We start from the raw sequence: 144,179 nt of genomic DNA, 5'->3' as shown, positions 1-144,179 counted from the left end.
CCTTTCACAACTGCGGATAAATAAGAATGTTACAAGCATGTGATGCTCCTGTAAACTCACCTGGGGCAAGTAACAGGTGTGGGCAATATAGAAATCACACCTGAAAGCAGATAAAAAGGAGAGACGTTCACTTAACCTTTGCATTGTGTGTCTGTCTGTGCCACACTAAGCATGGACAACAGAAAGAGGAGACGAGAACTGTCTGAGGACCTGAGAACCAAAATTGTGGCAAAATATCAACAATCTCAAGGTTACAAGTCCATCTCCAGAGAACTAGATTTGCCTTTGTCCACAGTGCGCAACATTATCAAGAAGTTTGCAACCCATGGCACTGTAGCTAATCTCCCTGGTCGTGGACGGATGAGGAAAATTGATGAAAGATTGCAACGCAGAATAGTCCGGATGGTGGATAAGCAGCCCCAAACATGTTCCAAAGACATTCAAGCTGTCCTGCAGGCTCAGGGAGCATCAGTGTCAGCGCGAACTATCCGTCGACATTTAAATGAAATGAAACGCTATGGCAGGAGACCCAGGAGGACCCCACTGCTGACACAGAGACATAAAAAAGCAAGACTACAGTTTGCCAAAATGTACTTGAGTAAGCCAAAAGCCTTCTGGGAAAACGTCTTGTGGACAGATGAGACCAAGATAGAGCTTTTCGGTAAAGCACATCATTCTACTGTTTACCGAAAACGGAATGAGGCCTACAAAGAACAAAACACAGTACCTACGGTAAAATATGGTGGAGGTTCAATGATGTTTTGGGGTTGTTTTGCTGCCTCTGGCACTGGGTGCCTTGACTGTGTGCAAGGCATCATGAAATCTGAGGATTACCAAAGGATTTTGGGTCGCACTGTAGGGCCCAGTGTCAGAAAGCTGGGTTTGCGTCCAAGATCCTGGGTCTTCCAGCAGGACAATGACCCCAAACATACGTCAAAAAGCACTCAGAAATGGATGGCAAAGAAGCGCTGGAGAGTTCTGAAGTGGCCAGCAATGAGCCCAGATCTAAATCCCATTGAACACCTGTGGAGAGATCTTAAAATTGCTGTTGGGAAAAGGTGTCCTTCCAATAAGAGAGACCTGGAGCTGTTTGCAAAGGAAGAGTGGTCCAAAATTCCGGGTGAGAGGTGTCAGAAGCTTATTGATGGTTATAGGAAGCGACTGATTTCAGTTATGTTTTCCAAAGGGTGTGCAACCAAATATTAAGTTAAGGGTGCCAATACTTTTGTCCAGCCCATTTTTGGGGTTTTGTGTGACATTATGTCATATTTGCTTTTCTGCCTCTGTTTTATATTTGTTCCAATACATACAAAGGGAATAAACATGTGTATAGCAAAACATGTGTTAATGCAATACCTTTTTTGTGTGAAATACTTGATTTTCAGGAAAAATATCAAGGGTGCCAACAATTTCGGCCATGACTGTATTTACAACCCCTGTGAACCCAGCTATTTTGATGGAGCTGTTCTTATTTTACAGGGCAGTTAGTCCATCTTTGGATGGAACTCTCAGTACAGTGTTTGCCTGCTGTGTGAACAATCTCCGGGGATGAGCAACTACAACTATAAGGCAACAAAAACAGTAGTTGTGAAAGGGGAAGCTGTACAGTGGGATCTAGTGAAGAGAACGTGGTGAAAAGCAGCAGATGGAACTGACCGGCCGCAGTAGTGAAGAATCGGGTAGGAGGTGAGTACGCATACAATGATGAAAGCACGGGCCACAGCCACTGGCACATCATTGGATGGGAAGGAGAGGAGGACGTCCTGGTCCACACCGGAGCCAAACAGCAAGTACCCGCACACCCCTAAAGACATGACAGCGAAGGGACACGACATAGTTACATCACGCAGATGACATCATACTAAAAAGGAACTCATAATACACAAAGAGGCCTCGGAAAATCTTCACAATGGCTGGACACAGCTATTATTTCACATAGATATTTCATTCAAACTTTATTTGCTTAACAGACAGGAAGGATGAAGAAAGTTATTTGCCACAGAGTTCCTGTTAAGTGAAGTCTATAAGACCCTACAACCCCACAAGGACTCTGCCCAGCTCACAAAGGGCTCCTCCCTCACATTAGAAGAACTTATAATGTGATTGGCTGCAGAGCTCCTGTTATGTGAAGTCTATAAAACCCTAGGAGGACTCCTAGTTCACCTCATATATGAAGAATGTCAAAGCTTACCTGTCCCAGTGTAGACACACAAGGCAATAAACATGGCGGCCGTCACTATGATCGCCCAGCGTCGTATATCCTGCTGCTGCATGCTGCCATACACGGGGACACTACTGACATGGCACTGCGGACATAGCGGGTAGAAGGTGAGGATGGGTACACACTGGTAATTACTGGACAGACACCACAATAATATCTGCATACCTGATATCCAAAGCAGATGGTGGGGACAGCATTGAAGACTGCAATCCAAGAGGAGGCTCTGGGGAGACAAGTGGAATGTCAGCCTCTAAAGACACGGAAGCAGCGGGAGGACAAGACACAAGAGAAGTGGAGGCAGGGGGAAGCCAAGACACAGGGAATAAAAATCATGGGGAGGACAAGGCATAAGGCAAGAGACGCGGGAGGACAAGACACAGGGGAAGAGATGCGGAAGAAGAGGGAGGACAAGACACAGGGGAAGAGACGCGGAAGAAGAGGGAGGACAAGACACAGGGGAAGAGACGCGGAAGCAGGGGGAGGACAAGACACGGGAAGAGACGCGGAAGCAGGGGGAGGACAAGACACAGGGGAAGAGACGCGGAAGCAGCGGGAGGACAAGACACAGGGGAAGAGACGCGGAAGCAGCGGAGGACAAGACACAGCGGAAGAGACGCGGAAGCAGCGGGAGGACAAGACACAGGGGAAGAGACGCGGAAGCAGCGGGAGGACAAGACACAGGGGAAGAGATGCGGAAGCAGCGGGAGGACAAGACACAGGGGAAGAGACGCGGAAGCAGCGGGAGGACAAGACACAGGGGAAGAGACGCGGAAGCAGCGGGAGGACAAGACACAGGGGAAGAGATGCGGAAGCAGCGGGAGGACAAGACACAGGGGAAGAGACGCCAAAGCAGTGGGAGGACAAGACACAGGAGAAGAGACGCGGAAGCAGTGGGATGACAAGACACAGGGGAAGAGATGCGGAAGCAGGGGGAGGACAAGACACAGGGGAAAACACAGAGACAGCGGGAGGATAAGACACAGGGGGAAGAGACGCAAAAGAAGCGGGAGGACAAGACACAGGGGAAGAGACGCGGAAGCAGCGGGAGGACAAGACACAGGGGAAAACACGCCGAAGCAGCGGGAGGATAAGACACGGGGAAGAAGAGGAGCGATGGCGGGGGGAAGAGGAGATGTGGAAGCCGTACCTGGATGGAATATACGCTGGGATCTGCTCATGTGGCTGGGCGCAGCGGAAGATGACAATAAACGTTACATAACATGTCCCGAGAACACTGAGCGAGCTGCAAGAGACATATTATCAGCCATAACAAGAACTCAGTACAAGAGATGGGATGACGCAGAATACGCATATGGGGCAGTCAATCACTGTATGTCAATTCCATCAACTGTTTTACCATGCCCTCAAACTTGCTGTGCCTATGAGGGGTTCCCACCATACCTGTGCTGAGTTCCAGGGTCTGTACACCTGCTGTGCCCATTATGAGGGGTTCCCACCATACCTGTGCTGACTTTCCAGGTTTGTACACCTGCTGTGCTCATTATTAAGTGCTCCCACCATAACATGATAATGAAACGCACTGGATACAGACATGGTTGGCTCACCTTGCATATTTTTGTACACTGATCTCGCGAGGTAGAGACAGCGGCAGAATGAATAAAATTCCTGTGATGGTGATTGTGAACTTCCTGTCAGCATACCAGGGAACACTGCTCCCCGCCAGAGAAGGCATCATGGCTCCAAGAACTGCACACAAACAGCAGAGACACGGCAGAGTCAGTTGAGCACAGGTCAACTCATTCTGGACTGAGGTTTCTGTACAGGATGGCAGTCAGTCCCCGTAGGAAGGGAGCCCTGATGGGGCCACAGGCGAGTCACTGGCTGGCACCTGCTCCATTAGGAGGAACCAACATTGTCACCCTGGGGAAGACTACACCCACCCAAGTTCAAAACACAAACACTGCCACAACCAGTGGCGGCTCTCCAGCATCGCGCTGTCAGGAGGGACTCACGTTTGTCAAGTTGGTCGCCGATAATGATGAAGAAGGCGATGCATGTCCCAAAGGTGTAAACGGCGATGAGGATCTCACACAGCACGCCAGTAAGCCGTCCACAGATCCCCCGTACAACCTCCTGATACGTCCGCTCACTGCAGGCATCCGCACAGTGCGCCAGGATCACCAGACCGCTGATGATAAAGAGCAGCAACACCTGCAGGAGGGTAGACACAATACATAATCATAGGGTACAAATAAATAATGATGCGGCACGGGGGGCTGCAGTGAAGCGCACTTACCAGCTGCAACACAATCCCAGCTGTGACTCCTCCCGCTGCGCTGAAGGCGGCTGGGAAATTCAGCAGACCAGCCCCCAGGGCAGCATTCACCACGATGAAGACGGCTCCAATGGCGGATGTCCCTCCAGGCAGACGTCGGGTCTCTGGGACAATGGGGCTCTGCAGGAGGCGGGCCCGTTCCCCAGCATCCCACGAGTAGTCATCGTTGATGGCCACGTTCCTCAGGGACATTGTATTCGGGAAGAGGGAGACACCATCCGTGTGTGTGCTGTATGAGAAGAGAGACAGTCACATGACAAGGGCAGGGTCACATGGCCAGAGCACACAATAACCTCTTCCTGACTGAAAGCTGCTGAGCCGGCACTACAGGAGTCATCTCTTCCTCTTCTAGAGGACCTCTCACCCACATTCCTCGGACATCAGGAAAACTGGACCAGGGGCCACACACCTACCACTGGGGGAGGTGAGACACTCGACAAAGACAGTCCAACATTATAAGGGAAGGAGGGGTACTATGAGGGGGGAGTATGGGGGTGATACAAGAGGGATGGGGGTACTGTGAGGGGGAATGTGGGGGTGACATAAGGGGAGGAGGATACTATGAGGGGGAATGTGGGGGTGATATAAGGGGGAGGAGGATATGTGGGGGCAATATAAGGGGGAGGAGGATACTACAAGTGGGAATGTGGGGGTGATATAAGGGAGAGGAGGATACTACGAGGGGGAATGTGGGGGTGATATAAGGAAGAGGAGGATACTACGAGGGGAAATGTGGGGGTGATATAAGGAAGAGGAGGATACTACGAGGGGAAATGTGGGGGTGATATAAGGAAGAGGAGGATACTACGAGGGGAAATGTGGGGGTGATATAAGGAAGAGGAGGATACTACGAGGGGAAATGTGGGGGTGATATAAGGAAGAGGAGGATACTACGAGGGGGAATGTGGGGGTGATATAAGGAAGAGGAGGATACTACGAGGGGGAATGTGGGGGTGATATAAGGAAGAGGAGGATACTAGGAGGGGAAATGTGGGGGTGATATAAGGAAGAGGAGGATACTACGAGGGGGAATGTGGGGGAGATATAAGGAAGAGGAGGATACTACGAGAGGGAATTTGGGGGTGATATAAGGAAGAGGAGGATACTACGAGGGGGAATGTGGGGGTGATATAAGGGAGACGAGGATACTACGAGGGGGAATGTGGGGGTGATATAAGGGGGAGGAGGATACTACGAGGGGGAATGTGAGGGTGATATAAGGGGGAGGAGGATACTACGAGGGGGAATGTGGGAGTGATATAAGGGAGAGGAGGATACTACGAGGGGGAATGTGGGGGTGATATAAGGGAGAGGAGGATACTACGAGGGGGAATGTGGGGGTGATATAAGGAAGAGGAGGATACGAGGGGGAATGTGGGGGTGATATAAGGGGGAGGAGGATACTACGAGGGGGAATGTGGGGGAGATATAAGGGAGAGGAGGATACTACGAGGGGGAATGTGGGGGTGATATAAAAGGGAGGAGGATACTACGAGGGGGAACGTGGGGGTGATATAAGGGAGAGGAGGATACTACGAGGGGGAACGTGGGGGTGATATAAGGGGGAGGAGGATACTACGAGGGGGAATGTGGGGGTGATATAAGGGGGAGGAGGATACTACGAGGGGGAATGTGGGGGTGATATAAGGGGGAGGAGGATACTACGAGGGGGAACGTGGGGGTGATATAAGGGGGAGGAGGATACTGCGAGGGGGAACGTGGGGGTGATATAAGGGGCAGGAGGATACTACGAGGGGGAACGTGGGGGTGATATAAGGGGGAGGAGGATACTACGAGGGGGAACGTGGGGGTGATATAAGGGGGAGGAGGATACTACGAGGGGGAATGTGGGGGTGATATAAGGGGGAGGAGGACACTACGAGGGGGAATGTGGGGGTGATATAAGGGGGAGGAGGATACTACGAGGGGGAATGTGGGGGTGATATAAGGAAGAGGATACTACGAGGGGGAATGTGGGGGTGGTATAAGGGGGAGGAGGATACTATGAGGGGGAGTGAGGGGTGATATAAGGGGGATAAGGAATACTAGGAGGGAGAACGTGGGGGTGATATAAGGGGGAGGAGGATACTACGAGGGGGAATGTGGGGGTGATATAAGGGGGAGGAGGATACTACGAGGGGGAATGTGGGGGTGATATAAGGGGGAGGAGGATACTACGAGGGGGAATGTGGGGGTGATATAAGGGGGAGGAGGATACTACGAGGGGGAATGTGGGGGTGATATAAGGGGGAGGAGGATACTACGAGGGGGAATGTGGGGGTGATATAAGGGGGAGGAGGACACTACGAGGGGGAATGTGGGGGTGATATAAGGGGGAGGAGGATACTACGAGGGGGAATGTGGGGGTGATATAAGGAAGAGGATACTACGAGGGGGAATGTGGGGGTGGTATAAGGGGGAGGAGGATACTATGAGGGGGAGTGAGGGGTGATATAAGGGGGATAAGGAATACTAGGAGGGAGAACGTGGGGGTGATATAAGGGGGAGGAGGATACTACGAGGGGGAATGTGGGGGTGATATAAGGGGGAGGAGGATACTACGAGGGGGAATGTGGGGGTGATATAAGGGGGAGGAGGATACTACGAGGGGGAATGTGGGGGTGATATAAGGGGGAGGAGGATACTACGAGGGGGAATGTGGGGGTGATATAAGGGGGAGGAGGATACTACGAGGGGGAATGTGGGGGTGATATAAGGAACAGGATACTACGAGGGGGAATGTGGGGGTGGTATAAGGTGGAGGAGGATACTACGAGGGGGAGTGAGGGGTGATATAAGGGGGATAAGGAATACTAGGAGGGAGAACGTGGGGGTGATATAAAGGGGAGGGGGGTACTATGAGGAAGAATGTTGAGGTGATATAAGAAAGAGGGGTACTACAGGGGGAATATTATAAGGGAAAAAGGAGAAAAATAGGGGGAGGGGAGGAGGAGTAATATGTGAAGTACAAAGATTAATGTGGGGTAATAAAAATGAAGAGGATGGGTAACTGGAAATGCCAGGGGGAAGGGGTAGGGGGTATTCGAGAGCGGAGGAGTATTTTGAGGGGGAGGACTAGTAATAAGGAGGAGGAGGGGTATGATGAAGAGAAGGGGGGTGTTGTGAATGGAGGAGGGATACTAAAGGGGGCAGAAGAGGTATTTGAACAGTAAAATGAGTATTGTGAGGGGAGGAGCGAGTGTAATATAGGAAGAGGAGTACAATGGGGGGGGGAGGGTATTAGGAGTATCATGAAGGGAGGGGTACAAGGGTGGGGGAGCAGGGAGTATTATGAGGTAGGGAGGGGTACAATGGGGAGGAATATTATCAGGGGAGGGTGTATTATGAGGGGAGGGGGGTACAACTAGGGGGAGGAAAGGTAATTAAAATGAATTATATTGGGGGGGCATTTTTGCAGAAGGAATGCTATGGAGGGAGAAGGTGTAACTAAGGGATTATTATGGGGAGGGGTAATAATTTGGGTCGAGGGTTACACATCGCTCCCCTCACCTGCCCAGCCGCTCCTCACCCGGCACGTGACCACCCCCTCTTATCACATGACCACCAAACGGTCAGCTGGGAGATGTAGTGAGTGGGACTACTTCCGGTCCGCCTGTGCGGTGGGAGGGACCTCCGCGGACATAATAATCGAAACCTTCAGGTAGTCCTCAGCAGGTCGTGTCCCCTTGCTGCGTGCGCGCCCCCGACAGCTATAACGCGCTCTACCATTTTTGCGAGGTCACGTGAGACAGAGCTGTACCAGCCACGCCCACAAGTCACGACAGTCTCCGCCTTCCCAGGATTGTGCAGCTTCGGCTTCCTACTCGGTGATGAGTCCTTATCACCATAGAGACCGCAGTCCAACCCATATTGATTCTATCCAACCGGAGCTCCCCCCCAAGCTGCCATTTCCCCGCCCCAGCCTCGGATCGGCCAGTGTAGAAGCAGCAAAGTGATGAGACTGCTCCTATCCGCACATGTGCAGACAGCATCTCTCATTGGTTCTCAGTGCTTGCCCCTCCCTCTCCCAACTTGAACTCTGCTGTCCAGGGATGGCAGGAAACTCATACAATGTCCAAGTCAGGTATTTATACTATCTGCACCTGAAAGGACAAATCAGCCTTAACCTGGAGTACACTATATTGCCAAAAGTATTGGCCCCGCCCTCCATATCATGTGATTCAGGTGTTCCAATCCCCTCCATGGCCACAGGTGTAAAAAATCAAGCCAACAGATCATAAGCGAAATCTCCTGCGCTCAAGGACCCAGGCGGGTGGTGAATAGATGGAACCAGACCTGGAAAGATCGACCACCAATGCATGTAGAGTTGTGCAGCTCCAAATAAGGCTGGGGAAGCCCGACCAATACTGCAAATCGAAACAAAAACGAGAAGCGCACCAACCTTGCGCATTACCTCAGTAACCAAAGTTTATTAATTATAAAATAATACAAATAGCGAATAAAATCAGGCATGTAAGTCCTAAAAGGGACCTGAAAGATAAAGAGCCAGCGCGGATCCCATCATGGGGGTAGATACTCAGTACAATTGACGCGTTTCGAAGAGCTCTGAAGAAGGGATACCCTTCAAACGCGTCAGCTGTACTGAGTATCTACCCCCATGATGGGATCCGCGCTGGCTCTTTATCTTTCAGGTCCCTTTTAGGACTTACATGTCTGATTTTATTCGCTATTTGTATTATTTTATAATGAATAAACTTTGGTTACTGAGGTAATGCGCAAGGTTGGTGTGCTTCTGGTTTTTGCATAAAATCATCACCTAGGCATGCAGACTGCTGCTACAAACATTTGTGAAAGAATGGGTCGCTCTCAGGAGCTCAGTGACTCCAAGCGAGGTCCCGGGATAGGTGGCCACCTGTGCAATAAGTCCATCCGTGACATTTCCTGGCTACTAAATATTCCACGGTCAACTGTTAGTGGGATTATAACAAAGTGGAAGCAACTGGGAACAACAGCAACTCAGCCACCAAGTGGTAGGCCACGTCACATGACAGAGCGGGGTCAGGGCATGATGAAGCGCACAGTGCACAGGACTCACCAACTGTCTGCAGAGTCAATAGCTAAAGACCTCCAAACTTCGTGTGGCCTTCAGATTAGCCCAACAACCGTGCATAGAAAGCTTCATGGAATGGGTTTCCATGGCCGAGCAGCTGCATCCAAGCCTTACATCACCAAATGAAATGTAAAGTGTCAGATGCCGTGGTGTAAAGCACGCCGCCACTGGAGTCTAGAACAGTTGAGATGTGTTCTCTGGAGTGACCAATCACACTTCTCTGTCTGGCAATCCAATGGACATGTCTGGGTTTGGCGGTGGCCAGGAGAACGGCACTTGCCTGACTGCATTGTGCCAAGTGTAAAGTTTGGTGGAGGGGGATTATGGTGTGGGGTTGTTTCTCAAGGGTTGGGCTTGCCCCCTAGTTCCAGGGAAGGGAACTCTTAAGGCATCAGCATACCAAGACATTTTGGACAATTTCATGCTCCCAACTTTGTGGGAAGAGTTTGGGGATGGCCTCTTCCTGTTCCAACATGACTGCCCCCCAGGGCACAAAGCAAGGTCCATAAAGACATGGATGAGTGAGTTTGGGGTGGAAGAACTTGACTGGCCTGCATAGAGTCCTGACCTCAACCCCATAGAACACCTTTGGGATGAATTAGAGCAGAGACTGTGATCCAGGCCTCCTCCCCCGACATCAGTGCCTGACCTCACAAATGTGCTTCTGGAAGAATGGTCCAACCTTCCCATAGACACCCTCCTAAACCTTGTGGACGGCCTTCCCAGAAGAGTTGAAGCTGTTATAGCTGCAAAGGGCGGGGCCAACTCAATATTGAACCCTACGGACTAAGACTGGGGGGGCCATTAAAGTTCATGTGTGTAAAGGCCGGCCGACCAATACTTGAGGCAATATAGTGTATATTATACTCCCTCACTGAATGCCTGGTGTTACTGCCACTCCTCCAAAATACCCAGTGTCATAGTCCCTCCCCACCTGAATATCCAATAACATTGGCCTATCCCCCCCCCCCCTCAAATATCCAGTGCCACCACTTCTCCCCCACTGAATACCCAGTGTCCTTGCTTCTGTTCCAGTGTCAACACTTCTCCCCCAGTAAATACTCGGTGTCATTGTTCCTACTCCCGAATACCCAGTATTGCTGTCCTACCGCTCCAAGTGTGCAGTGTCACTGCTTCTCCACTGAATGCCTACTGTCACTGCTCCTCCTCCACTGAACGCTCAGTGTTTCCACTCCCCCCCAATACCCAGTGTCAATGCGCTGTTTTCCCCCCCCCCCACTGAACATCCAGTGTCACCACACCTCCCCCTGAATACCCAATGTCACTGTACTGTTTTGTATATTTCTGTGGTCAGAGAGAGGTGACAGGGCCTCTTTAACCCTTTTATGACAGAATGCAATCCAAACCCAGTATCACAGCTCTCATGTGTTATCATTTTGACCACATCAGTGAAGTGCACCACATTCTGTTCAGGACACATCCAACCTTCATAGGGTGGCCAATAATGGAGATCACATGACCCAAAAATGGTCACTTTCACACCCAAAATTATTTTATTATATTTGTGTACAAAATTTGGAAACTGGCTGAGGCATTTAAAGATTTAACACAATGTCATTGGGATTTATTGAAGGAAAATTCCCAGAACAGTCTACTGGGGTTACTGGAGGGTGGGACCCTCTGATCTCCTTGTGAATCATTCAAGTCATACAGCTAGTGGTGTATTTTGCCCTAGGCAAGAGTAAGTTCCCCCCACCCTATGTGGGAGAAGAGGGGAGGGGGGGGGGGGGAGAAGAGGGGAGGGGGGGGGGGGGAGAAGAGGGGAGGGGGGGGAGCTTTCAGCACTCACCCGCTGTCCAGCATGGGAGCCATGATCAGGAAAGCCCAACATTTTCCTTCTGTGCTGATCTCTGAAAATGATCCAGGAACGAGAGTTGGACAACCTTCAGCAGCCCACAGCCTCCACTGCTGTGCCTCACCTGCTCCCCCATCCTCAGCCATGTGTGTCACTTCTGCTGGGGGAAGGTGTTGCCCCCCTTAAAAATGCCACCCTAGGCAAATGCCTTGTGGTAACTACACCCCCTGCACAGGGGTGGACTGACCATTTGGAAACTCGGGCACTTCCCAAGGGCCCAGAGTCAGTAGGAGGCCCCATGAGATGCCCCTGGTACCTTTTTCATAGGCTTTTTTGAGTTTGGGCAAGGACACAGGGGCCCCATGATCCCCTATTGCCCGGGGGCCCCATGAGCTGTCAGTCCGCCCCTGCATACAGCCTGCCTACTCCACTTGAGGTCTACCTCCACTGTCCAAGGAGATGAAGGTTCATTGACCTATAGTATAGCAAATGAGGTGTGCTCTAAGGTGCTGGTTCTGGAAAGACACAAACTAGAACTCTTCCCAACATTATACTGGAGATGTGGTACTGGCTCCTAAGCAAGTGATAGACCCTTCAGGGAGGGGGGCCCAAGCTGACCCATTGCTTGTTGACATGAGGCAGAAGAAGAAAAAAAAAAAAAATTATGGCAAGTACCTGATACAAATGTTCCATTATTGTATCTTTTTATACAGAATTCGTATTTAGTGAAGAGAAATGAATACAATGTATCCTTCCAAAAGGAACAGTACAAGGTGGTTTCCATTCACAGGTCACAGCCCAGTGTGTATCCCTAAAAACATAATATAGGTAAGCACACAGAAAAAAAAAAAAAGACAAAAGCTGCTAGCATAAAGGATGAACCCCTGTATCCTCCAACAATTTGTAAACAAGTATGCAGCACTATCAATAGAAAGTGATTAGCGCTTAGGAACGTAGAATCTAACTTTGTGAACAAGGGTACAAAGAAGTGCAAGATGCAAAAGTGCAAAGTGATGAATCTCATCTTCTGAATGAAGAGTTCAAATGTGAATGGATGTGTCAAAAAAAAAAAAAAAAAAAAAAATGGATACAATTATTGATATTTATGATTTATTTTTACTAACATGTAAAACTATCCGACACTATGATATTATAGTCCACTCCAAACAAAATGTGAATAGATGAATAAGCAAATAAATGGTGAATAATAGTAATCGATATAAAATGATGCTCAGATATATGGTGACGATCATCCATAAATACAGTGCAATGGAGATGGTGAATGAAACTTCTGTGCTCGTGACTTCTCATGGTAAAAAGGAGAGATGCTTGCACTCACCAGAAGCACAAGTTAATTGCGCATGTAATAATAGCCAAGAAGAACACAGGTGGCCATCAGGGATCTGGTCAGCAGCAGGGGGCTCCACTGGTATACACACAGGATTGGCACTCCAAACCTCTCCACCGGACCCTCACCGCATTTACGGACAGCTCCTTCCATGCGTTTCCATCATAAAAACCTGACCGCCAAATTGGTATTACTCCACCTTGAAATGGTGGAGATACAAGCCACCAGACAAAAAAGGTATTGATAGTGTAGTATTTTTAATATATCTTTGGCTCAGATTCCAAGTAAAGAGAATAATCAAATGGTAAGCTTACAGAGCAGTACATACAGCAGGTTCCGAAAGGAGAGGGGGAGCCACTGTTTCTACACACATTTATTTCAGGTACTTATATAGCGCCGTCAATTTACGCAGCGCTTTACATACATATACATTCACATCAGTCCCTAACCTTCAAGGAGCGTACAATCTAAGGTCCCTAACTCACATTCATACATACACATACTAGGGACAATTTAGACAGGATCCAATTCACCTACCAGCATGTCCTTGGAGTGTGGGAGGAAACCGGAGTACCCGCAGGAAAGCCACGCAGGCACAGGGAGAACATGCAAACTCCAAGCAGGAGGTGCCGTGGCTGGGATTCGAACCAATAACCCTAGTGCTGCCAGGCGGAAGTGCTAACCATTTAGCCACTGTGCTGCCCACCCATTGCACAATGAGGAAACACCAGCATGTTTCTTTGCTGCGGCTACAAATTGTCATTCGCAGCTGCAGCAAAGACCCATCCAGTGTGTATGTAGAGACAAGATGAGCTCAGGCTTGTTTGGACCAGAGTTCAAACCTGCCCAAATGACCCCCACCAAGGTCAAACTGGACAGCCAATCATATGCAACAAGGCGTTCCTCACCCAGCAGTACACCCCTGGCGTATGTGTTGATGTTGGGCAGCGAATGCCTCTGCCGCCTATGATCAGCGGTCTTCGCCAGTATTCCAGGTCACGCTCATGAGTCTGAGAGCAGGATCTGTCTATGACCGCTCAGTCTTGTTGCTAGCTCCTAGCACAGGCGCATGCCCCATATATGCAGAGTCCATAAGGAAAGCCAATTCTTTTACTCCACCATATAGGTGGTGTGCGGTTGTAAAGTGGTTAAAATGACCCATGGAGTGGAAAATACAAGTTCACCAACCCCTTCTTTTCTCACCCCCCCCCCCCATATCATGACCTTCTAGAGTGAAGTAAATGATCCAACACCTCTAACGTCCCTTCTGATGTAGCAATGTTGGTACCTCATGATTGGGCCAGCCCTGTCACATGGGGAAGGAGAAAAAAAAATTATAATAAAGTCCATATCTTTGTAAGTGGAGTTCTTCCCCATTTTGGACTGCCAAACAAAGCTGAACTGTTCCCCCTACATTGCCCTGTATGGGCAGAAAAGGGTCACTTAAAATCAGAGGGTCAGGTGTGATAATGAATCAGAGGCGACACAGAAAGCTCCGAGATCCCCAAAAGGACTTTATTGAAGCAATACATTCAGAGCTCCCTCCTCCCATACCAGTACACTGAGACTGGCAGAGAAGGGGACCGCAGACTGAGGTCACATGATCTTTAAGGTAGAGAAAATGGTGTTCTATAAGAGCGGACGCTTTCTGACTCTTCCAATCCAGCTTCATCTTCCAGAGCTCTAATGTCAGGCTCACACACAGGGAACACGGGGGTCAGTAACAGTTCTAGGGGGATGAAAAGTGCTAATTATGGGGATGTAAAGTTCTCTGCACCCCAGACAGGACAACAGGGAAAGTGCTTTGGAAGATGGCTCCTCCCTCTATTTGGTGACCTGGTGGATGGCATGTGCCAAATAGCCGACATTTCCTGAAGTGACACCGGCTACAGAGATGCGGCCATCCTTTGTCATGTAGATGGAGAATTCTTTGATCAGACGCTCCACCTGGAGAAAGAAGACAGAGAATGAGGATATCACAACGGGAAGACAAAAGGATGACAAATATCATCAAAGGAAATTTAAATTCTGCACTGGCTTCTATGGATATGACGACACCATTTATAAATCTATTGTTTATGGAAATGTGAAGAGGTGTGTGTGACACCAACAGAGGCAGTCAGTGAGTACAGTGTACTTCTACTGTACACAAAGTATGAGCTCAGGTCATGCATCCTAACTCAAATACAGTATTGTACTGCCAGGGTCAGAGGTGTATTGCCCTAGTAGACTGGGATGCCTCAACACACTAAAACATTCATGGCGCCAAGTTACTGTAACACACCTCAAGGCAAAAGTCTGAATGGGACCTAAAGCAAGCCAAGTTCATTTTAACTTAGGTCAACCCATATGCCCTACAAGTTGCTGAAGTTGTACTCTACACATTTCTATAGGTTGATTGACCCAGCGTGGTCACTTGGGCCGTACAGAAGTAGTCTGTCTTTAAGCAAGCGTCAATACATCAGCCGGTCTGATTGGCTGCTGCCGCCAACTGCAGGACCCCCTTTTGCGATGGCCATATCCCACCCTACAGGTCCACTCTAGTGACGGCCATATCCCACCCTACAGGTCCACTCTAGTGACGGCCATATCCCACCCTACAGGTCCACTCTAGTGACGGCCATATCCCACCCTACAGGTCCACTCTAGTGACGGCCATATCCCACCCTACAGGTCCACTCTAGCGACGGCCATATCCCACCCTACAGGTCCACTCTAGCGACGGCCATATCCCACCCTACAGGTCCACTCTAGCGACGGCCATATCCCACCCTACAGGTCCACTCTAGCGACGGCCATATCCCACCCTACAGGTCCACTCTAGCGACGGCCATATCCCACCCTACAGGTCCACTCTAGCGACGGCCATATCCCACCCTACAGGTCCACTCTAGCGACGGCCATATCCCACCCTACAGGTCCACTCTAGCGACGGCCATATCCCACCCTACAGGTCCACTCTAGCGACGGCCATATCCCACCCACAGGTCCACTCTAGCGACGGCCATATCCCACCCACAGGTCCACTCTAGCGACGGCCATATCCCACCTACAGGTCCACTCTAGTGACGGCCATATCCCACCTACAGGTCCACTCTAGTGACGGCCATATCCCACCTACAGGTCCACTCTAGTGACGGCCATATCCCACCTACAGGTCCACTCTAGTGACAGCCATATCCCACCTACAGGTCCACTCTAGTGACGGCCATATCCCACCTACAGGTCCACTCTAGTGACGGCCATATCCCACCTACAGGTCCACTCTAGTGACGGCCATATCCCACTTACAGGTCCCACTCTAGTGACGGCCATATCCCACTTACAGGTCCCACTCCAGTGACGGCCATATCCCACCTACAGGTCCCACTCTATCCAACATGTGCCACCTATCCAAAAATTAGCAGTGGGATAAATTTCACAAGAGTTTGGTGATGTCAGCAGCTCACCTGCTCTGGTTTCAGACCGGTGAAGCAGAACATGCCGATCTGATCACTGATGTGCTGCCAGCTGTGGATGGAGCCTTCCTTCTTCAGGTTAGATACTAGTTGTTCCCGCATACTGATGATACGATTGGCCATCCCCTTTACCTCCTGCAGCCTATAGAAAGAGACTTAATATATTTACGCAAACACAGGACAGACAGAGGGAAGGGGGGGAGGGGGGGGGGGGGAATGGGCCGGGGTGACAGATCCAGCGTACCACTCGCTGCGCAGCTCAGGCTGATTCAAGATCGCTGCCGCTATTCTTGCCCCATTCAGAGGAGGATTAGAGTACATGGGACGAATCAGGATCTTCAGCTGTGACTCCACCCTTTTCGCTTCATCAGCATCACTGCATACCACAGTGAAAGCACCAACACGTTCACCTAGAGGGAGGGAGAGGAGAGTCAGTGGAGTTTCTCCTTACCCAGAGCATATATCTAGTATGGAGTCAAGGAATTAAGGAGCCAGAACCAGATTCTCAGGAAATTCCGTTTCAGATTGATCTACAAACACTTGCTATGTAGCAAATTCTTATTACTCACCGTAAAGCCCCATGTTTTTGGCATATGACTGGGACAGGGCCACATTGAGACCCTCCTGGATGAAATGACGCACAGCCCAAGCGTCCCTGTCTATGTCTCCACTGGCAAAGCCCTGGTAAGCCATATCGAAGAATGGGAAGAGGCGGCGGCTCTGGAGGGTGAACAAAATTTTTAATCAATTTAAACCAATGATATCACAAAGCTCCAAATTAACTCCCTGGTTATCTCTCGCCTCGACTATTGCAACTCCCTGCTCATTGGCTTACCTTTACATAGGCTATCTCCCCTCCAGTCCATCATGAATACTGCTGCCAGGCTCACCAACTGTTCAGTGTCTGCTACCCCTCTCTGCCAATCCCTCCACTGGCTTCCACTCGCCAAACAAAAAAAAAAAAAAATACTCAAAATACTAACAACTTACAAAACCATCCACAACTCTGCCCTCAGCTACATCACCAACCTGGTCTCAAAATATCAACCAAACTGCTCTCTTCAATCTTCCCAAGACCTTCTGCTCTCTAGTTCCGTGTCACCTCCTCCCATGCGCTCCTCCATGACCTCTCCCGAGCTTCTCCAATCCTATGGAACTCCCTACCCCAATCTGTCCGGTTATCTCCTAATCTATCCACCTTTAGACGATCCCTGAACACCTCTCTTTAAAGAAGCCTCTCCTGCTTCTACTTAGTAAACTGCCTTTTATTTCCTCCATAAGCTCATCCCCCCCACAGCTACTACGTTTTGTATCACTCAACCCTTCCTCCTAGATTGTAAGCTCTAATGAGCCGGGCCCACTGTTTCCTCTTGTACCAAATTATATTGCAACTGTAATGTCTACCTTCATTTTTTAAAACGCTGAACAAACTGTTGGCGCTATATAAATCCTGAAGAACAACAACCTCTACATCCTCAGAATAAAGAAAAAAAGGAAGGAAGGAAGGAAGGAAGGAAGGAAGGAAGGAAGGAAGGAAGGAAGGAAGGAAGGAAGGAAGGAAGGAAGGAAGGAAGGAAGGAAGGGTGTTTTTCAAACCAACCCCAACTATCCCATAGAGTCGTAAAAGATGGATTGCGCCGCGCTCCTATATATTAATATATTCAACTTATACTTCTAAGGTAAATATTGATTTCAATTTCAATGTCAATACTTGTGACTATAACACTAAACATATATAAAAGTATACATATAAGTGATATACATAATAAATCCTAAAGTGATAGTGCCTTAATGGGTACCATGGTATAAAACCATATTGCACCTCTATATTGCTGTGATCACTCTATTCACATTGTGCAAAAACATATACAAATTGTGCACGTGCTTATAAAAAGTAAATAAAATTATATATAAAGTCTTCCAAAGTAAATGTGCAAGTGAATTTTCTGTTCCTTCTTGCCGAGTGCTAAATGGTCTCCCTCCGTGCTCACCTCTATATTTGCCTGAATGAATCCGCTTTTTATCCTTCCGGGATAGATGAAATGGAATGATGCTCTTGCTCTAGCCGTCCCAGAAGGTGGACATGTATTAAGATGGATCCTCCTATTATCTCCTTTTTCTCCCTGTGTATCAATGAATACACTGACCAGCTCACTTGGGATCTCCCAATTCCCCTCCTGGGGTTGTTTCCTCGTTCACTCCTCCTTATGCCAGCTCATGGGGTGTTTGTCAGAAAGGAAAAAAGCAGACCATAGTGTCTTATCCTTGTACATAAAGGGAATTTATTTCTGCCAATTAGGATAAGTTTCTCCAGTGCAATGTCGTGACGTCAGAGCCCCTCCCCTACGCGTTGCGTCACAGGGTCACGTGACTTCATCAGGGGGAATTTGATTGGATCCAATCAAATTCCCCCTGATGAAGTCACGTGACCCTGTGACGCAACGCGTAGGGGCTCTGACGTCACGACATTGCACTGGAGAAGCGAGGTGATCCGAGCACAAGCGCAGGCAGACAGCACTGCAGGGGCAGCTGCAGAGTTTTTTTTACCTGTTGATTGCCATCTATGCTTATTTGGATCACATATGAGCTGTATGCCACTGAGCAATATCCTAATTGGCAGAAATAAATTCCCTTTATGTACAAGGATAAGACACTATGGTCTGCTTTTTTCCTTTCTGACCAACACCCCATGAGCTGGCATAAGGAGGAGTGAACGAGGAAACAACCCCAGGAGGGGAATTGGGAGATCCCAAGTGAGCTGGTCAGTGTATTCATTGATACACAGGGAGAAAAAGGAGATAATAGGAGGATCCATCTTAATACATGTCCACCTTCTGGGACGGCTAGAGCAAGAGCATCATTCCATTTCATCTATCCTGGAAGGATAAAAAGCGTATTTGCCTGGATTCATTCAGGCAAATATAGAGGTGAGCACAGAGGGAGACCATTTAGCACTCGGCAAGAAGGAACAGAAAATTCACTTGCACATTTACTTTGGAAGACTTTATATATAATTTTATTTACTTTTTATAAGCACGTGCACAATTTGTATATGTTTTTGCACAATGTGAATAGAGTGATCACAGCAATATAGAGGTGCAATATGGTTTTATACCATGGTACCCATTAAGGCACTATCACTTTAGGATTTATTATGTATATCACTTATATGTATACTTTTATATATGTTTAGTGTTATAGTCACAAGTCACAAGTATTGACATTGAAATTGAAATCAATATTTACCTTAGAAGTATAAGTTGAATATATTAATATATAGGAGCGCGGCGCAATCCATCTTTTACCATTCATACACACTAGTAAGTGAGTCAGTGTAAGTGCCAGCGCACCTTATACACTTAATAAGAAGATTTTACTGTATGTTACTTATTGAACACCTCGATTCATAATAGCTCACAAGAATTCACTATTTATATCCCATAGAGTCCTCCCCCACAATCTATTCCACAACCCCCTACTCCAATCTAATCTCCAACCTCCTCATGACCGCCCCCCCCCCCCCTCTGTCCTGCAGTCTTCCCCCTCTACTATCCCCCAATATATCCAACAGCTTCCTCATGCCACCCCCCACACTACCCTAATATTGCACAATCCCCTGCTCCAAATTTAGCCCATAGCCTCCCCCTCCTATTACCGCAATCACCCCAGTGAAGGCTCAAAGCTACCTGCAAATTCTTCCAATGTACACGAAGTATGCTGTGCATAGAAAATGGGCTTCTCACTCTACCAACTTTAGGGTAAATTTTCAGTGGTTATTCCGAATTTATAAATTTGTGTTTCCTTTCTATAAACTTGAATATTGACACAATGCCAAAAGTGATCAGGGAAAAGGAAAAATACCTTTACAGCAGCAGCAAGCTCCTTCCATTGCTCCTTGCGGGGGTCCACTCCGGTGGGGTTGTGAGCACAGGCGTGGAACAGTATAATGCTCTGTTCTGGGATTTTCTGACAGCGAGAAAACAAGATTTTTAGTGAATGAGACAAGCGAGTTTCCTCACTTCACGTGAAATATACTACAGAGTGCAGAATGGGGTGGTGGGGTAAATGGTGATGGGTGAGGTTTAGGTATGCGGGGATGGAGAGGACACACCAACACCAGTGTGCAGGATAGGATTCTACTTACCGAGATATCGGCCAGAGCACCAGCAAAGTCAAACCCACAGGTCTTAGGATCATAATAGCAATAACCTTTGACCTCCAGCCCAGCATCCCGGAAGATGGGAGTGTGGTTACCCCAGGACGGTTTGGGCAGATACACATCACGGCTGAACTTGTAGAATCTATGCTGTGAAAAGATATCTAGATATTAATTTGACTGGACTGAATACTGCAGTCATGACACAGGAGGAGAGCTCAATGTATCAGTCTATCAGAGAAAAAAAGGGACATCTTTTCAAAGACAAAATACTCCTAATATAATTTTATTCATTTTAGGCCAGTCCCACTATCCATCGGAGGTCCACCCCCTCGCGTGGACAGTCCCATCATCCACGGGGGGTCTCCTCGCGTGGACAGTCCCATCATCCACGGGGGGTCTCCTCGCGTGGACAGTCCCATCATCCACGGGGGGTCTCCTCGCGTGGACAGTCCCATCAGGGTTTCCCCTTGTTTGCTTTATGCTGATGCACAAGACATGTTCCACCAGAAAGTCTTCACTCCCATCTCCTAACACATCTGAACTATGCACTGTCTAAGCTCGTTTGCCCTGACTAGTGAAGCATACAATACAACACTTCCAGAGCTGCAGATAGGATTCCTATCACTTCTACTCAGTATGCACTCATTTCCAGGGCAGACGATTCATTCCCCACTCAAGAGTCATTCAGTGATGGGTACTAAAATGTCCCGTCTGGCCCCTATAGTCACTGTAGCCACAGTCATCTTTCACTCACCAGGAAGTTGGCTCCAACCCGCAAAGATCCAGTCCCAGAGATGGTCTGTACTGTGATATACTGGAGGGAGACAGAAGAGGAGAACAGCATGTCACATCCAGAGACACACACTAATCAGGCTGTCCCAGCCAATACCTGTGTGCTTAGGCTACCATGAAAGCCGTCAGCTCTGGAGTCCCAGTCTTGCGACTAACATGAAGTTGAAGGAGCAACAATTGGCTGCTTCCATCAGAGCCTTCTCTTACAGGTGCTTTTATTCAAAGAAAAATTTTAGTTTTCTTTACAAACATCGGAGAGATGACAACATGCATATTAGCAGGGTCAAGGGGGCAATAACCTCTGTGGCATCAAACTGCAGGAAAGCCACCCAGAATCCATAGGAATTTTCAACTGTACTCAAAGACTGTTCAGATGAGCTGAGCAGTGGCTGCCCCCATATTTATTTTTGTAGTTCCCTTTAAACAGCAATGTCTGTAATGGTCTCTGCCAGAGGAGAGAGATAAGGGACATACACCACTGATAATACGGACTCACAGTCCATGCCCTGAAATAGGCTACAATCTACACTACACACAACACTGTACCGGCATATGGGAACAGACATTCATCAATCTCAGACTTACCCGGCCACACTGAACCACCTCCGACTTGTCCCCAAGTGCCAGCTCAGCCGATGCCCGAGCAAAGTCAGCTAGTCCTCCAATAGCCAGGTACTCTTTGTCCATATGTTTGGCTGCCAGCTGAGCCTCCGCCTGAGAGATGAGAAATCAGAGCAACATTAGTGATGGACAACCTCAGAGACGGAAGAGGATTGGGCCTACCAGAGACTGCCGTATCCAAAAGATAGCGTTGGGCCTACCAGAAACCAGCAGTGCCCAATCATATTATAAGGCCTACAGGTGGCTACCAGTCCCCAAATGACACCACTGGGGCTACCAGTCCCCAAATGACACCACTGGGGCTACCAGTCCCCAAATGACACCACTGGGGCTCCAAGAGACTACCAGTCCACAAATTACACCAGTGGGGCTACCGGAGACTACCAGTCCCCAAATTACACCAGTGGGGCTACCGGAGACTACCAGTCCCCAAATTACACCAGTGGGGCTACCGGAGACTACCAGTCCCCAAATTACACCAGTGGGGCTACCGGAGACTACCAGTCCCTAAATTACACCAGTGGGGCTACCGGAGACTACCAGCCCCCAAATTATACCATTGGGGCTCCCAGAGACTACCAGTCCTTAAATTATACCATTGAGCCTATCAGAGACTATCAGTACCCACATTTTACTGCCGGGCACCATCCATAACATGACTACTACAAGGACAACCACAGAACCGGCAGAGGCCTACCAGAAAGTACCATTACCCATACTATAACAACATTGGGCCTACTGAAGTAGGGGTTGAGTTTATGTCTATACTCCAATGGAGAAATATGTTTTTTTTTTTCCTGTGTCCCTGTTAGGTAGCTCTCCCCTCCCTCCTGTATGGTAAAATGGTTGTCGCCAGCACTGGAAGCAAGAGGAAATCTCTCTAATGAAACCTCAGATAGTAAAAACCTGACAGGGGGTTCTACTCTTTCCCTCCTATTCAAAGCTTTGGCTGAACAAATACTTTAATGGACTCTCTACACAATGTCAGCAGGCGGTGACTTCCCCCATACCTTATGTGTTAAAAAAAAAAAATGTACAACTCTTTTACCCATTAACCAAGCCACTGGTCTACAACAAACAGCCAATTATCGGTCAGTATACAAACTGAGTGCCAACATAACTGAAAACATCTTATCACGGGCTGAATGACTCATTACGAGCAACAGGAATTTGGAACATTGTCAGTTGCACCATACACCATTCCTCTCAGTACTATGCAATACCCAATCTAACTCCGCACTATGCTGTGCCATACACCATACCATACCATACATCGTCGTCCCCCAATACTACGCTGAAGGCATACGCCGCCCCCTCTCAGCACTACGCTGAAGGCATACGCCGCCCCCTCTCAGCACTACGCTGAAGGCATACGCCGCCCCCTCTCAGCACTACGCTGAAGGCATACGCCGCCCCCTCTCAGCACTACGCTGAAGGCATACGCCGCCCCCTCTCAGCACTACGCTGAAGGCATACGCCGCCCCCTCTCAGCACTACGCTGAAGGCATACGCCGCCCCCTCTCAGCACTACGCTGAAGGCATACGCCGCCCCCTCTCAGCACTACGCTGAAGGCATACGCCGCCCCCTCTCAGCACTATGCAGTGCCATACGCAGCCCCCTCTCAGCACTATGCAGTGCCATACGCCGCCCCCTCTCAGCACTATGCAGTGCCATACGCCGCCCCCTCTCAGCACTATGCAGTGCCATACGCCGCCCCCTCTCAGCACTATGCAGTGCCATACGCCGCCCCCTCTCAGCACTATGCAGTGCCATACGCCGCCCCCTCTCAGCACTATGCAGTGCCATACGCCGCCCCCTCTCAGCACTATGCAGTGCCATACACTGCCCCCTCTCAGCACTACGCTGAACCATACACCGCCCCCTCTCAGCACTATGCTGAACCATACGCCGTCCCCTCTATAGCTGGGCTATACTGGCAGTGTCACCTACAGCACAGCAGAGACTGAAGTTGGGTACATTCTGGCCCTTTATATGAAATATGGATCCTTGCCATGCTCTGTATTTGTTCTGCATCTTTGATTCAGAGATCAGACAAACAGATTTCCTGGCACACGCACAGAAGGTACAGAGTGCAGCACAGTGATCAATGCCTGCCCCATAGGATTGGAGCTCTTACACACTCCTCCAGAGTCATGCAGGGGCAGTGGGCCCCTGGGCCACACAGGTGATTGTGTCATGTATTCATCACATGCCAGAGGAGTGATTGGTAGCAGCGGACATGGACAGAAGGGAGGAGAGAACATGAAAGCTGGAAGAATTCCATGCGATTTCCAGCAACATCTGCGGATGGCGGAGAGTCTCACACAGAGGCCACCAATGGATGAATGCTGTAACCCTCATGACCAGAGTTCACCAATCAAGGGTATGTGTGCAGCATGGATGGGAGGTGAAGGCTGGTCACTATGGGTTACCACCACCATCCACATCACCAATCCCTTGTAGGAGGACGTCTGCAAAATGAACAGCTGTTTGAACACCCCCCTCCATACTGCCAACCTTCACCTGTTCAACTCAATTCACAAACTTCAGTGAACAAAATGTGAAATTGTAGGCAGGCGGGCAGTGCCAAGTTCCCTGTCAGGAGTTCAGATGAATAAAGAATGGAGGATGGTGTATGAAATCACTACAAGACAGCATGACTCCAATTTTCCCGACATACAAGTCCTGGCATGACCACAGATTTTTGTGAATCTCCGACAAACCAGATTTAATGTGTCATGTGATCGTGATCGTCTCTGCTCAGGAATAGAAGAGGGTGGAGGAGAGTGACAATCAGATGTGCAACAGAAAAGTTAGGGAACACCAGCCAAATGTGGTTCTAGTTCTGGATGGAGCAAGAAGGCAAAGATCCTCCCATGAGTTTTACTGCTGTCTGTGCCTCTCATTAGGTAGATTCCCTTTATATTTACCCCCCCCCCCCTTTTCCGCCCCTTATCCCTCTGCCTGCCCCAACCTTAGCCAGGAAAACATGAGGAGCAATTCTTGGTGAGCTGACACGACGCGGAGTCCATGAACGGGCCACATACACACAGGAGACAGGTCCGGTCCGACAGTGTGTGAGCAGCACACTTAGCTGTATTGTAAATTATGGGGTTCCAGACGTTCTGGTAATACCAGACGCCCTACAGATCAGTCCCCACCACTGATGTCATATACCCAGTTTACCACAGATCAGACCCCCACTGCTGGTAATACCCAGCTCCCCGCACATTGGACCCCCCCCCCCACTGCACCCGGCAGTAGGTACCTGGTTCCCTGCAGATTAGACCCCCACTGCTGGTAATACCCAGCTCCCCACACATTGGACCCCCCACTGCACCCAGCAGTAGGTACCTGGTTCCCTGCAGATTAGACCCCCACTGCTGGTAATACCCAGCTCCCCACACATTGGACCCCCCACTGCACCCAGCAGTAGGTACCTGGTTCCCTGCAGATTAGACCCCCACTGCTGGTAATACCCAGCTCCCCGCACATTGGACCCCCACTGCACCCAGCAGTAGGTACCCGTTTCCCTGCAGATTAGACCCCCACTGCTGGTAATACCCAGCTCCCCACACATTGGCCTTCCACACTGCACCCGGCAGTAGGTACCTGGTTCCCTGCAGATTAGACCCCCACTGCTGGTAATACCCAGCTCCCCACACATTGGACCCCCCACTGCACCTGGCAGTAGGTACCTGGTTCCCTGCAGATTAGACCCCCCACTACTGGTAATACCCAGCTCTCCACACATTGGACCCCCCACTGCACCTGGCAGTATGTACCTGGTTCCCTGCAGATTAGACCCCCCACTGCTGGTAATACCCAAATTCATGCAAATTAGATCTCCACTGCTGGTATTACCCGGCTCCAAGGAATAGACTTTGCCTCTTACAACAAAGCCCCTCTTTGCCAATAATACCCAATCCAGCAACAGATGAGCCCCCAGTATAGCCCAAAGGACCCCTCCCTGGTTTTGGCCGCTGGTTCAGTCTGATAACTAACCCCCCACCCCAGTAATACCTGGATTAGTCTGATAACTAACCCCCCTCCCCAGTAATACCTGGTTCAGTCTGATAACTAACCCCCCTCCCCAGTAATACCTGGTTCAGTCTGATAACTAACCCCCCTCCCCAGTAATACCTGGTTCAGTCTGATAACTAACCCCCCTCCCCAGTAATACCTGGTTCAGTCTGATAACTAACCCCCCTCCCCAGTAATACCTGGTTCAGTCTGATAACTAACCCCCCTCCCCAGTAATACCTGGTTCAGTCTGATAACTAACCCCCCTCCCCAGTAATACCTGGTTCAGTCTGATAACTAACCCCCCTCCCCAGTAAAACCTGGTTCAGTCTGATAACTAACGCCCCTCCCCTGCAACACCTGGTTCAGTCTGATAACTAACCCCCCTCCCCAGTAACACCCGGGTACCTCCCAACAATTCGCTCCCCATTCCTCACCTTCCGCACACTACTCAGGACGAAGGGCTTGCCGGCGTCATCTCGGTACGCTCCGACTCCCAAATTCATCTTCTTGGAGTTGGTGTCCCTCTTGAAAGCTTCGGTCACCCCCAGGATGGGATCGGGGGGGCCCATCTCCACATGTGACCACCATGAGCTGCCAGGGGAACATTACAAATAATTGTTCTCATCAGAGGCCTTCTAGCGCCATTCTATCATTTCTGCAGCATCAATGCCCTAACTGTAATGGAACTGGACCACAACCCCCCCCCCCCCCCCCCCTCCAAATACCCGGGGCAGCAGAGCAACAGATTTAATAACAGGTGACACTGAGGGGAAATTGCATGTTGTATTTGCACACACATAACATTCCCCATGGTGACATAGAAGAGGTCGGTGCAGATGGTGGCTGACAGCTGCAATTATACAGACCGATTTACTGGTCATGCAGTAACCCACGGCAACCAGATTACACTGCCGGCACAGATTACAGAGTAATGAGAGTACAATACAGGATTACCCTGAGAAGAATCAGGCAGGAACACTCAGCGTGGATGTGTCGGGGGGGGGGGGGGGGGGGGAAAGGTCAGGGACGGACAAGGTGATTTATAAACAGCAACTGGTAGTTACCAAAGCCCAAAATATCCCATGGGGGGGGGGGGGGGGGGTTCACAGACACCGCAGGAAACACTTTAGGAAATATGGGGGGGGGACCGCTTGGTGACACCAGAACCCCCCCCCCCCCACAAGGGCTCAGCTGGAGTTGTACGACACCAACATTAAGCAGAACCCCACTGAGAGTTTGCAAACAGAATGCAATCCATTACAAGGGAAGAATATTTCATACAGACTTATTAGTGAAAGTTGAATGGGGGGGGGGGGGCACAGTGGAGCCGGGGAAGGGGGTGGGTGGGTAGAAGGTTGGGTATTAGACAGGGAATGCAGTGGAGTTGGGGGAAAGGGGTTGGCGGGACCAGGGAGGGGGGTGTGCAGTGAAGTCCGGGGAGGGGATTAGAGGGGGAATGCAATTTTTCGCAACTGGAAATAAAAAATGCAGCACAGGAGGTGATCACCTCAATGGATTTATGGCAGGATCAACTGAAATATTCAACAGATAACAAAACAACTCTGATGGGATACTGAACAAAACACAAGGAGGAAATAAGAAGAGGATTGATGGTGGAGGGGAAGGGGGGTCACCGGGCAGCCATGCTTGTGAAGTCCATGTAGTGTGATGGCTCACTACAAGGGGGATATGATCTCAATATATAATACATCGGGGGAAGGGGGGGTATGATCACCACGTAGAATACATGAGGGGGGGTATGATCACCACGTAGAATACATGAGGGGGGGTATGATCACCACGTAGAATACATGAGGGGGGGTATGATCACCACGTAGAATACATGAGGGGGGGTATGATCACCACGTAGAATACATGAGGGGGGGGGTATGATCACCACGTAGAATACATGAGGGGGGGGTATGATCACCACGTAGAATACATGAGGGGGGGGGGTATGATCACCACGTAGAATACATGAGGGGGGGGGGTATGATCACCACGTAGAATACATGAGGGGGGGGGGTATGATCACCACGTAGAATACATGAGGGGGGGGGTATGATCACCACGTAGAATACATGAGGGGGGGTATGATCACCACGTAGAATACATGAGGGGGGGTATGATCACCACGTAGAATACATGAGGGGGGGTATGATCACCACGTAGAATACATGAGGGGGGGTATGATCACCACGTAGAATACATGAGGGGGGGTATGATCACCACGTAGAATACATGAGGGGGGGTATGATCACCACGTAGAATACATGAGGGGGGGTATGATCACCACGTAGAATACATGAGGGGGGGTATGATCACCACGTAGAATACATGAGGGGGGGTATGATCACCACGTAGAATACATGAGGGGGGGTATGATCACCACGTAGAATACATGAGGGGGGGTATGATCACCACGTAGAATACATGAGGGGGGGTATGATCACCACGTAGAATACATGAGGGGGGGTATGATCACCACGTAGAATACATGAGGGGGGGTATGATCACCGCGTAGAATACATGAGGGGGGGTATGATCACCGCGTAGAATACATGAGGGGGGGTATGATCACCGCGTAGAATACATGAGGGGGGGTATGATCACCGCGTAGAATACATGAGGGGGGGTATGATCACCGCGTAGAATACATGAGGGGGGGTATGATCACCACGTAGAATACATGAGGGGGGGTATGATCACCACGTAGAATACATGAGGGGGGGTATGATCACCACGTAGAATACATGAGGGGGGGTATGATCACCACGTAGAATACATGAGGGGGGGTATGATCACCACGTAGAATACATGAGGGGGGGTATGATCACCACGTAGAATACATGAGGGGGGGTATGATCACCACGTAGAATACATGAGGGGGGGTATGATCACCACGTAGAATACATGAGGGGGGGTATGATCACCACGTAGAATACATGAGGGGGGGGGATATGATCACCACGTAGAATACATGAGGGGGGGGGATATGATCACCACGTAGAAAACATGAGGGGGGGGATATGATCACCACGTAGAAAACATGAGGGGGGGGATATGATCACCACGTAGAAAACATGAGGGGGGGGATATGATCACCACGTAGAATACATAAGGGGGGATATGATCTCCACGTATAATACATAAGGGGGGATATGATCTCCATGTATAATACATAAGGGGGGATATGATCTCCATGTATAATACATAAGGGGGGATATGATCTCCAAGTATAATACATAAGGGGGGATATGATCTCCAAGTATAATACATAAGGGGGGATATGATCTCCATGTATAATACATAAGGGGGGATATGATCTCCATGTATAATACATAAGGGGGGATATGATCTCCATGTATAATACATAAGGGGGGATATGATCTCCAAGTATAATACATAAGGGGGGATATGATCTCCAAGTATAATACATAAGGGGGGATATGATCTCCATGTATAATACATAAGGGGGGATATGATCTCCATGTATAATACATAAGGGGGGATATGATCTCCATGTATAATACATAAGGGGGGATATGATCTCCATGTAGAATACATAAGGGGGGATATGATCTCCATGTATAATACATAAGGGGGGATATGATCTCCATGTATAATACATAAGGGGGGATATGATCTCCATGTATAATACATAAGGGGGGATATGATCTCCATGTATAATACATAAGGGGGGATATGATCCCCATGTATAATACATAAGGGGGATGTGATCTCCATGTATATTACATAAGGGGGATATGATCTCCATGTACAATACATAAGGGGGGGGGGGATATGATCTCCATGTATAATACATAAGGGGGGATATGATCACCATGTATAATACATAAGGGGGGATATGATCTCCATGTATAACACATAAGGGGGGATATGATCTCCATGTATAATACATAAGGGGGGATATGATCTCCATGTATAATACATAAGGGGGGATATGATCTCCATGTATAATACATAAGGGGGGGGATATGATCTCCATGTATAATACATAAGGGGGGGAGGGTATGATCACCATCTATAATACATAAGGGGGGATATGATCTCCATGTATAATACATAAGGGGGGATATGATCACCATGTATAATACATAAGGGGGGATATGATCTCCATGTATAATACATAAGGGGGGATATGATCTCCATGTATAATACATAAGGGGGGATATGATCTCCATGTATAATACATAAGGGGGGATATGATCTCCATGTATAAATACATCAGTGGTTCATATAGTGAACGCGGTGTAGAGTTATTCACCCTGAGGTCATCACAGAGGACAAGGGGGCACTCTTTACTTCTGGAGGAAAAGAAATTTAATCTCCAAACACGGAAAGGTTTCTTCACAGTAAGAGCTGTGAAAATGTGGAATAGACTCCCTCAAGAGTTGGTTCTGGCCAGTTCAGTGGATTGCTTTAAAAAAGTCCTGGATTCTTTCTTGGATACACAGAATATAACTGGATACTAACATTTATAGGTAAAGATGATCCAGGGAATATCCGATTGCTTCTCGGGGATCAGGAAGGAATTTATTTCCCTGCAGGAGCAAATTGGATCATACTTTGCTGGGTTGTTTTTGCCTCTCAGGATCAACTGTGGGTATAGGATTAACTTTTTTGGTTGAACTGGATGGACTTTTGTCTTTTTTTCAGCCAGACTAACTATGTAACACGGTGTCAGTTTAGTGATCCCAGGACAGGCACAGTGTACATTGTAACTTCTCTTACTACTGAGAACACATTAGATACATTTTATATGTCAGTCACATGACAGGTGGTGTGAGGTGTGAGGTGGGGGAGGGGGGACTAGTCTCAGATTAGAGATGTAAAGAGCGTGCTCAGAGTATATGAAGTACCCAATACACACACGGGAAGCACACACTGTACAGACACGGCAAGCACAGACATATGGGAGCGGAATGCAGCACACATGAGGAGGAGGAGCGCTGATAATTACACACAGATCTCATATTGGGACCCAGGCCAGGAATCTCGATCACCCAGAAAGTCCAGTCCATCCCCCTTCCTGATCCCCATCAGACTCCAGGCCGGGATTTTGCTGTCACAAGACCTTCCACACAGCAAGAATGTAACCCTTCAAGGCTGTAGCAGTGATCCCATGAACCTCCCCCCCCCCACACCCACCCTGAGGTCCCCTACACAGGGCTGGTGGTGCTCTGCACAAGGTGACAAGTGTATATGGGGGCCACTTTTCCCTCCCCTGCAAGAGACCAACATGTCACCCACCAACAGTAACTCCTCTGATCACCCCACACTGAACACAGACCCCTCCCCGACCTTCAATCGTCCTTGTGCCCCAGATAAGTGATCACTGGGGGAGGCAGAGGTGACCCCCCCAACCTCATCACTGCCAGCACACCGGGGGTTAATGCATCTCCAGCCCAGACAACGTGTCAGACTACAGGAGACCACAACTCCCAGCATTCCCTGCACAGACCACCAAAGGCCATCTACAGGGGACCCCAACCCCCAGCATTCCCTGCACAGACCACCAAAGGCCATCTACAGGTGACCCCAACCCCCAGCATTCCCTGCACAGACCACCAAAGGCCATCTACAGGGGACCCCAACCCCCAGCATTCCCTGCACCGACCACCAAAGGCCATCTACAGGGGACCCCAACCCCCAGCATTCCCTGCACCGACCACCAAAGGCCATCTACAGGGGACCCCAACCCCCAGCATTCCCTGCACAGACCACCAAAGGCCATCTACAGGGGACCCCAACCCCCAGCATTCCCTGCACAGACCACCAAAGGCCATCTACAGGGGACCCCAACCCCCAGCATTCCCTGCACAAACCACCAAAGGCCATCTACAGGTGACCCCAACCCCCAGCATTCCCTGCACAGACCACCAAAGGCCATCTACAGGGGACCCCAACCCCCAGCATTCCCTGCACAGATCCCCAAAGGCCATCTACAGGGGACCCCAACCCCCAGCATTCCCTGCACAGACCACCAAAGGCCATCTACAGGGGAAACACAACCCCCAGCATTCCCTGCACAGACCACCAAAGGCCATCTACAGGGGACCCCAACCCCCAGCATTCCCTGCACAGATCCCCAAAGGCCATCTACAGGGGAAACACAACCCCCAGCATTCCCTGCACCGACCACCAAAGGCCATCTACAGGGGACCACAACATCCAGCATTCCCTGCACGGAACACCAAAGGACATCTACAGGGGGCCCCAGCACTCCCTATACCGATCCCCAAAGAGTATCTACAGGGGACCCCCAGCATTCCCTACACTGTTCAGAAGAGAGCTACTGCTTTTGCTCCTTCACACATGGGCAGGGGCCCCATATATCTCCACCCCCCTTTTCACACATGAACCCCATATTCCCCCCCTTCACACATGGACAGAGGCCCTATATACACCCCCCCTCCCCTACACACAGACAGGGGCCCCATCGTACCTAGCTCTGGCCCCGAGGGCCCCCAGGCCAGGCCGGATTCGGAGAGATGTCAGCAGAGCCATCATTAGAGGAGAGAGAGAGCCGAGAGCGCCGAGACCGCCGGGAGATACAGGGTCACCTGACCCCGCCCACCGACACACACACCCCCTGAATGACCCCGCCCCTTTTCCGATCAGCGCCCCCCGCCGACCCGGAGGAGACACTGCTCCGCCAAGAGGACCTGTGTATCCAATATCATCATCCTCATCATTATGAATATTATCATATTATCGTCTATTAATTATCATCATCCTAATGATCACCTTTATTATTAATATATATTTATTATCAGTGCAACCCCAGGAGGACCTGTAATATTATCACCTTAATACTCATCACTATCCTCCTACTCATCATCATCACTATCCTCCTACTCATCATCATCATCACCATCCTCCTACTCATCATCATCATCATCACTATCCTCCTACTCATCATCATCATTATCCTCCTACTCATCATCATCATCACTATCCTCCTACTCATCATCATCACTATCCTCCTACTCATCATCATCATCACTATCCTCCTACTCATCATCATCATCACTATCCTCCTACTCATCATCATCACTATCCTTCTACTCATCATCATCATCATCATCACTATCCTCCTACTCATCATCATCATCATCACTATCCTCCTACTCATCATCATCATCACTATCCTCCTACTCATCATCATCATCACTATCCTCCTACTCATCATCATCACTATCCTCCTACTCATCATCATCATCACTATCCTCCTACTCATCATCATCACTATCCTCCTACTCATCATCATCACTATCCTCCTACTCATCATCATCACCATCCTCCTACTTATCATCATCATCACTATCCTCCTACTCATCATCATCATCATCATCACTATCCTCCTACTCATCCTCACTATCCTCCTACTCATCATCATCATCATCACTATCCTCCTACGCATCATCATCATCACTATCCTCCTACTCAGCATCATCACTATCCTCCTACTCATCATCATCATCATCACTATCCTCCTACTCATCATCATCACTATCCTCCTACTCATCATCATCACTATCCTCCTACTCATCATCATCACCATCCTCCTACTCATCATCATCATCACTATCCTCCTACTCATCATCATCATCACTATCCTACTCATCATCATCACCATCACTATCCTCCTACTCATCATCATCATCATCATCATCATCACTATCCTCCTACTCATCATCATCACAATCCTCCTACTTATCATCATCATCATCACTATCCTCCTACGCATCATCATCCCCATTATTATTATTATTATTATTATTAATGCATCACCAAACACCAAAAGGACATGTATAATACTTATCAGCATTATTACTGCACTGCCAAGATAGCCTGTATAATAATTATTATTATCCTCCTTATCATCATCATCATCCTCCACATCATTATCACCATCATCATCCTCCACATCATCATCATCATTCTTCACATCATCCTCACCATTATCAGCCTCATCATCATCACCATCCTCCACATCATCATCCTCCACATCATCACCATCATCATCATCCTCCACATCATCTTCACCATTATCAGCCTCATCATCATCACCATCCTCCACATCATCATCCCCCACATCATCATCACCATCATCATCATCCTCCACATCATCCTCACCATTATCAGACTCATCATCATCACCATCCTCCACATCATCATCATCATTCTTCACATCATTTTCACCATTATCATCATCATCCTCACCATCATCATCCTCCACAGAATCCTCACCATTATCATCAACATCATCCTCCACATCATTATCATCATCCTCCACATTATCCTTATCCTCCTCCATATCATCCTCATCATCCTCCACATCATCACCATCATTATCATCATCCTCCACATCATCATCCACATCATTATTATCATCATCATCATCCACCACATTATCCTCAAAATTATCATCCTCATCCTCCACATCATCATCACCATCATCATCCTCCACATTATCCCAAAATTATCATCCTCATCATCCTCACCATCCTCCACATCATCCTCACCATCCTCCACATCATCCACACCATTATCATGATCATCCTCCACATCATCATCACCATCATCATCCTCCACATTATCCCAAAATTATCATCCTCACCATCCTCCACATCATACTCACCATCCTCTACATCATACTCACCATTATCATCATCATCATCCTCCTCATCATCCTCCACCCTAGCCTCATCATCATCACCATCCTCCACATCATCCTCATCCTCCACATCATCATTATCCTCATCCTCCACATCATCCTGACTAACATTATCGTAATCATCATTATCCTCCACATCATCCTCACCATTATCATCATCATCACCATCCTCCACATCATGATCACACTTCTCATCACATCCTCCTCCTCATTATGATATTATTACTGCAGCACCAAGAGGACCTGTAATGTCATCATCATACTCATGAATATTATTATGATAGGATCTGTAGTGTATGATGAGTGGTATGATGGGTGGAGGGCAGTATGTCCTCAATGTGACTTCTAGTTCTGGCTCTCTGTACATACAACACTGGCACTTAGGGTTGATTTGCTAAAACTGGAGAGTGCAAAATCCGGTGCCTCTGTGCATAGACACCATTCAACTTCCAGGTTTTATTGTCAAAGCTTAAATGGATAATAACGGCATCATTTAAAAAAAAAAAAAACCGTCATGCTTACCTGCTCTATGTAATGGTTTTCCACTTAGCAGCCTCGATCCCCCTCTTCTTGGGTCCCCCGTTGGCGCTCCTGGCTCCTCCTTCCTGTTGGGTGCCCCCATAGCAAGCAGCTTGCTATGGGGACACCTGAGCAGGAGCGCTCCCTAGCTGCTGCTCTGTGTGTCCGTTCACACACGGAGCTGTGGCTCGGCCCTGCCCTCTCTCTCTTCTTGTTGGCTCACTGGCTGTGATTGACAGCAGCGGGAGCCAATGGTTTCCGCTGCTGTCTCAGCCAATGAGGAGAGAGAGTCGCGGGATAGTCAAGACTCCAGTGCAGATCGCTGAATCGGAGGAGGCTCAGGTAAGGATTGGGGGGGGGGCTTGGTGGGATGCTGCACAGAGAAGGTTTTTTACCTTCATGCATAGAATGCATGAAGGTAAAAAACCTTCAGCCTAACATCCACAGTAATTAAACAAGCTGAAGTTAGAAGCTGATTGGCTGCCATGCACAGCTGCACCAGATGTTGCACTCTCCAGTTTTAGTAAATCAGCACCATGGAGTCCTCACATTTTCTGATATAATTTCAGAGAAGACTTCTATTTCAGTTCTATATGGAGCAGGAAGATGCATGTCCTGTCAGGAACTTGTCACTACCGGTGACCACACTGGGTGAATTTCCCCTAAGTTCCTGTCTGGTGTTACTGAAAATGATGACATCCTATGTCTCCATCTCTTTTCAGACCTGGAATTCTACCACAGCTACAGAATTTTCCATGTCTCCATCCCACCCAAGAGGATGTCCTCTGTATTTAATCCAACACAGAAGGATTGTCTCTGCTTATATTCCACCCAGGAGAAGTTCCTCGGTCTCTATCCCACCCAGGAGAATATTCTCTGTCTCTGTGCCACCCAACAGAATGTCCTCCATACCATCCAAGAGGGTGTGTACTGTCTCCATCCCACAAAGGAGGATGTCCTCTGTCTCTGTCCCCCAAGGATGATGTCCTCTTTCTCTGCCCCCCCCCCCCCCCCCCGTCCTCCTCCAGAGGATGCTGCCCTCTACAACCAGGAGGATGTCCTCCATCTCAAGTCCACCCATTATGATGTTCTCTGTCTTCATCCCACCCATTATGATGCCCTCTGCCTCTATCCCACCCACGAAGATGTCCTCTGTCTCCATCCCACCCAGGAATATGTCCCCTGTATCCACCCCGCCCAGGAGGAATTCCTCTGTCTACATCCCACCCAAGAGGAAGTCCTCTGTCTACAGCCTGGTAGCTAAGTCTCCATCATGCCATAAGCATAGCCGACATCACCTTCACCTTGAGTAGTCATAGTAGAATAACGTCTCAGCTTTCTTATTGCCTTTGAACATAGTAGGCTGTACCCTTAGTGTGTAGATTTACGCTCATTTTCTGTCCGGGTGACACCCTGTTTGAGGGGAAATCTCACATTATGACAGAAGATAACATATAATGGTGTGACGGGGTAATAGGCTGTTCTGAGATCTGGAATCTTTCTGATGGATGTGTCCTCCAGTATGGTGGAACCAATAGAAGAACGCGTATTAATAGAATACAATATAGAACAGTTTTTTTTATTAAAGTGAACTAGTCAAGAGACGCTGATCAATCACACTAATGGAATCTCTATGGTACCATTTCTCTTGTCCTGTATGTTGGGTATAATTTTTGGAATCTCTTCTTATTCTGTATGTATGGACTCTGCACAGAACCATTTCTCTTGTCTTGTATGCTATGTGTGATTCTAAGTATCTGTTCTTGTTCTGTATGTATGGACTCTGCACAGTACCACTTCTCTTGTCCTGGATGCTGGATGTAGTTCTTTGTATCTGTTCTTGTTCTGTATGTATGGACTCTGCACAGTACCACTTCTCTTGTCCTGGATGCTGGATGTAGTTCTTTGTATCTGTTCTTGTTCTGTATGTATGGACTCTGCACAGTACCACTTCTCTTGTCCTGGATGCTGGATGTAGTTCTTTGTATCTGTTCTTGTTCTGTATGTATGGACTCTGCACAGTACCACTTCTCTTGTCCTGGATGCTGGATGTAGTTCTTTGTATCTGTTCTTGTTCTGTATGTATGGACTCTGCACAGTACCACTTCTCTTGTCCTGGATGCTGGATGCAGTTCTTCGTATCTGTTCTCATTCGGTGTGTATGGACTCTGCACAGCACCACTTCTCTTACCCTGTATCCCGAGTAGGGGCGGACTGACCATTTGGAAACTCGGGCACTGCCCAAGGGCCCGGAGTCAGTAGGGGGCTCCATGAGATGCCCCTGGTACCTTTCATAGGCATTTTTGGGTGTGGTTTGAGTGTGGGCGATCCCCTATTGCCCGGGGGCCCCCTGAGTTGCCAGTCCGCCCATAATTCTGAGTGTAATTTTCGATATCTGTTCTCATTCTTTAAGTATGGCCTCTGCATAGTACCACTTCTTGTGGCTCCATGAAATCCTATTTGTTTGTACTCTGTTGTAAAATTGATATCTCTGTATCTCCTGGATCTAGTTGGGAATGGAAATTGACTGATCTCAGTCTGAAGTTCAGGGTGATAATTTGTGGTTTTATGGTTGTAGAATTATGGCAAACAATAACCTGTTTTTCCTCTGTGTGCTGTTTGTGCATGTTATTATCCTGTGACATGCGTCCTCTATCCGGTGAGGTGGGGGTTCACCCTTGTCTCCTCAAATCAGCAGCAACCATTATATCCTCTAACCAGCTGGGGGGCTTCACCCTTACCTCCTCTAACTGGCAGGGGGTCCACCTTTACCTCGCGTAATCAGCAGGGGGCTTCATCCTTACATCATCTAACCATAAAGGAGCTTTTTATCCTTAGAGCTGTTTCAAACAGGGGCGGACTGACCATTTGGAAACTCGGGAACTGCCCGAGGTCAGTAGGGGGCAGGGGCGGACTGACAACTCATGGGGCCCCCGGGCAATAGGGGATCATGGGGCCCCTGTGTCCTTGCCCAAACTCCAAAAAAACTATGATAAAGGTACCAGGGGCATCTCATGGGGCCCCCTACTGACCCCGGGCCCTCGGGCAGTGCCCGAGTTTCCAAATTTTTTGATGTGTTCCAATGCTTTTTTTTAATGCGTTTTCAATGCGTTTCAGTGCATTTTTCCCCTCTCTTGTGTTTTTTCAAAGTTCCCTGTTTTATTTTTCTGTAATACATTCTGGTGCATTTTTGATGCATTTAGATGTGTTCCAGTCCATTCTTTATGTGTTTTGCAAATGCAGCAAGTTCTACTTTTGTTGACTGTACTGGAACGCACTGCAAAGGTGTTAAATTTTAAAAAATATGAAATAAATGTCGCACTCCTAATTTGTGTTATTAGTGCATATCAACTTACACTCTATTACTGCCAAATAAAATGTGAAAAAAAACAACAATATGTGCCACTTGAATAAATTACTTAAAATCAAATTAATAAATAATAAAATCTAAATCAGTGGTTCTCAACCTTTCTAACGCCGCGACCCCTTAATACAGTTCCTCATGTTGTGGTGACCCCCAACCATAAAATTATTTTCGTTGCTACTTCATAACTGTAATTTTGCAGTGGGAGGAGTAGTGCCACATCATTGGTGTCAGTGGGAGGAATAGTGCCACATCATTGGTGTCAGTGGGAGGAATAGTGCCCCATCATTGGTGTCAGTGGGAGGAATAGTGCCCCATCATTGGTATCAGTGGGAGGAATAGTGCCCCATCATTGGTATCAGTGGGAGGAATAGTGCTCCATCATTGGTATCAGTGGGAGGAATAGTGCCCCATCATTGGTGTCAGTGGTAGGAATAGTGCCCATCATTGGTATCAGTGGGAGGAATAGTGCCCCATCATTGGTGTCAGTGGTAGGAATAGTGCCCCATCATTGGTGTCAGTGGGGGGAATAGTGCCCCATCATTGGTGTCAGTGGGGGGAATAGTGCCCCATCATTGGTGTCAGTGGGAGGAATAGTGCCCCATCATTGGTGTCAGTGGGAGGTATAGTGCCCCATCATTGGTGTCAGTGGGAGGAATAGTGCCCCATCATTGGTGTCAGTGGGAGGAATAGTGCCCCATCATAGGTGTCAGTGGGAGGAATAGTGCCCCATCATTGGTGTCAGTGGGAGGAATAGTGCCCCATCATAGGTGTCAGTGGGGGGAATAGTGCCCCATCATTGGTGTCAGTGGGGGGAATAGTGCCCCATCATTGGTGTCAGTGGGGGGAATAGTGCGCCATCATTGGTGTCAGTGGGGGGAATAGTGCCCCATCATTGGTGTCAGTGGGAGGAATAGTGCCCCATCACTGGTGTCAGTGGGAGGAAGTGTCCCATCACTGGTATCAGTGGGAGGAATAGTGCCCCAACACTGGTGTTAGTGGGAGGAATAGTGCCCCATCATTGGTATCAGTGGGAGGAATAGTGCCCCCATCATTGGTGTCAGTGGGAGGAATAGTGCCCCATCGTTGGTGTCAGTGGGAGGAATAGTGCCCCATCGTTGGTGTCAGTGGGAGGAAGTGTCCCATCACTGGTATCAGTGGGAGGAATAGTGCCCCAACACTGGTGTTAGTGGGAGGAATAGTGCCCCATCATTGGTATCAGTGGGAGGAATAGTGCCCCCATCATTGGTGTCAGTGGGAGGAATAGTGCCCCATCGTTGGTGTCAGTGGGAGGAATAGTGCCCCATCGTTGGTGTCAGTGGGAGGAATAGTGCCCCATCGTTGGTGTCAGTGGGAGGAATAGTGCCCCATCGTTGGTGTCAGGGGGAGGAATAGTGTCCCATCGTTGGTGTCAGTGGGAGGAATAGTGCCCCATCGTTGGTATCAGTGGGAGGAATAGTGCCCCATCGTTGGTGTCAGTGGGAGGAATAGTGCCCCATCGTTGGTGTCAGTGGGGGGAGGAATAGTGCCCCATCGTTGGTGTCAGTGGGAGGAATAGTGCCCCAACGTTGGTGTCAGTGGGAGGAATAGTGCCCCATCGTTGGTGTCAGGGGGAGGAATAGTGTCCCATCATTGGTGTCAGTGGGAGGAATAGTGCCCCATCATTGGTGTCAGTGGGAGGAATAGTGCCCCATCATAGGTGTCAGTGGGAGGAATAGTGCCCCATCATTGGTGTCAGTGGGAGGAATAGTGCCCCATCATAGGTGTCAGTGGGGGGAATAGTGCCCCATCATTGGTGTCAGTGGGGGGAATAGTGCCCCATCATTGGTGTCAGTGGGGGGAATAGTGCGCCATCATTGGTGTCAGTGGGGGGAATAGTGCCCCATCATTGGTGTCAGTGGGAGGAATAGTGCCCCATCACTGGTGTCAGTGGGAGGAAGTGTCCCATCACTGGTATCAGTGGGAGGAATAGTGCCCCAACACTGGTGTTAGTGGGAGGAATAGTGCCCCATCATTGGTATCAGTGGGAGGAATAGTGCCCCCATCATTGGTGTCAGTGGGAGGAATAGTGCCCCATCGTTGGTGTCAGTGGGGGGAATAGTGCCCCATCGTTGGTGTCAGTGGGAGGAAGTGTCCCATCACTGGTATCAGTGGGAGGAATAGTGCCCCAACACTGGTGTTAGTGGGAGGAATAGTGCCCCATCATTGGTATTAGTGGGAGGAATAGTGCCCCCATCATTGGTGTCAGTGGGAGGAATAGTGCCCCATCGTTGGTGTCAGTGGGAGGAATAGTGCCCCATCGTTGGTGTCAGTGGGAGGAATAGTGCCCCATCGTTGGTGTCAGTGGGAGGAATAGTGCCCCATCGTTGGTGTCAGGGGGAGGAATAGTGTTCCATCGTTGGTGTCAGTGGGAGGAATAGTGCCCCATCGTTGGTATCAGTGGGAGGAATAGTGCCCCATCGTTGGTGTCAGTGGGAGGAATAGTGCCCCATCGTTGGTGTCAGTGGGGGGAGGAATAGTGCCCCATCATTGGTGTCAGTGGGAGGAATAGTGCCCCAACGTTGGTGTCAGTGGGAGGAATAGTGCCCCATCGTTGGTGTCAGGGGGAGGAATAGTGTCCCATCGTTGGTGTCAGTGGGAGGAATAGTGCCCCATCGTTGGTATCAGTGGGAGGAATAGTGCCCCATCGTTGGTGTCAGTGGGAGGAATAGTGCCCCATCGTTGGTGTCAGTGGGGGGAGGAATAGTGCCCCATCGTTGGTGTCAGTGGGAAGTATAGTGCCCTATTGTTGGTGTCAGTGGGAGGAATAGTGCCCCATTGTTGGTGTCAGTGGGAGGAATAGTGCCCCATCGTTGGTGTCAGTGGGAGGAATAGTGCCCCATCGTTGGTGTCAGTGGGAGGAATAGTGCCCCATCGTTGGTGTCAGGGGGAGGAATAGTGCCCCATCGTTGGTGTCAGGGGGAGGAATAGTGCCCCATCGTTGGTGTCAGTGGGAAGTATAGTGCCCCATCGTTGGTGTCAGTGGGAGGAATAGTGCCCCATCGTTGGTGTCAGTGGGAGGAATAGTGCCCCATCGTTGGTGTCAGTGGGAGGAATAGTGCCCCATCGTTGGTGTCAGTGGGAGGAATAGTGCCCCATCGTTGGTGTCAGGGGGAGGAATAGTGTCCCATCGTTGGTGTCAGTGGGAGGAATAGTGCCCCATCGTTGGTATCAGTGGGAGGAATAGTGCCCCATCGTTGGTATCAGGGGGAGCAATAGTGCCCCAACATTGGTGTCAGTGGGAGGAATAGTGCCCCATCGTTGGTATCAGTCGGAGGAATAGTGCCCCATCATTGGTGTCAGTGGGAGGAATAGTGCCCCATCGTTGGTGTCAGTGGGGGGAGGAATAGTGCCCCATCGTTGGTGTCAGTGGGGGGAGGAATAGTGCCCAATCATTGGTATTAGTGACACTAATGATGGGGCACTATTCCTCCCACTGACACCAATGATACTTACCTTGCTGACCCCTGCTCCAGCCTGGGCTCGCTCCCTCCCTCCCTCTCCCATGGTACAGACACTTACCGGTCAGATGTCTTCCTTCTCCGGCCGCTCTCCTCCTCTTCACTCGCTCGATCTTCGCGGTGCTGCTCGGCTCCTCCTTTCCAAGCTCCACCTCCTCGCCGGTGATTGGCCACCTGTGTGCCTCTCCTGAGCTACAGTTCCGGCGGCCAATCACCATCGAGGATTGATCCCGGGGGTGTGTCGAGATGACAGGGACGGCATGTCATCCCGCCCACACCTGGAGACGGATAGAGGAGCGGTGTCTCGGTTCCTAAGGCCATCGGAAATATGTGTTTTCCCATGGTCTTAGGCGACCCCTGGGAAAGTGTCGTTCGACCCCCAAAGGGGTCGCGACCCCCAGGTTGAGAACCGCTGATCTAAATAAAGTCTCTGGTGACAACTAAATAATGACAGTCCCAAAAAAAACTTATGTGATCCAAAAATATATAAAGTAAATTAATAAACAAAAAAAGTCTCTGGTGATGAGAAAAAATGTGACAATCCCAATATTACAAAAAAGTGATCCAAAATTGATAATTGCGATTTTCAGTGACTCCTTAATGTGATTAGGTTATGCGCTCACCTCCTTTTAAGCCTATTAACCACCTCCCGTCCAGCCGTTGTATATAAACGGCCAGACGGTGGCAGTGCAGGGTCAGGTGGCAGTTTATAAACGGCCTCCCCGCACCCTGCTTGTGCGCGCTTCCTGGGAGCGCGCAGCACCGCGATCAGGTGCCCGCTGTGTTGTCCGAACACAGTGGAACACGGATCGTCGGACGGGACCTCTGTACGAGGTCCCGATCATGTGATCACTGATTGGCCAATCAGTGATCACATGCAGAGTAGTAAGCAAGATGTCACTTGTGACATCATTGCTTACTACATGTGAAATCTGTGAATGATCACAGAGGTCACATGGTACAAGGCTATTCAAAACAGCCTTGTACCATGTGACAAGCTGTGACCAATCACAGCTCACTCAGTAATTCTCAATGGCTGCAAGAATGCAACTAGAGAGAAGGAGAAATGATTGTTTTTACATCCTTTATGGGTGTAAAAGCAATCAGTGTAAAAAAAAAAAAAATCTTCATCACCCCCCACAAGTAGTACAGTGTCACCATGGTGACACTACCCCCCACAAGTAGTACAGTGTCACCATGGTGACACTGTACTGCTAGGGTGACAGTATGTAAATAAATAAATAAAAAATAATATAAAAAAAATTTAAAACAAAAAGGTTTAAAAATTATAATTTTTGGTTATAAACTAATATTTGGGTTATTTTTTTTTTTACTAAAAATATAACGGAATAAATTTTAGCCAAGATTTATGATGAAATATTATTTATTTGCAAAATTTTATAAGAAAAATGTTTGGACTTTTTAATTTACATAGCAAAACAAATAAAAATCCCAGTGGTGAATAAATACCACCAAAATAAATCTTTATCTGTCTCAAAAAAATGCTAAAAAATTCATATGGGTACAGTGTTGCATGACCGCGCAATTGTCATTCAAAGTGTGATAGGCCTGAAAGCTGAAAATTGGCCTGGGCAGGAATGGGGTAAAAGTGTCCGGACTTGAAGTGGTTAAAGGCTTACTCCACTTTTTGTTCACAAATGGAACTCTGTATAATATGTTGCACCATATAATGGATGGTGGGTATCCCTTAATTGCTTTCCAATACTCCTCTCCTCATATGCCAATATCCCTGCAGGGATCTCTCATTCCATCTGCTGCTGTTTATCTCCTCCTTAGATATTCCTCAGTAAGAAAGAAATAGGGACATAGTGCCTTATCCTTTAGGACTAAAATACTTTATTATGTGCCCAAATAATGCACTCACATTTAATAAACTATAAAACCGCTTTGTTAAAATGACAATCTGTTAGCTGTGTATACTTGCTGTCCACGGGTGCAGAGTGATGTCGAAGCCCCTCCCCTATGCGTTACACCACAGGTCACGTGGCTTCATCAGGGGGTTGTAAGATGTTAATTTTCCCGTTGGAATCCATTTAACCTACTGTCTATGCATTTTGATGCAGAAAAAAAACGCACTGGACTGCATGTGGTATGAACCAGCCCTTACTGATTCTAACTGGCAGGGTACTCATCCCTTACCTTCTCTAACTGACATGGGGCTACTCCTTACCTCCTCTCACCAGCAGCGGGATTTAATCTTACCTCCTCTAACTGATAAGGGTCTCCTCTTTTGCCTCCTCTAATCATCACGACAGGGGTTTCCAAACTTTCTAAACAAAGGGCCAATTTACTGTCCTTCAGACTTTGGGGGGGGGGCACTGTGGCTTTTAGGAATAGAAAGGGTCCTGACATCAGTAGAAATGAACAATATCCCATCTTTGGTGTCAATGAGAGAAATTGTGTCCCATCATTGGTGTCAGTGGAAGAAATTGTGCCTCATCATTGGTGTCAGTGGAAGAAATTGTGCCCCATCATTGGTGTCATTGGGCCCCATTGTTAGTGTAATTGGGAGGAATTGTCCCCGTTCATTGGTGTCAGTGGGGGGAATTATACCCCATTGCTGGTATCAGTGGATAAAATAGTGCCCCAAGGACCAGATAAAAGCAAGCATAGAACTGCATCCACCCCCTGGGCCACAGTTTGAAGACCACTGGTCAGGGGGCTCCACCATTACCTTCTTTAACCAGCAGGGGTCTCCTCCCTTACCTCCTCTAATGAGCAGGGGGCTCCTCCCTTACCTCCTTACAAGCAGGGGGCTCTTCCTTTACCTCTTTGTCATTACACAGCCAACACAGAAAGTAGGTTTGGATAATATTTTTTGCTTATTGTCATAAGCTTTTGTGGTTCAGACAGAAAAACGTCATTTCAATATACAGGAATGCTGACCAAGGTTCATTCACAATCTGTGTATTCATTTTCGTGTAACAGTGTGAATGGGAGGCCAAACACTTCATGTGTATGATGTGCCAAGCAGGGATGAGTCAGATCCTGTGTGTTCTCAGGGGACACTGCAGACATACCAATGAACAACGATCGGAGGGGAGAAGTCTCACCTGGCCTGGTACAAATGTGACGTTCAACCTTCAATCAAGTCTGGAAAATATACGATAACTCCTGTTCTGTAGAACGCACAATCATAAAGCCATCTGTGGAAGTGTGATGGCCCAAAGGTGAACCATGTGACACCAGACATGCCAGTCTTTTGATAAATTATGGCAGAACTATTAATGTTGGGGTCTTCCTATGATACTTCTAGTTCTTGGCCTGAGGTATTGGAGTTTAGTCTCTACACATAACAGAACAGCATTCCAGACCACCCATACATTTATAAAATAGTCTGAGTGGGCTGCAATCCCCTTTAATAGAACTCAAAAACTATCTTTAAAATTCTGCGCTATTTTATATATAATTATTTAAAGTGAAAAGATAAATAATTGAATCCACATGAGCAGCCACCACAATATTGCTGGTAACAAACACAGAAAATACTATACAGAAGTGCGGCGCTTCAAGTAATCAAAAAACATTTGAACTTAGGAGTCCACTCCACAGAAATGAAAATATATGGAATAGGCCCCTCTTCACCGGAACCTCAGTGCTGCTAAAGATGTCTCAAAATGGCCAGCGAAAGATAGAAAAAGTCCACCATCACCAAACACTCTGCCTCTTACCGAATCATGTTGACACCCAGTAATGGATGGGTCAAAAAGCGCTGTATATGTTCCAAAAGGCAAGCCGTAGACCTGGACACTCTTTGGTTCCAAACTTTCACATCAAAAGATGGACTAGAAGGTGAAACTACAAAAGAATTATCCTTGTAGAGGGACAACCCCATTCAAAATTCAAAAATAATCCTCATAGTGTAGCAAGATTAATTACATTTATTGCTTCAAAGCATAGTAAAAAAATACATCAAACAAGAATGTAAAACAGCATGTAACCTTATAAATGAATGGTAAGTTTCCAACCAACAAGATGGCCGCCACATTCCGGTGCGTGCTGACGTCACACACTCTGGTTCCCCGTTTTACATTCTTGTTTGATGTACGTTTTCTACTATGCTTTGAGGCAATAAATGTAATTCATCTTACTACACTATGAGGATTCTTTTTGTATTTTGAATGGGGTTGTCCTCTAGGAGGATAATTCTTTTGTAGTTTCACCTTCTAGTCTATGTTTTGATGTGAAAGTTTGGAACCAAAGAGTGTCCAGGTCTACGACTTGCCTTTTGGAACTTATACAGCGCTTTTTGACCCATCCATTACTGGGGGTCAACATGATTTGGTAAGAGTCAGAGTGTTTGGTAATGGTGGACTTTTTCCTTCTTTCCCTGGCCATTTTGAGACATCTTTAGCAGCATGGAGGTTCCAGTGAAGAGGGGCCTATTCCATATATTTTCATTTCTGTGTATTGGACTCCTAAGTTCAAATTTTTTTGGATTACTTGAAGCACCGCACTTCTGTATAGTATTTTATGTGTATTGTTACCTGCAATATTGTGGTGGCTGCTCATGTGGATTGAATTATTTATCTTTTCACTTTAAATAATTATATATACCATAGCGCAGAATTGTAAAGATATTTTTTGAGTTCTATTAAAGAGGATTGCCACCCATTCAAAATTCAAAAAGAATTCTCATAGTGTAGTAAGATGAATTAAATTTATTGCCTCAAAGCGTAGTAGAAAACGTACATCAAACAAGAATGTAAAACAGGGGGAACCAGAGCTCGTGACGTCAGCACGCACCGGAACGTGACGGCCATCTTGGTTGGAAATTTACCATTCATTTATATGGTGACATGCTGTTTTACATTCTTGTTTGGTGTACATTTTTTACTACACTTTGAAGCAATAAATTTAATAAATCTTACTACACTATTATGAGGATTCTTTTTGAATTCGAATGGGTTGTCCCTCTACGAGGATAATTCTTTTGTAGGTTCACCTTCTAGTCCATCTTTTGATGTGAAAGTTTGGAACCAAAGAGTGTCCAGGTCTACGGCTTGCCTTTTGGAACTTATACAGCGCTTTTTGACCCATCCATTACTGGGGATCAACATGATTCGTTAAGAGGCAGAGTGGTGATGGTGGACTTTTTCTATCTTTCGCTGGCCGTTTTGAGACATCTTTAGGAGCACTGAGGTTCCAGTGAAGAGGGGTTTTTTCCATATATTTTCATTTCTGTGGATTGGACTCCTAAGTTCAATTTTTATTTGATTACTTGAAGTGTCGCACTTCTGTATAGTAATCCTTTTTAATGTGTCCGGAGATGTTTGTCATATCTGAGGGATCCCATTGATGGGTGGAATGGGCTAGGTTTCAAATGTAACCCCAGGAGCCGGAAAAATATTTTTTCTGTAGGTTTTATCTCTTATCTTTATTTCTGGTTGTTGTGTGTACTGTATGTCTCAATTTTTCACATCAGTCTTTGTAACTTTTTGTAACTTTCTATCATCTTTTGCTATTCTCCGCCTACCTAGGGATATTAAATATAATAATGGATAAGAGATTTTTTTCATTTCTTTAAAGAACACAGGAATCTGTAGAGACCATAGTGTGGGTGGTGGCAGCTCAAATATTAATGTGTGCGTGTTCTGTTGATTTTTTGGCAGCTACCTAGTCCTCGGATTAGGGGGACTTTTAGGGTTCCCATAATAAATGGCCAGCTTGCTGACTGATTTATCAAGACCAGAGACAGATGGCAATACCTCTTACAATGTCCAGTCTTTCTCCTCATGGTACTCCTTGGGACCCCCATGCACTATCCGTGACACTCCTCTGTCAGGGGGTGCAGTGAGCTCAGTCCATGGGGTCTATATTGTATTATGTTTCTTTCATTGTCTGTATGCGAGTCAGAACACAGAGGTGGAGACACATTCAGGATCTGCCGTTTTATTCATTCTTTGGTAAGCAGGAAACAAGCAAAACCCAGAAAGAAAACAAGAAATGGGGATCACTCTGCAGAAACCCCAAATATAACAGAGACCTCTCCTAAACTCAGGGCGGCGGCAGCAGGTGTCAGGGAGAGAGACATGGGGCAAGGACCAGGGACCAGAGGGACCTGGAGAGAGCACTGTCTGCAGGATCAAGGGGTGCACAGATCAGGGTTCTAGGTAGAGGGGGCTGGGGTACCAGCAGAAATAGGGTGCTGTCAATTTGGGAGAGGAGGGTGGTGGATTCCAGAAAACAAATGGGATGCTGGAGACCAGGGGAGAGTGGGGAGCAAGAGAGAAAAGGGTGCTTGGGTGATGCAGTCCAGTAGAGAGTGGGATGGTGGGTATCAGAATAAAGCAGGGTATTTAGGACCAGTGAAGACCGGGCCTAAGGAGAGAAAAGGGTATGTGGGTGATGCGGTCCAGTAGAGAGTGGGGTGGTGGGTTCCAATAGAAAGCAGAGTGCTTAGGACCAGGGAAGAGTGGTGTGATAGGGTCCTGGAGAGAAAAGAGATGGTAGGTTCCAGAGAGGTGATGAGTACTTATAAACGGTGATCTATAAATATATAGGAATACAACTTCGGAACTCTGAGACCAAGTATAGGTGGAAGTGTACGAATTTGGAGGGGGCAGAATAAATAATTATATGGCTTCATATATACTATGAGACACTGGCCTCCCTAAACTTAAAGCAATCCATAGTTCAATTTCAGGACGGGAAGAGACCATCCAATGAGCGAGAGCACAGAAGTAAGAGCCCAAGAGTCCCACATTTTAGAAAGAGTGGAGAAATATCTGTAGATGTCTCTATAGCTCTGCACTATCACTCTCCACTGACTCACACTGCGCTATCCTCCCTCCCTGGAATTTAAATGGTGGTACCATCGCCCAAATTTGTTAACCTGTGCTTAGTCACTCTCACACAGTAGAGTTCTCTGATTCCTGTCTCTTTTAGGGGTTGTACTCCTCCTTGGTCTACCTCAAGGATGGTACACTCTCCTTCAGTAGTGGTACTCCTCTTTGGGCCCAATCAGCTGGGGCACTCTTTCCTGGTCCTTCTCAGTGGTTTTACTCCTCTCAGGTCTCCTTAAGTGGTGGTAGTCTCTCTCCCTGAAGGGGTTGGTACTCTTGCTGGTGTTGGTACTCTTGCTGTCCTTTAGGGATGGTAGTACTTCCTGCTCTCCCTCAGTGGTGGTACTCTCTCCCATATGAGTAGCACTCTTTCTTGGTTTCCTTCAGGATCAGGGGTGCTACTCCTTCCTGGTGCTTCTCTCTTAGTTTTGGTATTCCTCTTTGGTTTCTTAGGGGATTCTCCTTTCTGATCTCCCTCAGTGGTGGTATTCCTTCCAGGTCTCCATAAGTAATGGTTCTCTCTACTTCAAGACTGGTACTCATCCATGGTCTCCATCAGTAGTGGTACTCTTCTCAGCTTTCCCTAAGTGGTAATACTCTCTGTCCCCCAGTGCTAGTGCATCTCCCTGGTCTCCTGCAGTGGTGGTACTACTCTCAGGTCTCCATCAGTGGTGATACTCTCTCGCACAGGGGTGGCACTCCTGCCTAGTCTCCATCAAGAGTAGGAGTCATCTTGGAACTTTTTCCAGTGCCCTCTCAGGGGATACCCTGTCTCCAGTACTGTGTGCTTTCTCTTTCTCACACCCATCTTTATGGTTGCCATCAGTGCTGGTACAATCTCTTCCTCTCATGCAGTGAAATTCACTCTACCCACAGTTCTGATACTCTCTTAGCGATAGTAAGCTTTTCTTGATCTCTAACAAATAGTGGTGCTCTCCCCTAGATTCTCCCCTCAGTGACACTACTCTCTACCCAATCTTTCTCATATGGTGGTACGCTTTCCCCAGTATTTTTCATAGGTAGGTACTCTCTCCTTGGTATCTCTCATGCAGTAGTACACTCTCCCCAGGATGCCTCATAGGTTGGTATTCTTTCCCCAGTACCTCTCATAGGGTGGTTCTCTCTCCTTGATGTCTCTCATTTGGTTGAACATTGTCTTCCTGGTCCCCCTCATATGGTGGTGCTCTCACGCTGGTATCTCTCATAGGTTGGTACTCGCTGCCTGCCCAGCATTTCTCATAGGGTGGTACTCTGTCCCCATTAACTCTCATAGGATGGTACGCTCTCTCCCTGCTCTCTCGGTGGTGGAATCCTCACTCCCTCTGAATCTCTTTTAATGTTAGTTTCTCCCTGGTCTCTCTCACTAAGGTCATACTCTCTCCCAGTCTCTCTTAATGGCTGTACTCTCTCGCTGCCTGGTTTCTTATAAACAAAGGAACTCTCTCTCAATGGTGGTACTCTCCCTGGTCTCTGGGCAGGGTTGTAGTCTCTCTCCCCGGTCTCTGGACAGTGGTGGGGTGGGGACAGGGAAAAGGGTCTCAGTGCAGTGTGTTAAGAAGAGTTGGGGCCTCTCAGTTACTTGAAGGGGGACGAGTCATTGCAGAGTACAATCTCCAGCTCCTTGCGGTAGAGGCGCCCCCCGTCACACAGCGACATGATGCTCTGGCGGTATCCGGTCAGGCTCTGAATATCCACCTCCTAAAACCAAACAACATGGATGAAACAATACTGTCAAGCCCCTGGTTCACCTGCTCCATGTATTCTGTAAGGACTCTCACCTTTTTACTTTTCTCGAAGAAGTCTTTCAGTAAAGCGTCCAGTTCATTCTCATCAATGAAGCCATTCCGGTCCTGCAAGAGTCAAAGGTGAAGATAGGAATCAGTCTATGTGTACCTTGTATACAAACCTCCTATATATGATGGGATCAAAGAATATACAGGTTCCCCATATAATGGGGAGCCCAGGAGTATACAGACTATATATATATATATTTATTATAATATAGGGAGCCCAAGAGTATTTAATTTATCTAAAGTAAAAACCCTATGTGTTTCAGGGACAGACTCTATCCCCATCACCAGTGGTTGTAATGATGTATATTATGGAAAGAAAGGAGACTATGTGAAAACACTAGTGTCATGGGTACAGTAGGACTCACTAGATGACACTGGATGGTCTGGGGTGTGCTGGAGTCAAGGGGCACACAGGGGTGCACTGGAGTCACAGAATTACCTGGAAGCTATGGGGTCCATGGAGTCTCAGTTTGCACTGGGGTAACCAGATGACACAGGATGCTCAGGGGTCATTAGATGACATAAGATGCTCTGGGGTTCACTGAAACTATGGGGTCACCAGATAACACAAGCTGTTTAGGGGGTCACCAGATGACATGGGATGCTCAAGGGTCACCAGATGACATGGGATGCTCATGGATGACTGGATAACACAGGATGCTCAGGGGTGACTTGATGACATGTCTAGAGGCCACTGGATAAAAAGCTAAAAAGGTTGGAAGTTTCTTCTGAGGTTGGAAAGGGCCTAGGGACACTTTAGTCTTTGCTATATCCTGATGGGCCAAACTGGGTGATTAATGCTTAGGGTAGCTTTAGGAACTGCCATGACTTGTCTTAATTGGTACCATCAGGGTATGTAAGAGAACAAATAATACATTTGACTTTTCTTGATACACCTCACTATATTTTATGACATCTCTAATTTGAGATGGCCTTTACCACCTTACCTTGTCATAGAAGTTGAATATTGCATTAAACTCATCACAGCTCAACTTCAGTCCCTGTAAAATAATGTTTATGCTGTGATTTACATTATATACTGTTCACCACTCCACTACACACACTGTGCTGTACACTTTATACTCCACCTTGTACACACTCTGCTTTACATCATATACACTGCTCCACTCCACTGTATACATTGTTCTGTACGTTATATACGCTACACCATAGATTAGATACTCCACACTACTGTATACACTGTACAATACAGTGCCTTGAAAAATATTCATACCAATTTTCCACATGTTGTCATGTTACAACCAAAAACGTAAATGGATTTTATGGGATAGACCAACACAAAGTGGCACATAATTGTAAGTGGAAGGAAAATGATAAATGGTTTTCACATTTTTTTTACAAATAAATACAGTATGTGAAAAGTGTGGCATGAATTTGTATTCAGCTCTCCGGAGTCAATACTTTGTAGGACCCCCTTTCGCTGCAAGTCTTTTTGGGGATGTCTCTACCAGCTTTGCACATCTAGAGAGGGACATTTCTGCCCATTCTTCTTTGCAGAATCGCTCAAGCTCTGTCAGGTTGGATGGAGAGCATCTGTGAACAACAATTTTCAAGTCTTGCCACAGATTCTCAAATGGATTTAGGTCTGGACTTTGAATGGGCCATTATAACACATGAATATTCTTTAATCTAAACCATTCCATTGTACCGCTGGCTGTGTGTTTAGGGTTGTTGTCCTGCTGGAAGGTGAACCTCCGCCCCAGGCTCAAGTCTTTTGCAGATTCTAACAGGTTTTCCTCCAAAATTGCCCTGTATTTGGTTCTATCCATCTTCCCATCAACTCTGACCAGCTTCCCTGTCCCTGCTGAAGAAAAGCATCCCCACAACATGATGCTGCCACCACCATGTTTCACGGTGGGGATGGTGTGTTCAGGGTGATGTGCGAAGTTTGTTTTCTGCCACACATAGTGTTTTGCTTTTAGGCCAAAAAGTTAAATTTTGCTCTCATCTGACCAGAGCACCTTCTTCCACATGTTTGCTGTGTCCCCCACATGGCTTCCTGCAAACTGGACTTCTAATGGCTTTCTTTCAACAATGGCTTCTTGCCACTCTTCCATAAAGGTCAGATTTGTGGGGTGCGTGACTAATAGATTCTCCCAACTGAGCTGTGGATCTCTGCAACTCCTCCAGAGTTACCATGGGCTTCTAGGCTGCTTCCCTGATTAATGCTCTCCTTGCCCGGCCTGTCAGTTTAGGTGACGGCCATGTCTTGGTAGGTTTGCAGTTGTGCCATACTCTTTCCATTTTTGGATGATGGATTGAATAGAGCTCTGTGAGATGTTCAAAGCTTAGGATATTTTTTTTTTTCATAACCTAACCCTGCCTTAAACTTCTCCACAATTTTATCCCTGACCTGTCTGGTGTGTTCCTTGGACATCATGATGCTGTTGTTCACTAATGTTCTCTAACAAACCTCTGAGGGCTTCACAGAACAGCTGTATTTATACAGGCAGGGAAACAGAAGTCCACAGGCGCCTGATCAGGGTAGTATGGTGGATTATTGAGAACATGTACGCCACGCTGAGCCAAGAATTGGTGCACACGGAGCACACAGTGCGCAGGCGCATTATCATGCAGTGACATCCACTGTCCAGTCCTGCGCAACTCTGGCTGAATATGGCAGATGCGTCATAGCAACTGTTCCAAAACTTCCTCATAGAATGCAGCGTTCATGGTATGACCCCTAGGACTGTATTCCTTATGGATGATGCCATCATTGGTGAAGAAGGCGATCAACATTGTCTTGACCTTGGAGTTTTGCAGGCGACTCTTTTTGGGTCGCGGGCAAACGCCATTCCATGTCTTGCTGCTTGGATTCCGGATCGAATTGGTAGCACCAGGTATCATCCCCTGTGTTGGTGGATGGATCCTGGTCACACATGGTAATAAAATCTCCAGAGGTTTCCATCTGTTTTGCTTTCTGTTCGTCTGTCAGCTTGTGTGGCACAAACCGGAAACAGATCTTCCACTTACTCAAATCCTCGTGAACACTTTGCCCACCATCGTCCTTGTTGCCGATCTTGTGCCACCATTTATCGTGCTTGATCACGTCTGGGGTTCTGCTTTTCAACAGCTGACCAGAACGTGGCTCATCCTCAGTCGTTTCCTTCCCACTGCGAGAAGGAAGCAATGTGCTTGAAGCAGCCGTAAATAACATTTTCTGCTTACGGCTTCTGTCCCGTACACTTGCACCTACATTTCCATTGCTGGTTTCCTCAATGTGTAGCAGAACTTGATGTTCACTCACTGCTCTATTGCACTGCAACCCTACCTCTCACACTGATTACGGTCGATTGCCCGCAGCGGCTTTACCCTGACAGTTATGTGTACTCCATGCTAGGTGGTGCTTCTCGACGTGTCTCTGGATAGCCATGTGCATGCGCACAAACCTGGTCCATGTTGCCTTTGAGATATCAGACTATTCACTGAAATATTTAGGCACACCTTGTATACTCCTCTGAATACACTCAGCTATACATTATATACTCCACTCTATACACGCTTCTGTACATGATATATCCACCCTGCTCAACTGTATACACTTGGCTATACATTATATACTCCACTCTTTACACACTGCTGTACATTATATACTCCACTCTATACACGCTTCTGTACATTATATACTCCACCCTGCTCAGCTGTATACACTCAGCTATACATTATATACTCGACAGCGCTATATAAGTACCTGAAATAAATATACTCCACTCTATACACTCTGCTGTACATTACATACTCCACACTGTTCCACTTTAAACACTACACAGTACATTATATACTCCACACTGCTCAGTTGATTACATTGTGATGTACATTATATAATGACATGTCGATATGCCGAGTGTATACAGTTGAGCAGTGTGGAGTATATACTCGGCTATACATTATATACTCCACTCTATACATGCTGCTGTACATTATATACTTCACGCTGCTCAACTGTATACACTCAGCTATACATTATATACTCCACTCTACACACGCTTCTGTACATGATATACTCCACCCTGCTCAACTGTATACACTCAGCTATACATTATATACTCCACTGTATACACACTGCTGTACATTATATACTCCACCCTGCTCAACTGTATACACTCAGCTACACATTATATACTCCACACTGCTCAACTGTATACACTCAGCTACACATTATATACTCCACTCTATACACGCTTCTGTACATTATATACTCCACACTGCTCAACTGTATACACTCATCTATACATTATATACTCCACACTGCTCAACTGTACTGTATACACTCAGCTATACATTATATACTCCACTGTATACACGCTTCTGTACAGGATATACTCCACCCTGCTCAACTGTATACACTCAGCTATACATTATATACTCCACTGTATACACACTGCTGTACATTATATACTCCAGACTGCTCAACTGTACTGTATACACTCAGCTATACATTATATATTCCACTGTATACACACTGCTGTACATTATATACTCCACACTGCTCAACTGTATACACTCATATAGCGCTGTTGAGTATATAATGTATAGCTAAGTACCTGAAATAAATAAATATACTCCACTCTATACACTCTGCTGTACATTACATACTCCACACTGTTTCACTTTAAACATTGCACAGTACATTATATACTCCACACTGCTCAGTTGATTACATTGTGATGTACATTGTATAATGACATGTCGATATGCCGAGTGTACACAGTTGAGCAGTGTGGAGTATATACTCGGCTATACATTATATACTCCACTCTATACACGCTGCTGTACACTATATACTCCACACTGCTCAGTTGATTACATTGTGATGTACATTGTATAATGACATGTCGATATGCCTGTGTCCTCTGACAATTCTCACATACCTGAAACTTCAGTAGAAAGTTCTCCTGCACGGGAAGCAGCCTGCAATACAGAACACATAATATTAGAAGGTCTTGCTGGAAGTGGTAGGAGACCCATTACTGGACAGAAGATTGTTAGTGTCCTGATACACACAGCTGATACACTGAAGGAACACCACTTAAATTAAAGTGTATCTTTACCCAAAAATATTTTTTCCCAGTTTTAGATGTAGTGGGGAAGGATTAGAATATTGGAGAGATTCCTTCACTTCCTGTCTGGTAAAAATGTTGTCTTTGGGGCTCCGATAGTGAAATTTCCCCTCACTTTCTGTCCCAGAGGGCAATACAACCTGATAGAGATTCTAACTCTTCTCCACTCCACGCAAAACTAAAATTATTTTTTTTTTGGGGGGGGCTAGATACACTTAAGATTTTTTGCTTGCATGTGATTGGATAACAGACATCAGCACAGCTCCCTCTCACTCATGAAGTCAAATGAATGTGCTTTACTCAGCAACATACTCTGTCGATTAGCACAAAAAGAAAAGAAGCCCCAACATTACCTGGACATCTCGGACAGGCAGAGCTTCCCATCACCATTCATGTCAAACATGCGCAGCTGCAAGATAAGGAAATGGAGTGTCAGCTTAGCAGACAAGGGGAAACACTGTATACCTTAACCCTTTGGTGAGCAGACCAGATGTGCCATCACTATGGGATGGATAACTTGCAGGGGCGGACTGACAATTTGGAAACTCAGACACTGACCGAGGGCTCTGGGTCAGTAGGGGGCCCCATGAGATGCCCCTGGTACCTTTTTCATAGGCTTTTTTGAGTTAGAGCAAGGACACAGGGGCCCCATGATCCCCTATTGCCCGGGGGCCCCATGAGTTGTCACTCCGCCCCTGATAACTTAATAATTCTACTCTGTATAACTTTTACATTGCTTCTAATTACATACACAGCTTTTGTTTCTTCTCTTTTAGTAAGCATGTCACTATGATTTTATAAATGTACAAATAAAAGAAATACACTACTAAATCGCTGCACACGGCTATCAACAGTAACAAATGTTGACTGCAGTTGTCACCCTGCCTTACCCTGACAGCTGGGACAAGCAGGGTCAGGAAGAAAGAGGTGACGCCCTCTAAGTGCAGTATGAAAGCTTTTTAACCCTTTGAGGACCAAGGGACGTATTTGTCCCATGTTTGTAATTGCGTGTATCATCTGATTAAGAACTTAAAACTCTTTTTTTTTTTTTGGTTTGAGTCAAAATATTAGTTCTTATCAACAAACAAATGGATCTAGCTTTTTGCCAATTATTTCATGAAATGGCTTAGTTACAGCAACTGAAGTGTACGAACTTTAAAAACAAAAAAATTTATTCTTTTGGCGTTCCAAAACCTGACGATCCTCAAAGGGTTAATGGATAAAAAGTGTAAAAACATGGGATAAAATGTAATAAAACTAAGAGAAGAGATGATTTATTACATTTTATCACATTTTTAATCCCCCAATTGTCCACTCCTGCGTTTAATGATAGCCCTCTTGCTGTGGGTTGTTTAATCCTCAAGCTGTGTCTGCCTGTAGGAGGGGTTCCGCTACTCCTCCCCTCGCTGAGAGTACAAATGCCCCACATCAAGATGGCGTCCTTATGGCCTGATGAAGGAGCACACATGCTCCAAACGTCGCCAACCCCCTGCCATCATGTGACCGGAAGTGACGCCTCAACTGAGGGAATCCCAGAACTAGGGAGGACATGCTGGAAGCCACCAGCACCACCGCCAGGTGCCGTTGACCGCCATCCATCCAGAGGCTTTACACTCCTTCACTACAGCGGATGCTTATTAATTTACAAGCGCAAACCTACTTATGATTTGTGAGTGGCCTGTATTACTACAGTGTATTATCTACAATACACTGTATTGCTACACTTTTTATCCATTAAAAAGTTTTCATACTGCACTTAGAGGGCGCCATCCTTTTCTACCTGATCTTCCACAGGGCCTCTCTAGCTCGTTATTTGCCAGCTGCCTCCACTCTGTGTTGCATCAGAAATACCTATAGGACTCTAAGGACATTTTATTTGTATATTTATTACAGTATATTGGTCATGATTTATTTCCCCTAATTCCATCACCATTAATTAGATGTTTATACATACTATTGTATGGCACATCTACCTCCTTACTCCATCTCGGAGTGCGCCGAATATCCTACTTGCCTTTTTTTCTGATTTGGGGCAAGCAGGGAGCTCACAGTACACCCTGCATGGGGCTCAGTGACGGCGGAGGCCAGCAAGGAGCTCACAGTACACCCTGCATGGGGCACAGTGACGGCGGAGGCCAGCAAGGAGCTCACATTACACCCTGCATGGGGCTCAGTGACGGCGGAGGCAAGCAAGGAGCTCACATTACACCCTGCATGGGGCTCAGTGACGGCGGAGGCCAGCAAGGAGCTCACATTACACCCTGCATGGGGCTCAGTGACGGCGGAGGCAAGCAAGGAGCTCACATTACACCCTGCATGGGGCTCAGTGACGGCGGAGGCCAGCAAGGAGCTCACGTTACACCCTGCATGGGGCACAGTGACAGCGGAGGCCAGCAAGGAGCTCACGTTACACCCCGCATGGGGCACAGTGACAGCGGAGCCGAGTAAGGAGCTCACATTACACCCTGCATGGGGCACAGTGACAGCTGAGCTGAGGTTAGCAGGGAACTCACATTATATCTTGTGCAAGGCACAGTGACAGCTGAGACCAGGAGGGAGCTCACATCACATCCTCAGGAGGGAGCTCACATCACATCCTCAGGAGGGAGCTCACATCACATCCTCAGGAGGGAGCTCACATCACATCCTCAGGAGGGAGCTCACATCACATCCTCAGGAGGGAGCTCACATCACATCCTCAGGAGGGAGCTCACATCACATCCTATGTGAGACACAGTGACAGCTGAGGCCAGCAGGGAACTCACATTACATCCTGTGGAGGGGACAGCTGAGGCCAGCAGGGAATTTACATTACATCCTATGGAGTGTATGGTGACAGCTGAGGCTTGCAGGGAACTTACATTACATCCCATGGGAGGCACGGCGACAGCTAAGGCCAGCAGGGGACTCACATTATATCTTGTGCAGGGCACAGTGACAGCTGCGGCAAGAAGCGATCTCACATACCGTCCTGTGAAGGCACAGTGACAGCTGAGGCCAGCAGGGAGTACGCATTCCATCCTCTATAGCAGTGTTTCTCAACTTTTTTTCAGTCCAGGCACCCTTTAAAATTATGGACAGTCTTGAGGCACCCCATTCTAAAATGGGGTGCCTCAAGACTGTCCATAATTTTAAAAGAGCACCCCATTCTAATATGTGAAAAACTATTCTAATCGTTTTATATATCGCAGCAACATCCACACATGTAGGACACCCAACATTAGAGGTGATTTATTCTTCCAAAGCAAATACACTTTTTCACACTGGTACTGACTAGTATTCTAATGTTTCCCTTCTCCTTCAGGTTTTCTCCATCACTGAGCTAATGTGACCCGAGGACTGATAGAAAGGGGCGGGGGAGGGGCAAACTAGGATGCTGTGCAGACAGCTGACATCTTCCTTATCAACTGATTATGTCATTGGTTGTCAGGACGCATGCGGCTGGAAGGTTGTAATGGTGCGCAATGAAAACCTGTGACTTTGTGTAACTAAAAGGCAGGCTTGATCCACCCACTGGCTTGTATACAAATTTTGGGCAATTTTTAGAAATTTTGCCAAGACACCCCTGAAGAAACCTCAAGGCACCCTGGTTGAGAGAGGCTGCTCTATAACACACAGTGACAGTGGAGCCCAGCAGAAAACTTACATTGCACCCTGTATGAGGCCCAGCGACAAGCAGGGAACTCACATTACATCCTATGCAGTACAATTGAGAATCTCTCTCCCACATCCCAGATTTCTGTCTTTTATCTGTTGTGTGAGCCTATTTTAGGATTATAATAATTATTCCACTTTCACATAGGCGCTTTTGCCGCGCTGAGTATTTTTTTTTTAAAGGACACGTGTCTTTAAAACTCACCAAAAATGCTTCTCAGAGGCATTTTCCATTAATTTCAATGGGAAGAAGTGTTTTTGGGGCGTTTTTTTTAACTCACCAAACATGCCCCAAAGATGCTGCAAGCAGGAGTTTTTACACCGCAACGCCCCAGTGTGAAAACATACATAGATATACATTCACATACATAGTGAAGCATTTTTCTTGAGCTTTTTTGAACACAAAAATGCTTCAAAAACTCCTCAGTGTGAAAGTAGCCTTGGGCAGCACTGTGGCTAAATGGTTAGCACTTCCGCCTGGCAGTACTTGGGTCGTTGGTTCAAATCCCAACCATGGCACCTCCTGCCTGGAGTTTGCATGTTCTGCCTGTGTAGGTTTCCTCTGGGAACTCCGGTTTCCTCCCACACTCCAAAGACATGCTGGTAGGTTAATTGGATCCTGTCTAAATTGTCCCTAGTATGTGTATGTATGAATGTGAGTTAGGGACCTTAGATGGTACGCCCTTGAGGGTTAGGGACTGATGTGAATCTGCTAGATAGATAGATAGATAGATAGATAGAGCGCTGCGTAAAATTGACGGCACTGTCAGTACCTGAAATAGATTAAAAAAAAAAAAAGAAGCATGTGGGGATTTTTCCCTATAAAGATAACATGGAGCCCCAAGCTCTAGGACCCGTGGCTTGGACACTTACAATGGTCTGTGTATACTCCTGCAGCTTCTTCTCATCAAATGGCCGATTGGCTTTCTTCAGGAGGTCGCAGAGGAACCCCTACAACAAAGAACAGAGGAGATGAGCAGGATCCACAGCACAGGATTGTTCTGTATGTAGCGTGGGAGAGATGACATTGTCAATACTGTAAGATGAGGAAGAAGTTTTCCATGTAATGGGGCTGATTTACTAACTCTGCAGAGTGCAAAATCTGGTGCAGCTCTGCATAGAAACCAACCAATCAGCTTCCAGGTTTTTTTGTTGTCAGAACTGATTGGTTACCATGCAAAGCTGCACCAGATTTTGCACTCTCCAGTTTTAGAAAATCACCCCCAATGGCTTTCATGTGTAATACATGGAATCTACACTAGTTGAGGTTAGGTTCACATCTGTGCAGATTGCGGTTGATGCATTTTGCGTTTTTTTTTTTTCCCACACATGTTTTTGATGCCTTTTTTTGGCATTTTGGTTTTGTGCTTTGTGTGACTTTAGCTGGTTGTCAAGGAGCAGGCAGCTGCCAGCATCCTTAACAACCAGTAAACAACATGCTTGTTAAGGAGCAGGCGGCCACTGCATCCTTAACAACCGATGAGTCATCTGGGATTCCCCGCTGACAATTGAGTGTAAAATAAAACAATTGCTGGCATTTAAAATTCAGGGAAAAGTGTGGGGTCATCCCCCCTCAAGCCATACCAGGCCCTTCGGGTCTGGTAGAGATTTTAAGGTGAACCCCATGCTGAAATTAAAAAAACAAAAAAACAAACAAACAAAAATGCAGCATGCAGCCCACAGGCCAGGAAAGGAGGGGGGGGGGGGGGGGGGTTGCCCCCCTCCTGAACCATGTGAGGCAAGATGCCCTCAACATGTTGGGGTGCTTTGGGGCAGAGGGGCCCCCATCAAAGCACCTTGTCCCCATGTTGATGAAGACAAAGACCTCTTCCCCACAACTCTGGGCTGCAGTTGTAGGGGTTTCTGGGGGGGGGGTGACTTATTGTAATCTGGAAGCCCCCTATGTGAATGAGTATGGGGTACATAGTACCGCTACTCATTCACCAAAAAAGTGAGTAAAAACACAAGTTTTTTTCAAGGCCTTTCTTAAAACATTTTTTTTTTAAATTGTTCCCTGAAGTAGATTCAACATCAATCACGATACTCATTCACATGGGGGGACGTTATCTGAGGACTCCCTTGTTAAAGGAGGCTTCCAGATTCTGATAAGTCACCGCCTGCAGACCCCACAACCAAAGCCCAGGATTGTGGGGAAGAGGCCCTTGTCCTCATCAACATGGTATGAGGAGGGCATGTAGCCTGGAATGGTTCACTCCTCCCCCCCTTTCCAGGGGAATCCCATGCCACTTTATGAAAAAAAAAAAAAAAATTGGCGTGAGGTTCCTTTTAAAACCCATACCAGACCCCAAGGGTCTCGTGTTGATTGGGGGGACCCCAAGCAGTTTTTTACTGTTTTTTCAATTGCCATTTATATTCAGCTGCCAGCAGGAAACCCTGCTGACAACTCATTGGTTGTGAAGGACGAGGCGTCCACCCGCTCGTGATCGACCATGTTGTATACTGGTTGTTAAGGAAGCCGGATTCTTAACAACCAGCTTAAAGTAACGCAAAGCACAAAACGCAACATGCATAAAACGCATCAAAATCGCAACACTACATTTTTGGTCTGGTTCCTTTGAAGCCTATTACACACAAAACGCAATCTGAAATGAAGGAAATCAAAAGGAAATCATGTTACATGGACTGTAGAGCATTTCTGCAAACTAGAAAACACACTGAAGTCTGCATGACTGTGAACCTAACCGAAATCATTAAAGTCAATCACATGCAGGGCTCCTGTTAGAAACCACGGGGCCCCATACAGCAAACCTGGCAGGGCCCCTCCACCAAAAAAAAATAATATAGACTTCAGTTATGAATGAACACAGTGAGTAATTGTTACCGATCACTCATTGTGTTCATTCAGAAAAGGAAGGGGCTGGTAAATGTGACATAATTAGCAGACCCTTTTCCCACTCTCCATCCTGAAGGATCCTATTGTGCGCTTGCAGATGCCGGTGGAAAGGAGAGGAGGGGAGCTGGAAGCACTGTGGGGTAGGGGGCACACAGGGGGGCCTGGGCAGCAGGGGAAACGTATGGTGCACAGGGAGGGTGATGGGCGGGGTGGCAATTACTGGAACTGACCCCCTGTATGGCTCTCTTTGCTGCAGCTGAAAGCCAACGGGAGGAAGAGGAGAAGAAGCCACCCTCTTGCCCATATTTGATTCAACCAGCTGCCTGGGCCCTCCCCGCTGGGCCCCATACAGGAAGACTGGTGGTACCCCCTTATCCACGGCCCTGATCATATGGCTAGAGGGATCGGCTTTTGGAGATCCATAGGACCCTAAGACTGATCCCCCCCCCAACCCGGAAGAGAACATGGAAGAGAATGAATAGGCACCAGGCTCAGATGTTACTGAACTACAATACTTAGCATGCTTAACCACTGACCTTCAGTTCATTTGCCTCTATGTAGCCACTTCTGTCTGTGTCATATTTTCTCCAGGCCTAGAACAGCAGAATGGTAATGATATCACCAGGTGGGTGGAGGTAAGTGTCTGCAGGTATGTATGAGTGGGTGCAGCTCTCACCTCCATGAACTCTGTGCTGGAACCGGCATGCTGACGGAAGCAGAGAAGAAAATTCTCTTCAGTCGGGAGAATCTGAGCCAACTAAAAAGTGAAGAGAAAAGTGGGGGGTCATCCACTGATACCTGAGCTACCATCATCTGCACACACTCTGCAATCACCTGTACATGGTTCCTGCACCCCCCCCATATCTCACCTGTACTCGGTTCCTGCACACCCCCCATATCTCACCTGTACTCGGTTCCTGCACCCCCCCATATCCCACCTGTACTCGGTTCCTACACCCCCCCCATATCTCACCTGTACTCGGTTCCTGCACAGACCCCATATCTCACCTGTACTCGGTTCCTGCACCCCCCCCCCCCATTTCCCACCTGTACTCGGTTCCTGCACACCCCCCATATCTAACCTGTACTCGGTTCCTGCACCCCCCCATATCTCACCTGTACTCGGTTCCTGCACCCTCCCATATCTCACCTGTACTCCGTTCCTGCACACCCCCATATCCCACCTGTACTCGGTTCCTGGACGCCCCCCATATCCCACCTGTACTCGGTTCCTGCACGCCCCCCATATCTCACCTGTACTCGGTTCCTGCACACCCCCCATATCTCACCTGTACTCGGTTCCTGCACACCCCCCATATCTAACCTGTACTTGGTTCCTGCACCCCCCCCATATCTCACCTGTACTCGGTTCCTGCACACCCCCCTCATATCTCACCTGTGCTCAGTTCCTGCACCCCCCCCATATCTCACCTGTACTTGGTTCCTGCACACCCCCCATATCTCACCTGTACTCGGTTCCTGCACACCCCCCATATCTCACCTGTACTCGGTTCCTGCACCCCCCCCCATATCTCACCTGTACTCGGTTTCTGCACACCCCCCATATCTCACCTGTACTCGGTTCCTGTCCGCACTCACCTCTGACATCTCTATGCGTCCATCTGCATTTTTGTCGTACTTTTGCATAAATTCTTTCAACTTCTCTCCAATATTAATGGTGGATCCTTCCTGATAGATGATTGAAAAAAAAATAGATGAGTTGGTTTAGGTATATTTGTAAGAGCAGATTCTACGGAACGGGGCTAGAGTGTCTCCTAAAAAGAATGTTTACATTTTGTGAGATATACAAATTTTTTCCTGGTGAATTAATTCATTGCAGAGATTTTAGCACACTTTAGTGAGGATTCCAACCTGTTTATTTGCTGTAGGTATTGATGTCTACCTTGGCAACACAGTTAGAGAATTAAGTGGGAGGGTCTGCATTCATTATCATACCCAGGGGCGGACTTACAAATTATGGGGCCCCCCGGGCAATAGGGGATCATGGGGCCCGTGTCCTTGCCCAAACTCAAAAAAGCCTATGAAAAAGGTACCAGGGGCATCTCATGGGGCCCCCTACTGACCCCAGGCCCTCAGGCAGTACCTGAGTTTCCAAATGGTCAGTCCGCCCCTGATCATACCCCGATCAGTCTCAGTATTGCAAATTAAAAAGCTGCTCCCCTTACATTCATTTATGGGTGCAAGACACTTAGAAAAGAGATGGAGCCGTCACCCCTAGCAATGTATGGAGAGGAGGAACTGTCACTCACAGGGATCAGGTCAAGTTTTATCTTTCACATGAAATATGTCTGCTACTGGTTACAGCTCCTGAACTCCTGTAATATACATGTTTTAACCAGAGTGACCAGCAGATGGCAGCATCCAACCACCTATAACATGCTGCCACTTGGGGGACTTTTTTCCTTCTGTACACCTTACACTGTATAGTTAGTGATCAGTACTGAAGCCAGAGGTTCCGCATGACAAGGAGAAAGGTCAGCAATGGCTGCTTCTGTATTTCTTATAGCACAGGTTATCATTAGGGGAACTGAAATTATTTGTAAATTCTCCAACATTCTCTACAATATTCATTTTGCTGGAGATATTTTGTTAAGTGTTCCAAAAACTAAAGTCAGTTGGTTTTTCCTCTGAAATAATAAACTCTTCTTCCCTTTTCTCTCTTTCCCCCCTTTCTTCTTCCTTTACAATGAATTCTCTTCTGTTTTTGCCTCTGCATCTCTCCTCTCCTCTCTTCCTCCCTCTTCTCCTTCCCTCCATCTTCCTCCTCTTTATCTTCCTCCTCCCTATCTATCTCCTCTCCTCCTCTTTTAATATCATCTTCACTCTTCTCAATCTCACTCCTCTCCATCTCCCTTTCTCCTACCCATCTCCCATTTTTCTGATCTCCCTCCTCTCCACCTCTTCTCTCTGTTCACAAACTCTCTCCACTTCTTGATCTTCTTCCTCTCCTCCTCTCCATCTGCCATCTATCCTATTTTCTTCTCTCCATCTCCCTCCTCTGTTGCATTCTTCTCTCATTGCCTCTCCTCTCCATTTCCCTCCTCTACTCCCCCCCCACTTTTTCTAACCTACTTTCCTATCTCTTCTCTTTTCCCTTATTTCTTCCCTCCCCTCTCTCCTTCACTCTTCTCCTTTCCTTCTCTTCTCCTATGGTTTGGTCTTCTCTGCTTCTCCAATCTTCCCCATTCACTCTTCTTCCTCTACCTTTAATCTTATCTCCTTTCCCTCATACTCTCTTCATATTTCAATCTCTTCTTTTCCTTCTTCTCCAGTCCTTCCATCTACTCAGCTCTCCCTCTCATATCCTCTTCTCTTCTTTCCTCTCCTCCCCTCTCCTATTCTCTTCCTTTCTCCATTTCCTCTCACTTGTCTTTTCTTTCCACCCCTCACCCCCCTTCTTTCATCTCTTCCCTTTCTCTTTAATCATCCCCTCTTCTCATTTCCCCCCTCTCCTCTCCATTCTCTCTAAATCGTTGGTTTCCTCTTTGTCACCCTTTCCTCTCCATCTTTCTCTACTCTCTCTTTTCCTCCTTGCTCTCTACAGATATCTCCTCTTTCTGTTCTTCCCCTCCCCTCTCTTTTCCTTCATCCTCTCCCTCTGGTTCTTCATTCCTTTCTCTTCCTCTCTCCAATCCTTTCCTCATCCTTCATCTCTCCTCCTCACTACATCTTCCCTCTCCCTTTCCTTCATATCATCTCTCCCTCTCTGTACTCAACCCCCTCCTCTTTTTTTCTCTCCTGTCCCTTATTCTTCTCTCCTTTCTCTCCTCTCCCTTTTCATTTTCTTTTCTCCTCTCCTTCTTACTTCATATCTATCCTCTCGATTTTCCTTGTTGCAATCCTTTCCTTGGTCTAATCCCTCAGGGAAGACACTTCTCTCCATTTCCAACTTCCTTTCCCTTCCCTCTCCATTTTGGCCTCCTCTCTTCTTCATCCTCTCCTGACCACTTCTCCTCTCCCTTCTATTATTCTTCTCTCCTATTCTCCCAACATTCTCTCCCCTCTCTCTCTTTTTCCTCTACTCCTCTCCTTTCTTCTCCCATTCCTTTTTCTCTGCCCCACCCCTCTCTCTCTCTCTCCTAACACTCCTCTTCCTTTCTCTCTGCTCTTCACCACCCCCTGCCTCATCCAACATCTCTCTCTCTCTCCCAACACTCCTCTCTTCCACTCCCTGTCCCATCTCTCTCCTCCCTAACACTCCTCTCTGTCACTCCCTACCCCATCACTCTCCTCTCCCTCCTAACACTCCTCTTCGCCACTCCCTGCCCCATCTCTTTCCTCTCAGCCACTCCTTGCCCCATCTTTCTCCTCTCCCTTCTAACACTCCTGTCCACCACTCCCTGCCCCATCTCTCTCCTCTTCCTCCTAACACTCCTCTCTCAGTCAAGGAAGGGTGTCTGATCATGCTCCATATTACTCCTCTTGGTAGAAACTGATTTCCTTTTACAAGATCCAGGCAGATGATCTGCATCTATAGAAAGATTCATACACCTGAGACCTTCTTTCCACATTTTTGAGCTTTTAAAGGATAACTCCACTTTCATAGGAAATGGCATTAAAAAAAATAGCATATAACATTGCAACACAAGTCATATTGTAATTGAATATTAATTTAAAAAATACCTTTCCTATTCAACCTGCAGCACAATAATTGTATGTAAAATGCAATGCAATATGGTAACCTGGAGGAATTCTGTACACAGATGGTTTAGGGAACGCTCACCACAGAAATGTCATTTTCTGCTTGTTTGATTGGCTCAGTGATTTTCACAGACACTCAGCACTAAAATACAAGTCAGATTTTGGGCATCCGCCACAACAAAAATGTAATTTTCTGGTGAGATACTACCAAAGAGAAATCACGTCTAAAGGGATGCAGACCCTGTCACTTTCCTCATTAGAACAATGCAAGTGCAGCAGCTGATTGATAATTATAAAATCACTCCCATTCACATTACATTTGCACATGGACACAGACAAACAAACAGCTACAGGTGCATCTCAATGAATTAGAATATCATCAAAAAGTTCATTTATTTCAGTAATTCAATTCAAAAAATGAATTTTAAATTTTGATGATTATGGCTTACAGCTAATGAAAACCCAAAATTCATTATCTCAGAAAAATTTGAATATTACATAAGACCAATTAAAAAAAAGGATTTTTCTATTTCAATGGTTTTTATTAATTTTTAAACAGTATAAAAGAGAGGCAATAAAACACGCCCACGCAGGGGCTATCAATTGCACAGATAAAAAAAATGCAAAATAAAAAAAAAGGAAAAACGGTGCTCTAATGCCAACAGGGCAAAAGGTACGCCCACGCAGAGGCTATCAGTGGCACATAAGTTACAAAACATTACTGTAACTGATTATAACAACTAAATGCAGCTGTCCAGTCACAGCAAAACAGAGAGAGAATGAAAAAAGAAGAAAGAGGGGAAGAAAGAGAAAAAAAAAAAAAAAAGGGAGGGAAAAAAGAGCAGGGGTCCAAGAGCGCCAATACCGAACGCCATTACATCCCCAGACTAGCCGGGGAGAGTGTGGGAAAGGCATATTGCAACCACGGCTCCCATATTTTCAAAAATTTACGTTGGGAGTCGTTGGATACTCGACATCTGTTCGTTGAGCATCATAGTGGTCATACGATCCCGCACCCCCTGAAGAGGGACAAAAAAAAAAAAAGGATTTTTAATACAGAAATGGCTGACTGAAAAGTATGTCCATGTACAGCATAGTATGTCCTCAAAACTTGGTTGGGGGGCTCCTTTTGCATGAATTACTGCATCAACGTGGCGTGGCATGGAGGTGATCAGCCTGTGGCACTGCTGAGGTGTTATGGAAGCCCAGGTTGCTTTCATAGCAGCCTTCAACTCATCTGCATTGTTAAGTCTGGTGTCTCATCTTCCTCTTGACAATACCCCACATATTCTCTATGGGGTTTAGGTCAGGCAAGTTTGCTGGCCAGTCGAGCACCATCATACCATGATCATTCAAGCAGGTATTGGTACTTTTGGTAGTGTGGGCAGGTGCCAAGTCCTGCTGGAAAATGAAATCAGCATCTCCGTAAAGCTGGTCGGCAAAGGGAAGAATGAAGTGCTCTAGAATCTCCTGGTAGACGGCTGCACTGACCTTGGACTTGATAGAACACAGTGGACCAACACCAGCAGATGACATGGCTCCCCAAATCATCACTGACCATGGAAACTTCACACTGGACATCATGCAACTTGGATTCTGTGCCTCTCCACTCTTCCTCCAGACTCTGGGACCTTTATTGCCAAATGAAATGTAAAATTTGCCTTCATCCGAAAAGAGGACTTTGGTCGACTGAGCAACAGTCCAGTCCTTTTTTGCCTTAGCCCAGTTAAGACGCTTCTGACGTTGTCTCTGAATCAAGAGTGGCTTGACACATGGAATGCAACAGTTGGAGCCCATGTCCTGGATACGTCTGTGTGTGGTGGCTCTTGAAGCACTGACACCAGCTGTAGTCCACTCCTTGTGAATCTCCCCCAAATTCTTGGATGGCCTTTGCTTCACAATCCATTCAAGGCTGCGGTTATCCCTGTTGCTTGTGCGCCTTTTTCTACCTTTTTCCTTCCACTCAACTGTCCATTAATATGTTTGGATTCAGCACTCTTAACAGCCAGCTTCTTTAGCAATGACCTTTTGTGACTTACCCTCCTTGTGGAGGGTGTCCATGTTTTCTGGACAACAGTCAAGTCAGCAGTCTTCCCCATGATTGTGTAACCTACTGAACCAGACTGAGAGACCATTGAAAGGCTCAGGAAACCTTTACTGGTGTTTTGAGTTAATTATCTGATTAGAGTATGACAGCACGAGTCTACAATATTGAACTTTCACAAAATTCTAATTTTCTGAAATACTAAATGTTGGGTTTTCACTAGCTGTAAGCCTTAATCCTCAAAATTAAAAGAAAGAAATGCTTGAAATATATCACTCTGTGTACAGAATCTATATATGGAGTTTTACTTTTTAAGTGAATTACTGAATGAAAATGAACTTTTTGATGATATTCTAATTTATTGAGATGCATTGTATTACTTCAGAACAAAAAAGGTAGGAATCTGCAAGAAAAGTACATTGATGAATAAACGTGGCTTGTGCTATGCAGGACAGCTCTTACCATTCCGGCTCCTCTCCGTGCCGCCTCCAATTCCTGGAAAAAATTCTCCAGTTCCTTTCCTTCAATGAAGCCATTTCCTGAGGAGAGAAAAAAAAACCCATTGCAGTGAGCGATCAATATTACCTCGATACTTCGTTATGTGATGTACCCTTCAGGGGCGGACTGACAACTCATGGGGCCCCCGGGCAATAAGGGATCATGGGGCCCCTGTGTCCTTACCCAAACTCAAAAAAACCTATGAAAAAGGTACCAGGGGCATCTCATGGGGCCCCCTACTGACCCTGGGCCCTCGGGCACTGCCCGAGTTTCCAAATATTTAGTCCGCCCCTGGTACCCTCCATTATTGTATCACGTCCAATGTTCTGAAACAGGAAAGAGGGACAACTGAAGGAAGTGTGTATCCAGTGCAGTCTGAACCCCCATCCTGCACACTTGTTCCAGGACAGTGACTTACTAGGAGGTGAAGCCAGGATTAGTCCTCAGGAGGGGCGGACTGACAACTCATGGGGCCCCCGGGCAATAGGGGATCATGGGGCCCCTGTGTCCTCACCAACACCCAAAAAAGCCAATGAAAGCTACCAGGGGCATCTCATGGGGCCCCCTACTGACTCCGGGCCCTCAGGCAGTGCCCGAGTGTTCGAATGGTCAGTCCGCCCCTGGTCCTCAGGCACACTTGACGTTTTTACAGCGGCTGTTTTTGGCTTTTGATGTTTTTTTCTACAGCCAGTAAACCCCCCAGCATGTTATCCTATGTGTCCATGCACACATAGGCTTTACCCCTGCCTCACATTACCGCGTTCCTGAGGGCTGCATGTTGCGCGGGCACGAGAGCCCATTCAATTGAATGGACTCCCGTGCCCCGGGACACGCAGGGAAGAAGTCCCTGCGCTTCTTCTAAAAACGCAGCCCACATGGGAATCTCGGTTCCCATGGTTGCGATTTCCAGTGTGGGCAGCGTGCCATTAGAATTAATGGCACCCGTTCGTGGGTCTGCATTCTTCTTTGTGGGTGGTGCGGCTGCACGGATTTTTGTGCGGATCTGCAGCGGCACCACCTGCACAGATGAGAACCTAGCCTTAACCAGTGTTTTTTAGCTGGAAATAAGCCCAGAACTAGTGGGTTTCTAGAGGATTTTTTTAGCTGTAAAAACACTTTAATACAGTAAAAATGCGGCAAACCTGCATTTTGGGGCATTTTTGTTGAGCAAACTTTTTTTGTGTGTGTGTGTAAAAAAAAAAAAAAGGCTAAAAAACAGCTAAATGCTACTGCAAATGTGCTAAAAACTCGCATTTTTAAACACAACTTTACACAGCTAAGGCTACCAGCATTATTAAACCTCCGAATGTGCATGGAGCCTTAAAATGGTAGTAAACCGCAAAAAAACAAAAACAAAAAAAAAAACCACCCCTTTTCCCTGCAAATTAAGAGCATATTGTGCTACTATGCATGGCATACTAGCACATTATGAAAGACTTAACTGAAAATAAAGCCCTACAGTGGAGCGCCTGTCTTCTTTCCAGGTTTGTGGACAGCGGCCGTTTGACTGGCTGAGCCACGATGACGTCACTCCACGCATGCGTGCTGGAGTTTCAGCTCTCTTATCACCAGTGCTGCTGCAGTAAACATCTCCTAAATGGTGGATGTTTAGGAGATATTTACAGTACCTATAGGTAAGACAAAAAAAAAAAAAAATAGGGTTTACTTCCACTTCAGAAAAGTCCATGATGTGTGATAACCCTGGTTACTCTGATATATATATATATATATATATATATATACACATATATACATATACACACACACACACATACACACACACACAGGGGGTGAACATATTTACTCATTTCACACATAGGCTCCACCCCCCTGCTTTGTAATCCTCTGCAGTGAGTGTGCTTTGCTGTTCCTTTCTCAGTACAAGTCTACCAGTCTGCTCCAATCAACACATTACAACCTCCAGGTGTAATTAATTTGATCTCAGCAGTCATTCAAAGCATATTTGCGTGTATGTGATGTTCTTTAGTCCTGAAGCCTCCCGCATTAACACAGACACTCCAAGCAGAATCCCCCCTTACATGTTTCGTCCCTTATGGGGGCCTAATCATAGAGCCTGATATTCACGTTGACAATAAGCAGAGTTGCTACAAACTAGGCAAGAAAATATGGAACAGCAAAAATTGTGAAAAAACACCTTTCTGGAAACATTTATAATACCCCAATTATGACCTCGCTGGAGGAAGATCTGTGTCACTTTAGCTCTGAATACACTCTGATATCAACTGGGTCGTCACTGTGTATCCGCACTGCTCCTGCACCTGACACCACCATCGCTGCTCATGAGAAGTGACATGTCTCCAGCACAGATGTGACAACCGTCCTCCTCTCGTCTCAAACTCCTCTGAGAGAAAAAATTACTGGATGTTCTCTCCCTAGGGACCTTTCCCAGATTAACCTCTTCTGTGCCTGTCTCCAATAAGTGTCAGCTAGTCACGCTCTGTCCTGTCCCATACATATTTTATTATCTCACCAGTAAATTCTGATGTGACGTTAACATTTTTGTTCCATAGTTACAATAATAAATATTTATATATATATATATATATATATATATATATATATATATATATATATATATATAGGAGATGGAAATCACTGGCTGCCATCACTTAGGCTAGGTTTACACCTATGCAGGGGCGTCCCTAGGGTTGGTGTCACTCGGTGCGATAACACTTGGTGACGCCTCCTCCTCTGATCCTGGCAGAATGGATCGGATCTGAGGATTGAGCATAATGGATCAGACTCCGATCCATTATGCTCAATCCGCAGATCCGATCCATCCTGTGGGGATCGTCGGGTTTCTTTACAACGTACCTTTTTGTGGAGCAGGTCTGGTGTCACCCGTATAGGTTGCATGCCGACGATCCCCGCAGGATGGCTCGGATCTGCGGATTGAGCATAATGGATCAGAGTCTGATCCATTATACTCTTCAATCTGCAGATCCCATCCATCCTGCGGGGATTGTCGGCATGCAACCTATACCGGTGACACCGGACCCGCTCCACAAAATGGTACGTTGTAAAGAAAGCCGACGATCCCCACAGGAGGGATTGGATCCGTCCTGCGGGGATCGTCGGCTTGCCTTACAACGTACCTTTTTGTGGAGCGGGTTTGGTGTCACCCCATGCTGCTGATGTCACCCGATGCCACACCCCCCGCACCTGCCTTGAGACAGCCCTGCACCTATGCAGGTTGTGTTTGAGCCGTTTCTGCATTGCGTTTTGGCTTCTTTTTTTGGCTGTGTGCTGGAAGTCCCTCCCGTCACCTTTTTTCTCTTGGTGTCAGAAAAACTTGTCAGAAACTATTCATGCTAACAGCAGAAGAACAAGCAGCAGAGAGAATGGCACTTAGTGCTCTTAACTGAGACAAGCACACACTACACAGGGATATGCTTTGTTCATATTTCATGTCTGACGTTTACAACTGAATAAAAGAGACGTACAGAACAAATTTATGTTTTATTTCCTTATTTTTCATGCGCTTAATGTATTTTATTTTTATTTTTGTTTTTTTAAGAAAAAAACAAAAAGTAGGTGGAGGGAGACTCGTGCTCTCACCTATCATAATGTATGGAATCTGTGTATGTAACAAGTCAGAATGGATGCAAAGTTGTATTTGTAATTCTGAAACTTTGTATCCATTCTGACTTGTTACATACACAGATTCCATACATCGTGAAATGTGAGAACACCAGTCTCTGCCCACCTAATTGTCTACTCCTCATGTCTTCTGATCTTCAGGGGATACAGCGCATCTATCCACAGAGTTCCGCAAAACATTTTTTTTTTAATATATACAAAAGAGGTGAAGAATACAGGAAAGAGCAGATCATTTAACATATTTTAGTATCTTATTATTTTTTGTTTGTTTTGGCCAATTTGGTGTCTATCAATGGCTATGTTAATGTCCTTACGATCATGTGACTTTAGTATTGTCACACCTGGGCGAGGCCATTAAGTGACGCTAAATGATATCCTGATTCTCCAAAAATACTCCAAACACATCACTTACCTAATGGACTTGTAATCTATGTTTCATGAAATGGTTTCTTAATGCATTTTTATCCCTCATTGTAACATCCTCTCTTAGCTTCTGAACCTCTCATTTTCCCCCTCACTTACCTTTGTTTGGAATGAGCAGAAAACGTCAATTGTGGTCATATGCACTGCTCTATGCACACTACAAATCCCACAGTCCATACTACATAGTCCCTAGTCTGTCCCATAGTCCACACTACATAATCTCAGTTCACAGTCCACACTACATAGTCCCATAATCTACAGTCCTATAGTCCATACTACATAGTCCTTAGTCTGTCCCAATAGTCCACACTACATAGTCCACAGTCCCATAGTCCATACTACATAGTCCACAGTCCCATAGTCCATACTACATAGTCCCTAGTCTGTCCCATAGTTCACACTACAAAATCTCATAGTTCACAGTCCACACTACATAGTCCCATAATCCATACTACATAGTCCCTAGTCTACTTAGAGTCTACTCATAGTCCACACAACATAGCCCCATAATCCACAGTCCTATAGTCCATACCAGGGGCGGACTGAAAACTCATGGGGCCCCCGGGCAATAGGGGATCATGGGGCCCCTGTGTCCTTGCCCAAACTCAAAAAGCCTATGAAAAAGGTACCAGGGGCATCTCATGGGGCCCCCTACTGACCCCGGGCCCTCGGGCAGTGCCCGAGTTTCCAAATGGTCAGTCCGCCCCTGGTCCATACTACATAGTCCCTAGTTTACCCATAGTCCACACAACATAGTCCCATAGTCCACAGTCCCATAGTCCTAGTCTTTCCCACAGGCCACACTACATAGTCTCATAGCTCACAGTTCACACAACATAGTCCCATAATCCACAGTCCTATAGTCCATACTACATAGTCCCAAGTCTATCCCATAGTCCAAACTACATAGTCCATGTTACATAGTCCCTAGTCTGTCCCATAGTCCATTCTACATAGTCCCATACTCCACAGTCCTATAGTCCATACTACATAGTCCCTAGTATATCTCATAGTCCACACAACATAATCCATGTTATAGTCCCTAGTCTGTCCCATAGTCCACACTACATAGTCCCATAGTCTACAGTCCTATAGTCCATACTACATAGTCCCATAATCTACATTCCCATAGTCCATACTACATAGTCCCTAGTCTATAGTCCATATTCTATACAATGTAGTCCATAGTCCCATAGTTCATAGTCCATGTCCACAGTCTCTCGGAAGTGACAAGGGAGGGTGGTTACGTTCCTACATACAATGGGATCATGGAGAACCAACATAGCCAACCTCAAACAGGAAGTCAGATCTCAGCAGCAACAAAAAAAAATAAAATAAATACATTTGGAGATTTGAAGAGGCTGAGAGCAATAGAGGAACTTCTCAGTTAAGAATACAACCTTGAATAGAATTCCCTGTCTGTAATTGGAGCACGACAAAGAAAAACCCATGCCCACCTGCTGAGGGGAGTCATCAGTGGTCTGCTGGGTACTCCGGAATATCCAGGTATCCCTGATTTATATTAGATGCAGGGGCAGACTGAGCATTTGGGAACTTGGGCACTGCCTGAGGGCCCTGGGTCAATAGGGGACCCCATGAGATGCCCCTGGTACCTTTTCATAGGCTTTTTTGGGTGTGGTTTGATTGTGGGCGAGGATACAGGGGCCCCATGATCCCCTATTGCTCAGGGGCCTCATGAGTTGTCAGTCCATCCCTGATTAGATGCCTCCAACTTGTAAAGTATGCTTTAATGACTATGCTGCAACAGACATGTACAATCCCAAGCACACTTCCGTTCCTTATGCTTTTCTACACACAGCCTACCTTAAAGGCTCAATGTTTTATACCTTCATGCATGAAGGTAAAAAAACCTTCTCTGTGCAGCAGCCCCCCTAATACTTACCTGAGCCCCATCGCAATCCAGCAATCTGCATGAGAGTCTTGGCTGTCCTGGGTCTCTGCCTCCTCATTGGCTGAGACAGCAGTGGGAGCAATTGGCTCCCACTGCTGTCAATCACAGCCAGTGAGCCAATGAGGAGACAGAGAGGGCGGGTTGAGCCACGGCTCCGTGTGTGAATGGATACATGGAGCAGTGGCTTGGAAGCGAGCTTGCTCGGGTGCCCCCCATAGCAAGCCACTTGCACCCAACAGGAAGGAGGAGCCTGAAGCACCAGCTGGGGACCCAAGAAGGGGAGGATCCGGGCTGCAGTGTGTAAAACCACTGCACACAGCAGGTAAGTATAGACATGTTTGTTATTTAAAAGAAAACCTGAACCTTTAGTATAGCTTTAAACAACAACTAGAGAAGTGTATAATGTACTTAAGAGTGCAGCGGTCAGGAGTATGTCATATAAAGCCCAGTATAAAGAAGACAGTGGTCAGGAGTATGCCGTATAGAGCCCAGCATATAGAGTGCCGTAGTCAGGAGTATGCCGTATAGAGTACTGCATACAGAATGCCGTAGTCAGGAGTATGCTGTATAGAGCCCAGCATATAGAGTGCCGTAGTCAGGAGTATGCCGTATAGAGTACTGCATACAGAATGCCGTAGTCAGGAGTATGCCGTATAGAGTACTGCATACAGAATGCCGTAGTCAGGAGTATGCCGTATAGAGTACTGCATACAGAATGCCGTAGTCAGGAGTATGCCGTATAGAGTACTGCATACAGAATGCTGTGGTTAAGAGCAGAAAATGTGCAACTTAGTGGCTATAGTGGAGAGCGCAGGTTAACATACAGAGTGCAGGGCTCAGCAGTGTTTTACATACAGAATTCAGGACAAAGTATGTAATGCACAGATTGCAGGCTTCTGGAGTGCAAAACACAAATAGTACAGGACCAAGGAGTAACATGCAGACTGCAGGGATCCAAAGTGCACAACGCACAAAGTGCAGGGCTCGGGAGTGCACAACGCACAAAGTGCAGGGCTCAAGAGTGCATAACGCACAAAGTGCAAGGCTCAAAAGTGTGTAACGCACAGACCCAGAGGACATAATGCACAAAATGTAGGGCTCAGGAGAGCATAAAGTGCAGAGGTCAGGAGTGCATAAAGCACAGAGTGCAAGAACCAAAGATCTCCTCTCACTTCCTTTCATGTTGCCAGGAAAGGAAGTGAAGAGTATCCCGTCAACACAGACAGCAGAAAAAAAAAACAAAACAACAACTGCTCAGCTAGCCACATATTTGGTGGAATAGTGAAGTATACGGTGACCCCTGAGAATTGACAGGATAGGTGACCCATCACATGGCCTTCTCATAGAAGAAGTTCCATCCCCTGAATAAATGAACCAGGTTACTAAAAGAATGCTGTATTAGCTAAGCCAGTGTTTCTTAACCTTTTTTTCAGTCAAGGCACCCTCTACAATCATGGACAGTCTTGAGGCACCCCATTCTAAAATGTAAAAACCTATTCTAATAGTTTTATATAATGCATTAACATCCACACCCATAGGACACCCAATGGTGGAGGTGATTTATTCTTCCAAATCAAATACACTTTTGCACACTGGTACTGACTAGTATTCCAAAGTTTCTCTTCTCCCTAAGCTTTTCTCCATCACTCAGCTAATGAGACTCCAGCAGTGATGGAGATGGGCAGGGGACGGTTAAACAAGGATGCTGAACAGACAACCAACATCCTCCTTATAAACTGATGATGTCATTGGTTGTTGGGATGCTGGCGTCTAGAAGGTCGTAATGGTGCACAATGAAAACCCGTGGATTTTTGTAACTAAAAGGCAGGCTTGATCCACCTCTGGCTTGTGCACAGTTTTCGGGCAATTTTTAGGCATTTTGCCAAGGCACCCCTAAAGAGACCTCAAGGCACCCCAGGGTGCCTGGGCACCCTGGTTGAAAAAGGCTGAGTTAAGCAATGCAATGCTTATCAAATGGTGAATTCAAAGTGGTAATATAGGTGGAGTATAAGTGATACATGGGATGGAGAGGAGATGGTAAGTTGAAGAAGTGGTACACAGGTTGGAGTGGAGATGTAGTGTGGGTCAAGTAAAGGTGATACATGGAGTGAAGCAGAGAGAGTACACAGGTTGGAGTGGAGGTGCTACACAGTGATGGAGTAGAAATGGTTTATAAGACAGTGTATACAGGGTGGAGTAGAGATTGAATACAGGATGATGTAGAGTTTATATTGAGGGAAAGGTAGAGTTGAGGTGGTATTCATGGTGGATTGAAGATTGTATACGGGGTGGAGCAGAGATTGTATACATGACATGAGTAGAGTTGGTATACACAGAAGAGTGGATGTGGTATATAGGTTTGGGTAGAGATGGTATGCAGGGTGGAGTAGTGATAATACATATGGTGAAACAGAGGTGCTGGGTGCAGTAGAATTGCTACGTAGGGTGGAGTATGGATGATACAAAAAGGGGAATATGGGCTAAATATCGGGTGGAGTAAAAATGATGCAGAGGGTGGAGTAGAAATAGCACACAGGGTAGAGGTGTTACACAGGATGGAGTAGGGTTGGTATGTAGAGTAGGGATGCTATGTAGAGTAGAGTAGAGTAGGGTTGGTATGCAGAGGCTGTATGTAGAGTAGAGTAGGGATGCTATGTAGAGTAGAGTAGGGTTGGTATGTAGAGTAGAGTAGGGTTGGTATGTAGAGGCTGTATGTAGAGTAGAGTAGGGTTGGTATGTAGAGTAGAGTAGGGTTGGTATGTAGAGGCTGAATGTAGAGTAGGGTTGGTATGTAGAGTAGAGTAGGGTTGGTATGTAGAGTAGAGTAGGGTTGGTATGCAGAGGCTGTATTTAGAGTAGAGTAGGGTTGGTACGTAGAGTAGAGTAGGGTTGGTATGCAGAGTAGAGTAGGGTTGGTATGCAGAGGCTGTATGCAGAGTAGAGTAGGGTTGGTATGTAGAGTAGAGTAGGGTTGGTATGTAGAGGCTGTATGCAGAGTAGAGTAGGGTTGGTATGTAGAGGCTGTATGCAGAGTAGGGTTGGTATGTAGAGGCTGTATGCAGAGCAGAGTAGGGTTGGTATGTAGAGGCTGTATGCAGAGCAGAGTAGGATTGGTATGTAGAGGCTGTATGCAGAGAAGAGTAGGGTTGGTATGTAGAGGTTGTATGCAGAGTAGAGCAAGGTTGGTATGTAGAGGCTTTATGCAGAGTAGAGTAGGGTTGGTATGTAGAGGCTGTATATAGAGTAGAGTAGGGTTGGTATGTAGAAGTTGTATATAGAGTAGAGTAGGGATGATATGTAGAGGCTGTATGTAGAGTAGGGTTGGTATGTAGAGGCTGTATATAGAGTAGAGTAGGGTTGGTATGTAGAGGCTGTATATAGAGTAGGGTTTGTATGTAGAGGCTGTATATAGAGTAGAGTAGGGATGATATGTAGAGGCTGTATGTAGAGTAGAGTAGGGTAGGGTTGGTATGTAGAGGCTGTATGTAGGGTAGAGTAGGGTTGGTATGTAGAGGCTGTATGTAGAGTAGGGTTGGTATGTAGAGGCTGTATGTAGGGTAGAGTAGGGTTGGTATGTAGAGGCTGTATGTAGGGTAGAGTAGGGTTGGTATGTAGAGGCTGTATATAGAGTAAAGTAGGGTTGGTATGTAGAGGCTGTATATAGAGTAGAGTAGGGATGATATGATATGTAGAGGCTGTATGTAGAGTAGAGTAGGGTTGGTATGTAGAGGCTGTATGTAGGGTAGAGTAGGGTTGGTATGTAGAGGCTGTATGTAGGGTAGAGTAGGGTTGGTATGTAGAGGTTGTATGTAGGGTAGGTATGTAGAGGCTGTATGTAGGGTAGAGTAGATTTGGTATAAAGGCTGAAAAGAAGCTGCATATGGGATGGAGAAGGTGTGTTGGCTGGTGCCAAAGAGGACACAGCTGTTAGCTCAGGTGTTGTTTTCTCAGTTCACTCATGAGGAATTAGTGAGGCTCTCTGGTGAGGGGCCCCCGTGCTCCCTGGGGCCCCTGTGCCTGCAGTGTGCCTTGCTGTCTTTTCCTCAGCAGACCAGACAAGGGAAGAGGTTGGTGGGAGCTGGAAACCAGCCATGGTCACCGGGATCCTGTTTATCACCCCACTCCCCCACATGCTGGGATCCCTTAGGTAGGTGATTCTACCTGTAAAATTAAGAGTAAAAAGCTCCCCCAAGAAGGAAAAATGTAGTAAAGGGGTTGATTGCTCAAAGAACTAGCAATCAGAATTAAAGTATATGTAAACCCTCACCTTGTAAAGGAATGCATTCAGTTTAAAATAGAAAAGAAAGGCAAACCATATGTGTACAGATATTAAAAAAAAAAGCCACTCATTATAAATACCTTTATTCCCTATTTTATAAGTGAGAACAGAGAGCTGGGGGAGGAGAGACAGCAGTACACTGAACTTCCCGGTGAAAGGCTGTGGAAGTCTGATCATTGGAGGGGAGTAGGCTGAGTTCCCTGCACAACTAGAAAACAGACTATGGTGTGCTCTCCTGCCTAGTATGGTCAGTTTTTAATAGGAAAGCAGAGGGAGTGGCAGGAATACCAGGGATTTAACACAAATGAAGCAATATAAAGAGAACAGGAGACTTTTTCATACAAATACATGGTACAGCAGGCACAAAGGAATCTGAAATGTTGGGTTTATATACGTTTTAAAGTACAGCTTCCTAACCAACTCTCCCTATGGTTTTCTTGCAACAGCTTCTAATTCAATGACACAATGGCTGCTCGTTGGCCCCTCCAGGTCTGCTGGTCATGGTTCACGGGCCGTGCAGAACGTTATGGTTAAAAAAAAAAAAAAAAAAAAACATTCTTCCAGGCAAATCTGCACATAAATCCACCAGGACCACAAATGTCAAACCCAAAGGATTTGCAAAACCCATGGTAGCCCTGAGCCCATCCCTATTACCAATGGGACCCCCATATAATACTTTAGTGTAATGCTCTTATCTTCAGAAACATGGGGGGGGGGGGGGGCTGACACTATGGGCTTGATTTACTAAAACAAGAGAGTGCTAAACTTTTCCCTCTCCAGTTTTAGTAAATCAACCACTATATTATTGTGGCTGCTAAAAAAAAGTCACACAGCTCTATGCTATAAGACCACACATGGAGGGTGTTTGCTGTAGAGATGGCAATACAATGAATTCTCAGCGATATGGCCATGTTAGAACTTGGATCATCAAAAATTAGTGGCCACCTTGCTGGCATAAAACACGTGAATCTCCAAATGTGGACATCACAACATTACATGTAAGAAAAATGTCAGCGCAATGTTAGGAGCAGAAATGAAAATTCCACAGTGTGGCCACCACCCTCCTCCTTACTACAACATAAATATGTGATATATAGTATTTGTGTGTTCTCTGTGTGCCTGGACTGGGTCGTGGCTCTGTGCGCCCGGACCGGGTCGTGGCTCTGTGCTTGGACCGCGTCGTGGCTGTGTGTTTTGGTGTACTATGCACGCTTTGACTGTGTGCTCGGACTGGGTCATGGCTGTGTGTTTTGGTGTACTATGCACGCTTTGACTGTGTGCTCAGATTGGGTCGTGGCTGTGTGCTCGGGCTGGGTCGTGGCTGTGGGCTCGGGCTGGGTCGTGGCTGTGGGCTCGGGCTGGGTCGTGGCTGTGGGCTCGGGCTGGGTCGTGGCTGTGCGCTCGGGCTGGGTCGTGGCTGTGCGCTCGGGCTGGGTCGTGGCTGTGCGCTCGGGCTGGGTCGTGGCTGTGTGCTCGGGCTGGGTCGTGGCTGTGCGCTCGGGCTGGGTCGTGGCTGTGCGTTTTGGTGTACTATGCACGCTTTGGCTGTGCGCTCGGACTGGGTCGTGGCTGTGTGCTCGGGCTGGGTCGTGGCTGTGCGCTCGGACTGGGTCGTGGCTGTGCGCTCGGACTGGGTCGTGGCTGTGCGCTCGGACTGGGTCGTGGCTGTGCGCTCGGACTGGGTCGTGGCTGTGCGCTCGGACTGGGTCGTGGCTGTGCGTTTTGGTGTACTATGCACGCTTTGACTGTGTGCTCGGACTGGGTCGCGGCTCTGCGCTCGGACTGGGTCACGGCTCTGTGCTCGGACTGGGTCATGGCTGTGTGCTCGGACTGGGTCGTGGCTGTGCGCTCGGACTGGGTCGTGGCTGTGCGCTCGGACTGGGTCGTGGCTGTGCGTTTTGGTGTACTATGCACGCTTTGACTGTGTGCTCAGACTGGGTCGCGGCTCTGTGCTCGGACTGGGTCGCGGCTCTGTGCTTTGGTGTACTATGCACGCTTTGACTGTGTGCTCGGATTGTGTACTCTGACCAGGGGCGGACTGACAACTCATGGGGCCCCTGGGCAATAGGGGATCATGGGGCCCCTGTATCCTTGCCCAAACTAAAAAAGCCTATGAAAAAGGTACCAGGGGCATCTCATGGGGCCCCCTACTGACCCCGGGCAGTGCCAGAGTTTCCATATGGTCAGTCCGCCCCTGACTCTGACTGTGTGCTATATGTTCTCTGTGTGCTCTGACTATATGCTCTGTGTTCTTAGTCTACCCCAACTGTGTACTCCGGTTGTGTGTTCCGTGTTCTCTGTGCAGTCTGTGTACTCTACGTGCTTTAACTGTGTATTCTGACTGTGTGCTCTATGTGCTCTGACTGTTCTCTGGCTCTGTGTTCTGGTAACAAGTGTATTCTGTTGCTGTGCCCTGACTGTATGCAGAGACCCCCAACCCTCCCAGGCTGATGCAGAATTGGTCAGCTTGTAGTCCTCAATGAGTGCAGAGTGCAGGTGTCAGGAGTAGGAAAGCACACCGTGCAGAAGTGATGAGTACTCAGAGGGTCGGGGTCAGGGTAAGGAGTGCACAGCTTGAAGGGGTCAGGAGTAATTATGCACAGAATGCAGTAGTCAGGAGTAACTCACAAAGCATAAGAATCCGAAGTAAGAAATGCACAGACTGCAGGGGTTACAAGTAACAGTGTGCAGAGGTGAGGAGTAAATGACAGAGTTCAGGGGTCAGGAGTGTGTAAATCTCAGAGTGCAGGAGTCAGGAGTACACAGAGTACAGGGGTCAGGAGTAACACACATAGTGCAGGGGTCAGAAGTAAGAAATATACAAGGTGCAGGGGTCAGGAGTAAGTAAAGCTCAGAGTTCAGGGGGTCAGAAGTACACAGAGTGCCGGGGTTAGGAATAGGTAACACACACAGTAAAGGGGTCAGGAATAAGTAACACACAGAGTAAAGGAATCAGGAGTAAGTACCACCGAAGGTGCATGGGTCAAGAGTAAATAACACAGACTGCAGGAGTACAGAGAGTGCAGGTGTGAGGAGCAAGTAATGAAAAAAAGTGCAAGGGTCAAGAGTAAGCAATATACAACGCGTAAGGGTCAGGAGTAAGTGACACAGAATGCAGGGGTCAGGAGTAACATATGGAATGCAGACGTCTGGATTAGGTAATGCACAGAGTTACTATTTAACATTAAACATATACAGGGAGAGCAGTGTGTTCTATACAGGGATGGCAGTGAGTGTTATATACAGGGATGGCAGTGAGTGTTATATACAGGGACGGCAGTGAGTGTTATATACAGGGACGGCAGTGAGTGTTATATACAGGGACGGCAGAGTGTTATATACAGGGATGGCAGTGAGTGTTATATACAGGGATGGCAGTGAGTGTTATATACAGGGACGGCAGTGAGTGTTATATACAGGGACGGCAGTGAGTGTTATATACAGGGACGGCAGTGAGTGTTATATACAGGGATGGCAGTGAGTGTTATATACAGGGACGGCAGTGAGTGTTATATACAGTGACAGCAGAGTGTTATATACAGGGACGGCAGTGAGTGTTATATACAGTGACAGCAGAGTGTTATATACAGGGATGGCAGTGAGTGTTCTATACAGGGACGGCAGTGAGTGTTATATACAGGGACGGCAGTGAGTGTTATATACAGGGACGGCAGTGAGTGTTATATACAGGGATGGCAGTGAGTGTTATATACAGGGACGGCAGTGAGTGTTATATACAGGGACGGCAGTGAGTGTTATATACAGGGACGGCAGTGAGTGTTATATACAGTGACGGCAGAGTGTTAAATATAGGGACAGCAGTGAGTGTTATATACAGGGACGGCAGTGAGTGTTATATACAGGGACGGCAGTGAGTGTTATATACAGGGACAGCAGTGAGTGTTATATACAGGGACGGCAGTGAGTGTTATATACAGTGACAGCAGAGTGTTAAATATAGGGACAGCAGTGAGTGTTATATACAGGGACGGCAGTGAGTGTTATATACAGTGACAGCAGAGTGTTATATACAGGGACGGCAGAGTGTTATATACAGGGACGGCAGAGTGTTATATACAGGGACGGCAGAGTGTCTTGTATACAGGGACAGCTGTGAGTGTTATATATAGGGAATTGTTTTATGCAGGGATAGCATGCTTGATATATACAGGAAAATTAGAGTGTGTTATACACAGAGAGGTTAGATGACCTGCATAGTATATAGTGGGGGTGGGGGGGGGGGGTTACCTGTATATTAGTTGGAGTTATGTCTATCCTTTTCATGTTTAGATGGTTCTAATGGTAAGTTCCGTTCTAGGTGGAGAATTTGTTTTGGTGGAATTGATGTTCCTGGATTATGGCAGAACTTTGATTGTCCCTCATCCAAATCTCCATCCATCCTTCCCCTACAGAGGACGGGATGTGTGGGGCTGTGTATGCTCATATTTCATCCGTTGCATTGTTGCAGTATGAGACTTGTAATAAAGGATTGTGTGGGGGGAGGGGCAAGTTGTTTTATGCTTCAGTCCATATGACCTAAAAGGGGTCCCTCTTCTCCATCTTAGTAAGTTGAGAGGTATTGTATGTATTTCTTAGATTAGGGTGGAGCAGAGGCTCAGTGATGGCTGGAATCAGTAGGAAATGCTATGGATCTCAGATTAGGGTGGAACAGAGGTTGAGTCAGCGGGAACAGGGGGTTAGTATGATACAGCATGGATCTCAGATAAGGGTGGAACAGATGCTCAGTGTCAGCTGGAACAGGTGGTCAGTATAGGATAGTATGGATCTCAGATTAGAGTGGAGCAGAGGCTTGGTGTCAGCTGGAACAAGTGATCGGAATGGGTTAGCATGGATTTCAGATTGAGGTGGAGCAGAAGTTCATTGTCCACTGGAACGGGTGATCAGTATAGGAAAGTATGGATCTTAGTGTTTAAGGTGGAGCAGAGGCTCAGTGTCGACTTGGATAGCTGATCAGTATGGATCTCAGAGTTTAGGGTGGAGCAGCACTCACCGTCAGAGTCATAGTGCTTCCAGATGTCCAGGAATTGGGATGCGGTGAGCTCAGCCAGGTGCAGGTAGAGAGGCTGCTGCTTGTGTGCCATCATCATCTGCGAGTGCCAGCTGGGGCTCCGCACTGTCCTTATATACAGAGTCATTCCCAACTACACCCCAGGAGGGCAGCACTGAGCCAATCTCCATCCCTGGAGGAATGCTCATCCCTTCACTGCCAGACTCCATTCTAGTACCCCTTCACTGCCAGACTCCATTCTAGTACCCCTTCACTGCCAGACTCCATTCTATTACCCCTTCACTGCCAGACTCCATTCTAGTACCCCTTCACTGCCAGACTCCATTCTAGTACCCCTTCACTGCCAGACTCCACTCCAGTACCCCTTCACTGCCAGACTCCATTCTAGTACCCCTTCACTGCCAGACTCCATTCTATTACCCCTTCACTGCCAGACTCCATTCTAGTACCCCTTCACTGCCAGACTCCATTCTAGTACCCCTTCACTGCCAGACTCCACTCCAGTACCCCTTCACTGCCAGACTCCATTCTATTACCCCTTTACTCCCAGACTCCACTCCAGTATCCCTTCACTGCCAGACTCCATTCTAGTACCCCTTCACTGCCAGACTCCATTCTAGTACCCCTTCACTGCCAGACTCCACTCCAGTACCCCTTCACTGCCAGACTCCATTCTATTACCCCTTCACTGCCAGACTTCATTTCAGTACCCCTTCACTGCCAGACTCCATTCTAGTACCCCTTCACTGCCAGACTTCATTTTAGTACCCCTTCACTGCCAGACTCCATTCTAGTACCCCTTCACTGCCAGACTCCACTCCAGTACCCCTTCACTGCCAGACTCCATTCTAGTACCCCTTCACTGCCAGACTCCATTCTAGTACCCCTTCACTGCCAGACTCCATTCTAGTACCCCTTCACTGCCAGACTCCACTCCAGTACCCCTCACTGCCAGACTCCATTCTAGTACCCCTTCACTGCCAGACTCCACTCTAGTACCCCTCACTGCCAGACTCCATTCCAGTACCCCTTCACTGCCAGACTCCACTCCAGTACCCCTTCACTGCCAGACTCCATTCTAGTACCCCTTCACTGCCAGACTCCACTCCAGTACCCCTCACTGCCAGACTCCATTCCTGTACCCCTCACTGCCAGACTCCATTTCAGTACCCCTCACTGACAGACTCCACTCCAGTACCCTTTCACTGCCAGACTCCATTCTATTACCCCTTCAATGCCAGACTCCATTTTATCACCCCTTCACTGCCAGACTCCATTCCAGTACCGCTCACTGCCAGACTCCACTCCAGTACCCATTCACTGCCAGACTCCATTCTAGCACCCCTTCACTGCCAGACTCCATTCCAGTACCCCTCACTGCCAGACTCCACTCCAGTACCCCTTCACTGCCAGATTCCATTCCAGTACCCTTCACTGCCAGATTCAATTTCAGTACTCCTCACTGCCAGACTCCATTCCAGTACCCCTCACTGCCAGACTCCATTCCAGTACCGCTTCACTGCCAGACTCCATTCCAGTACCCCTCACTGCCAGACTCCATTCCAGTACCGCTTCACTGCCAGACTCCATTCCAGTACCCCTTCACTGCCAGACTCCATTCCAGTACCCCTTCACTGCCAGAATCCATTCCAGTACTCCTTCACTGCCAGATTCCATTCCAGTACCCCTTCACTGCCAGATTCCATTCCAGTACCCCTTCACTGCCAAACTCCATTCTAGTACCCCTTCACTGCCAGATTCCATTCCAGTACCCCTTCACTGCCAAACTCCATTCTAGTAGCCCTTCACTGCCAGACTCCATTCCAGTGACCTCTTCACTGCCAGACTGCATTCCAGGGACCCCTTCACTGCCACACTTCATTCCAGGGACCCCTTCACTGCCACCCTTCATTCTAAGGTCCCCTTCACTGCCACACTTCATTCTAGGGTCCCCTTCACTGCCACACTTCATTCTGGTAACCTCTTCACTGCTAGGTTCCATTTTGGAGGGCCTTTCACTACCAGACTGCACTCTGGGGAGAAATCAGTAGTCCCCCCATCACTCACTGTCACAGCTCTAACTCCTTATCAGCCCTCTCTTTCATTAACCCCTGCTGTTTCTCTTAATGAGCCCATCACAGCACCATGTACAATGTAAGGAGATATATACCTTCCATCCAGGACACGTGCCTTTTGACTGGATAGGAGGTGGAGGCAGCAGTAGAGCCAAGACAATGGACTCGGGAAAGATAAAGTTTAATGATATTATGCTCCACCACAAGCCTGAATTCCTGGAGCTCCGGGAAACATTGGGGTTATCCTGCTGTTTGCCCCCTTACCTTGTTGCATCTACATCAAAGGAGCATGGTCAAGGGTACGCCTGAACTTCCTAAGAGGTAACACTGAAACAATTCAAAGACCCACTAAACCTTCTTATTCTGCCATAGCATAGTTTTTCTCAGCAGTAGTTCATTTCTGGATGAAATAGACCACAGGATGCTTCTATTCATGGATGACTTTTGAGTCCTATATTAGACACACTCATCTGAACAACAAATTTTTGGGGAAATCAGGAGCTATCAGGATGGGTTGTTAGCACAGTGCAGACTTGAGCGCCAGGATGGCCTTTTCAGCATCCACATTTCACTCCACCATGAATGACTTCCAACACTTACATTGGTCACTGGAGCCAGCAGGTTAGCAAAATTGGGCACAAACCATCTGTGGTACCCCACTATGCCTAGAAACGCACCCACCTGCTTTTGGTGAGGGGATAGGGCCAGGAATGTATAACCTCTACCTTGCTGATTTGTGGCTTTAACATACTTCAAGGTACTTCCTCCATTTCAAAGGCACATTTTTCAGGGTTCATGGTAAATCGTTCTTTACTCAAGCAATCTAAGGCTGGCCATACATGATTGTTTTCATTCAGCAGGTTGAATGAAAGAAAATGAATCATTTCCCGCATGCACACATTCGAAGTGGAAGAGGGAATCTGTCCCACTGAGCTATTGTATTCTAACAGAGGGGAAGCTGCCCCGCTGTCAGAATATACTCAACAGCACCGCTGGCTATAGGCAGCGGCACTGATCGAGAAAATATTTTCTACAGACTGGCTTTACAGAAGTCGACTGAAAGATTGACTTCTGTACAACCAGCCTGTCCATAGGTACATCAAATTTCGACCCATCTATGGCTTACCTTGACTTTGGGCAAATAGGATTTCCAGTCTCTTCTGAAAATGAAAATGTTATCTAGATACACTCAGGTATATTTCTGATGAAGTTGTAACGGTCTATCCATCATCTGTTGGGACATGACCTAACAGAGGGCTTGAAATTTCCACTCGCCTGCTCGCCAATGGCGAGTGGAAATTATGGTGGGGGCGAGTGTGTCCCCCAGGGCCGTCTTGCTGAGCAGGCTCGGAGCTCAGGCCGGATCTGTCATTGGCACTGGGAGCCGTGAGAGTGCTCAATAGCTGAGCGCAGTGAAAGCAAAGCAAGGAGTGTGTGCTGTGCTCTCTTCCTCCCCCTAGAGTGCAGTACCTGGATCTGTGAGTGAACAACGAAGTACTGCAACTTTTTTTTCGGGGGGGGGGGTGTACAATTGTACATGTGTCTGTGCGTATCTGTACATGTGTCAGCGTGCATGTACATGTGTGTGTGTGCGCATGTGTCTGTGTGAATGTACATGTGTCTGTGTGTATGTACATGTGTCTGTGTGTGTGTGTATTTCTGTGTATGTACATGTATCTGTGTGTATGCATGTCTGTACGTGCCTGTGTGTGTATACATGTGTCTGTCTGTATGTGTGTGTGTACATGTTTCTGTGTATGTGTATATACATGTCTGTGTGTGTGTGTACAGGTGTCTCTGTTTGTGTGTGTTTGTTGGTGGCGAGTAACTCTAAGGCCTGGCTAGTAGCTCAGGACTTGAAATCCTAACATAAGCATGGCCTAGTTTTTCAATGAGCTCAACCACATAGGGTATGGGATAGGCATCACATTTTGAAACTACATCAAGCTTCAAGAAATTAATGCAGAACTGCAGAGTGCCATTGAACCTGAACCAACATGGCTGGCCTTGACCATTCACTCTGTGATTTCTCAGTTATTCTCAGCACAAACATCTTCTTCACCTCATCCAAGACAGCCTTCTTCTGAGCATCTGGGATGCAGTAAGGTCGGACACAAACCTTGACACCAGGCTCAGTAATGATATCATGCTCAACAACATCACCAAGCCCATGTGTGCCTGAAAAAGTTAACTTTGTTACTTTGAAGAAATTATTTTGCGTCCTGGGTTTGGGCTTTTGAAAGTGTACTTGCCACCTAAATGCTGTCCACGATGACTTGAGGCTCCAGCCTTGCATCCACCAGGAAAGTCATCAGTTTCCTGTCTTTCCAGGGCTTCAACACTTTTATGTGATAGAGATGATATGGGTTCCTTTGGCCTGGTCGGTGAACTTTAAAATTCAAATCCCCCACTTTAGCCACAGTTTTACATAGGCCTTGACACCTAGCCAGAAACTTGCTTTCCTCTGTGAGATTCAGTACTGCCACTTGGCCTGCCACCTGGAAATGCCCTACTTCAAGGAAGAACAAGAAAGAAAAAAGAAGCGCACCAACCTTGCGCATTACCTCAGTAACCAAAATTTATTAAATAAAAGAATGGTACTCACAAACAGCGAATAAAAACAGGCATGTCAGTCCTCAGAGCTCTGAGGAAGAAGGCTTGTCCTTCGAAACGCGTCAGCTGTACTGAGTGGCTTCCTCCATGATGGGATTCGCATTTGCATCTTGCCTTTAAAGTCCCTTTGAGGACTGACATGCCTGTTTTTATTCGCTGTTTGTGAGTACCATTCTTTTATTTAATAAATTTTGGTTACTGAGGTAATGCGCAAGGTTGGTGCGCTTCTTTTTTCTTTTTTCTTTTTTGTTCTTCCTCACAGTTCTGTTTGGGCTTCCCCAGCCTTGATGTGGAGCTGCACGACCTTAACTATTTTGGTGGTCCCCTCCTTGCTTTTTTGGAGTCTGATTCCATCTACTTACCACCGGTCTGGGTCCCGGAGCACAGGAGATATCGCATTTGGTTCAATGCCCTACTTCAGCCAGCCTCCCAGGGAATTTTCATTGTCACAATTGTGATTCTTACTTGCATTTGGCTAACATATTCTAGAACACTCTGGTGAGGACTGAACTCATTTTTCTTTCACTAATTCAAGCAATGCCCACTGTCTCCATCCACATAAAAATTCAAAAGGTGAGAACCCCGAGGAGGCCTGAGTCACCAAACGTATGGCAAACAGGAATGCCAGCAAAAGGCAGTCCCAATCTTTCGTATCCTTTTGTAGCACCCACTCAAGTGTGGCTTTTAGGGTCTTGTTAAAGTGTTCCACCAGGCCATCCGCCTGCCAATGGTAGACAGATGTGTGCAGCTGCTTAATCTGAAACAGCTTGCACACATCTGCCAAAATCTTCGACATGAATGGAGTGCCCTGGTTGGTAAGAATTTCTTTGGAAAAGCCTGTTCAATAAACTTTTGGAATATTTATTTTGTAGTCATTTGGAATTAGGTATTCCACAAAGGAAAAGATTCAGGGGATTGTGTGGCATAATCAAGGATCACCAATTTGTAGTGGCCTATAAAATCCATTGCTATACATTTAAATGGAACTTCAGTTATAAGCAGGGGCACCAATGGGCTGCGGACACCGGAGCTGTTAACTAGCAGATGGGACAAGGTTTACAGTATTTCTTTCATCTAAGGAAAGTACAACCAGTCGACTGTAAAAAATGACTTGTTCTGGTGGTGGCCCAGGACAACAACCGTTGACTTGCGATGTTGAAAAAGTATACTCAGAGTCTTTACTTGCGCTGCTGTGGTCTTCCCATGGGTGTTAGTTGAGTGCCTGTGTTCCTGTGCCTCCATACTTTTTGAGTACTACATTGACCAGACTTTGTTCCACATTAACCTGCTGATTTGCCACACTAGGCATTAGCAATTGCTTTAATATTTTCTCCATTTCTAGGTCAAAAGGAGGGTATTGTCACTTTAAATGTCAGGTTGTTTTTTTTTCCAGAGCCTGCCCACATCCTCCACCAGTTGTGAGGTTCGGTGAATTAGCAGGATACATGCTTCTTGAAGCAAGATAATCCCTAAATTTAAAACGCTTGTCTGCAGCAAAACAAGAGTCCGTACCACAAAACGACTCAAATGCTCCTTGTCAGGTTAACATAGTCTCAGTCACTGCTGGCAATCATCGTAGGGCCCCTTGGAGTACTTAGTAACCCCTAACTGCAAAACTCCACCCACACTTCATTCATTCTAGGGACCCCTTCACTGTCAGATTGCATTCCAGTGATTTCTTCATTGCTCAACCCCTTTCCAGGAAACCCTTTCACTGCCGCATTCCATCATCATTTCCAGGAATCCCTCTCTTGTTCGACTTGACCTACACTTAATCTCAGGACCCCTAAAAACAAGAGTTCACCCACACATTATTCCAGGGATCCCTTTTTTGTCAGATTCCAGCAAACACTTCATTCTAGGGACCCCAAGGGTACTTCCTGACCTCTTTACTGCCAGACTCCACCCACACTTCACTCCAGATACCCCGTGTGGACTTTATAGCCCCTTCACTGCTGCACTCCAGCCACACTTCATTCCAGAGATCCCTTACAGCTGGACTCCACATACAACTCATTCTACGGACCCTATAATGCTCCTAACTGCCAGACTCCACCCACACTTCATTTCATGGATCCATTCACTACTGGACTATACCTACACTTGATTCCAAGGACCTATTTGCTCCTGTACTCTACCCACACTTTATTCCAGGGACCCAGGTGGATTCTCTAAGTACTTCACTGCCAGACTCCATTCCTGAAACCACTGGTGGACATATTAACTCCTTCACTGTCCAATTCCTGTAAGTGATTCCAGGGACCCTGGGGGTACTCCCTAACCTCTTCACTTCTGGACTCCATCCAAACTTCATTCAAGGTCCCCCTTCACTTAGAAAGTATCAGACTCCACCCACACTTGATTATAGGAACCCAGAAGGTACTCCTTAACCCCTTCACAGCTGGATTTCACCCCCATTTCACTCCAGGGACCCTGGGGTGACCCTGTAACTCCTATATTGCAATATGATTTTTGCACACAGTGATTATTTAATCTTAAATTTACCCCCAGCTAAAGCCCTCATCAGACTCCAGCCGCAGCCAGCATCTAATTTTAAAGTATGTGCCATGTCAGTTTAAATAGTTAAAATAAGATGAGCACCAATGAGAACGGAGAGTAACGTGTGATTCATCAGTTGGTGGGTCCCTGAACTGGGTAGTGGTGATGTCATAGTTGGACAGTAGTGATGTCATCTGTTACATGACTCAGGAAAAGTAGGTTAATATGACTCAAATTTGTGAGCAAAACATGGCGGCTTACCAGGGTCACTGCAATGTAGAAATATTCAGCAAGGCAAAGTGCACTAACCAATAGCAACCAATCCGACCAGGGGTGGACTGACAACTCATGGGGCCCCCGGGCAATAGGGGATCATGGGTCCCCTGTGTCCTTGCCCAAACTCAAAAAAGCCTATGAAAAAGGTACCAGGGGCATCTTATGGGGCCCCCTACTGACCCCGGGCCCTCGGGCAGTGCCCCAGTTTCCAAATTGTCAGTCCGCCCCTGAATCCGACTAATCTAACTCTACCCAGATTCCTGTATAAATGCCTTTGTATGTAATGTGATTTACAGCACAAACAACACCCCCGTCCCACCCCGATACGGCGAAAACACAAAATAGCAAATATGTTCAATCTGCAAAATATATTCATCTCTTTTCTACAGAAGAGAACAAGGATTCCGCCTAGGAAGATTTGAGACAGATTTGAGGCCAGACAGTGGTCTGTCTAGAATCTACATACAATCTATGTAAAAACTACATACAATCTGTGTACAATGTTAGCATTGGCTGTATCAGAAATGGTAAGGATGAGAGCGCCACAAGCTTACAATAAGTCCAGTAAAAGCTTTTCTTGACAACAGGTCAGAGGATACTGTATATCCAACATGTTTCAGAGGTTTAACTCCTCCTTCACTGGGGCTTGAATGCTTCAATGATTAGAGCATACTGGACAATCAGCCTGGCGACCAGCAATTATTCTTTACACTAGAATCTTTGTTTCATACAATTGTTCTCAGTATACCCCAATCATTGACACACTCAAGCCCTGATGAAGGGGAAGCTGTGCCCCTGAAACATGTTGGGATATATCTATGACCTGTTATCAAGACAAATTAACTTTTACTGTACTTAGACTAAATCCTAGTACACACAATCAGAAAAATACTGCTTTTGAAGCAATCATACAATAATCTGATTGTTAGTACACAGTTTTCGTCCAAAATTATTCGAAGGGACAAGCATAAAAATATTTCTCATACAATACCAGATCGCACGATTTCTGTTTAATCAGTACAGTTTTCGACTGAAAATACAATACAAATACAATACAATAAATTACATCACTTTCAAATGTTTATTCTGTCGTAGGATTTTCATAACTTTAGTAACCTCTTCACATTCGATATGAGACTAGCATGCAAAAAAAAAAAAAAGAACGGACGACCATTCGTCTGATATTCTCGTTATGTGCACGGGGCTTAACCTATAGCATTCCCAACTTTATTAAACTGATTACTCAAGGGATACCCCAAGTGACTCACACAGGTACCTTTAGGAACTAAACTTTGAACTATTGATCGCCTAATAGTTGGTTCAGCGCTCCACCAACATGCCCATTGAGATCTACAGAGAGATCTGATAGGCCAATATACACAGCACAGTCTCCAATGTTTCTTGATCTTCCTCATCTGTCATGTCTGGGGAAATCCTAAACAACCTCCTGTCCATCCACCCACCACGCACACAGTACAGGCGGAGCTCTTCAGGCTTGCCTTGCAGGTATGTGGCACTCTTCATGTATACAGTGCAGGTGGGTACACTTCTCTGTGTGTACAATGAAGAAGAAGCTCTTCTATACAGTGCTGGTGAAGCTCTCTGTGTATATAAAGCTGGTGGAGCTCTCCTTTATAAGGCATCTGGGTGGAGCTTTCTGTGTATATAGTGCAGGTGGCACTCTCTGCGTATACAGTGCAGGTTGTGCTCTCTGTGTATATAGTGCAGGTGGAGCTCTTCTATACAGTGCTGGTGGAGCTCTACATGTATCCAATGCAGACATGACTCTTCTATATGGTGCTGGTGGAGCTCTACATGTATCCAATGCAGACATGACTCTTCTATACAGTGCAGGTGGAGCTCTACATGTATCCAATGCAGACATGACTCTTCTATACAGTGCAGGTGGAGCTCTCTGTGTATACAGTGCTGGTGGAGCTCTACATGTGTACATTGCAGGTGGAACTCCTCTATGCAGTTCAGGTGGAGCTTTATGTATGTCTGCTACAAACAGGAATATTAATGCGCTAGAATGGCGGCGAAGCACTAAGAGCGTATGAGGATCTTCTACCTTCTTCTATGTGGAGTCAGTCTGTAATCTTCCCCACCAGGGCAGTGATCAGTGCTGTCAGTGCAGCTGCTCGCTCCTCAGATGTCTGGAGGACTTCCTGGTGGTCGGCACAAGTGGAGCTGTCATATGATGTCACTACCATATTGGTAATGAGAGAGAAGCCAAAAATGCGGAGACCGCAATGACGTCCCACCAGCACTTCAGGAACCGTGCTCATCCCTGGAACCAATGAGAGCAGGAGAGGATCACCCAGGACAGAGTACATAAGGGTGGAGCACAGAGAGGAGGAAAATGAGAACAGGGTGGAGCAGAGAAAGTCAGAAAAATACAGCAGGGGGGTGCCCAGAGAAGAGAAAGAAGAGAGCAGGGGGAGCACAAAGGGGAAGAAAAAGAGAGCAGGATGGAGCACAGTGAAGAGGAAAAAAGAGATTAGGGGGCACAGAGAAGTGGAAGAAGAGAACAATGACACAGAGAGAACAGAGAGGAGAGCATGGGGGAGCACAGAGAGGAAGGAGAACAGAGCAAAGCAGAACACAGAGAGGAGAAAAAAGAGAACAAGTGGGGGCACAGAGAGGAGGAAAAGACAGCAGTGGAGCACAGAGAGGAGGAAGAAGAGAGCAGGGTGGAACAAAGAAAGGAGGAAGAAGTGAGTGGGGGGGGAGCACAGGGAGGAGGAAGAATAAGGCAGGAAGGAGCAGAGATAGGTGGAAGAATAGAGCAGGGAAGGGTACAGAAGGAGAAAGAAGAGAGCAGGGGGAGCACAGAGAGAAAGAAAAAAAGAACAGGATGGAGTACAGAGAGGAGGAAGCAGAGAACAGGATAGAGTGTATATAAATGGAGTACAGATAGGAGAAAGAAGAGAACAGGGTGGGGTACACAGAGGTGGAAAAAGAACAGGGTGGAGTATAGAGAGAAGTAAGCAGAGAATATGGTGAAGTACAGAGAGGAGGAAGCAGAGAACGGGGTGAAGTACAGAGAGGAGGAATCAGAGATCAGGGTTGAGTACAGAGAGGAGGAAAAAGAGAACAGGGCTTAGTACAGACAGGAGGAGGTAGAGAACAGGGTGGGGTACAGAGAGGTGGAAAAAGAGAACAGGGTAGCGTATAGAGAAGAGGAAGCACAGAACAGCGTGGAGTACAGAGAGAAGAAAGCAGAAAACAGGGTGAAATATAGAGAGGAGGAAGCAGAGAACATGGTTGAGTACAGAGTGGATTAAACAGAGAACAGTGTTGAGTACAGAGAAGAGGAAGCAGAAAACAGGGTGAAGTACAGAGAGGAGGAAGCAGAGAACCTGCCTGAGTACAGAGAGGAGGAAGCAGAAACAGGGTGGAGTACATAGAGAGAGGAAAGCAGAAAACAGGGTGAAGTACTGAGAGGAGGAAGAAGAAAACAGGGTGACGTACAGAGAGGAGAAAGAAGAGAACAGGGTTGAGAACAGAGAGGAGGAAGAAGAGAACAGGGTTGAGAACAGAGAGGAGGAAGAAGAGAACAGGGTGGAGTACAGAGAGAAGCAGAAAACAGGGTGAAATATAGAGAGGAGGAAGCAGAGAACAGGGTGGAGTACAGAGAGGAGGAAGCAGAGAACAGGGTGGAGTACAGAGAGGAGGAAGCAGAGAACATGGTTGAGTACAGAGAGGAGGAAGCAGAGACAGAGTGGAGTACAGAGAGGAGGAAGCAGAAACAGGGTGGAGTACAGAGAGGAGGAAGCAGAAACAGGGTGGAGTACAGAGAGGCGGAAGCAGAGACAGAGTGGAGTACAGAGAGGAGGAAGCAGAGACAGGGTGGAGTACAGAGAGGAGGAAGCAGACACAGGGTGGAGTACAGAGAGGAGGAAGCAGACACAGGGTGGAGTACATAGAGAGAGGAAAGCAGAAAACAGGGTGAAGTACTGAGAGGAGGAAGCAGAAAACAGGGTGACGTACAGAGAGGAGAAAGAAGAGAACAGGGTTGAGAACAGAGAGGAGGAAGAAGAGAACAGGATGGAGTACAGAGAGGAGGAAGAAGAGAACAGGGTGGAGTACAGAGAGGAGGAAGAAGAGAACAGGGTGGAGTACAGAGAGAAGAAAGCAGAAAACAGGGTGAAGTACTGAGAGGAGAAAGAAGAGAACAGGGTTCAGAACAGAGAGGAGGAAGAAGAGAACAGGGTGGAGTACAAAGAGAAGGAAGAAGATACAGCATTGCGTACATAAGGATGGAGTTCACAGAAAAAGTAGAAGGTTACAAAGTGGAGACGTCTCACCAACAGCGTCGGCTCCCAGCAGTTGCAGCATGCGTCCCTCAGCGACGGTCTCATAGGAGGGGCCCCCCACCATGCAGTACACACCTTCCCGGATGTAGTCTTGTATGCCCAGCTCCCGTGCACAGTCCTTTGCCAGGCTCTGCAGATGGCAGTCGTAGCCATCAGACATACAAGGGAACCGCACGCCAAACCTGTCAGAGGACAGCAATGACACAATACAGAGCTCCGCCCCCCCGGTACAGGTGGCACCACACCAGGGACTGCTCCAGACTATTCTATTGTGGTCTGTGATAGGTGAGATTGGTTGGGGATGAGGGATTCCGAGGACAATGATAACACTTCATGGAATACTGCCCCACCCTCCCCTTTACCTGTCATCGTTGGGTCCTCGCAGGGGGTTCTGTCCAGCCAATCCTGGCAGGTTGATGTGATCTTTGATGAACATGATGTCCCCCACAGAATAGCTGCCATTCAGCCCGCCTGCTGCGTTAGTCACAATCAATGTGTGTACTCCCAGCAGATAGAATACGCGAACTGGGAATGCCACCTGTGCAGGCAAAATACTGGATGAGCCCCAGAGAGTGGCTGGTGAGGCGCATTCTACTCTTAGCCTCCTCCAATGTTGCTCATGAAGATGAGGGGGGGGGGGGGTAACAGTCTGAGGAAAGAAATCATAGCCCCCTACACGCACCTTGTCCAACAGTAGAAATGGCCTAGTAACCAAAAAGGAGGCTCCTTATTTCTGGCAGAGATCAGAATGTTTATTGGACAGTGGGGACAATAATTGGCAGCTCTGACCATCAGAGTGGCAGTTGGGGAGGCGACTTGTGTATGGGCCAATCCTTCTCTATTCTGCGGAGGAAAGACCAAGGGGCTCAGGAGGTGCCCAAATCTGGTGCCTATTTGTCCATAAAATGCCAAAGGGTTGTGGGAGGTCTAGTCCCCGGATGTCAGCTGTGCTTGGATGTTGGTGGAGGAGCTGAGACAGATTCACTGTTATCGGTGTCAGTTCCTCCCCCCTCAGGTGTCAGATGGGGGCTCACAACTCACACAGTCCTGGCCTCTCTTTTGGATGTAATTAAGTTAAAGGCTGTAAGTCACTGACACCATCTCCCCTCCTCAGGTATCAGATCTGGGGGCTCAGACCTCACACAGCTCTTGCCTCTCCTCTGGATGTTGATAGCACAAACTCTGTAAGCCATTAACACCACCTTCCCGCCCCCACCCCCTCCGATCAAGTATCAGATGGGGGCTCAGACCTCACACAGCTCTTGCCTGTCCTCTGGATGTTGATATCATAAACTGTAAGCCATTAACACAAACTTCCCCCCCCCTCCGCTCAAGTATCAGATGAGAGCTCAGACCTAACACAGCCGCCATCTCTTCTGTGGATGCTAATATGATAAATGCTGCAAGTCACTGACACCAGCCCTCTCCTCCCCACCTTAAGGAGCAGATGGGGGCTCAGACCTCACACAGCCCTCGTCTCTACTGTGGATGTTGATAGCATAAACTCTGTAAGCCATTAACACCACCTTCCCCCCCTCCGCTCAAGTATCAGATGGGAGCTCAGACCTAACACAGCCGCCATCTCTTCTGTGGATGCTAATATGATAAAGGCTGCAAGTCACTGACACCAGCCCTCTCCTCCCGCTTTAAGGAGCAGATGGGGGCTCAGACCACACACAGCCCTCGTCTCTACTGTCGATGTTCATAAGATAAAGACTGTAAGTCACTGACACCACCTACCCCTCCTCAGGTATCAGATAGGGGCTTAGACATCACATAACCCTTACCTCTCCTGTGGATGTTAAGAAGATAAAGGCTGTAAATCACAGACCCCCCCCAGGTATCAGATGGGACTAAGACCTCACACAGCACTTGACTCTCCTGTTGAATGTGAACAAGATAAATGGTGTAAGCACGGACAACACCTCCCCAGGTATCAGATGGGGGCTCAGACCTCACACAGCACTTGTCTCTCCTGTGGAATGTGAACAAGATAAATGTGTAAGCACCGACAACACCTCCTCCTCCCCTAGGTATCAGATGGGGGCTCAGAGCTCGCAGCCCCGATGATCCTTTACACATTAATGTTGTTGAGAAAGTTTAATGGCTGACTTTCCCACACTGGTTACATGTGAAAGAGGCAGAGGAGCTTATGGGAGCCCCCAGGCATCAGCTACTGACCATTGCTACTTACTGCAGAGATGGAGTATCCCTCATACATGTGGAATCGGCCCTGCATGCAGACACACGGCTTCCCACTCAGCATTCCAAGCACCAATCTACCCGCGTGGCCCTGCACTGGATGAGACAAAGGGGTGAACACCCCATTACTCCTCCATACTACCAAGAGGTAGGTACACCAATCCTAGCCCTCACCCCTGGAGGGCGCTGCTTTGAGTCTAACAAGCCTGTGTTCACTTACCAGTGCTGCGGGGGAAGTTCGGGATCTGCTCATACGGTATGATGACTTTATCACGTAGGGTGTCAGCCAAAGATCCCAGACCAGAACCGCAGATGATTGCCACTCGGGGTCGGAGGTTGGTGTGAGCCAGAATCCATTCTGCAGCCTCCATGTACAACTTCGCGGGGAGACTGGAGGAGAGGGAAAAATCATCAACAGAGATCACAGTATGACCATCAACTGATACAGCTCACAGTGCTACAATATGACCATCAACTGATACAGGTCACAGTGCTACAGTATGACCATCAACTGACACAGCTCACAGTGCTACAATATGACCATCAACTGACACAGCTCACAGTGCTACAATATGACCATCAACTGACACAGGTCACAGTGCTACAGTATGGCCATCAACTGACACAGCTCACAGTGCTACAATATGACCATCATCTGACACAGGTCACAGTGCTACAGTATGACCATCAACTGACACAGCTCACAGTGCTACAATATGACCATCATCTGACACAGGTCACAGTGCTACAGTATGACCATCAACTGACACAGGTCACAGTGCTACAGTATGGCCATCAACTGACACAGGTCACAGTGCTACAGTATGACCATCAACTGACACAGGTCACAGTGCTACAATATGACCATCAACTGACACAGCTCACAGTGCTACAATATGACCATCATCTGACACGGGTCAGAGTTCTACAGTATGACCATCAACTGACACAGGTCACAGTGCTACAGTATGACCATCAACTGACACAGGTCACAGTGCTACAATATGACCATCATCTGACACGGGTCACAGTGCTACAGTATGACCATCAACTGACACAGGTCACAGTGCTACAGTATGACCACCATCTGATACAGCTCACAGTGCTACAATATGACCATCATCTGACACAGGTCAGAGTTCTACAGTGTGACCATCAACTGACACAGGTCACAGTGCTACAATATGACCATCAACTGACACAGGTCACAGTGCTACAATATGACTATCAACTGACACAGTTTCACAGTGCTACAATGTGACCATCAACTGATACAGCTCACAGTGCTACAATGTGACCATCAACTGATACAGCTCACAGTGCTACAGTGTGACCATCAACTGACACAAGTCACAGTGCTACAATATGACCACCAGTTGACACAGATCACATTGCTTCAATAGGACCATCAACTGACACAGATCACATTGTTAAGATGCGATCATCAACTGGCACAGATCACATTGTTAAGATGCGATCATCAACTGACACAGATCGCATTGCTATATGACCAACTGACACAGATCACAGTGCTATAATATGACCATCAACTAACACAAATCACATTGCTACAATATGACCATTACAGCGGAACTTCACCCCCTCAATCAACATGGACTACTTATAATCCTTATGCTGCCAGCATTAGCAAATAGATAGGAAAGTATATCATATTTACTTGTTTTAAACTTTTTTTTTTACATTTCTTCAGCTACTTCCTGGTTTCCAAGTCTAGGCAAATGATATCATACATCCCAGGTGTCTTCAGGAGGGGAGGAGGGTTCTCAGCTCAGCCGATGCTTGAGCTAAGGGCAGATGGATTCCAGGAAATAAGCGCTACATGAATCATCTGCCCTTAGTCAAGATGGCCACTGCCAGGGGATGTTTTTCAAAATGATTTCTCAGCAAAATAAACCATGAAAACATGAATGGATAGGGGAGTTTGCTTTGAATAATAACAATGAATTAAATAGCATTTTTGGTTTGTGGTGCTCAGGTGCAGTGCTGTTCCCCTTTACCTGCCACAGATCACATTGCTACAATTTGACCTCAGTTGACATAAATTAGTCTTGTGGAATGGGATCTCAACCACAGCAACACCTGCCTGGAGTTTGCATTTTCTCCCTGTGCCTGCGTGGGTTTCCTCCAGGTACTCCGGTTTCCTCCCACACTCCAAAGACATGCTGGTAGGTTAATTGGCTCCTGTCTAAATTCACCCTAGTATGTGTATGTATGAATGTGAGTTAGGGACCTTAGATTGTACGCCCCTTGAGGGTTAGGGACTGAATGTACAATATATATGTAAAGCGCTGCGTAAATTGACGTCACTATATAAGTACCCGAAATAAATAAATAAATCTGTTTGATTTCCATTAAAGGGAAACTCAGAGGAAAATCACTTCCTGCTCCAGTAGCAACCATTCCCATCCCCCCTCGTTCTCAGACCAATCATGTGAGCTGTCCATGGTGCTGATTCATATAAAAAGGTGAAGAATAGGAACCAAATGAGGATGATACACACAATGCTGGATGAGGTTCACCTTTCCTGTAATATGGATCAGAATTTGGATTGATCAGTGATGGGCTTTAATTTCTTATCTCCATCTTTAATAAATCACCACCTTTGACTGCACCTTTCCGCTCTCTCTATTACCCTTATATTTGCTCCCCCTTCTACCCTTCAGTCTCTTCTGCCCCAGCCCCCAACCCCTGATCTCTTTACTCCCCCCCCATACATTGCTGGGATTAGCAGACAGATTAGTTGCTGTGTCGTCCACCCCCCTCATCCCAGCCACTGTGCCCCTTCCCGGCTGGTGACGGTGTAAATATTAATGAGAGGATAAAAGAAAATGTAAGGGCCCCTCCACAGGTGAGCCTACCTGTATGACCCCCGCCTTACCTCCCTTCCATAGCATGGGCCATGTCACTGGTGTCCATATGAGATGCAAGATAAAGATCCCTCCCTCCTTAATCTCCTAACACCCAAAGACTGCACGTGGCGGCTCTGTGGAGATGACAAGGATTAAAGACACAATGCATCAACGAGAGAAGTGGCAAGAGGTTGAAAACGGCATCAGCAAGGGGGGCTCCACAATATGTTGCTAGTCCCAACACACCTATATTGAAGGTGTGACACCTGGACTTCACCTATACAGTATATATTAGGTGACACCTAAACATAACCTTAATTTCACAGAAGACAACCAGATCTCAGAGGAGTCACCTAAACCTCACTACCCAGACCTCCCCTACATCTACCAGGAGACAACCAGAATTTACCTACATCTCAGAGGAGACACCCAGACTTAACTTACATCTCACAGGGGACACCAAGACCTCACCTACATCTCAGAGGAGATACCCAGATGTCATCAGCATCTCACTGAAGACCCCCAGACCACAACTACATCTCACAGGAGACACCCAGACCTTACCTACATATCAAAGGGGACATCCAGACCTCACAGGAGATATGCAGACCTCACCAAAATCTCACAAGAGATACCCAGACCTCGCCAAAATCTCACAGGAGATACCCAGACCTGACTGACAATTCACAAGAGATACCTGGCCCCCACCAACATCTACCAGGTGACACCCGGACCTCACTTACATCTCATAGGCGTCAATTGCATGTCACCTACATTTCCCAGGTGACATCTGGAACTCGCCTACATCTCTCAGACCTCACCAACATCCCATAGGAGACACCTAGACATAACATCACAGTCCTTTCGATTGACACTGATAAGGACTGGAAGACATACAAAGAAGCCTTATCTGTATTGTCTGTACTGTATGGTCCCATCAGACACCAACTGCCTACAGTCCATCCTTTGCTGGGCAATGACCACCAAATGCACAACTCTGGCCAATTTACTGTAGGAGCATGAAGGTTGTAGCTGGGACCCTGGACTTCTCACAGGCCCTAGGCTCCTGCCTATGTTTCCTTGTGGAAGATCTAATTTACTGTAGGAGAATGAAGAAGGTATCTGGGGCCCCTGAAAATCCCTGGCCCTGGACTCTGTATTATATTGGCTTGTAGATGAAGCAATTTACTGTAGGATGCAGGTTGCAGCAGGGGCCCCTAGACATCTGTCAAGCCCTAGCCTGCCTATAGTGCCTTGTGGATGGTCTAGTGTATGGTAGAAACATGAAGATGGTAGCTGGGGTCCCTAGACATTCTTTGGGGCCCCTGGGTTCTTACCTATATTTCCCTGTGGATGGTCCAATTTACTGTAGGATGATGGCGGTACAGTGCTCTTCATAAATGAGTCCACCCCTTTTGAAAAGGAAGATTTTAATCAATATCCCAGTAAACACAAGAACAATTTCCAAAATTTTGACAAAACTGAGTTTTATAGAACATTTGTTTAGCTCATTACATGAAAGTTAGGTTAATAATATAACTTAGATTACAACATCTTCAGTTTTACTCAAATTAGTTGGTGCAAAAAGGAATCCACCTCACAACAAAAACTACTCCATCTAGTATTTTGTATGACCTCCATGATTTGTAAGACAGCACCAAGTCTTCTAGGCATGGAATGAACAAGTTGGCAACATATTGCAACATCTTTTTCCATTCTTCAAGAACGACCTCTTTTTGAGCCTGGATGCTGGATGGAGAGTGATGCTCAACTTGACTCTTCAGAATCCCCCATAGGTGTTCGATTGGGTTCAGATCAGGAGACATACTTGACCACTGAATCACTTTCACCCGGTTCTTCTTCAGAAATGCAACAGTGGCCTTAGATGTGTGTTTTGGATTATTGTCATGTTGGAAGAGTGCACGACGACCAAGGGCACGGAGTGATGGAAGCATCTTCTCTTTCAATATAGAGCAGTACATCTGTGAATTCATGATACCATCAATGAAATGCAGCTCCCCGACACCAGCAGCACTCATGGAGCCCCACAGAAGGACACTGCTGCCACCATGTTTCACTGTAGGCACCATGTATTTTCTTTGTACTCACCTTTGCATCGCCATATAGTTTTGAAGCCATCCATTCCAAACACATATATCTTGGTCTCATCACTCCAAAGTACAGAGCCCCAGTTTACGTCTTCTTTTTCAGCATGGGCCCTGGCAAATTCTAGGCGGGCTTTTTTGTGCATGGACTTTAGGAGAGGCTTCCTTCATGGACGACACCCATGCATGACATTCCTCTGCAGTTTACTCTGTATTGTGTCACGAGAACCAATCACTCCAGTTTGGTTATGATTTAGCACGAGATCGTGTGAAACACGTTAACAAGTCCTGTATTCATGTCCTGGTGTTTTGTGTGTCCTATGGATCAATAAATACACACTATATTCATCTATCCTCCGGTGTGCAGCTGACCCTTCTTCCGGCTACTTCTTTAGCTAACTGCAGTGAACTTGCATGGTGATTTTCTTCAACCCTTCTCATCAGAAGATGCTCCTGTCAAGGTGTTAACTTCCATGGACGGCCTGGTTGTTTCTGTGAGATGGTTGCAGTTCCATCTTTGTTAAATTTCTGTATCATTTTTGCTACAGTATTCTGACTGATAAGTAAAGCTTTGTTGATCTTCTTGCAGCCTTCACCTTTCTTGCGTGAAGAGATTATTTTCTTTCTCAGGCCTTGTGACATTTTTATTCCATGTGGTGCCATTGCTGACAGCATGAAATGGGAAGGGGGGGGGGGTTCTTTCTTAAGTAACACCCTTTTATAATCACCTGTCTGCTGGACACCTGTTTAATTAATAATTAGACTCCCCTGTAGATGAATTCTTATTCATTAGGATTTTGTTGTCTAAAATTTAGCTTGCTCCTAAGACTTTCATTGGGGTGTGTTCATTTTTTCAGCATGGTGTTGAATGAATTTGTTAGGAAAAATACTTCTTTGTGTGTGAAAATGAACAGATCTTATTTGCAATCAATGGTCAACATCTGTGGGAGGATTTTGTAGTATAGTGTCCCATAGGAAATGTTGATTCTGAAAGGAAAGGTTTTCTGACAAAGCTGTTGAGAGTGTACTCATTTATGCTGAGCACTGTAGCTGGGGCCCCTGGACATCTGTCAGGCCCCAGGGTGATCCAACTGATGAATGATAGTGAATCTAGGTGGAGACATGACTCTGTAAGCTGGGGCCCCTATCTCCTGGGGCCACAGCACTACTCAAAGGTCAGGGGTCACGGTAGGTCACAGTGCTGAGAAATAGGAGAGATGTTGGCTGCCATGGCAGCACTCCTGTACCGACCCCCTTGTTGACAGCCTCTAGTCACATGATTCTGGGCAACTTCCCTCTCATGCTTCACTGTTTGGGGGCTCTGAGCATTCACAAAGTACATCATACTGAGCACTGGCTTCCTCCCCAGCCTGACAGAAGGGAGGGGCCGGTGAGAAGGGCTGTAGTCTTCTCCAATCGGTGATGAGGATGACGCCGAGCAGGAGGACATCGATGACCCCACAGCCGGTTAGGCCGAACGACGATCACGTGATCCTACCGCTGGTCAAGTCGCCGTGGAGACCGGCGGGTCATGTGACGGAGGAGTGGGGAGTATGAGCCACGTGACCTGCCCGACACTTCCGGGTTAGAGAGAAACTTCCCAGGCTGGTACAGAGAGGTACTGAGGGGAGAAAGGTACATGGAGGGGGCAGTACAGGGAAGGGGGGTGAAACTGGGGTCCTTACATAGGGAGGGCAGGGGTTAGTACATTAAGGAACAGGGGCAGTTCATGGAGGAGAGGACTGTGTAATGGGCACTGCATGATTAGGAATGGTGGGGAGTGCATTGATGGCTGGGGGCAGTACATGATCGAAGGGGGGAGGCAGTACAGGGCAGCTCAGTACATGGATGGTGGGGGAGTACAGGGCTGGTTAGTACATGGCTGGTGGGGGAATGCAGGGCCGGTTCCTATATGGATGGCGGGGAGTACAGGGCAGGTTAGTACGAGGATGGTGGGGGAGTACAAGAAGGGTTAGTACATGGATGGTGGGGGAGTACAAGAAGGGCTAGTACATGGATGGTGGGGGAGTACAAGAATGGTTAGTACGTGGATGGCGGGGGAGTACAGGGCGGGTTAGTACGTGGATGGCGGGGGAGTACAGGGCAGCTCAGTACATGGATGGTGGGGGAGTACAGGGCTGGTTAGTACATGGCTGGTGGGGGAATGCAGGGCCGGTTCCTATATGGATGGCGGGGGAGTACAGGGCTGGTTAGTACATGGCTGGCGGGGGAGTACAAGAAGGGCTAGTACATGGATGGCGGGGAGTACAGGGCGGGTTAGTACATAGATGGCGGGGGAGTACAGGGCGGGTTAGTACGAGGATGGTGGGGGAGTACAAGAAGGGCTAGTACATGGATGGCGGGGTAGTACAAGAATGGTTAGTACGTGGATGGCGGGGGAGTACAGGGCGGGTTAGTACGTGGATGGCGGGGGAGTACCGGGCGGGTTAGTACGTGGATGGCGGGGGAGTACAAGAAGGGTTAGTACGTGGATGTCGGGGGAGTACAAGAAGGGTTAGTACGTGGATGTCGGGGGAGTACAGGGCCGGATAGTACGTGGATGGCAGGGGAGTACAGGGCCGGATAGTACGTGGATGGCGGGGGAGTACAAGAAGGGCTAGTACATGGATGGCGGGGGAGTACAGGACTGGTTAGTACATGGCTGGTTGAACATTATTGGGTGGGGTGGGGTGGGGGTGTACAGGGTGCAGTAGAGTGATCCTGTAAGTTCTACCCTGTACACACAGGGCAAGCTCCTTTTTCTGTAGCACTGACACCCCTTCCCCTTTTTATCTTGCACAGATCTGCACCATGTCTGGTGGTGATTTCCCCCCAGAGATCGAGTCTCTGTTCGGAAAGCGTTACACGTATAACAAAGACCCAACATGGCTTTTGCCGAGCCCGTCAGAGGTCCTGACTTCTGAACACGAGGAATTCCCTCACCTCCTGTCCCTGAAGGAGTCTCTGAACAACGTGAAGAACTTGCTGAGTGACAAGAAGCTGGATGAATGGCACCGGCACACCTCCTACACCAACAAGGCAGGGCGGGTGGTCCCCGAGGTGCGCAAACAAGCCAACGCTGAGCTGTGCACTCAGGCTTGGTGTAAATTTCATGAGATTGTGTCAACCTATCCGCTGATCCCCAACAGCGCCCTCTGGGACAGCGAGCTAAACAGCGTGCATCTGTGCGAGGCGCCGGGGGCTTTCATAGCTAGCCTGAACCACTACGTGAAGACCCAAGAGCTGCACTGTGACTGGACCTGGGTTGCCAACACGCTGAACCCATATCACGAGGCCAACGATGGTATGGTGATGATTGCAGATGACCGACTCATTGCCAACACTCTGCCGTGGTGGTATTTTGGGCCAGACAATACTGGAGATATCATGACGCTGAAGTACCTGAACGGCCTACAGCAGTTTCTCAGAAACATGTCTACTGTGCACCTCATCACAGCTGATGGAAGCTTTGACTGCCAGGGGAACCCTGGAGAGCAGGAGAGCCTAGTCTACCCTCTACACTACTGTGAGGTGGTGACCTGTCTGAACACTCTGGGCCCCGGGGGGTCTTTTGTCCTGAAGATGTTCACTCTCCTCCAGCATTCATCTGTTAATCTCATGTATCTCCTGAATTGCTGCTTCCAGGAGGTTCACATCATCAAACCAGGGACCAGTAAGGCTGGGAACTCTGAGGTCTATGTGGTCTGCCTAAGCTACATTGGCAAAGAAACATTTCAGGAGCTCCTGACCAAAATGACGGCCCACTTTGAGGAAGAGATAGGCAGCAAAGCTCTGTTTCCACATAAGAGCCTTCCGACATCCTTCCTGGAGTCTCATTCTAAATGCTGCACTTTCTTCTACCAGCATCAGACAAAAACCATCTTGGAGAACCTTCATCTCTTCTTACAAATGGGGGAGAAGGAGCAGGCCCATCTGGACTGTTTACGAGAGACTGCGGTCATGTACTACCTGCAGAGCTTTCAGATAAAGTACATTCCTCGAAAGCAGTGGCTGGTGAGGAAGCCGCAGGTGGGCTGCAGCCTGAATGCTCGCTGGCTGGGGACCAGAAATCGCCGCACAGACACTTACAACGAGAGGAAGCAGCTGGAAACTTTGACGTGGCATGAAAAGGTCGCTCGTGGCTACTTTAGTTCCTGGTTGGAGGACCATATACAAGGTGTAACCAGCAATGGCTGCCTTCTGGAAGGTTCCAGGTCTGGACTGCGATATGAGGAGTGGTACTTACTCCAGGGCCAGCGGCTCACTAGGATCCAGAGCTCCCCATTTTGTGATAGCGAACTTCTAAATACCTTCAATGAAACCATTGAGAGTTGTCATGGAGATGAGGCTGGGTCTCTGCCGGGGTGCACTTTTTGCTCTCTGCAGGTCACGGACAGGCTGGTCTCCGAAGTTCTACACAGAGTGGACAATGGCCACCACGTCTTGGTGATCGGAGCTGCTCCGCTGTTCGAAGCTTTGAGACACAGACATGTGGCAGTGGATTTTGTGAAGTCTACTGCTCCTCAACAGCTTTTATCTGTTCTTCATGATGGCGATCCCCTTTACCAGCAGCAGTTGTTTGACTCCGTCCTTTGCAGTTTGCAGCAGTTGCCGAGCGGTGGCACCTTGGTGTTGCCCATCCTGTCCTCTCTGACCCGTTTTACGGCTGGTGTTGTGTATATATTGTATCATTGCTTCCAGGTCATTGGCTTTTCCTGTCCAACCAGTGAGCTTACCCCTGGCAGCAATGCTGCACTCTTGTGTTGGGGGTACCGACCTCTGCCTTGTCTGGCCTACCAACACCTCCAGCAACTACTTACCAACCAGGTCTTGACTGCCAGTGGGACACAGCAGGTTCTAGAGTTCATTCCTATGGAGGAGCTTCTCACAGGCCCTTTTCTGGAGTTCCTGTGGGACCTGAATGCAGCAATTATCAGGCACAACCTCCATGTTATCGGCCTGCAAGAAACTGAAAAGGTGTCACGGAATGCCAGCCAATCGCAGACACCGTTACAGCTCCCAACACAGGAGTGAACTGCATGGTCCCGTGGAGATTCCAGAGATTGTGCCATCTGGACTCCTGTACCTGCAATATACATACGTCTGTACAGTGTAAATATTATATATAAAGCCTCACTGGACATTGCAGAACCTTCCGGTCATTTCATCTTTAGATTGACCAGTCCTCGCCTCATGTATTGGAGGAGGAGGAGGATGTGTGTAAGGCCAATTAAACAATCATTATCATTTTATTAATATGGACAGGTGTTCTTCTACTTGATTGGCCAGAATAATATGATGGTTAAAGAGTCACTCCATTTAGATCTAATATTTCATTTGTATGTTGGGGAGTGTCTCTTTGGGATTTTTTTAGTTAGATCTCTTTCTGTGCCCATTATGAGGGTTTTTCACCATACCAGTGCTGAGTTCCTTGGTCTGTATACCCACTGTGCCCATTTGAGGGGCTCCCACCAGCTCTCTGTTAAGTTTGAGTTTGCACACCTGCTGTGTCCATTATGAGGGGTTCCCACAATTCCTGTGCTGAGTTTGCATATCTGCTGTGACCATTATGGGGGAGTCTAACTATCCTGCTCTGAGTTTCTGGATCTGCACACTCAGCCATCCTTGCACTGAGTTCCCAGGTCTGTACACCTGTGTGCCCATTATAAGGGGCTCCCACCATCACTGCACTTAGTTCCCAAGGCTGCACACTTGCTATGTCCAGAATGAAGAGTTCTTACCATCTCTGTTGGATTTTTGTTTTTTTCAGAGAATGGGACAGGAGGATCTGGAACACCCCAAGGTGGATGAGTGAGGACAAAACCAGGAACTGGGAGTGGGGGGGGGGTGAATTCTCACCAATGGAGTCCCCAGAATATGCAAGTAGTCTGCAGGACCCTTGGTACACCATCATATATCTCTTCTGGGTGGAGTGACTCTTTAAAATGATGTACATTTTCTGGATGAAAATCATATTTTGGTTTCTAATTCTGGCCAAAATTATTTTATTCTTTTGTATTTTCAGTTTTGTATACTTTTTTGTTGAAGGTCCAGCAGTTCTCAGGACAGTATTTGAGTTTGGGGTCAGAGTTCTTCATGCCTCTGGGAGCTATAAAGAGTACAGCGTGTGACACTGCCTCTATTTCACCTGATCCGTCAATGTTTGTGCCTCATTGTTGGAAAAGTGAAAAATTCCAGCGTGTTACATTGTATATATTCGATATGAGTAAAAGGTGTGAAGTGACGACGGCCATTCGATCCTTTATTATATTGATCCAAGCCACCATTACAGAAATAACCTGTCATATACCTGGGCGGAGATCTGTCCATTATTATAGTGATCCAGGCTGCCATTACAGAAAGTGTCTACCTTCTGTCCACTAGTCAAAGATCTGTCCTTTATTATTCTAGTGATCCAATCCACCAATACAGAAAATACTCTCTATCTACCCTTTGCTGGATAGGGATCTGTCCTTTATTATTATAGTGATCCAGGTGGCCATTACAGGAAATACCCACCAGATAGCCATCACAGGACAGAAATTTGTCCTTTATTACAGTGATCCAGGCCACTATTACAGAAAATATCCGTTACATATAGAGATCTCTCCTTAACCACTTTCCAGCTGCCCTATAGCAGAAATACTGCTACAGGGCAGCAGGGCTGCACAAAATCACATATATGTGATTTTGCAGTTCCGGATAGCAAGCCCTACCTGCGCCGCCATTGGCGGCCTCAGCTGTTGATCACCAGGTCCCGGCCGGTGATCGTCGAGTATCACTGACTGGAGGAGAGACTTGTATGTAAACAATACAGATATCTCCCCTGTCTGCTCCTGCATAGCAGAGCAATACAAAGCAATGTGCTTACTCAGTAAAGCACACACACAGCAAAACAGCACACAGTTAACCCTTTGATCGCCCCAGATGTTAACCCCTTCCTGCCCAGTGCCATTAGTACAGTGTCAGTGCTTTTTATTAGCACTGATCACTGTATTGTTGTCACTGGGGATGTCAGTGACAGTTTCCCCCCCCCCCCCCCCCAGTGTCAGAATGCCCGCCGCAGTTGCTGATCGCGCCCATTACTAGTGGGGGAAAAAAAAAAAGTCCAGTATGTATAACGCCATTTGTAGACGCTATAACTTTCATGTAAGCCAATTCATTTATACTTCTTGGGATTTGTTTTTAGCAAAGGCATGTAGCAGAATACATTTTGGCCTAAATGTATGACGAAATTTAATTTTTACATTTTTGTTACTGGACATGTTTAATAGCAAAAAGTCAAAAATATTGTTTTTTGTTTTTTTTTTTTTCTGAAAATTATCAGTCTTTTTTTGTTTATAGCGCAATAAATAAAAACTGCAGAGGCGATCAAATACCACCAACAAAAAGCTCAATTTGTCGGAACAAAAAAAGGATATACGTTTCATTTGGGTGCAGTGTTGCATGACTGTGCAATTGTCAGTTAAATTAACACATCGCAAAAAATGGCCTGGTCAGGAATCTGCAGGGCAAGTGGCCATCTTCTGCAGGGCAAGTGGTTAATATTCTAGTGATTCAGGCCACCAGTACAGAATGTACCTGCCATTTACCCATCAAAGGATGAAGATCCGTTGGTGTGGGTACAGAATATCAGCCAATTCTTCCATCAGATGCCTATACAGTGCTATAGGTAGACTGGAAAATATATCCATTAAATTTATGATGTCTGTAAATCCAAAACTTTGTTAGTTTTGGATGTATTGGGGAAAGGTTAGACTTCTTGTCAGGTCTTTATTCTATTCTGGGAGCACCGGAGTCCATAGCACCCTCATTGTAGTCTCACGTGGAACACATTATCGCTGCTGGCGGTGAGAGATTTCACGTCTGTCACTCTTCCTAATGGACATCCTCATTGATTAACCGGGTCACCTTGTCAGTCATGTTGAGTGCCTGAATCGTAATTCCTCAAATCCCAGACACACCACCAATTCTGTCTATCAGGAGAGTTATGTAAAGGAAGCAACAGAGTCCTGCAGCAGTGGAGAGTATTTCAGGAGAGTTAGAGGAAGGACCAGAGTTCTACAGCAAAGCAGTGTGTTTCAAGAGAGGAGAGTTAGAGGAAGGAGCAGAGTATTTGAGAAAAGCAGAGTTAGAGGAAGGAACAGAGTCCTGCAGGAGAACTGAGTATTTAAGGAGAGGAGAGTTAGAGCAGAGTCCTCCAGAGCAGACTATTTCAGGAGAGTCAGAGGAAGGAGCAGAGTCCTCCAGAGCAGACTATTTCAGGAGAGTCAGAGGAAGGAGCAGAGTCCTCCAGAGCAGACTATTTCAGGAGAGTCAGAGGAAGGAGCAGAGTCCTCCAGAGCAGACTATTTCAGGAGAGTCAGAGGAAGGAGCAGAGTCCTCCATCAGAGCAGACTATTTCAGGAGAGTCAGAGGAAGGAGCAGAGTCCTCCATCAGAGCAGACTATTTCAGGAGAGTCAGAGGAAGGAGCAGAGTCCTCCATCAGAGCAGACTATTTCAGGAGAGTCAAAGGAGCAGAGTCCTCCAGCAGAGCAAAGTATTTTAGGATGGGAGAGTTGGATACTGCATGTAGTGCAGTATGGTGGCTCCTGGTTGGTATAAGGGAGGGGTGGTAGCTCCCTTATTTATAGTAATCGATTTCTCTGGAACTTAATCAGACAGTAACATTTTTATGGTGCCTCCCAGCTGGTACCTGGTGGGGGAAACATGTTATGGTGGTTACATTAATTATGTGGAGTGTGGTATGATGGCTCCTGGCTGGTACGGAGGGGCAGGGTAACATTTTATGGTGGTTACATTAATTATGTGTAATGGGGTATGATGGCTTCCGGCTGGTACGGAGGGGCAGGGTAATATTTTATAGTGGTTACATCATTCATTGTGTGGTGTATGGTGGCTCCTGGCTAGTACCTGGCGGAAGGCTGGGGGATTGAATAACCGATATGTTGGTTACATTAATTCTGTGAAAATGGCTGAAACTGTGAATTTCCTGTTTTTGGCTGATATTGGGTGATTTCTGTGATTTTGGAGTTGAGCGGTTCTTGTCTCTGCTCAGAAATCAGGGCAGGGCAGCTCTTCCATTCTCGGATAAAATTCAAACAATTAATATCCGCAGGGTGGCTTATTCCAGAGAAAATGCTCTGTGAGCCGTGCACACCATTAACCCTGTCTGTGCCAGGCCTTCTCCTACAAAGCTGGTTATATAATGACTCCGCAGCCCACTGTAATGAGAACAGACAAGAACAGAGCAGACTATTTCAGGAGAGTCAGAGGAAGGAGCAGAGTCCTCCATCAGAGCAGACTATTTCAGGAGAGTCAAAGGAGCAGAGTCCTCCAGCAGAGCAAAGTATTTCAGGACGGGAGAGTTGGATACTGCATGTAGTGCAGTATGGTGGCTCCTGGTTGGTATAAGGGAGGGGTGGTAGCTCCCTTATTTATAGTAATCGATTTCTCTGGAACTTAATCAGACAGTAACATTTTTATGGTGCCTCCCAGCTGGTACCTGGTGGGGGAAACATGTTATGGTGGTTACATTAATTATGTGGAGTGTGGTATGATGGCTCCTGGCTGGTACGGAGGGGCAGGGTAACATTTTATGGTGGTTACATTAATTATGTGTAATGGGGTATGATGGCTTCCGGCTGGTACGGAGGGGCAGGGTAATATTTTATAGTGGTTACATCATTCATTGTGTGGTGTATGGTGGCTCCTGGCTAGTACCTGGCGGAAGGCTGGGGGATTGAATAACCGATATGTTGGTTACATTAATTCTGTGAAAATGGCTGAAACTGTGAATTTCCTGTTTTTGGCTGATATTGGGTGATTTCTGTGATTTTGGAGTTGAGCGGTTCTTGTCTCTGCTCAGAAATCAGGGCAGGGCAGCTCTTCCATTCTCGGATAAAATTCAAACAATTAATATCCGCAGGGTGGCTTATTCCAGAGAAAATGCTCTGTGAGCCGTGCACACCATTAACCCTGTCTGTGCCAGGCCTTCTCCTACAAAGCTGGTTATATAATGACTCCGCAGCCCACTGTAATGAGAACAGACAAGAACACTCCTCTCCCAGCAGAGAAGAGTCTTATGATGGTAGTGAGGGGGGGAGCAGTGTGGAAAGGTGCTCGCATAGTATTCAAGGTTCAGGCTCTTGAAGTATGGAGAATTATAAATAAATGGCTTCACCCAGTAATGGAATTTGCAGGTCTTATTATCACCATCAATCTGCTGTATGCACTGGTGCACAGACCTTTACAGGCAACTTTAATTGTTACTGGTTGCCTTCACCCATAGAAGGTACAGATGTGAAGGTGGCACCTTACATATGGAGTGAACGGACTGCTACTGACAGCAGCTGGTGATCACTGTTAGTGGTATTTACCTGGCACATGGGTGAGATGAGGTGGATGCCCAAACTGTAGTACTTCAGTATGGGGGTAAGGGGTCAAAGAGGGCCCAGAAGCTGGCCAGACATGAAGTTCCTCACTATCAGAGGAAACAAAGAGACCCCAAGAACTGATCATACTTGTCATTCCTCAGTATCGGGGAGCTTAGGGGGCCCAAGTGCTGGCCAGATGTGTAGTTCCTCAGTATGGTGTGGGGGGGGGTCAAAGGAGGCCAATGAGCTGGCCAGATTCTAAGTTCCTCAATATCAGGGGGCCAGACTTGTAGTTCCTCAGTATCAGGGGGATCACAGGAGGTCCAGTAGCTGCCCAAACATATACTGTAGTTTCTCAGTATCAAGGGGAGCATGGGGGATCCAGAAGCTGGACAGACTTGCAGTTCCTCAGCATCAGGGGGATAACAGGGGCCCCACTGCTGGACAGACTTGTGGTCCTCAGCATCAGGGGGAGCACAGGGGTCCAGAAGCTGGACAGACTTGTAAATCCTCAGCATCAGGGGGAATCACAGGGGTCCAGAAGCTGGACAGACTTGCAGTTCCTCAGCATCAGGGGGATAACAGGGGCCCCACTGCTGGACAGACTTGTGGTCCTCAGTATCAGGGGGAGCACAGGGGTCCAGAAGCTGGACAGACTTGTAAATCCTCAGCATCAGGGGGGATCACAGGGGTCCAGAAGCTGGACAGACTTGCAGTTCCTTAGCATCAGGGGGATAACAGGGGCCCCACTGCTGGACAGACTTGTGGTCCTCAGCATCAGGGAGAGCACAGGGGTCCAGAAGCTGGACAGACTTGTAGTTCCTCAGTATCGGGATCACAGGGGGCCCAGTAGCTGCTCAAACATATACTGTAGTTTCTCAGTATCAGGGGGAATATAGGGGTCCAGAAACTAGACTTGTAGCTCCTCAGCATCAGGTGGATCACAGGGGCCCAGCATTGGACAGACTTGTGGTTCCTTAGCCTAAGAGGAGCACAGGGATCCAGAAGCTGGACAGACTTGTAGATTCTCAGCATCAGGGGGGATCACATGGGCCTCGAAGCTGGACAGACTTGTAGTTCTTCAGCAGCAGAGAGATCACAAGGGGCCCTGGAGCTGGACCGACCTATAATTCCTCAGTATCGGGGGGGGGGGGGGGGGGGGGGGTTGCGGGACTCTGGAGCCAGAATTGTAGTTTCTCAGTATCGTATAGATGACAGGAGCCTCAAAGCTGGTCAGACATGTAACTTGTCAGTATCAAGGATTGCAGTCGGCCCCATAGCTGGCCAGATATTCTAGCTCTTCAGTATTGGAGGTTCACAGGGGGCCCAGAGCTGGCCAAAACCCTAGTTCCTCAGTGTCAGGGGACACACAGGGGGCTTGGATCTGGCCAGACTTGCTCAAACAACACACATCTGAACTCATCTGTCATAGATTACAGTTACCATCCAGCAGCTGCCATTACCTGACCTGACTGAAATGAGTGCAGAGCCTTTCAACTAACATCACTACCAATGCTGGCCAGCTCTGGCTATCGCATTTGCTTACAGCATCATGTCTCTCATGTGTACCGGCTTTTTATATCTACAGAATATCTGCTCATAGAGTAAAATGTTAGATGTGTTTATTCACTATTAAAGTGAACCTGTCAGTACCTTTACACTGCTCCATGAGTCTATTCCTGACCTGTGACGAAAATACAGTAATACTCCACATTTTATCATTAAAAAGCCGTCCTTAAGACGATTCTAAAGGATCATTTTGAAACATGTCTGTACTTACCTATTGTGCGCAGTGCACAGAGTAGCCTGGATCTCCCTCTTCTCAGGTCCCCTGCAGGCTCTCCTGGCCCCTCGCTCATGTCGGGTGCCCCCACAACAAGCAGCTTGCTATTGGGGCACCCATTGCTCTGTGTGTCCATTCACACATGAAGCTGTGGCTTGGTCCCGCCCCCTCTCTCCTCATTGGTTGACTGGCTGTAATTGACAGCAGCGGGAGCCAATGGCTCCTGCTTGCTGTCTCCGCTAATGAGGAGGGAGAGACCTGAGATAGCCGAGGCTGTCATTCACATCCCTGGATTGCCATGAGGCTCAGGTAAGTATTGAGGGGGCTGGGGATACTGCTGCACACATGCTTTTTACCTTCATGCATATGTATGTTGGTGCAAATAAAAAAAAGTATCACAGACAGTATTCAATTGTTTCTACCTTCATGCATAGAATGCATGAAGGTAAAAAAAACCTTCAGCCTTTACAACCACTTTAAAGTGAAGCTCCAGTCAAATTAAATAAATAAATAAATAAAAGTCAGCGGCTACAAAAACTGTAGCCGCTGACTTTTAAAAAACAGACACTCACCTGTCCCTCAATCCAGCAGTGTCCTCACTGCAGCTGGGTTCACCAGCCTTCCTCGCTTCCCGGTGCCGGAATCTTCAGTGTAGACACCCAGCTGTGACAGCTTGGGGCTTTATAACCGGGTGCCCATTGCACATGTGCGAGTAGCGCTGCGCTTTGTAAATAGTACTGAAATCTTCTGGGACCAGAAGACTACGGGGAGGGAGGACAACTTCCGCTTCCGAATGCCTAGGCGATCGCAGTGTAAGTGGGAACCTGTCAAATTCAGATACCCACTCCCCAAAGGTGTCAATCCTTAACAGGGAGTGGGGGGACGAAGATTTAAAGTGGAACTTCCCCTTTTGGGTGGAGCTCCACTTTAAGGTCCAGTGACTTTGGCTGCTGAAGGCAGTAGAAGGTGTTTCCTCAGGTTCCCTCCCTCCCAGTGATCAGGCTGCAACATTGAAACTTTGAAGTAAGTCACAAGATGAGAGACTGCAGCAGGGGCTGATCTGCGTCAGATGTTTGTGAACACAGACTGCACTGGCAACAGGATTTACATGACTGTGTCATTAGAGTCGTCCGCTCAGTCCAGGAAGTGGATGGTGACCTTGGATGATGATGGTGATGTTTGAACAGAGATGGGGTCAGCCTAGAGAGAAAAGCAGATGAAGGCATTGTCATGGGCAATACTGTAGTCTTTGTGGGTGGAAATACACTATATTGCCAAAGATATTGGTCGGTCGCTCTGCCTTTACACACACATGAACTTTACTAGCATCCCAGTCTTAGTCCGTAGGGTTCAATATTGAGTTGGCCCCGCCCTGTGCAGCTATAACAGCTTCAACTCTTCTGGGAAGGCCGTCCACAAGGTTTAGTAGGGTGTCTATGGGAAGGTTGGACCATTCTTCCAGAAGAGCATTTGTGAGGTCAGGCACTGATGTCGGGGGAGGCGGCCTGGCTCAAAGTCTCCGCTCTAATTCATCCCAAAGGTGTTCTATAGGGTTGAGGTCAGGACTCTGTGCAGGCCAGTCAAGTTCCTCCACCCCAAACTGGCTCCTCCATGTCTTTATGGACCTTGCTTTGTGCACTGGTGTGCAGTCATGTTGGAACAGGAAGGGGCCATCCCCAAACTCTTCCCACAAAGTTGGGAGCATGAAATTGTCCAAATTGTCTTGGTATGCTGAGGCCTTAAGAGTTCACTTCACTGGAACTAGGGGGCCAAGCCCAACCCCTGGAAAACAACCCCAAGCCATAATCCCCCCTCCACCAAACTTTACACTTGGCACAATGCAGTCAGGCAAGTACCGATCTCCTGGTAACTGCCAAACCCAGACATGTCCATTGGATTGCCAGAGATGTGTGATTGCTCACTCCAGAGAACACATCACCACTGCTCTATAGAGCCCAGTGGCGGCGTGCTTTACACCACGGCATCCGACGCTTTGCATTGCACTTGGTGATGTAAGGCTTGGATGCAGCTGCTCGGCCATGGAAACCCATTCCATGAAGCTCTCTACGCACTGTTGTTGTGCTAATCTGAAGGCCACACCAAGTTTTGAGGTCTTTAGCTATTGACTCTGCAGACAGTTGGCAACTTCGGCGCACTGTGCGCTTCAGCATGCTCTGACCCCGCTCTGTCATGTGACGTGGCCTACCACTTGGTGGCTGAGTGACTGTTGTTCCCAGTTGCTTCCACTTTGTCATAATCCCACTAACAGTTGGCTGTGGAATATTTAGTAGCCAGGAAATGTCACAAATGGACTTATTGCACAGGTGACAACCTATCACGGGACCACGCTTGGAGTCACTGAGCTCCTGAGAGCGACCCATTCTTTCACCAATGTTTGTAGAAGCAGTCTGCATGTCTAGGTGATGATTGTATACACCTGTGTCCATGGAGGTGATTGGAACACCTGAATCCAATGATTTGGAGGGGGGGTCCTAATACTTTTGGCAATATAGTGTGTATGTATGTGTGTGTATATATATGTGTATATATATATATATATATATATATATATATATATCACCTTTATCTGTAGGCCCTGTTTGAATGAAGCTGAAGCTGGATCCTGCTCATTATTTTGCAGCTTTCAGTACTTTTCTCCCGCTCACAAAGACGTCCCTACAAAAGAACGGACGTTTCATCCTTCGCTACTTCTGTACAGCGTGGAATAAGGCCATGCGGTGGGATCAGCAGGCACGCCATCACATGATCAGTGCACTCAGACACATGGGGAGATGACACAGATCGCTCAACAAAAAAGAGCTAAATATATCTGCCAACTCCCCCCCCCCCCACATCTCCGCCAAACGGGAACTTCAGCTCCTTCTGGACAGGAGGACAAGGATTCGGATCCTGCAGAATTATTGTTGTTATAAGGAGTCACAATCATTCTTACCAGTGCACAAGACATACAATATGCAAAGATCACCACAAGTGGACCTGTCATTAGGATTCCCACCGATTTTGGCAATAACAAATTATTATTTTGTGGCAATGCTGCAAAATAAAAGGTGAAAGCCAAGCTCTCTTATGTGGCCTAAAGCCTAGGTAACTTAGATCACATGATCTTTGGCTAACAGGAGAATTGTGGTCGTTTCACTTAATTAGAAACTGGAGACAATGTGTTGTTTAAAGGCTGAATATCTTATATCAGTAAATACCAGCGCAAACCCACATAATAAATTGCATTACCCAACCAATTAAACAAACTTAAAAACCGTGACACAAAACCACTTTTGTGCTAGTACAATAAAAAAATAATAAATTATATATAAATAAATATATAAATAATTTTTAAATTCATAAGTCCAGTGACAAAAAATCCCAAAAATTTTTTTAAAAAAATCCAATGAAAATTACAATATAATTACAATTTGACCTATTTTGTCACGGGACTGTAAATTTTTTTAAAAATTTTTTTGGGATTTTTTGTCACTGGACTTATGAATTTAAAAATTATTTATATATTTATTTATATATAATTTATTATTTTTTATTGTACTAGCACAAAAGTGGTTTTGTGTCACGGTTTTTAAGTTTGTTTAATTGCTTGGGTAATGCAATTTATTATGTGGGTTTGCGCTGGTATTTACTGATATAAGTTTTTTTGGTTTTTGCACCTGTGTACAGCAGCATCTCACGGGGAATTGTGCATTTAATAGGAGAGTCCTGGGCGCTGAGGTTTTTTCTTTTCTACATATTAAAGGCTGAATATCGGCTGGTGTTTAACAGAAACTGGCCGACATTCGACCCATGTGTACAGCAGCCTGACCGACTTCTATTGAAGGGCATGCTGAAAAGCCAGCATCCAATCGGTGCTTGTAGCCAATGGCTGTGAGCATTGATCACTGTGATGACAACTCTGCACCCTTCTCCAATGATGACAACTCTGCACCCTTTTCCAATGATGACAACTCTGCACCCTTTTCCAATGATGACAACTCTGCACCCTTCTCCAATGATGACAACTCTGCACCCTTCTCCAATGATAACTCCACCCTTTTCCAATGATGACAACTCTGCACCCTTCTCCAATGATGACAACTCTGCACCCTTTTCCAATTATAACTCCACCCTTTTCCAATGATGACAACTCTGCACCCTTTTCCAATGATGACAACTCTGCACCCTTCTCCAATGATGACAACTCTGCACCCTTCTCCAATGATGACAACTCTGCACCCTTTTCCAATGATGACAACTCTGCACCCTTTTCCAATGATGACAACTCTGCACCCTTTTCCAATGATGACAACTCTGCACCCTTCTCCAATGATGACAACTCTGCACCCTTCTCCAATGATGACAACTCTGCACCCTTCTCCAATGATGACAACTCTGCACCCTTCTCCAATGATGACAACTCTGCACCCTTCTCCAATGATGACAACTCTGCACCCTTCTCCAATGATGACAACTCTGCACCCTTCTCCAATGATGACAACTCTGCTCCCTTTTCCATTGATGACAACTCTGCTCCCTTTTCCATTGATGACAACTCTGCTCCCTTTTCCATTGATGACAACTCTGCTCCCTTTTCCATTGATGACAACTCTGCTCCCTTTTCCATTGATGACAACTCTGCTCCCTTTTCCATTGATGACAACTCTGCACCTTTCTCCAATGATGACAACTCTGCACCTTTCTCCAATGATGACAACTCTGCACCCTTTTCCAATGATGACAACTCTGCACCCTTTTCCAATGATGACAACTCTGCACCCTTTTCCAATGATGACAACTCTGCACCCTTTTCCAATGACGACAACTCTGCACCCTTTTCCAATGACGACAACTCTGCACCCTTTTCCAATGATGACAACTCTGCACCCTTTTCCAATGATGACAACTCTGCACCCTTCTCCAATGATGACAACTCTGCACCCTTCTCCAATGATGACAACTCTGCACCCTTCTCCAATGATGACAACTCAGCACCCTTCTCCAATGATGACAACTCAGCAGCCTTCTCCAATGATAACTCTGCACCCTTTTCCAATGATGACAACTCAGCACCCTTCTCCAATGATAACTCTGCACCCTTTTCCATTGATGACAACTCTGCTCCCTTTTCCATTGATGACAACTCTGCTCCCTTTTCCATTGATGACAACTCTGCACCTTTCTCCAATGATGACAGCTCCCTGCCCTCCCCCAGCAATGACAACTCGTCACTCTCCGTCAATGATGCCCACTCCGTGCAATTTCCAACAATGACAGTTTCGCACCCTTTTCCTTCGCCTGGATGATGCAATTCTCATGCATGTGCGATTGGTTTTCTCCATTCTGGCATTTAGCTTTACTCTCTTAGTGATGCCGGGTATATATTCTGCATGGGGGGTGCACCACAGGTGAAAGTCATTGCCAAAAGGGGAAAGGTAGACACACACTCAACTCCGGTATAGCAAGTGTAGCCAGGTGCTTGGCTAGAGACAGAGAGCGGTCAAGGACTTCAAGTGAATGAGTTAATGTTACGTAGCCTCCATCTACCATGGGGAACTGACATGAAGAAGGAGCTCAAGAGAGTTGATGGTTGGCACAATTGAATCACAGGATATGAAGTTTGGGAAAGAAACTTTGCTATTGCAGTCTATGGACCAGTGGACTACAATTCCCAGGGTATAAGGGGAGAAAGAGTTGCTTTTTTCACACTGAATACTGAGAAATGTTCCTTTTGCTGCAAGGAGGACTGGAGTTTCTCCAGGCATATCCAAAAGTGAACTGACATCTGAACAGTGAGACCCCTGTTGCTGTATCGCTGGTACTGGTTAGAAGACACTGTTACCATTACTTGTTGCTGCTAGCAGAGAGTGAGCACATAGGGACTGGCCATCTAAGCAGCAGCATTATTTGCTGCATGCAGACGTTACTGGGACTGTACTCATGTGCACCACTAAAAAGACTGGGCCCCAACACTAGCAGGCTGAAGAACTAAGGCTAAAGACTGCTCACTCCATAATAAGAGGTACCTCTTTAGGGAATTTTTAAGTTGCTGCCATTCATGTAGAGTGCATTCTAAAGTGGATATAGCTTACTGTTTATAGAGAAGTTATCACAGTATTGATTATCATTGCAGTGGCTGTTTTCTAATGCCATTACTTATTGCTGATTTTGTGGATTATCAGGTTTATGTTAGTATTTAGTATTTTAATTTAGCTGCGTGGAACTCCTTTCTATGCTACCATAGCCTAGTGAACATATTGTCTGGTGAACTGTGATTGACCTAATCCTTTGCTAACTCATTTATGTGCATACTGCCACCCATGACAATATATTGGATTCATTAGCTACTAGCCAGTCTGTTTGCCTTTTGATACTGAACCTTAGTTGTGTGCAGGGCAGGGGCGGACTGACAACTCATGGGGCCCCCGGGCAATAGGGGATCATGGGGCCCCTGTATCCTTGCCCAAACTCAAAAAAGCCTATGAAAAAGGTACCAGGGGCATCTCATGGGGCCCCCTACTGACCCCAGGCCCTCGGGCAGCGCCCGGGTTTCCAAATGGTCAGTCCGCCCCTGGTGCAGGGTATCTATATTTGTGCTCCCACTAGCAGTGCAGTATCCTCTTGCTTAACTTGGCATGTCAATGGATCTGAGGTTCTTCTCAGACAGAATAAAAGAGAGCCCAATTTACCAAGCAGCTTCTGCAGGGGTAGCACTGCACAAGCATACATACCTTAAAGTGTTACTAAACCCAGGACCCTACAATCACTATATCTGGTCTCCCACAGTACACATGGAACTGCTATTATTTTAGTAAATATAAACTGCTAAATAACTTTTCTCATCAGCAATTAGAGCAGTCTTGTGACTTCTGTCAGTGTCCAGCAGAGCACTGGTTAAAGCCTGTAGGAGGAGTTTTCATTCTCCCCTATGAGGCTGCAGGGTCCCTGACCCTCTGTCTGGATAGAGCTGATTGGTCCTGTGATGATCACATGCACCCTCCCAACAAAAAAAAAAAAAACGCTCTAGCAATACACACCAAACTGAGCATGTGCAAAATGACTCCAAGCCTCTGTTCTATCAGGAAATATATTGGGGACAGTAGAAGAAGGGGAGGATCAGAGGAGACAGGATCAAACATCCTCTTTACACAATGTGGAGGATTAACCCCTTAGGTTCAACAGTGAGTATAACAAGCATGTTTTACTGCATATACAGACTGGATTTTACAGTTGTGGGTTTGGTAACACTTTAAGGGTCCCTGCACAGCAGATACGATGGGACTGCACTGGGTGGTTATTCCAGAGCAGATCCACCATATTACAAGGCCAAATGCCTTGTCCCCTGTTTGACGGGTTTTCACCTCTGCATTGCGGTAATGGGCGGGCATGATGCACTGAAAAAAGTAGTGCTTGCATTACTTCTTTTCAGCGCAGTACAAGGCACCACCTTGCACTACTCAGTAGCCAACTGACCTTTATGAATCATCTGTGTGACATTTCAATAAAGTTCTTAAAAAAAAAAAATGTTAGCGCGGTGTTCCCACTGGACTGCATCACACACCTAACACAGCGGCTAGTGTGAATGGATCCTAAATTGGACCACATGACTGTAATTTTTAAATCTCATTGGACTCAACTGAAAATAACTGTCACTTTTTTAAAAAAAAATACTGTAAATATCCTCAGCTTCCTGGGGCTCATAGACAGCAGGGAGAAACCTACTCCAGAGTCTCTGTAGAGTCTGTACAGAGTCTGTACAGCCCATCCTGTCTTCCATCATCATAGTGTCAGGATCTCTGTGGGATGGCAGCCATCGCTGTTTGCTGCATTCAGTCCTGGAACGATCCCAGACCCTTGGCACAAGGCAGCTCTGTAATGGTTTAAACCGACAATCAGATCATTATCTGTTTAATCTCCTCTTGTCTGAAGTGTGGCGGCCAAGAATCATCACCCAGGAGGAAAATCCAATAATATGAAGAGGTGCCAAGAGGAACAGAAAGGATGATGCACCCAGGCCACCTGAATATCATCCAATGACTGAATGGAAGCCACTGGTGGGGTAACCGGGCACAAGCAAAGTGCCACTAGAATGGGCTGCCAGTCAGATCTGACCCGGCACTACAATGAGCAAGTTGCAGAATGAAACTGGTGAGAGGCAACTCAGACACTTCAGTTAGCCGGCCTGTTGTGTTTTACTTGCTGTCATGGAAAACGAATGGAGTGACCACAATGGGCAGGTACCTGACCGCAGTTGCAAGAGGGCCCAAATAAATTGATTGATCTGACTAGTTCCCAATGAACGCAGAGGGATGCTTCTGTGCTTCCTGGGAACAGTAAATCTGTTGTAATGGGATATGACCCTCTGTACGTCGCCCCATGGAATAAGTCCATTGTGCATGTAAGAGGAAGGCATGGAGGGCTTCCGACTATACACCAATGACTGCATTCAGGAAACCTCCATCCACACGGAGATAATACCCCGAGCAGTTCAGGAAAATATCCTGCAACCACAGAAAAAGGGGGTCTCTGCATTGTAGAGGTGTGCACTGGGGTCAGATTTATGATTGGGGGGGGGGGGGTCAGAGTGCCTCTTTCAACAGGAACATTCTGGATCACCGCAAGGCAGCTGTGGGGTAAATTAAGGTCGATGAATATAAATCACTATTTACACACTGGGAGGGATCGGATCTTGCCATGGCGGGGGAGGCAATGAAACGGAATGCATCTCTACGGGCGCTGCACTGTAATCTGCTTAATAATTGAGTGGGAGACGGGCAGGCGGGCGGCGAGCCTGTCTACTGCCTGCGGTGTACCGCCATCACCAGAATTAAAGTGTTACTAAACCCAGGACCCTGCATTCACTATATCTGGTCTCCCCGGACCCTGCATTCACTATATCCGGTCTCCCCGGACCCTGCATTCACTATATCCGGTCTCCCCGGACCCTGCATTCACTATATCCGGTCTCCCCGGACCCTGCATTCACTATATCCGGTCTCCCCGGACCCTGCATTCACTATATCCGGTCTCCCCGGACCCTGCATCACTATATCCGGTCTCCCCGGACCCTGCATTCACTATATCCGGTCTCCCCGGACCCTGCAGTCACTATATCCGGTCTCCCCGGACTCTGCATTCACTACATCCGATCTCCCCGGACCCTGCATTCACTATATCCGGTCTCCCCGGACCTTGCATTCACTACATATCCGGTCTCCCCGGACCCTGCATTCACTATATCCGGTCTCCCCGGACCCTGCATGCACTATATTCGGTCTCCCCGGACTCTGCATTCACTATATCTGGTCTCCCCGGACCCTGCATTCACTATATCTGGTCTCCCCGGACCCTGCATTCACTATATCTGGTCTCCCCGGACCCTACATTCACTATATCTGGTCTCCCCGGACCCTGAATTCACTATATCTGGTCTCCCCGGACCCTGAATTCACTATACCTGGTCTCCCTGGACCCTGCATTCACTATATCTGGTCTCCCCAGACCCTGCATTCACTATATCCGCTCTCCCCGGACCCCGCATTCACTATATCTGGTCTCCCCGGACCCTGCATGCACTATATCTGGTCTCCCCGGACCCTGCATCCACTATATCTGGTCTCTCAGGACCCTGCATTCACTATATCTGGTCTCTCAGGACCCTGCATTCACTATATCTGGTCTCCCCGGACACTGCATTCACTGTATCTGGTCTCCCAGGACCCTGCATTCACTATATCTGGTCTCCCCGGACCCTGCATTCACTATATCTGGTCTCCCACAGTACACACAACATGGAAATGCAATCATTTTACTAAATATAAATGGCTAAATACCTTTTCTCATCAGCAGTTAGAGCAGTCTTGTGATTTCTGTCAGTGTCCAGCAGAGTACTGGTTAAAGCTTGTAGGAGGAGTGTTCATTCTGCTGTAGGAAGATGCAGAACCCCAGACCCTCTGTCTGGACAGAGCTGATTATCCCTGTGCTGATCACATGCACTCTCCCAAGAAAAAAAAAACCCTCTCTAGCAATACACACCAAACCGAGCATGTGCAGAGTGACTCCACACAATATGTCTTATCAAGAGATAAGAGGGGGGCACTGGAAGAAGGAGAGGATCAGAGAAGACAGGATCAAACAGCCTTTTTACACAATGCAGAGGATTAACCCCTTAGGTTCTACAGTGAGTATAACAAACATGCTTTACTGCGTATACAGACTGGATTTAGTGTCCTGGGATTAGTAACACTTTATGGTGGGACAAGAAAAGAGTACGGGGTCAAAATTCTGAATATTGTTGGTGCTGGACGTTGGGTCTGGGGGCACAATGAGGCACCTTTCCCTGCCCCCATCCTGCACCACTATTGGACACATATAGAGTAACTGCCCTGAGATCTGTTATTGTCGCAGGTCTGATCTGGCCTGGACCTGTATACCGACCACACTGACCATGACAGGGAACAAGTCGCAGGAGGCGGGCTGTCTGTCTTGTCTCACTCCAGGCAAACACAGAAAACCAGCTAAATCAAGTCATGTATTTTCTATGCAAACCAAGAGCTAATATAACTGTGTGAAGTTTGCCTTTATATTCTCTCTCCACAATTTCCTGAGCAGCAGAATTCAGGCTGAGAATGGGAATGCCGGCACTGGGAGTCATTCAGCTTCTGCTCATGCAGATGATCAATGACAGAAACATGTGCTGTCCTATCACTCTTCCCCCCACTGTCCAATAATGTTAGAGTTTCCTTCCATCTACTGACACTTTGTACACTGTATTGTATGCTATATCCCCCTAACCCCTGCACTCTGTACACTGTATTGTATGCTATATCCCCCTAACCCCTGCACTCTGTACACTGTATTGTATGCTATATCCCCCTAACCCCTGCACTCTGTATTGCATGCTACATACCCCTAACCCCTGCACTCTGTACACTGTATTGCATGCTACATACCCCTAACTCCTACACTCTGTACAATGTATTGTATGCTACATACCCCTAGCCCCTGCTCTCTGTACACTGTATTGCATGCTACATACCCCTAACCCCTGCACTCTGTACACTGTATTGCATGCTACATACCCCTAACCCCTGCAATCTGTATTGTATGCTACATACCCCTAACCCCTGCACTCTGTACACTGTATTGCATGCTACATACCCCTAACTCCTACACTCTGTACAATGTATTGTATGCTACATACCCCTAGCCCCTGCTCTCTGTACACTGTATTGCATGCTACATACCCCTAACCCCTGCACTCTGTACACTGTATTGCATGCTACATACCCCTAACCCCTGCAATCTGTATTGTATGCTACATACCCCTAACCCCTGCATTCTGTACACTGTATTGCATGCTACATACCCCTAGACCCATGCTCTCTGTACACTGTATTGCATGCTACATACCCCTAACCGCTGCTCTCTGTACACTGTATTGCATGCTACATACCCCTAACCCCTGCACTCTGTACACTGTATTGCATGCTACATACCCCTAACCCCTGCACTCTGTACACTGTATTGTATACTACATACCCCTAACCCCTGCACTCTGTACTGTATGCTACATACCCCTATCCCCTGCACTCTGTACACTGTATTGCAGGCCTTGAAATTTCCACTCGCCTGCTCGCCAATGGCGAGTGGAAATTATGGTGGGGGCGAGTGTGTCCCCCAGGGCCGTCTTGCTGAGCAGGCTCGGAGCTCAGGCTGGATCTGTCATTGGCACTGGGAGCTGTCAGACTGCCCAATAGCTGACCGCAGTGAAAGCAAAGGAAGGAGTGTGTGCTGTGCTCTCTGCCTCCCTCTAGAGTGCAATACCCAGCTCTGTGAGTGAACAACGAAGTACTGCAACTTTTTATAGGTGTGTGTGTGTGTGTCTGTGTGCATGTACATGTGTGTGTGTTTGTGTGTATGTACATACATGTGTCTGTGTGTACATGTCTGTGTCTGTGTGTACATGTGTCTGTGCGTATGTACATGTATCTGTGTGTATGCGTATCTATACGTGCCTGTGTGTGTATACATGTGTGTGTGTGTGTGTGTGTACATGTGTCTCTGCATTTGTGTACATGATTCTGTGTGTGTATGTACATGTCTGTGTGTGTGTTTGTTGGTGGTGGTTAACTCTTAAGGCCTGGCTAGTAGCTCAGGACTTGAAATTTTAAGCCCTGCTGTATAGTATGCTACATACCACTAACTCCTGCACTCTGTACACTGTATTGTATGCTACATACCCCTAACCCCTGCACTCTGTACACTGTATTGTATGCTACATACCCCTAACCCCTGCACTCTGTACACTGTATTGTATGCTACATACCCCTAGCCCCTGCACTCTGTACACTGTATTGTATGCTACATACCCCTAACCCCTGCACTCTGTACACTGTATTGTATGCTACATACCCCTAACCCCTGCACTCTGTACACTGTATTGTATGCTACATACCCCTAGCCCCTGCACTCTGTATTGTATGCTACATACCCCTAGCCCCTGCTCTCTGTACACTGTGTTGTAGGTTTCATATTCCTGACCCCTGCACTCTATACAATGCTTTGTATCTTACAGACTTCTGACCCTTGCACTGCATACACTATGTTGTATGGATACACTCCTGATCTCTGCACTATATACACTATATTGTATGTATATACTCCTGACCCCTACATTCTATACATTGTTATATGTATACACTCCTGATTGGTGCACTGTAAACACTATGTTGTATGTATATACTACTGACCCCAGCACTCTATACACTATGTGTTACGTACTTCTGACCCCTGCACTCTATATGCTGTGTTGGTTTGCTGCATACCCTTGTTATGTTAAATATTACACCATCCTGACCCCCCTGCACTCTATACATGTACACACACACTTCAAAAACATTAAAGGAACACTTTGAAAACACATCAGATTTCCATGGGGAAGAATCTCCTGCTGGATATCTATACTGATCTGGATGAGGTAATGTGTTAGGAACGTAAGGATGTCCCATCGTTTGATGGAAATGAAAATCAAAGTGAAAAAATTATGCAGCAGGCGAGTCTATTTTGCTGAAATTGAATTGCAGTAACTCAGAATGGTCCTCAGTAGTTTGTATGGCCCCCATGTGTTTGTATGCATGCCTGACAACGTCGGGACATGCTCCTAATGAGACAACGGATGGTGTCCTGGGGGATTTCCTCCCAGATCTGGACCAGGGCATCACTGAGCTCCTGGACAGTCTGAGGTGCAACCTGGCGGTGTTGGATGGACCAACATATGACATCCCAGAGGTGTTCCTGCATACTCTCACCACATGAGGCCAGGCATTGTCGTACACCAGGAGGAACCCAGGATGCACTGCACCAGTGTAGGGTCTGACAATGGGTCCAAGGGTTTCATCCCGATACCTAATGGCAGTCAGGGATTCATTGTCTAGCCTGTAGAGGTCTGTGTGTCCCTCCATGGATATGCCTCCCCAGACCATCACTGACCCACCACCAAAACGGTCATGCTGAATGATGTTACAGGCAGCAGAACGTTCTCCACGGCTTCTCCAGACTCTTTCATGTCTGTCACATGTGCTCAGGGTGAACCTGCTCTCATCTGTGAAAAGCACAGGGTGCCAGTGGTGGACCTGCCAATTCTGGTGTTCAATGGCAAATGCCAATCAAGCTCTATGGTGCCGGGCAGTGAGCACAGGGCCCACTAGAGGACATCGGGCCCTCAGGCCATCCTCATTAAGTCTGTTTCTGATTGGTCAGAGACATTCACACCAGTGGCTGCTGGAGGTCATTTTGTAGAGCTCTGGCAGGGCTCATCCTGTTCCTCCTTACACAAAGGAGCAGATACCGGTCCTGCTGATGGGTTAAGGACCTTCTACAGCCCTGCCCAGCTCTCCTAGAGTAACTGCCTGTCTCCTGGAATCTCCTCCATGCTCTTGAGACTGTGCTTGGAGACACAACAAACCTTCTGGCAATGGCACGTATTGATGTGCCATCCTGGAGGAGTATATACTGTATATACTCCTGATCCCCGCACTCTATACACGGTGTGGTATGTACTATATATACTCCTGACCCCCGCACTCTATACACTGTGTGGTATGTACTGTATATACTCCTGACCCCCGCACTCTATACACTGTGTGGTATGTACTGTATGTACTCCTGACCCCTGCACTCTATACACTGTGTGGTATGTACTGTATGTACTCCTGAACCCTGCACTCTATACACTGTGTGGTATGTACTGTATATACTCCTGACCCCAGCACCCTATACACCATGTGGTATGTACTGTATATACTCCTGACCCCTGCACCCTATACACTCTGGTATGTACTGTATATACTCCTGACCCCTGCACTCTATACTCTTGTGGTATGTACTGTATATATTCCTGACCCCTGCACTCTATACACGGTGTGGTATGTACTGTATATACTCCTGACCCCTGCACTCTATACACTGTGTGGTATGTACTGTATATGCTCCTGACTCCTGCACTCTATACACGGTGTGGTATGTACTGTATATGCTCCTGACTCCTGCACTCTATACACGGTGTGGTATGTACTGTGTGTACTCCTGACCCCCGCACTCTATACACAGTGTGGTATGTACTGTATACACTGCTGACTCCCGCACTCTGTACATTATTTTGTACATTACAAATTACTGACTAGGGATGAGGTTCGGGTTAGAAGTGAATCTTGTGAGTTTGAGATTCATGTGGGAGAATGTTTATAACCCATAATGCACTACATGCCCCGCCCTTCTGATGACCAATCAGTCCCTTCGCTGCCATTTATTATTACTATTGGGAGCTTCTTCATCTTCTTATATTGTGGTGATTTGGGGGTCAGAGGTCACTTCCAGCCGTCCCACCCACAGCAAGCGTTGGTTTTTTGCTGCTTTATTTTGGTCATTTGAAGGGAACACCCAGAGAGCCTGCATCCCCCCCCCTTCCAGGGACACCCAGAGAGCCTGCCCCCCCCCCCTCCAGGGTCACCCAGAGAGCCTGCACCCTTCCAGGGTCACCCAGAGAGCCTGCACCCCCCCCCCTTCCAGGGTCACCCAGAGAGCCTGCACCCTTCCAGGGTCACCCAGAGAGCCTGCACCCCCCCCCCCTTCCAGGGACACCCAGAGAGCCTGCACCCCCCCCCTTCCAGAGTCACCCAGAGAGCCTGCCCCCCCCCTTCCAGGGACACCCAGAGAGCCTGCACCCCCCCCTTCCAGAGTCACCCAGAGAGCCTGCACCCCCCCTTCCAGGGTCACCCAGAGAGCCTGCCCCCCCCCCTTCCAGGGACACCCAGAGAGCCTGCACCCTTCCAGGGTCACCCAGAGAGCCTGCACCCCCCCTTCCAGGGACACGCAGAGAGCCTGCACCCTTCCAGGGTCACCCAAAGAGCCTGCACCCCCCTTCCAGGGACACCCAGAGAGACTGCACCCCCCCCCCTTCCAGAGTCACCCAGAGAGCCTGCACCCCCCCCTTCCAGGGTCACCCAGAGAGCCTGCACCCCCCCTTCCAGGGTCACCCAGAGAGCCTGCACCCCCCCCCCCCCTTCCAGAGTCACCCAGAGAGCCTGCACCCCCCCCCTTCCAGGGTCACCCAGAGAGCCTGCACCCCCTCCCCTTCCAGGGTCACCCAGAGAGCCTGCACCCCCCCCCCTTCCAGAGTCACCCAGAGAGCTTGCACCCCCCCCCCCCTTCCAGGGTCACCCAGAGAGCCTGCACCCCCCCTTCCAGGGACACCCAGAGAGCCTGCACCCCCCCCCCCCTTCCAGAGTCACCCAGAGAGCCTGCACCCCCCCCCCCCCTTCCAGGGTCACCCAGAGAGCCTGCACCCTTCCAGGGTCACCCAGAGAGCCAGCATCCCCTCTTCCAGGAACACCAAAAGAGCCTGCGCCCTTCCAGGGACATCCAAACCCCCCTTCGAGGGTCCATCTAAAAGTCTACACAAGTTTCCAGGGACACCCCCAGAGCCTGCACACTTTCCTGGGACAGCCCTTCCAGTGCTCCCCCCGGGGCTCTGACACCTCAGAGGATGTGATCCGTGGGAGGGAACTTTTTCTCACGATCGAGCTCCGGGCGAAAGTGGGCGGGGCGGTGCCATAGAGACGGGTAGTGGCTGATGGGCGGGGCTTGTAGTTATGGTGACAGAGAGACTCACAGCCGGACTGACACCGAGGAGAGGTGAGGTGAGTGTGCCAGAACCTGCACCCCCCCCCCCACAGACACCCCGAGAGCCTGCACCCCCCTCCCCCACAGACACCCCGAGAGCCTGCATCCCCCACCCCCACAGACACCCCGAAAGCCTGCACCCCCTCCCCCACAGACACCCCGAGAGCCTGCACCCCCCTCCCCCACAGACACCCCGAGAGCCTGTACCCCCACATACACCCCAAAAAGTCTACACCCCCCACAGAGGCCTCGAGAACTTGCGCCCCACTACAGACATCCAGCACTAAGATCCAGCACCCTCCCCAGAGACACCCTGAGAGCCTGCCCCCAAACTAGATATACTCCAAAAGCCTGCCCCCCCCAGATACAACCGAGAGCCTGCACCCCCCCTCAGCCACAGACACCCCAAGAGTCTGCACCCCCTACAGACACACTGAGAACCTGCCACCCCAGATACACCCCAAGAGCCTGTACCCCCTCACAGACACCCAGAGGGCCTGCACCCCCCCCCCCCCCCCAGAGCATGCCCTCCTGTTACACCCAGGGGCGGACTGACCATTTGGAAACTCGGGCACTGCCCGAGGGCCCGGGGTCAGTAGGGGGCCCCATGAGATGCCCCTGGTACCTTTTTTATAGGCTTTTTTGAGTTTGAGTCCTCCCCTGGTTACACCCCACGAGCCTGCACCCCCCCAGAGACCCAGAGAGCTTGCGCCCTCCCACCCCAAAATGCCCTGAGAGCTTGTACCCCCCCTACAGACACCCCAAGAACCTGCACCACCTTACAGATACCCTGAGATCTTACACCGCCCACAGAGACACCCTGAGAACCTGCAACTCCCCACCAGAGAAACTCAGGGAGCCTGCACCCCTCCCCCATCCCCCACTGACACCCAGAGAGCCTGCTCCCCCCATCCCCCACCAACACCTAGAGAGCCCACATCCCCCTCCCCACAGATAACCCGAGAGCCTACACCCCCCTTCCCCACAGACACCCCAACAGCCTGCACCCTTCCAGAGATATCCCAAGAGCTTGCACCACCACCCCCCTCCAGAGACACCTCAAGAGATGCACCCCTTTCCAGAGATACTCTTGACCCTGGACCAGGGGCAGAGTGAAAACTCATGGGGCCCCTGGACAATAGGGGAGCATGGGGCCCCTGTGTCCTTGCCCAAACTCAAAAAAGCCTATCAAAAAGGTACCAGATGCATCTCATGGGGCCCCCTACTGACCCCGGGACCTCGGGCCTGAGTTTCCAAATGGTCAGTCCGCCACCCTGCCTTGCACCCATTATTGACACCTGTAGAGCCTGCATACAACCAAGGGACGAACTAGAGCCCCCCTCCCCCAGCTATGATATATATACTGTAAAGCACAGCCTGAAAATATGGAAGTAGAGCAGATGTGGGGCCCTCAGTGACCAATCAGATCGCCTGCTTCCCTGGAGAAGTCTGGTTGCTATGGGCAACTCCTCCCCAAAGCAGCAGCGGATCCGGCTCTGCTCCTACCTGGACATCCAGAGATACCCTCCATCCAGAACTGAACGTGGAGAGGAATCCTCTTCCTGATGTCAATGGATTCCAGGCAGAGGATTTGCTCCTGTCTGAGTCGTGGATGTCATCCCAATCCATCAATTCGCAGACCATCTTCAAAATATTAATGTCTTTTCTATACTTATTCTCAATCTTAATAGATCTGCAGTTTTCATGATACTATTCCCTGTTCTGGTGATCCTGCCATGAAGGTCACTTCCTGTTATAGGGTGACACCTCTCTGTCCCTGTCTCCCAATTGTCCTCCTGCATTGTCACCTTGTCACATGTGTGACAACACACATTACACAGACATGGTCCACTATCGTCAGCAGGAAACCCATACTGAGAAATTCCCTGCAGCCATCAGTGGAGTTCTTGTAGACAGGAAGTGGCTGCAAAAAGGCTGCATGAGATCAGCAGCACTGAGATGAAACAAAGGATTTTATTGTAAACAGGACAATATTGATGAGACACAAACATCCAATCCAGGTCTACATCTAATGACAAATCTTCGTACAATGTTCCTGATCTGAAGCCGATTAGGTGGAAACAACAGAAAAAGACAGCGGAGTATGTGGCTGGCGTGTCACCGCAGATTAGTGGTGACACCGCACTGTGCTGATTGATGTATGGGAGGGGGCTGTGTCACGGGGGGGGGTGATTAATCTTCTCTTCTATTATCATGAATCCGCTGGATGGAAACGGTGCATGTAGGTCACACAGACTTTGTGTATTAAGATATGCCTTGAGTGCTGCAGTTTGTAGTCTCCCTCCTCTGGCTGCGGCACACGCCTTTTCTGTACGGAGGCAGGAATGGGGTGAGGGGGTAACACAAAGGGAAATCTTACACTGAGCACACATGGAGCAATTCCTCATCTGTCTGTCAGTGTCGTCTGCCAGGTTTCTATTTGGCTCCATTTAAACTAGCGCCAATTTTCAGCTTTCAGCGCTGTCACACTTTGAAGGACAATTGCGCAGTCATGCAACACTGTACCCATATGACATTTTTAGCATTTTTTCAGACCAATAGAGCTTTCTTTTTGTGGTATTTAATCACCACTGGGGTTTTATTTTTTGCCAAATAAATGAAAAAAGATAGAAAATTAAAAAAAAAGTTTTTCTTAGTTTCTATTATAACATTTTGCAAAAAAATAAGTTTTCTTCTTCACTGATGTGCTCTGATAAGGCTGACAAGACAGCACTGATGGGTACTGATGAGGCAGCACTGATGGGCACTGATGAGACGGCACTGACGAAGCAGCACTGATGGGTACTGATGAGACTGCATGCATGGGCACTATGAGGCGGCACTGATGAGGCAGCACTGACGAGACAGCACTTGTGGGCACTGATGAGACAGCACTGATGGGCACTAATAAGCTGCACTGATGGGTAAAGATGAAGAGGCACTGATAAGGCAGCACTGGTGGGCACTAATGAGGCAGCACTGACAAGACAGCACTGATGGGCACTAATAAGCTGCACTGATGGGTAAAGATGAAGAGGCGCTGATAAGGCAGCACTGATGGGCACTGACGAGGCAGCACTGACAAGACAGCACTGATGGGTACTGATGAGGCAGCACTGATGGGCACTGATGAGACGGCACTGACGAGGCAGCACTGATGAGTACTGATGAGGCTGCATGCATGGGCACTGATGAGGCGGCACTGATGAGGCAGCACTGACGAGACAGCACTTGTGGGCACTGATGAGACAGCACTGATGGGCACTAATAAGCTGCACTGATGGGTAAAGATGAAGAGGTGCTGATAAGGCAGCACTGATGGGCACTGACGAGGCAGCACTGATGGGTACTGATGAGGCAGCACTGATGGGCACTGATGAGACGGCACTGACGAGGCAGCACTGATGAGTACTAATAAGCTGCACTGATGGGTAAAGATGAAGAGGCACTGATAAGGCAGCACTGGTGGGCACTAATGAGGCAGCACTGACAAGACAGCACTGATGGGCACTAATAAGCTGCACTGATGGGTAAAGATGAAGAGGCGCTGATAAGGCAGCACTGATGGGCACTGACGAGGCAGCACTGACAAGACAGCACTGATGGGCACTAATAAGCTGCACTGATGGGTAAAGATGAAGAGGCGCTGATAAGGCAGCACTGATGGGCACTGACGAGGCAGCACTGACAAGACAGCACTGATGGGTACTGATGAGGCAGCACTGATGGGCACTGATGAGACGGCACTGACGAGGCAGCACTGATGAGTACTGATGAGGCTGCATGCATGGGCACTGATGAGGCGGCACTGATGAGGCAGCACTGACGAGACAGCACTTGTGGGCACTGATGAGGCTGCACTAATGGGCACTGATGAGACAGCACTGATGGGCACTAATAAGCTGCACTGATGGGTAAAGATGAAGAGGCACTGATAAGGCAGCACTGGTGAGCACTAATGAGGCAGCACTGACAAGACAGCACTGATGGGTACTGATGAGGCAGCACTGATGAGACGGCACTGACGAGGCAGCACTGATGGGTACTGATGAGGCTGCACTTATGGGCACTGATGAGACTGCACTGATGAGGCAGCACTGATGAGACAGCACTTGTGGGCACTGATGAGGCTGCACTAATGGGCACTGATGAGACAGCACTGATGGGCACTAATAAGCTGCACAGATGGGTAAAGATGAAGAGGCACTGATAAGGCAGCACTGATGAGGCAGCACTGATGGGTACTGATGAGGCAGCACTGATGGGTACTGATGAGACGGCACTGACGAGGCAGCACTGATGAGACAGCACTGATGGGTTCTGATGTGGTTTCACTGATGGGCACTGATGAGGCTGCACTGATGAGGCAGCACTGACGAGACAGCACTCGTGGGCACTGATGATGCAGCACTGATGGGTAAAGATGAGGAGGCACTGATGGGCACTAATAAGCTGCACTGATGGGGCTGCACTGATCATTAGGGCACTGATTATCAGTGTCAATGTGTCCTGTCAGGATTGCCGGTTATCGGCTCTCCTTTCCTCACACAGTGACAGCACGTGAGGAAAGGAAATGCCTATAACCAGCAAGTTTGTTTACATGGTATCAGCTGTGATTGGACACAGCTGATCACATGGTAAAGGGCTGCTGTGATTGGCCCTTTACCTCGATCTGTGATCAGCTGTGTCCAAAGAACAATCAATCACAGAGCGTGCCCGATGTACGCCCCAGGGACAGGGTTCAATGAGAATGTCTATAGACGCCCTTCCAGAACTAGACGGCCATGCTGTAGCCGTCTTCCTGCTATGGTGCGGTCGGGATGTGGTTTTTAACATAACGTATGAAAATTGTGAATAAACTCAAACGCTCACTATGGTGAATACAAAACATAATTATAATTAGAGTACTGTAGCCGCTAGTGTACACAACCCATGTCTCAGTGGGCTAAATAATGCATAATATCAATGAAAAAAATGCTGCGCTACATATACAAAAATGCACAATACCTATAAAATATATAGACGTAGAACAGTGATATCAAAAAACAGAGATTATGTGACTTGAAAGAAAAATATTCCAAAAAAAAAAAAAAATTAATTAAAGTTCAATCAATGAAGTGTTCTCCTGTGACCCCTTTGCACTGGAATTCTGTGACAGATGCACACGGTGGTCATTATCTCAAGGAGGGTCACAGGAGAACACTTAATTCATTGGACTTTAATTCGTTTTTTTTTTGGAATATTTTTCCTTGAAGTCACGTAATCTCTGTTTTTTTTATATCGCTGTTCTACGTCTGTATATTTTATAGGTATTGTGCATTTTTGTATATGTAGCGCAGCATTTTTTTCATTGACATAACGCAGGGCTTAAAATTTCAAGTCCTGAGCTACTAGCCAGGCCTTAAGAGTTACGTGCCACCAACAAACACACACACACACACACACAGAAACATGTGCACACATGCACAGAGACACATGTACACACACATACATACACACACAGGCACAAACAGACATGCATACACACAGATACATTTACATACACACAGACACATGTACATACATACACATACATACACACACAGGCACGTACAGACATGCATACACACAGATACATGTACATACACAGAAATACACATGTACATACACACAGACACATGTACATACATACACAGACACATTTACATACATACATAGACACATGTACAAACAGACACATGTATGTACACACTCATGTACATACACACAGACACATGTACACACACACACACACACATACATGTACATACACGCAAACACATGTACAGATACACACATGTACATGCATACACAGACACACATAAACACACACACATGTACATACACACATGTACACGCAGACACATGTACAGATACATACTTGTACATACACACAGACACATGTACATGCATACACAGACACACACAAACACACACACATGTACATACACACAGACACATGTACTCACAGACACATGTACACACACACACATACATGTACATACACGCAGACACATGTACAGATACACACATGTACATACACACAGACACATGTACATACATACACAGACACACACAAACACACACACACACCCTATAAAAAGTTGCAGTACTTCGACACATGGACACATGTACACACAGACACAGACATGTACACACAGACACATGTATGTACATACACACAAACACACATGTACATGCACACAGACACACACACACACCTATAAAAAGTTGCAGTACTTCGTTGCTCACTCACAGAGCCGGGTACTGCACTCTAGGGGGAGGCAGAGAGCACAGCACACACTCCTTCCTTTGCTTTCACTGCGCTCAGCTATTGAGCAGTCGGCTCCCAGTGCCAATGACAGATCTGGCCTGAGCTCTGAGCCTGCTCAGCAAGACGGCCCTGGGGAACACACCTGCCCCCACCATAATTTCCACTCGCCATTGGCGAGCAGGCGAGTGGAAATTTCAAGCCTTGACATATCGTATGAATCCGAATGTTCCGAAATAACGTCCGAAAATACAAATTGATTTGGAACAAAGAAAATATGAAACAAATTCAGAAAACAAACCATTTTAACATAACTAATATGAGGAAATAAAATGATTGACTAAACGAATGAATCCAAAATGAAACAAAATGTACAAGTGCAAGAATGCAGCCAGAGAGAAGGAGACATGATTGCTTTTACAGCCTTTATGGGCGTAAAAACAATCAGTGTAAAAAAAAAAAAAAAAAATCTTCCTCACCCCCCACAAGAAGTACAGTGTCGCTATGGTGACACTATACTGCTAGGGTGACAGAATGTTAAAAAAAAACAAAAACAACAAATAATATAAAAAAATAAAGTTAAAATGTCAAGAACATTTTTTAAAAATTATAATTTTTGGTTATAAACTAATTTGTTTTGTTTTGTTTTACTAAAGAGATAGCTGAATACATTTTGGCCAAGATTTATGAAGAAAGATTATTTATTTGCAAAATTGTATAAGAAAAACACCTTTTTTTTCAAAATGTTTGGACTTTTTCATTTATATAGCAAACAAATAAAAATCCCAGTGGTGAATAAATACCACCAAAATATCTGTCTCAAAAAAATGCTAAATAATTCATATGGGTACAGTGTTGCATGACCGCGCAATTGTCATTCAAAGTGTGATAGCGCTGAAAGCTGAAAATTGGCCTGGGCAGGAAGTGGGTGAAAGTGCCTGGACCTGAAGTGGTTATTCATCAAAGTTTTTTGGGTGACACGGTTTAGAGGTGGAGTCACATCTGAAGGTGGAGAGAATGTATCTCACGGGAAGTTCGGAAATGTAGTTTCACCTTCTGTAAACCATCCCATCTCTTCTCATCCATGTACCCGCAATATTTAAAATAGGTGCAAACCTGAACTGGATCACATTTAGTCATCTCTGTGCATTTCAGTGGTGCTGATCTCCTGGAGTCTCTTTGCAGCCAGTTCTTTTCTGCCTGCACTCCAGCAATGACTGGCTTTCTCAGTGCAGGTTTCCTGATGATGACAGCAGTAGACCATGACTGGGTAATGAGCTTGTAGTCTCCATCAGAAGCCCGTGTGACAGGATGACCATGCAGGAGCACAACCAGGGCAAAGGGACAGAATGGTGTCACAGTGAACACAGACAGGATGAGGTTCAGCAGTGTAGTACACGAATACAGATTGCAACAGGTGGTGTTTAGGAGCATCACATACAAGTCAAGGTCAGGGTAGGTTGAGTCATACACAAGTACAGGTCAGGGGTTTGGGGTTCAGGTTGAGTTGTACACACACAGAGGTCAGGGAAGGTGGCTCTCAGGTTGATTCTTCCACAAGTAAAAAGGTCAGGGTAGGTGGTGTTCAGTCATATGCAAGCTGAGGTAAGGGCAAGTTGAGTTCGGGTTGAGTAGGACACAAGTAGAGGTCAGAAGGTGGTGTTCAGGTCGAGAAGTACACAAGTACAGGTCAGGTTGTGTTCAGGTTGAGTAGTGCACAGGTCAGGACAGATTGTGTTCAGGTTAAGTGGTACACAAGTAGAAGTCAGGGCAGGTAGTGTGCAGGTTGAGTTGTACACAAGTACAGGTAAGGGAGGATGGTGTTCAGGTTGAGCAGTACTCAAATACAGGTCAAGGCAGGTTGTGTTCAGGTTGAGTCATGTGCAAGTAGAGGTAAGGGCAGGTTATGTTCAGGTTGAGTAGTACAAAAGTAGAGGTCAGGGAATGTGGCTTTCAGGTTTAGTAGGACACAAGTAAAGGTCAGGGCAGGCAGTGTTCAGGTTGAGTAGTACAAAGGTAGAGGTCAGGGAATGTGGTTTTCAGCTTAAGTAGGAAACAAGTAGAGGTCAGGGCAGGTAGTATTCAGGTTGAGGAGTACACAAGTACAGGTAAGGGCAGGTTGAGTTTAGGTTGAGTAGTATACAAGTAGAGGTCAAGGCAGGTGGTGTTCAGGTTGAGGAGTTCACAAGTACAGGTCAAGGCAGGTGGTGTTCAGGTGGAGGAGTACACAAGTACAGGTCAAGGCAGGTGGTGTTCAGGTTGAGGAGTTCACAAGTACAGGTCAAGGCAGGTGGTTTTCAGGTGGAGGAGTACACAAGTACAGGTCAAGGCAGGTGGTGTTCAGGTGGAGGAGTACACAAGTACAGGTCAAGGCAGGTGGTGTTCAGGTTGAGGAGTACACAAGTACAGGTCAAGGCAGGTGGTGTTCAGGTTGAGGAGTACACAAGTACAGGTCAAGGCAGGTTGAGTTTAGGTTGAGTAGTATACAAGTAGATGTTAGGGCTGGTGGTGTTCAGGTTGAGAAGTACACAAGTACAGGTCAGAACAGGTGGCATTCAGGTTAACTATTACACATGTACAGGTCAGGGCAGGTTGAATTTAGGTTCAGTAGTACACAAGAGGTCACTACATGTGGTGTTCAGGTTGGGAAGTACACAAGTACAGATCAAGGCAGGTTGAGTAGTACACAAGTAGAGGTCAGGGTAGGTGGTGTTAAGGTTGAGTCATACACAAGCACAGGTCAGGATAGGTGGTGTTCAGGTTGAGTCATTTACAAGTGCAGATCAGGGTAGTCGGTGTTCAGCTTGAGTTGTACACAAGTAGAGGTCATGGTGGGTGGGGTTCAGGTTGATTTGCACACAAGTACAAGTCTGGACAGGCGGTGTTTAGGTTGCGTCATACACAAGTTAAAAGGTCAGGGCAAGTGGCAATCAAGTTAAGCCATACACAAGCACTAGTCAGGGCAGATGGTGATCAGGGCATGGTCAGGGCAGATGGTGATTAGGGCATGGTGTTCAAGTACAAGTTAGGTCAGGTGGTGTTCAATTTAGGTTGTACATAAGTACAGGTCAGAGAAGGTGGGGTTCAGGTTGAGTCATAGACAAGTAAAAAGGTCAGGCCAGGTGTTGTTCAGGTTGAGTTGTATACAAGTAGAAGTTAGAGTGGGTGGTGTTCTGGTTGAGTAGAACACAAGTACAGGTCTGTGTAGGTGGGGTTCTGGTTGAGTAGAACACAAGTACAGGTCTGTGTAGGTGGGGTTCAGGTTGAGCTGTACACAGGTAGAGGTCAGGGCGGGTGGTGTTCAAATTGAGTTGTATACAAGTAGAGGTCAGGGCAGGTAGTTTTTAATGAATGGTATATTAGTCTTTACTTTCAGGGTGCACTGCAATTTGATTGGTCAGCAGTGCTTCTCTGGCTCCCCCTGCTGTCCATGCTGTGGATGTAGGGCACTCTGTACAGGACTAGTGATGGGGGTCATTCATATTACAGGAAATATCCCAAAATCTGAGCGTCAGGTCAGCTCTAATCCCCCCAACAGATGTAATCTGCTCACTAAGGAAGGATTAATGTTCCTGTACCGCCAACCGCATCAACTGCGGATTTCAGAACACGCTCAGCGGTGCCGCCTCTATGTCCCCATACTAAGAGATTATAAATACATAATAATATATATATAGTTCATCTCCCATTCATGTCCTCATTATGTATACCGTATGTGTATATATGTGTGTGTGTATATATATATATATATATATATATATATATACAGTCAGGTCCATAAATATTGGGACATGGACACAATTCTAACATTTTTGGCTCTATACACCACCACAATGGATTTGAAATTAAACAAACAAGGTGTGCTTTAACTGCAGACTGTCAGCTTTAATTTGAGGGTATTTACATCCAAATCAGGTGAACAGTGTAGGAATTACAACAGTTTGCATATGTGCCTCCCACTTGTTAAGGGACCAAAAGTAATGGGACAGAATAATAATCATAAATCAAACTTTCACTTTTTAATACTTGGTTGCAAATCCTTTGCAGTCAATTACAGCCTGAAGTCTGGAACGCATAGACATCACCAGACGCTAGGTTTCATCCCTGGTGATGCTCTGCCAGGCCTCTACTGCAACTGTCTTCAGTTCCTGCTTGTTCTTGGGGCATTTTCCGTTCAGTTTTGTCTTCAGCAAGTGAAATGCATGCTCAAGCGGATTCAGGTCAGGTGACTGACTTGGCCATTGCATAACATTCCACTTCTTTCCCTTAAAAAACTCTTTGGTTGCTTTTGCAGTATGCTTTGGGTCATTGTCCATCTGCACTGTGAAGCGGCGTCCAATGAGTTCTGAAGCATTTGGCTGAATATGAGCAGATAATATTGCCCGAAACACTTCACAATTCATCCGGCTGCTTTTGTCAGCAGTCACATCATCAATAAATACAAGAGAACCAGTTCCATTGGCAGCCATACATGCCCACGCCATGACACTACCACCACCATGCTTCACTGATGAGGTGGTATGCTTAGGATCATGAGCAGTTACTTTCCTTCTCCATACTCTTCTCTTCCCATCACTCTGGTACAAGTTGATCTTGGTCTCATCTGTCCATAGGATGTTGTTCCAGAACTGTGAAGGATTTTTTAGATGTTGTTTGGCAAACTCTAATCTGGCCTTCCTGTTTTTGAGGCTCACCAATGGTTTCCATCTTGTGGTGAACCCTCTGTATTCACTCTGGTGAAGTCTGCTCTTGATTGTTGACTTTGACACACATACACCTACCTCCTGGAGAGTGTTCTTGATCTGACCAACTGTTGTGAAGGGTGTTTTCTTCACCAGGGAAAGAATTTGTCGGTCATCCACCACAGTTGTTTTCCATGGTCTTCTGGGTCTTTTGGTGTTGCTGAGCTCACCGATGCGTTCCTTCTTTTTAAGAATGTTCCAAACAGTTGTTTTGGCCACGCCTAATGTTTCTGCTATCTCTCTGATGGGTTTGTTTTGTTTTTTCAGCCTAATGATGGCTTGCTTCACTGATAGTGACAGCTCTTTGGATCTCATCTTGAGAGTTAACAGCAACAGATTCCAAATGCAAATAGCACAATTGAAATTAACTTTGGACCTTTTATCTGCTCATTGTAACTGGGATAATGAGGGAATAACACACACCTGGCCATGGAACAGCTGAGAAGCCAATTGTCCCATTACTTTTGGTCCCTTAACAAGTGGGAGGCACATATGCAAACTGTTGTAATTCCTACACCGTTCACCTGCTTTGGATGTAAATACCCTCAAATTAAAGCTGACAGTCTGCAGTTAAAGCACATCTTGTTCGTTTCATTTCAAATCCATTGTGGTGGTGTATAGAGCCAAAAATGTTAGAATTGTGTCGATGTCCCAATATTTATGGACCTGACTGTATATATATATATACACACACTATATTGCCAAAAGTATGGGGACACCTGCCTTTACACACACATGAACTATAATGGCCCCCCAGTCTTAGTCTGTAGGGTTCAATATTGAGTTGGCCCCGCCCTTTGCAGCTATAACAGCTTCAACTCTTCTGGGAAGGCCATCCACAAGGTTTAGGAGGGTGTCTATGGGAAGGTTGGACCATTCTTCCAGAAGTGCATTTGTGAGGTCAGGCAATGATGTCAGACAAGAAAGCCCGGCTCGCACACCGTTGTGCTAATCTGAAGGCCATGCAAAGTTTGGAGGTCTTTAGCTATTGACTCTGCAGACGGCTGGTGACTTCTGCACAGTGTGCGCTTCAGCATGACCCCACTCTATCATTTTATGTGGCCTTCCACTTCGTGGCTGAGTTGCTGTTGTACCCAGTTGCTTCCACTTTGTTATAATCCCACTAACAGTTGAGCGTGGAATATTTAGTAGCTAGGAAATGTCACGGATGGACTTATTGCACAGGTGGCAACCTATCACGGGACCACGCTTGAATTCACTGAGCTCCTGAGAGCGACCCATTCTTTCACAAATGTTTGTAGAAGCAGTCTGCAAACTTAGGTGCTAGATTTTAT

At 47.3% G+C, this 144,179-nt stretch overlaps 5 protein-coding genes across 8 annotated transcripts in view; 1 reads left to right on the top strand and 4 right to left on the bottom strand.

The window, feature by feature from the left end:
• SLC38A7 (solute carrier family 38 member 7) overlaps positions 1-8,281 on the bottom strand; it is a 14,802-nt gene extending 6,521 nt beyond the window's left edge. Inside the window, exons 1-8 of the mRNA XM_089659234.1 lie at positions 8,028-8,281; positions 4,479-4,746; positions 4,195-4,393; positions 3,787-3,928; positions 3,369-3,464; positions 2,387-2,444; positions 2,192-2,306; positions 1,657-1,804 (exon numbers count right to left, since the gene is read on the bottom strand). Of these exons, the coding sequence (XP_089515360.1) occupies positions 1,657-1,804; positions 2,192-2,306; positions 2,387-2,444; positions 3,369-3,464; positions 3,787-3,928; positions 4,195-4,393; positions 4,479-4,709 (989 nt within the window). The 5' untranslated portion in view covers positions 4,710-4,746; positions 8,028-8,281. The remainder of the gene's footprint in view (positions 1-1,656; positions 1,805-2,191; positions 2,307-2,386; positions 2,445-3,368; positions 3,465-3,786; positions 3,929-4,194; positions 4,394-4,478; positions 4,747-8,027) is intronic.
• A 5,965-nt stretch (positions 8,282-14,246) lies between these two features.
• On the bottom strand, positions 14,247-32,430 carry GOT2 (glutamic-oxaloacetic transaminase 2). Its single transcript, XM_089659233.1, has 10 exons — positions 32,279-32,430; positions 26,244-26,400; positions 21,747-21,875; positions 21,124-21,183; positions 20,355-20,516; positions 20,072-20,176; positions 16,780-16,930; positions 16,455-16,620; positions 16,202-16,352; positions 14,247-14,699 (listed from the first exon to the last, which is right to left on the bottom strand). The coding sequence occupies exons 1-10, from the start codon at positions 32,341-32,343 to the stop codon at positions 14,577-14,579; spliced, it is 1,269 nt and encodes a 422-aa protein (XP_089515359.1). The 5' UTR covers positions 32,344-32,430; the 3' UTR covers positions 14,247-14,576.
• A 15,363-nt stretch (positions 32,431-47,793) lies between these two features.
• CALB2 (calbindin 2) lies at positions 47,794-84,652 on the bottom strand. Its single transcript, XM_089659232.1, has 11 exons — positions 84,535-84,652; positions 69,253-69,329; positions 63,684-63,773; positions 62,761-62,841; positions 62,621-62,677; positions 60,104-60,181; positions 55,930-55,985; positions 55,388-55,427; positions 51,443-51,496; positions 50,481-50,552; positions 47,794-50,400 (listed from the first exon to the last, which is right to left on the bottom strand). Exons 1-11 carry the CDS (start codon positions 84,629-84,631, stop codon positions 50,278-50,280), a joined length of 825 nt encoding a protein of 274 aa, XP_089515358.1. The 5' UTR covers positions 84,632-84,652; the 3' UTR covers positions 47,794-50,277.
• Positions 84,653-93,010: 8,358 nt separating this feature from the next.
• On the bottom strand, positions 93,011-105,074 carry LOC149439283 (purine nucleoside phosphorylase-like). Of its 3 annotated transcripts, XM_089659230.1 has the most exons (7): positions 103,516-105,068; positions 102,744-102,818; positions 98,757-98,926; positions 98,529-98,632; positions 96,697-96,872; positions 96,326-96,516; positions 93,011-94,305 (listed from the first exon to the last, which is right to left on the bottom strand). In XM_089659230.1, exons 3-7 carry the CDS (start codon positions 98,905-98,907, stop codon positions 94,103-94,105), a joined length of 825 nt encoding a protein of 274 aa, XP_089515356.1. In that variant the 5' UTR covers positions 98,908-98,926; positions 102,744-102,818; positions 103,516-105,068; the 3' UTR covers positions 93,011-94,102. The 3 variants fall into 3 exon arrangements, with proteins under 3 accessions (XP_089515356.1, XP_089515357.1, XP_089515355.1); XM_089659231.1 differs by lacking the exon at positions 102,744-102,818 and having other exon boundaries at positions 104,887-105,074; XM_089659229.1 differs by lacking the exons at positions 102,744-102,818; positions 103,516-105,068 and adding an exon at positions 101,436-101,672.
• On the top strand, positions 104,927-110,887 carry CMTR2 (cap methyltransferase 2). Of its 2 annotated transcripts, none has more exons than XM_089659228.1 (2): positions 104,927-105,129; positions 106,314-110,887. In XM_089659228.1, exon 2 carries the CDS (start codon positions 106,323-106,325, stop codon positions 108,543-108,545), a length of 2,223 nt encoding a protein of 740 aa, XP_089515354.1. In that variant the 5' UTR covers positions 104,927-105,129; positions 106,314-106,322; the 3' UTR covers positions 108,546-110,887. The 2 variants fall into 2 exon arrangements, with proteins under 2 accessions (XP_089515354.1, XP_089515353.1); XM_089659227.1 differs by having other exon boundaries at positions 104,927-105,146.
• Positions 110,888-144,179: the final 33,292 nt, after the last annotated feature.

This window comes from Staurois parvus, unplaced genomic scaffold (assembly GCF_062004578.1).
Source record: "Staurois parvus isolate SC_StPar_1 unplaced genomic scaffold, SC_StPar_1.0 ptg001136l, whole genome shotgun sequence".
In the NCBI taxonomy this organism is placed as follows: domain Eukaryota; kingdom Metazoa; phylum Chordata; class Amphibia; order Anura; family Ranidae; genus Staurois; species Staurois parvus.
The sequence above is the reverse complement of the archived record's forward strand: the minus strand, read 5'-3'. Positions and strand labels throughout refer to the sequence as shown.

Excerpts from the sequence above, each read along its gene's own strand:
- GOT2 (XM_089659233.1), bottom strand. The coding sequence starts at position 32,343 with ATGATGGCTCTGCTGACATCTCTCCGAATCCGGCCTGGCCTGGGGGCC. Across the intron at positions 20,517-21,123 it reads GGGTTGGAGCCAACTTCCTG|CATAGATTCTACAAGTTCAG; the intron begins GTGAGTGAAAGA and ends ATCTTTTCACAG. Across the intron at positions 20,177-20,354 it reads GTGCTCTGGCCGATATCTCG|AAAATCCCAGAACAGAGCAT; the intron begins GTAAGTAGAATC and ends TCTCGCTGTCAG.
- CALB2 (XM_089659232.1), bottom strand. The coding sequence starts at position 84,631 with ATGATGATGGCACACAAGCAGCAGCCTCTCTACCTGCACCTGGCTGAG. Across the intron at positions 62,842-63,683 it reads GACGCATAGAGATGTCAGAG|TTGGCTCAGATTCTCCCGAC; the intron begins GTGAGTGCGGAC and ends TTCACTTTTTAG. Across the intron at positions 50,553-51,442 it reads TATTCAACTTCTATGACAAG|GACCGGAATGGCTTCATTGA; the intron begins GTAAGGTGGTAA and ends TGACTCTTGCAG.
- LOC149439283 (XM_089659229.1), bottom strand. The coding sequence starts at position 101,473 with ATGGACACCAGTGACATGGCCCATGCTATGGAAGGGAG. Across the intron at positions 98,927-101,435 it reads GCCCATGCTATGGAAGGGAG|TCTCCCCGCGAAGTTGTACA; the intron begins GTAAGGCGGGGG and ends CCTCTCCTCCAG. Across the intron at positions 94,306-96,325 it reads GCTGGGAGCCGACGCTGTTG|GGATGAGCACGGTTCCTGAA; the intron begins GTGAGACGTCTC and ends CATTGGTTCCAG.
- CMTR2 (XM_089659228.1), top strand. The coding sequence starts at position 106,323 with ATGTCTGGTGGTGATTTCCCCCCAGAGATCGAGTCTCTGTTCGGAAAG.